We start from the raw sequence: 103,252 nt of genomic DNA, 5'->3' as shown, positions 1-103,252 counted from the left end.
ACCAGGGAAGTCCCAGGAAGGTTTTTTTTTTTTAAATAGAGTTTTTATTATAATTTTTGCTGATTATTTACTTAAATATTTTCCCTCAACAGAAAAATATAAAATGGCCATTTAAATGTTATATATATAAGACTATGACATTAATTTTGAACGGAGAGTAAGTTGTGGAACATTGGCTAAGATATACACTTCTCAGTTTCTTATTGTTGTGAAGCTATCGTATTTTGACTTCATTTTCTACCAATTTATGATCTGACTGCAGATAGTATAGCATAAAGATGCAACTGGGCGGGCAGGAGTTCTGAATATGCATTTCCACTCAAGGAAATATTATCAGTAAACAGATCCCCAACCTCCTCCTTCCAGTCAATGTGACCTCTCTAGGAGATCTCTTTTTGTAGAAAATGAGAGTGGCTAATACAATCACACCAAGGAGAGAGTCAAGCTGGGGAGATGGGCAGCAGCCTCGAGTGTGGAGTGAAATCTCATCCATGACCCCAGGATTTAATTCCTCATCAGAGCTTTTTAGTCCAGGTGGCAAACCAGGGGATGACCCAGAGGGGGATGGGAGGTCAAAAATGTTAAGAAGAGATACCCACTGCAAGGATAGGCCTGAGGAAATAGGCAGCAGCATCCTGGTTGAAGGGGAGGTAAAGGGCAGTGAAGATCCACCCTGTCTCTAAACTTGCAATAATCTCTAGGCTGGAGACCAGCCAAAGGACCACACACTCTCACATTCACACTTTGAGACCCCTGGGGATGACTGCAATGGTGGCAAAACTGAGTTAGGACAGTGTTCCAGAGCCTACATTTTGGGGGAGGAAAATTCTCAAGAAGTAACTGGTTTACCAGATTAAGATTTTATGGCAGAATTGTGTCATACCTCAACATATTAATCTGATTTTTCTGTGTATGTCCCTCCACCTCTTCTCTCCCTCTTTGTTGCCTGAGGGTCGATTTTCCTCCCCAAGCCCATGCCAAAGCTGAAACCTAGAATGTACCACTTTATACGCTGAAATTCCACTCCCATTTCCCACAGTTCCATTACAAACATCTCAGTGGGTCTGGTAACTCATTGGACATCTTCTACATGCCAGGCATTTACAGGGCATTGTAGGGGAGTCAAAGATATTTAATGTGGCTCATGCTATCATGGAGCTTACAGTCTAACTGAGGAAATGATATATAAATTTAGGAAGAATTAAGTAATAAATCAAGTGTTAGAGAAGATGAGACTTTTTAAAAATGTCTCAAGACAGTGAGAAGAGAGGACAGCAAATGCTGTGAAATAGAGGAGGGAGGAAATAGTATGGGTTAGAAAGCCTTCACCAAGGAAGCCAGATTCAACTTGGACCCTGGAGAGCGGAAAAGATGCCTAACTCTGATGGTGTGTGTCTTTGTCCATTTGGGCTGCTATAACAAAATACCACAGATTGGTAGCTTATAAACAGAATTTATTTCTCATCTTTCTGGAGACTGGGAAGTCCAAGATCAAGGTGCCAGCGTGGTTGTGTTCCAGCCAAGACCCTCTTCCTGGTTCACAGCTGGAAATTTCTCTCTGTGTCTTCAAATGGTGGAGGGGGCAAGGGATGTCTGTGGGGTCTCTTTCATAAAAACACTAATCCCATTCATGAGAGCTCCACCCTCATAACCTAAGCACCTCCCAATGGCTCCATCATCCTAATAACCTCACCTTTGAGGGTTAGAATTTCAACATGTGAATTGGGAGGTGGGGCACAAACATTCAGATAATAGCAGTGTGGAAAGCAGTTTCTTTTTTTTTCATTCAGGTTAAATTTAACAATCGAAGAAAATCTGTGATCCCTTACATTTACTTGATACAACCCTGAAAAGGATAATTTGGCAATATCTATCAAGTTATAAATGACCCAGAAATTCTACTTGCAGAAATTTACCCTACAGCTATATTCTCATATGTGCAAAATGGCATATGCATAAGGATATTTATTGCAACTTTATTTATAATGGCAAAACACTGGAAACAACCCAAATGTCCATCAACAGGGAACTGGTTAAATAAATGTGGTGGCACATCCAAACAACAGAATACTGTATTAGACAGCCACATCAAAAAATAAGGAAGTTCTTCTCTGTACTGACATGAAACAGATCTCCAAGGTACATTTATTGTTAAGTATAAAAGTAGAGAAGAGTACAATATGCTACACTTTGTACATTATATTAATTAGGTGTACAACAACACATATACTATGAGCATTTACTTTCACAATAAGTAGTATGTATACTGTATACACTTAATTTGTATATTATGTACACTATGCATCCTTTCAGATACAAATTTTGCACTTTTGAAAGGCAAAAATGTAGATACATATTTCCTTGTATATGCAAAAAATATATATCTGAAAAGATGCATCTGAAACTGTTAAAACTGGTTGCCTTTGGGGTGGCATATCGGGTTTATAGTGGGAGAATTTTATTGGTTTTGACTTTTGAATCATATTATTACCTATTCCAAATAAACAAATTATAATTTTAAAAAATCTGTGCTCAGTTATTTGCCTTCCAGGAACTTCCATGTGCTTTTAAGGAAATGATAACTCTCATTAATGTATAAGGCCAAATACAAACATCAGAGGTGAGGGAGTTTGAACAACTGAATTCAGCCACCGCTGGATTTCAGTCTGGACTTGAGCCCAGCTGTATTGAATTATTTTCTTTCATTTAATTTTTCCCTGTTTTTCACTGTTCTCACTCCCAGAACAGCCTCTAGTATGTGAAAGCATGATCAATTTATTTATGAGCTCTGATTAAGCAGCTATGGGTTTGGATCCTCATGATAATAAATGAAACTGTTATAAAAGAACGAATAGGCCAGGGGCTTCCCTGGTGGCACAGTGGTTAAGACTCCATGCTCCCAGTGCAGGAGGCCCGGGTTTGATCCCTGGTCTGGGAACTAGATCCCACATGCATGCTGCAACTAAGAGTTCGCATGCCACAACTGAGGAGCCTGCATGCCACAGCTAAGAAGGCTGCAAGCCGCAACTAAGGAGCCAGCGAGCCACAACTAAGGAGCCCACATGCCGCAACTAAGGAGCCCACAAGTCACAACTAAGGATCCCGCCCAGTGCAACCAAATAAATATTAAGAACAAAAAAAAGAATGAATAGGCCAAATCAACCCACTGTTTATATTGCCATAGGCATGAAATATGCTTCCACAGATATGAACTAACTAAAATATTTGAACCTTGGGAAAGCTTGCAAGAATGATCCCAACTTATATTTATCCAGTCGGAGAACTGAGTTTAGCACAAGTGAAGTTTTTGCATAAGCACAAAGTAAAGCTTTGGTCAGCATTTTGGGGGCTATTGGTGACTATCAAAATCCCCAAACCATAGGCTTTCCCTTTCATTATCTTGGCTTCACCATGAGGAAGTTTCGCTGTCTGCCCTAAGATCAAGCATCCAGCCTTTGACAAGACACAGAAAGCTGTTTTCGCCTCAGTGCTCTGTAGTGGTGAAAAATGAAAGGAGAGATCATAGAGAAGTTACTCAATAGACAACAAAACTTACATAACTGAAACTGATTAGAAGAACTGTTTTTGTTGTGAGAATTAAAGAAAATGCTGCATCAGGACTGAGTAATGAAAAAACTAATATTAGTAACAGCAAATGACTGAGAGCAGCCTTCATCTGTCAACCATCTCTCTTCCTTTCTGGATACAGATGACTTAGCAAGAATAAAATGGTCTCTTTCTAGGACACTGAAGGTGTTTGGAGACTTAAAAACTCGATTTAAATGATTCAGGTATCTAGGAGAAAAAATGCAAAACCCCACAAAAGACAAAAACAGCAAACACCTGTTTATACTTACCACAAACTCTTCTCAAGTTGCTTCATTTCAAGTGACTATGAAAGAAAGGAGAAAAGAAAATTAGCTGTATTGAGAAATGTATGTACATTTGGGAAGAGTGAGAGAGTGCTTTTAAACACCTGGAATCCTTCAGACCCAAGTTCCAGTCTTCTTAACACTATGACCATGGCTATGTTATTTAACTTCACTGAGCCTGTTTCCTTGCGACTAAAATGGAGTAAAGATTAAATGAGGCAGTGTACCTAGAGTGCTTAGCACAATGCTTGATGCTCTAAAAGCCTGCAATCAATTTGTGTATTGATATTACTGATGCCAAGAAATGGTTTATTAAACTATTTTCCAAGAGCTATGAATCCAGCCAGACTGATATTCTTATGGATGACTTAAAAACTATTTTTTAAAAATTAAAAGTATTTACTATTAAAATTTTATTTATTTTTAAAAATAAAAAATTGAAAGCTAAAGTGTTTAATTTTTCTATCTTAAAAGTTAAAATAACTGTGAATTAAAATTGTGCCAAGTTAAAGTCTAAATTGATAGACTTTATAATTTTTTATCTTTCATAATGTCAAAATTAACTAGAATTCCTTTTTCTTTTCAATTTGCACATTTAAAATTCTGGCATTCCTTTTTGATTCATCTGGGCCCCTCATGTCGGTAAATTTTGAGCTACTATAAAGCAGAAGTTACTTACACAGGATAGCTTAAAACTTATTTAGGGGAAATTTAGGAAATGTTTATTTGGATAAACCATGTTTTGTTTGTTTTTAAAGAAAGATGCTTTGTTCTTTGCTAGTTTCAGAACAAACAGCTTTGTAGTGGAAAGCAATTCCTCTTTTTACACCTCAAGTTAAATATTTATTCAGTCAAACTGAAAACATAACAAAATAATGACCCAGCTTGGTTTCTAACGACACAGAAATGAACACACGGTAAATGATAATGTATCCTCTTTATTGAACATTGGTTGAGCGCCTACTGTAGCCACTAGGCATTATGGAGAATACAGAGATGATCCAGATATCCAAGCTGCCTTAAAAACATGAAGAGTGAAACATACTGTCATTAGTTATGGGCATAGCTCCTCCTCTTCCAAAAACAAAACAAACTGAAAGACACAAATAACATTGTTAGAAATAATAACACAAACCATTGAATCACCAGAAAATAATTAAAGCACTTTGAACTCAACCTTTACACTCTCTACCATTTGAGTTATATTTTATCAAACCTTTGGAAGTTAATTCATGTATTTTGGCGCCCCAGTGACTCTAATCCAAATACAGTATTTTTGTAGTTCCATGTGTTCTAGTGTGTAATCACAGTGCTAGAAAACACATGGAAGAGAGTTAATAAATGGTATTAAGTTTTTTTTTTTTTTTTAGTATTTACTGATGCTGGGCAATGTTGTGAGTGCTTTATGTGTATTAATTTATTTAGTCTCCCTAAAAACCCTATGAGCAAAATACTACTATTATCTTCTCCTGTTAACGGATGAAGAAATTGAGGAACAGAAAGTTTAGGTAACTTAGCCAAAGTCACACTGCTAGGGCTTCCCTGGTGGCGCAGTGGTTAAGAATCCGCCTGCCAATGCAGGAGACACAGGTTCGAGCTCTGGTCTGGGAAGATCCCACATGCCACGGAGCAACTAAGCCCGTGCACCACAACTACTGAGCCTGTGCTCTAGAGCCCGTGAGCCACAACTACTGAGCCTGTGTGCCACAACTACTGAAGCCCGCACGGCTAGAGCCCGTGCTCTGCAACAAGAGAAGCCACCACAATGAAGAGTAGCCCCTGCTCACCACATCCAGAGAAGAACCCACGTGCAGCAACGAAGACACAACACAGCCAAAAATAAAATAAATTAAATTAAATTAAATTAAAAAAAAAAAGTCACGCTGCTAGAAAGTTAAGGCCCCAGGATGTGAAGAGTTTGGCTTCAGAGCTCATGCTCTTAAACTCTACACTATGCTACACCTGAATAATTGACTGAATCATGCTAACTGAGCTTTCAAAGTTTAATACTGTTGGAGCAGTATAGTACAGTGATACCCACCTGGGTTGAACAACTCCGAAGCAGTCAGAGGTTTGTTAGCCTGTGTATTTTTGTTTTTCCAGGCAATGGGGCTAATCTGACTAGCACAACTATAGATATTCTAGTATGGGTCTTCCAATGAATCTTTAAATTCATTTCTGTTCAGTATATACCTGATGGTACAATTGCCAAGTCACTGGTATATACATAAGAGTGGAATTTCTGGGGCATAGTGTAGAAATTGCTGGAAAATGTACCAATTTGCATTCCTAACATCAGTGTATGCGAATTCCAGTTGTTCCACATTCTCAGCAACATTTGGTACTTTCTGTTTCTTTTATTTTAAGCATGCTGGTAGACCCGTAGAGGTATTACATTATGGTTTTAATTTGCCTTTCCCTGGTGACTAATGGAATTGAGCTCCTTTTTGTATGTCTATTGGTCATTTGGCAATAAACTTCTATGAAATGTCTTTTCAAGGGTTTTGTCCACTTTTCTATTAGGTTGTCTATCTTACTGATTTTGTAGGAATTCTTAACACATTCTAGATATAAGTCCTTTGTCAGATATATGAATTGAATATACCTTCTTCCACTCTGGTCTGTCTATACCCTCTCTTAGTGGGTCCTTTGGATGAACAAGAGTTATTAATTTTATATAGTGCAGTTTATCAATTTTTTTCCTTTATGTCTAGTACTTCTTTTTTAGATTATAAAAATCCAGTTACCAATACTTAATTCAGACCAATTCAGTCAGACTTTCTGGAGGTGAGATAAAAGTATCAATAATATTTTAATGCTTCTAAGATGATTCCAATATGCAGCCAATTTTGAGAATTATGGATACAGAGCCACCTGCTAAGTTGTTAGCTATGATGTCCTTGTGGGATAGAATTATGATATAGTTTGTCTATTCTTTATATGTGTTTTCAATTTTAATATATGAGTAATTTAAATGATGATAATCGTACTGGGTGCATTGGTATGTGTAATGAGGAGTCTGACTCCATTTTTTTGATGTCTGACTGTTGACAGCTTTAAGCCTCACCTCTCCCTCTTCCTCTGATGCCCCACATCTGATCAAGCTGATAAGGAGACCTGGGTTGCCCTCCTTTGGCACAGGTGAGAGATTCAAACCATGCAAGCCTCTTCTTGCACGTGAACCACCACTCCAGCCCTACCCCATAAAGATGATAAAAACCTAGGCTAATCACCTTTCTTTGCCTTTTAAAGCCATTTCAGACCTGCTTGAGAGACTGCCTTGTTCTCGCCAGGGGCCTCAATTATGTAAGTAATAAACTTTTTCATACCCTTTTAATGTGTGTGGCATCAGTCTCAATGTGAACCAAATTTTGAGTAGGGGTCCATTTGACTGTTCAGGGAAAACAGCCACTTTTGAAAATTGTCACTGCAACCCTCATAAGATCACATGCCTTCATGTACCACCAAATACTCTCTTTACTGCATGGTACTAGGGCTTTTATTGTCCTCAGCTGCTAAAGACTCCTGCTTTGTCCTCTGGGAGCTGACTACAGGTTTTTAATCTCTATTATCCTACCAGACATAATTCCCAGGGGATTTTGCTACAGAATCTGCCTATTCTGGCATGGCTACTGTCTTTGCTCTATTCTTCTGATGTAACATATCAGCACTATCCTTTGATTCAAATTCCTCTTGAGTTTTGATGCCATGACAACAAATGGACTGATATTTCAACATCTCAGTTTTAGAGCCTCAGAGTTGATTATATTTTTTGTATCCTTCTCTAGAAGTCACTTCTACTGTAGTTTTGACTTTCTTTTTGTTTTAAGCAGTCAGTCTTTAGCTATGTCTCTTTTCTCATCTCACCATGCTCCTGGCAACATTATTGAATTAGAGAATCTTTTTATATTTATTAGCCATTTGTTAGCATTCTTTATAATCTTTGGTATCTATACGTATTTTAATGGTTATAATGATAAACTAAATTCTACATTCTTTTCTCTATTTTTCTACTTTTGTGTCCCATTTAAGCAAACTTTGCCTACTCTCAGGTCATGAAGACTCCCTTCATGTTTTCTTCCAAAATTTCTTTGTTTTGTCTTTCATATTTAGATCTGCAGTCCTTCTGGAATTAATTTTTTTGCATATCATGTGAGGTAGGGGTCAAAGTACATTTTTTTCATATGAATATCCAATTGTCCCTACACCATTTATTGAAAAGACCATACTTTCCCTCCCTGTACTGCAGTCTCACCTTTATCATAAACCAGGTGACTGTATCTATATCTATGTCTCTCTAGTTCTCTCTCTCCCTCTCTCTCTCTCTTTCTCTCTCTCTCTCTCTCTCTCTCTGCCTCTGGATTCTGTTCTATTATGTTGATCAGCTCCTTTGTTTCTACATCTAGAAAATTTTGTTAAAGCTGTATTAATTTTGTTAAAGCTGTATTAATTTTGTTAAAGCTGTATTAATTTTGTTAAAGCTGTATTAATGTTAAAGCTGTATTAATGAGTTTGAATTTTGCCTCTTGGGGCTAGGACAATACTTGAGCTTGTGATTTTTTCATCTGCAGCCCTAGCCATGCATTTGCACCCACTGAGACTTCCATCCTATGTGTATCCATGCTGTGCAAAAGACACCCCCATCTCTTTCGCCCCCTGTTTACCCTTCCCACTTTCACCCTAAGTCTGTATTCAGTCTCTATCTTTCTCTCTGAATGTGTTTGTTTCTCCAGAAGTATAAAAGTATACTCTTATCATTTATTTTACTTATTGGATGTCTTCTCTTCTTTGTGCATTATTTCAAAAGTAGACTAATAAGGGATTTAACTATATTTTTTAAATAAAAAAGAAATTAAATTACACTTATCTATGTGGGCTTCAATGAAAATGTTTTCTACTATAAATTCAGTGGTTTTTGACTTTAGAAAACTGTTTTCCACTCACCCTAAAACAACATGGTTATTTGAATTCTACATAGAAATGATTTTATTCCAACCTAACAACCACTACAAAATATGTTCTTTCTACTATAATTTTAAAATCTATAATAAAAATGAATATTGTGTATTACTGTGGCTTCTGAGAACGTTTGCCCACAGCTGCAATATTGTAGGATCAAATAAACTTTATCTCATATTCACAGGTTTGGAGTAGAGTCATGTAGCAATATGCAAAGCAGATCTCCTGTTGAGATGTCTGTGGGACTCACTGGCTCACTTGCAGGGCGATGACTTGACTAAAACAGAGACTGTGGGCCATGTCCAGCAGTTCCCCATTTCTGTTAATGGTTTATCAAGTTCCCACTCACCAGAGCTAAACCTCAGGACCATCAGTTCACTCCTCCCTCTTCCTCATGGCTCAGCTTCAATATTGACCTAATTCCCTTTCACAGAATCTCTTGTTCCAATTACTTCTTTTGTGAATTCGCTGTTACTATCCTCTCTTGGCCTTTATATCAGGATGTTCATATTGGCTGAAATAAAAAAGATCATTATCTCATGTAACAAAAAATATGCAGATGGAAAGGCTCTGTCTCTGTTTCTCTGCAATTTCCTTGGCTCCACCATGCTGGTGGGTTGACTTTATACCCAAGCTTGTATCAAGGCAGCTGTGGCAGTTCTAGGTTCCTATCACACCTCATGTCTCATCAGCCAGACCAGGTCACATGCCTACCCCCCAAACCAGTTGTTGGCAAGGAGTTACCCAGTAGCCAGGGATGAGATCGCCTTTTTCTGCATCACATGAGGAAAGATACCTGAACAAAATCAGGGTCTTTTTACCATGGAAGATGAGGTTTGAATGCTGGTAGATAACCAACAGTGTCTGCCTTGCTTTGAATAATTGCAGCCACCTCCTGTGCTCCCTGCCTTTTGTTTTTAGCCCCCATGTTCTCAACATTTATAATGAAGCCAGTACAATCCTCTTTAAACACACTTCTGTCACCATAGACAGACATTCTTGGTCAGGGGACCCAGGTGTCTCCCCTGTAACTGAAGGATAAAGTCCAAACACCTTGGCCTCCTCATTCAAGATCCCCACAATCAGCCTCTACCCTATGCCTGTTTTTTCTTTTTTTTTTCAAATTTTATTGAAGTATAGTTGATTTACAATGTTGTGTTAATTTCTGCTATACAGCAAAGTGATTCAGTTATACATACATATATACATATACATATATATATACATATACATATATATATATTCTTTTCCATTATGGTTTATCACAGGATACTGAATGTAGTTCCCTGTGCTATACAGTAGGACCTCGTCGTTTATCCAGCCTATATATACTAGTTTGCATCTGCTAATCCCAAACTCCCAATCCATCCCCCCACAACCTGTCTCCCCCTTGGCAACCACAAGCCTGTTCTCTATGTCTGTGAATCTGTTTCTGTTTTGTAGATAAGTTCATTTGTGTCATACTTTAGATTCCATATATGAGTGATATCATATGGTATTTGTCTTTCTCTTTCTGACTTACTTCCCTTAGTATGATCATCTCTAGGTCCATCCATGTTGCTGCAAATGGTATTATTTCATTCTTTTTTATAGCTGAGTAATAGCCCATTGTATATATTGTATATACCACATCTTCTTTATCCATTCCTCTGTCAGTGGACATTTAGGTTGTTTCCATGTCTTGGCTATTGTTAATGGTGCTGCTATGAACATAGGTGTGCTTGTATCTTTTCAAATTATAGTTTTGTCTGGGTATATGCCCAGGAGTGGGATTGCTGGATCATATGGCAACTCTATTTTTAGTTTTTTGAGGAATCTGCATACTGTTTTCCATAGTGGCTGTACCAATTTACATTCCCACCAACAGTGTAAGAGGGTTCCCTTTTCTCCACACTCTCTCCAACATTTATTATTCATAGACTTTTTAAATGATGGCCATTCTGACCGGTGTGAGTTGGTACCTCACTGTAGTTTTGATTTGCATTTCTCTAATAATTAGCAATGTGGAGCATCTTTTCATGTGTCTCTTGGCCATCTGTATGTCTTCTTTGGAGAAATGTCTATTTAGGTCTGCGCATTTATCAATTGGTTTTTTTTATTATTATTATTGAATTGTATGTGCTGTTTGTATATTTTGGAAATTAAGCCCTTGTAGGTCGCATCATTGGCAAATGTTTTCTCCCAGTCTGTAGGTTGTGGTGTTTTGTTTATGGTTTCCTTTGCTGTGCAAAAGCTTATAAGCTTGATTAGGTCCCATTTGTTTATTTTTGCCTTTATTAACATTGCCTTGGGAGACTGACCTAAGAAAACGTTGGTAAGATTTATGTCAGAGAATGTTTTGCCTATGTTCTCTTCTAGGTGTTCTCTTTATGGTGTCATGTCTCATATTTAAGTCTTCAAGCCATTTTAGGTTTCTTTTTGTGTATGGTGTGAGGGTGTGTTCTAACACCCTATGTCTTTATCCTTCCTTCTCTCTAGTCCCTTATAAAAGGGTGGACAAATTTTTTTCTATAAAGGGCCATAAAATAAATATTTCAGGCTTTGTGGCCATGTGGTTGCAACTACTCAACTCTCCCATTTTAGTCAAAAGCAGCCATACATAATAGGTAAATGAGTGAGTGTGGCTACGTTCCAATAAAGCTTTACTGACAGAAGAGTCATAGATACAGAGAACAAACAAGTGGTTGCCGGAGGGGCAGGGGAGGAGAGAAATAGGTGAGGGAGATTAAGAGGTAAAAAGTTCCTGTTGTGAAATAAATGACTGGAGAGTAGGGCATAAGATGAGATGGAAACCTAAGGGCCATGGTGAAGAGTTGGATTCCATTCTAAGTGTAGTGGGAAGTTGTTGAAAGTTTTAAGCAGGGGGATCATTGATCCAGCTTGTGTTATGAAATCAGTTTTGCTGCAGTGTGGAGGAGGCATTAAAGGGGCATGGAAGCAAGGGGAACAGTTAGGTGACAGGTGTCATAAGCTGATGGTAGCTCAGCCATGGAAAGCCTGCGCAATGTGGCAGGGAGCGTGTGTTCCTGGCGTGTGCTTAGGGAGAAAAGAAGACTCTGTGGTTTGGGGTCTATTCTTGTTTCCCTCCCTTTCTTAGCCCACTTTTTATTTTTGCTCCCTTTTTTGTATGTTATAGACCCTTGTGAAGAGCCTTAAATCCTTTCTGGATATCCCACATCATCCTAGAATCCTAGGATATAGATCTCTCTTTGTTCCAAAAACAATTTCATTATAGTGCTTGGGAAGAAGAAATACTGCTTCTTATTGTTTCTCAAGAAGGCTGGTGTTTCTGGGTAGATTAAATTAAGTTCCAGTTGTGAAGATAGTTGGGACTTTTAGAGAAAGTGGATCCCGAAAAACCCAAATTGCTACTAAGAACAGTTTATGAATGTTGGTCATGATGCTTGGAATAAAGTTTTTCTGATATTTTTCTAGACTTATGTGAAAGGACAACACTTGCAAAGTCTGTGGACAGTCAGGGAAACCTCAAGTTTGGTAGCTATGAAGAGAGTAGTTACAACTGGGGAAACGGGTGAACATGGAAGGGATGAAGTAAGACAGGAGACTACTTCCTCAAAATCAGGATAGTTATGAGAACGGTCTGGTTTGGAATTCAGGAAGTTACTGGAAATCAGTAGTTACATACACACACATGTGCACACACACGCACATCTATCGAAAAGAAGACACAACAAATGTCTTACCCAAGTGAGCCTGTGTCAAGTTAAAGTAGCGTGACTATCCTTAAAATCTCCTACTAGGTGTTCACTGCCCAGTGTGGGTGTGGATGGGGAGCAAAAATCCTGGCAGCTGTACCCATAATGGAAATGCTGAGCTCCCCCTCTTCAGACCAGACCTCCCAGCCAGCCCAGTGTCCTTCCTTCCCATCCACTGCTCGATGGCTTGCTGATTCTGTCCACTTTTTGGTCACTTCTCCCAGCATCTCTGTCTCTTCATTCTCAGTATCATATAATGGCTCAGGCCTCTGACTGGGCATCTGGCTATCTTGGGTACCTCATTTGACCCAACTATTGTCCTCTTTTCTTGAGCAGTGAGGTCATAATTTCATGACCTTATAAATACAGTACATGGAGTAATACATTTCCTAAACCTGATGACTTAATAACATTTTTAGAAAATTAACAATTTGTGGAGACAAATTGTGTATGTATGAAATATATATGTATATATACATAGGTATGGATATATAGATGTATAACTATATAATCTATATATGCGTGTGCACGAGTGAGAAATGAATAGTGTGTGTGTGTTGGATACAAAGCAGCTGCAGCCTATGAGGAAGGGACAAAAGGAACAAGGAGGGAAAAGTAAAGAAACTAGAGTTGACAAAGAGTAAAAGCAAAGATGCTCACATTTCTCCTACTTTTAATGCAAAGCATGTGGCTGTCAGATAATGTCATACATCCCCCAGCTAGAATCCCCAGGGATCTGCCACTAAAGATAGTGTTTTCTTTCCCAATCCCAGGCCTGGAGGGGCTCCATCGAATCTTCTTTTATTTATTAGCCTTTGATTAATCTAAAGAGGTTTCACTTTGACCAACAGGCTCAAGAACTCCCATTAGCTTCTCTAAGGTTACCCCTGATATGTATGTATGGTGTATATATGTATATTTTTTCTGATTATTTTGGGAGTGTCTGGTTGAACATAGAATCATAGATACCCATTCTTACAATAATGAAGAGAAGCAATAGTAAATAAAGGAACCCCGGAATTAGACATGAAGGTTAAACCTCAATTCTCCCATTTACCTGATGTGTGACCTTCAGCAAATTGTCTACCTCCTCTGGCCCTCAGTTTCCCTATTTATAAAATGGGATCCATGAGAGTACCTACCTCCTGGGGTTGCTGTGAGAGTTAAATGGGTTAACACACATAAAGTTCTTGGAACTGCGCTGGCAATATTTAGGCTTCTGTGAATGTTAGCCTGTGTTACTGCATTCCACTTCAGTTAGGAATTACTAAAAGTCGTAGCAGACCGCACGCTCCACTAATTCCTCCTGATCACTCCTCACCCACACCAAGCCTGTGTGTTAGAATGTCCACACTAGGACAGTGTCTGAGGTGGTCAGGAAGGGAGACTGGAATGAAATGGGTAGAATGGGAGATCCCTGGTTTAGGGTGGAGGACCAGACATTTTCCTCACCTTCCTCCACCTGTAAGAGTCTGACCTGGCCCACCCTTGATGCAGTCCAGCCTGTGTCCATCTCCTTTCCACCCTCTCTTCATCTTTCATTACTCTCTGGTCAGTAGAAGGCGCTGAGTCTCATGGCCACCACTCTTGTTTGTTGCCTCACACCTCAGCTTCCTTTGCTAAGGAAAATGCTCAGATCACTGGCCAAGTGATGAGGAAAGTTTGGGGCTAGGAAAAATCTTCCCCAAGCCTGATTGGCGCAAAATACCCTTGGACATTATACCCTTAAAAGGTTCCTTAAAAGTTAAGTGAGATTATCAGCCGGTTGAACTTCCCTAACTGATTTCCTAGAAAAGCCAGATATTCAGAGAAATTCTAGGGCACTGGTGCTCTAACAAAGAGGTCAGTAAATTCTCCCACAGAGTCCCTTCTCAGGCCTGAAAAATGACCTGCTAGCGTAGGAACATGTTTGAAACCCAAGGGCGAGGACTGCTTCCACATATTTGCTCTCCCACAAACTGACCATTGGCCTAATTGTCCTCCCACAACAAGTTGCTGCAAAAGCCACATTCACGAAACTCCTGTCAAGCCAGCTGACTAGCCAGTCTCTTTTCTCGCCATATGAGTTACTTTACTGAGACACATGTCTTCAGGTTAATACCCTTTGATCCAGAGACTCCACTTACAGCACGTTGTCACAGGAAATAATCAGACAAGGGCCCACAGCTGACCGTGTAGGGTCATTCAGTGGTGCCACTGTTGTGCAATATCAACAATATTAGAAATAACCTAACTGACCAACACTAGGGGATGGCATAAATAAATTATGGTATAACCATACAATGAAATACTTACCAGTTTTTACAAATAATTATGGGATCTATAATTATTGACATGGAAAGATACAATATCTTTGATGAGTAATAATAGCCATTCACTGAATAGCATCCTGATACAATGCCACTTACTAAAGCTGCTTTCATATAGATGTGTCCAGAGAGCTATAGAGAATTATGTTTACCAAAATAAAAAGCAGTTATCTCTGGGGTTAGGTAGGTAGGTATCTTTACTTTTTTTTTTCATTAAAAAAATATTTTACAATGATACAGTGTATCATTTTGCAATATAAAAACTAAGCTTTTTACATTTTGTGAGGGGGAAAAATGAGCTAGGTTTTAGGTTGAGCTTGGGTTGGCCACACCAACCAGGTAACAGCATAAGAATAATATAATTAACGTTTACTGAGCACTTACTACATGCCAGCAGGCCCCGTTCTAAGCACTTTCCCTGTCTCAGATCATTTAATCTATATAACAATTCTATGAGGCAGGTCTTTTATTATCCTTATTTCTTAAAAGATGAAACAGAATCCAAGAGAGAAAGTCATTTGTTCAAGGTCTCTTGCTGGTACACGATGTAACAGAGATTTGGGCAGAGGTCTCTGGTCATGACCCCTGTGCTGCTCTGAGTATGGCTCACCCGCTCCTTCTCTGCAGGAAGGAGTGAGGGTGCTGAGGTCTGAGAAGGAGTGGGCAGGTGATGGGAGCAGGACTCTGTCCTCTTTCCCCTGCTGTTTCTGAAGGCTCTTCAGCCTCCCACTATCCATTTGTTTACTGAACCCCTCTAAGCTTCATCTTCCTCTTTTGTAAAACAAGGAAGCCTTCTTAAGCCATCCAGCCTAGAATTAATTAGTCTCCCCTCTATACTGTGTACCGACCTAGTAACTACTTCTATTGTGGCACTTATCCTGCCCCCCCACTGTCACACCAACATCCCATCTCAGGCTGAGAGGTAGGCCCCGGTGTCTCCCGGTAGACAAGTTGTCAGAGAGGCTGGAAGACAGCTGCACACTCTCTGTGCCTGCATTTACCACCCTCTACGAGAATTCTGCTCATTTGTCTTCTTCCCCACTGGACATGAACCCCTTGAGGCAGAAACAATGTCTTGGGTACCTCTGCATCCCTGGTGCCTGGAACATAACATTGTTCAATTAATAAGCATTCTTTGTGGACTGAATATGTGAAAATTACAGCCATGTGGTCTTAAGATTCCAGAGTAATAGTTAGGGAAAGCAGTGCTTGCATATTAATTTCTTTATTTTTTGTTTTCTGCTTTCTACCTCATCTGACACCAGGTTCAGAGTAAGAATGGTCATTAAATAAAGAAGTCACTAATTTTTAACATGCCACTTAAGCAAAAGGGACCAGCAGACCCTTTTTCACCTTAATAACCTAATGCAAGAAATTCTGGGTATTCTATGTAAATTACAAAATATCATTAACAGAACTCCTTCTCTTGGTTCAGGCATTTTACCACCAATGCTCAGAGCAGTCAACTCACACAGCTGGTGAGGAGTGGAGCCTGATCCAACTTTTCAGCCCCCTGTGTCAACTGCTCTCCACTTTCCACACAGTGCCACCCTCTAACCAGTTACCATGGTTTCTAAAAGCCAACCTGCTACTAATTCTGGCACCTTAGGAGAGATAAACTCATGTCTGACTGCTTCCACTTTTCTCCCGACTGGTAACCTGAGGCTCATAATATCAGCTCTTCTTAGCAAAAGAAAATCAAAGAGGCACAGACAGACATAAGCCAGATTTATTTATTTATTTATTTAACATCTTTATTGGAGTATAATTGCTCTACAATGGTGTGTTAGTTTCTGCTGTATAACAAAGTGAATCAGTTATGCATAAACATATATTCCCATATCTCCTCCCTCTTGCATCTCCCTCCCACCCTGCCTACCCCACCCCGCTAGGTGGTCACAAAGCACCGAGCTGATCTCCCTGCGCTATGTGGCTGTTCCCACTAGCTAGCTATTTTACATTTGGTAGTGTATATATGTCCATGCCACTCTCACTTCGTGCCAGTTTACCCTTCCCCCTCCCCATGTCCTCAAGTCCATTCTCTACGTCTGTGTCTTTATTCCTGTCCTGTCCCTAGGTTCTTCAGAACCATTTTTTTTTTAGATTCCATATATATGTGTTAGCATACGATATTTGTTTTTCTCTTTCTGACTTACTTCACTCTGTATGACAGTCTCTAGATCCATCCACCTCACTACAAGTAACTCAATTTCATTTCTTTTTGTGTAAGCCAGATATTTAAATAGCCACTGTTTGTCTGTGGGTTCTCACCTTCTTTTTCTCCCTTTACTTACTTTTCTTCACAAATATTGTTGTGACCAACGTCATCAAACCTAGGGATTCCCTAATGCTGAGTCACCAATTAGGAGAGGCTGGTTAATTCAGAACCACCTGATCAAAATTTTGAAAAATACAGATTTTTGGACCCCACCCCTGGAGATTTTGAATCAGGAGGTCTGGAGTAGTGCCCAGGCATCTGTATGTTTTTGAAGTTCCCCAGGGGATTCTGCTGTGCAGCCAGGTTTAGGAACCACTGATCTGACCCCAAAACATGAGTCAGCAGTCTCCTTCTGCCCCTGACTGAATTTGAAGAGATGAATCATCATTTCACTTTTTTTTTTTTCCAAACTGAATTGAAACCAAAGACCAGTGTGGGAACCTCGGACTTCCTTTATGTGACAATGAATTCATATGTCCCCTCCACTTGGTCCAAGCACTGCATCTGCTTCCCCAGGTTCAGGCTTCGGGTGATAGATTCCCTCCTCCATTTAGTCCTGGGAACATATTGTAGTCTTGATCAGCCCTGGATAGGAAGTCCCTGGGTGAAATGGCTGTGTGATATTGTGATTTATAATGAGAAATATATATATGGTCTTTTGTCTCCATTTCTGGCACAGAGTTCCTAAAATTTTGGGACTCTGGGGACCCTTCAGTCTGAGTTGCAGGGACCACACCAGGTTCATCTTACAGCAATCCTAGATGTCTGGGTTCAACAGTTTTGCCTCCCTCTCTCCTCCCAGAGATGAGTCAGGACAAGGAAAAAGGAGAAAATTTAGAACACATGTAGATTATTTGGTTCTGTAGGTCTACCTTATCCTTCTCCTCCCAACCACCCTAAAACGAGGTCAGGCCTAGTCAGCATGCAGCAGTAGGTAAATCTCAGGCATTTTTGCTCCTTTGTGTTCTTAGAACTGTCTGATGTAACAGAGACCCACTTGAGCAAAAATCATAATTCCACACAGGTATCTGGCCAAACCTGACACTGGGACCACAACCCAGACTGTGAAAGGGCCTGGAACAAGGACCAAGATTCTAGTCAGGGCTGTCTCTCTTTCTCGTCTGCTTCTTTCTTAGGTTCTCTCTGAACAGCTTATCTGGGCTACATGGTTGAAGATGCTAGCAAATGTTTTCTAGTAACTATTGCCAACAGTATCCCATCAAACCTCCTAGCCCGTTGGGCAGAGAGTGACCTTCATCACATCTCAGTCCAGTTTCATAATTTGCAGATCATTTATTACGACTCAACCCAGCCCCATGTTTTCTAACAGCTTTTTAAGATAAAATTTACATACCATACAATTCACCTATTTAAAGAGTACCATTCAGTGTTTTTTGTATATGTACGGAGTTGTGCAACAATCGCTACAACCAACTTAAAAACATTTTCATCATCTGGAAATGAAACCCCATACTCTTTATCAGCCATCCATCTACCTCCCCCTCATACCCCTAGTTCTAGGCAACCACTCATTATTTTCTGTGCCTATGGATTTGTCTATTATGGGCATTTCATTTAATGGAATTTTACAATATGTGCTTCTTCTATTTAGCATGATGCTTCCCAGGTCCATCCATATCGTGGCATGTATCAGACTTCATTCCTTTTTTAAGCTGAGTTATACTGCATTGTATGGATATAACACAGTTTATTTGTCCATATACTAGTTGCTGGACAGTTGAGTTCTTTCCACTTTTTGGCTATTATGAATAATGCTGCTATGAACATTCATGTATACATCTTTTTTTTTTTGAATTTTATTTTATTTTTTTTTATACAGCATGTTCTTATTAGTTATCTGTTTTATACATATTAGTGTATATATGTCAATCCCAATCTCCCAATTCATCCCACCCACCCGCCCCCCACCACTTTCCCCCCTTGGTGTCCACACGTCATGTATACATCTTGTGTAGACATATATTTTCATTCTCTTGGGTATATACCTAGGAGTAGAATGCTGGGTCATACAGTAAATCTATGTTTAACTTTTGGGGGAACTGCTAGAATCCAGTCCCACTTGAAATTCCAATCATATATGCTTTCCAAATATCCCCCCTTCTCCCAGAACAGGCTAAACTGTGGCTCTGTTATCTTGGAGTGGGGGAGGGAAATATTCCCAGGCTCACCCTGGTCAGTCTAATGTCAGTGGTCCTGATAAGGGCCCAGGACTCCTGTGCCCCTGATTTCCCTCCCTCTGTGTCGCCTGAAGCCACAATAACTTTTGGGGTGTTCAGAGGTCACTAAAGGCTCAGGGTCCTGGAATGAGGGGTGCCTGAATTTTCTTCATCCCTGAAAACAACCCTACAGCCCTTCACACCCTCACCCCCCTAAACTCCAGTGAACCTCCCCCTTCAGAAATTTCAGGCAAGAAGCAGGTATTAATCTCTGCATAAGAGCACTCTCAAACGTCAAGGATGTGTGTCCCGCATCTCCTTCTTCTCCCCAAGAATGAGAGAAGAAGAGGACAGGACACATTCCTTCCAGGCCTTTCGGAACCTCCTCCTTGTCTTGAATCCCTCTCTTTTATTTTTCATTGTTAAAAGCCAGCAGAGCAGTTCAACTTCTCCCATACCCCTCTCTTCTCCACCCTCATCTCCTGCCCCCACCCCTGCACTTGGGAGACTTACCTGAGGAATTTGACCTTAATGAAACTTGACCTTTGTGACTTTAGTAACTTTTTTCTCAACAAGGAGCCATCTCCCCAGTTATTTCTTCTCCATTCAGTAACGTGGGGGTTGCTAGGGCAGGAAAAGTACTTAATCATTAGTTTACATCAAACCATAAAACTCTCTTTTATATGAGTGCCTTTCAGAAAGTGAGCCAAACCTGGGCCTCCTTCCTTCTAAAAACAACCACCTCAGTTGCTCTGGCCAGAATATCCATCCATACTTTCCCTTCCCTCACTTTGAGCAAAGGCCTTCTTTGGCAGGTGGAGACCACGTGGGATTCCAAGCCAAGTATGTGACTTCTGGTATGATGGCAAGGGACCAACCTCCAGCCCCTGGGTTGACCACAACTCAAGGAAGGCCAATTTTCAGGGTGGCCCACGTGTGGACTCCTCCCTCCTCTATCTGATCCCCTCTGCCTTGACTTTCTCCCCGCCTCTGAATCCCCTATCCCCATTTTCAAGAGAGAGGGCTAGCCATCATTCCTTTTTGTCACATTCCAGATAAACTCATATCAAGATTTTGGTTCCTGACTTTAGGAGGGTTGCTAAGGCTGGTTCTAGGTAAATTGCTGGCTCCTTGTAGTTCTCACCCCTTCCTGAGCTCTTCCTCTTTGCCCATGTCCCAAAAACCCTGCGTGCATTTCTTTCTCACACTTAGGCTGTGTTCTTTTTTTTTCTTCCCTGTAAGGCCTAGCAGAGTGGGAAATACTGGACTTTTTTTTTGGACTTGAAATAGCTAACACTGATTTAGCACCTGCTATGTGGCAAGCACTGTTCTAGGTACTTTATGTGAGCTTTTTTTTTTTAAAATTAATTTTATTTATTTATTTATTTATTTATTCATTTATTTATTTATTTATTTATTTATTTATGGCTGAGTTGGGTCTTCGTTTCTGTGCGAGGGCTTTCTCTAGTTGCGGCAAGTGGGGTCCACTCTTCATCGCGGTGCGCGGGCCTCTCACTATCGCGGCCCCTCCCGTTGCGGAGCACAGGCTCCAGACGCGCAGGCTCAGCAATTGTGGCTCACGGGCCTAGTCGCTCCGCGGCATGTGGGATCTTCCCAGACCAGGGCTCGAACCCGTGTCCCGTTCACTGGCAGGCAGATTCTCAACCACTGAGCCACCAAGGAAGCCCTGAGCGTTTTTTTTTTTACTTCCAGTTTTATTGAGTCATAATTAACATACCACACTGTATAAGTTTAAGGTGTACAGCATCACGATTTGACTTACACACATCATGAAATGATGACCACAATAAGTTAGTGAATATTTATCATGGCATATAAATACAAAATTAAAGAAATAAAAAAAAATTTTTGCCTTCTTAGGATTTACTCTGTTAACAACTTTCATATGTAACATACAGCACTGTTCATTATGTTTATCATGTTGTACGTTACATCCCTGGTACTTATTTACCTTATAACTGAAAGCTTGTACATTTTGACTGCCTTCATCCAATTCCCCCTCCACCCACCCCTAACTCTGGTAACCATAAATCTGATCTTTTTTTTCTATGAGTTTGTTTGTTTGCTTTTGAAGGTTAATTGATCTACAACACTATGTTAGTTCCTCATATACAACGTAGTAACTCCATTTTTTTTTAACATTTTATTTCATCTGAATTTCGTATGGTGCAAAAGTATTATATGCTTGAACCTGTCGCTCAAATAGGAGGTTCTTTCAGTTCTCCAGGCCAACCTTCCTTCAGATGCAAATAAATTTTTTTAAAAAGAATATTATGTAGAACATACATGGAAAATTTTCTCTTACAAAACCAAAAATATTTGGACATTTTAAATTTAGTATAGCTTAACAACCCAGTTTCTGCCGATAAATTTAGTTAATTGTTAGGAGGTTTAGTACGTATACAGAGAACTCAGTAAACAGCAGATATTTTAACCCTTGATTAAGGATGACATGTCTGACTTAATTTTGTTCTTGTATTTTTTTAAGAAGCTACTCCATTTGTAAATTCAAGTTTGGTTGGCCTTTTGTAGTCTTTTTGCTCAATATTTTGAACACTTTTTCTTCTTATTTAGAGCCTTTGAGCTTCTTCTCTCTCGTTTTCTACTCTCAAATTCTTGTTTCTTAGCAACACATTTAGCTTGTACCCATTCATATTCTTCCTGTGCTTTAAAAAAAATTTTTTTTAAATAAATTTATTTATTTTATTTATTTATTTTTGGCTGCATTGGGTCTTCATTGTTGCGTGCGGGCTTTCCCCAGTTGCGGCAAGCAAGGGCCACTCTTCGTTGTGGCGTGTGGGCTTCTCATTGCAGTGGCCCCTCTCGTTGCGGAGCACGGGCTCTAGGTGTGCAGGCTTCAGTAGTTGTGGCACGCGGGCTCAGCATTTGTGGCTCACGGGCTCCAGAGCGCAGGCTCTGTAGTTGTGGTGCGTGGGCTTAGCCATTCTGCAGCATGTGGGATCTTAGTTCCCTGACCAGGGATCAAACCCGTGTCCCCTGCATTGGCAGACAGATTCCTAACCACTGCGCCACCAGGGGAGTCCCCGTCCTGTGCTTTTTGATTTGATGTTTTCTTTTATTTTTCTTTGGCATAGTAATGGAGTTTACTCTTATGATACATTGTTTCTGGCTGAGATTGCTCATTGCTACAGTGTTCTTCAGACAATGCCTGGTCAATGTTACATTGCTCTTCTGGCAAAGGCTGATCAACTCGTTCTTCTGACAAAGGCCAGTCAACTTGTTCTAACAAAGACCAGTCAACTTTTCTAAGTTGATTCTTGAGTCTTTCCTCTTCATCTAAATAGAGATGTTTCAGATGATCAGGGTACCAATCTGTGAATTGGGGCTCCTGTGTGGTTTGAGCCTTCTTTACCCTCCATAGTAATTTCTTGTAATTTTGCTGAATTTTCATTTCAGAATGCAGACTTGTCCCTCAAGAACACTCCCCATGAAGGCTTGCAGATGGTTAGATTGCCATATCCTGTGTTTCACTTTCTTATTCTTGAATCCTACCTGTGAAGCTCCTTCACGATGTGTCCCAAAATTCAGTGTCTGCCACCTTGCTGCCAGCCTCACCAGTGCCATGGCACACCAACCGTGTCACCAGAAAACCACAAAGGACCCACTCAATAGTTCTATACATTTCAAAATAATCACCATGATAAGGTCTAGTTACCATCTGTTGCTGCACAAAGATATTACATAATTATTGAAATGTATTACTGTACATTTTATGTCTGGGACTCATTTATTTTGCAACTGGAAGTTTGTACTTCTTAATTTCCCTCACATATTTATAATGCATCACATCATATCACATTGCATTGCACTGCGTTGCTTTTGGAGGAAAATATTTTGGGAGGAAAAACCAGAAATGAACCCTGCCCTGCACTCACAAGGTGATCAGTCCTTGGTTAAGCCACGTAATCTCTCTTCACCTCAACCTTCCCTTCTAGAAAATGAAAAGGGCTTTGTAGACTGACTGTGTACACTAGTGAGATCATTATTATGCAATATTTATGACCTAAATTCCAATTTTCCGTTACTAAGTATCAGTGCAACTATGCCAAGTTCTAAAAATGTTTACTTGTTGCTGTTGTTTAGCAATTTAACTATACTCTCCATTACTGATTTTTTAAAAATTATTTCTGTTTAAAAAGCAATGTGTGTGGGCTTCCCTGGTGGCGCAGTGGTTGAGAATCTGCCTGCTAATGCAGGGGACACGGGTTCGAGCCCTGGTCTGGGAAGATCCCACATGCCACGGAGCAGCTGGGCCCGTGAGCCACAATTGCTGAGCCTGCGCGTCTGGAGCCTGTGCCCCGCGACGGGAGGGGCCGCGATAGAGAAAGGCCCGCGCACCGCGATGAAGAGCGGTCCCCGCACCGCGATGAAGAGTGGCCCCCGCTTGCCGCAACTGGAGAAAGCCCTCGCACGAACCGAAGACCCAACACAGCCAAAAATAAATAAATAAATAAATAAATAAATAAAATCAAGTAAAACTTAAAAAAATAAATAAATAAATAAAGAATTATTAAAAAAAAAAAAAAAAAAAAAGCAATGTGTGTCCATGGCAAGTTATTTAGAAAATAAAATAGAAGGGGAAAAAGAGAAAGTAAAAAAACATGTGCAAGTCCTCCACCCAGAAACGCCCCTGTTAACACCTTGGTATCTACTCCTCCAGTATTTTTTTGAGGCATGTAGATTTATGAGGCAGGAAAATGTGCTGAGATATTAGTTTGAGTTTTATTTGGGCCCTGTTGTGAAAACCCCAGGGCTTTCCTTTGTGCCGAGATGAGTCTGTTTTCCCAAGCCTAGGTGTGGAGGAAGAACTGAGCTGCCCAGAGGGAAGGGTGGAGAGACGTAGACTGAGGCAGGAGGGAGCCCAGATGAGGTAGAGGAAGGGAAACAGTGGGGGAGTGTATCTCCCTGCTAAAGAGGGGCAGGAGCTCTGGTGGGTGGTGTGTGGACCCTATAGACACTAAGCTCCTGGAGTCTTGCAGGGGACATATGCCCATTCCTCAGCCAATCACGGTAGCTGAGGAAGGGAGGTCAAGTAAGAGCAGGCAGCGCTCACTGAAACCACATGCCTGGAGTTATGGGTGGAGAAGCAGTTCCCCACACAGCCCCATTCTTGGGGCCTAGGCAGCCACTCCCATTTGTAGCTACTACAAGTTTCATCCCTTCTTCTTTAAGGGATAAAGTAAAAAGAATGAGAAGGAGGAAACGAGAATGCTGCTTTTTCAGAATAAAAACAATTAGGTTGGGGGAGGACTTAGAGGCAAGGCATGTTAAAAGGACTAGAACACATTAGAGAAATATGGCTTAGAAAACCTACCCTGTCTCTTCTGACCCCACTCTTATGAGCCCAAGAGAAACGAGGAGGTAGGAATGGGATTGGTCATCAGGACTGCATGCAAGTTGGCCTTTTCTTGCCATCAGGTTTGAGTCTCACTATTGAAAAGCCTCGTGGTGTAGTGGGGCCTCAGAGGCCTGAGTTCAAGTACAACCATGCAACTGAGGAAAGGCTGCTCAATGTCAACTGTTTCCTCATATGTAAAATGGGTCTAACAGTATCTAGACCACAAGTTGCTCCAAGAATGAAATGAAGTACTGTAGCAGGTTGAATAATGTTCCCCCCAAATTCCATGTCCACCTGGAGCTTCCAAATGTGACCTTATTTGGAAGTAGGGTGTTTGCAGATGTAATTAGTTAGGATGAGGTCATACTGGAATAGGGTGGCCACTAACACAATGGCTGGTGTCCTTATAAGAAGAGGAAAGGACGTGCAATGATATGCACAACGAATAAGATCATGAGAAGATGAAGGCAGAGATTAGAATGATCTGCTGCAGCCAAGAAATGCCAAGGCTTGACAGGAGCCCCCAGAAGTTAGGAATAGACAAGGAAGCATTCTTTCCTGGAGCCTTCAGCAGGAGTATGGCCATGTGACACCTTGATCTCAGACTTCTAGTCTCCAGAATTGTGAGAGAACTATAAGTACAGTGTCTGCTGTTTTAAGCCACCCAGTCTGTGGTGATTTGTTATGGCAGCGCCAGAAAACAAATAAAGATACCTGTGTAAAGTTCTTGGTATGTAGCTAGAACATGCTGGTGTTCTTCTTTCCCTCCCCTTCTCCTACTCCTAAACGTGCACATGTGTGCTCACTTTGGCAGCACGTATACTAAAATTGGAATGATACAGAGAAGATTAGCATGGCCCCTGCACAAGGATGACACGCAAATTCATGAAGCAGTCCATATTTTTTCAATCAAGTCCAGGAACTGCAGAGAGTCCCATACAGGATAAATCTAAGGAGAAACACGCCAAGACACACATTACTCAAACTATCAAAAATTAAATACAAAGAAAAAATATTAAAAGCAGCAAGGGAAAAACAAAAAATAACATACAAGGGAACCCCCATAAGGTTAACAGCTGATCTTTCAGCAGAAACTCTGCAAGCCAGACGGAGTGGCAGGACATACTTAAAGTGATGAAAGGGAAAAACCTACAACCAAGATTACTCTACCCGGCAAGGATCTCATTCAGATTCAATGGAGAAATTAAAACCTTTACAGACAAGCAAAAGCTAAGAGAATTCAGCACCACCAAACCAGCTTTACAACAAATGCTAAAGGAACTTCTCTAGGCAGGAAACACAAGAGAAGGAAAAGACCTACAATAACAAACCCAAAACAATTAAGAAAATGGTAATAGGAACATACATATCAATAACTACCTTAAATGTAAATGGATTAAATGCTTCCACCCAAAGACATAGACTGGCTGAATGGATACAAAAACAAGACCCATGTATATGCTGTCTACAAGAGACCCACTTCAGACATAGGGACACATGCAGACTGAAAGTGAGGGGATGGAAAAAGATATTCCATGCAAATGGAAACCAAAAGAAAGCTGGAGTAGCAATTCTCATATCAGATAAGATAGACTTTAAAATAAAGACTATTACAAGAGACAAAGAAGGACACTACACAATGATCACGGGATCAATCCAAGAAGAAGAAATAACAGTTGTAAATATTTATGCATCCAACATAGGAGCACCTCAATACATAAGGCAAATGCTAACAGCCATAAAAGGGGAAATCAACAGTACCACAATCATAGTAACGGACTTTAACACCCCACTTTCACCAAGGGACAGATCAACCAAAATGAAAATAAATAAGGAAACACAAGCTTTAAATGATACATTAAACAACATGGACTTAATAGATATTTATAGGACATTCCATCCAAAAACAACAGAATACACTTTCTTCTCAAGTGCTCCTGGAACATTCTCCAGGATAGATCATATCTTGAGTCACAAATCAAGCCCTGGTAAATTTAAGAAAATTGAAATCGTATCAAGTATCTTTTCCGACCACAACACTATGAAACTAGATATCAATTACAGGAAAAAATCTGTAAAATATACAAACACATGGAGGCTAAACAATACACTACTAAATAACCAAGAGATCACCAAGAAATCAAAGAGGAAATCAAAAAATACCTAGGAACAAATGACAATGAAAACACGACGACCCAAAACCTATGGGATGCAGCAAAAGCAGTTCTAAGAGGGAAGTTTATAGCAATACAATCCTACCTCAAGAAACAAGAAACATCTCAAATAAACAACCTAACCTTACACCTAAAGCAATTAGAGAAAGAAGAACAAAAAAAACCCAAAGTTAGCAGAAGAAATCATAAATTTCAGATCAGAAATAAATGAAAAAGAAATGAAGGAAACAATAGCAAAGATCAATAAAACTAAAAGCTGGTTCTTTGAGAAGATAAACAAAATTGATAAACCAGTAGCGAGACTCATCAAGAAAAAAAGGGAGGAGACTCAAATCAACTGAATTAGAAATGAAAAAGGAGAAGTAACAACTGACACTGCAGAATACAAAGGATCATGAGAGATTACTACAAGCAACCATATGCCAATAAAATGGACAACCTGGAAGAAATGGACAAATTCTTAGAAAAGCACAACCTTCTGAGACTGAACCAGGAAGAAATAGAAAATATAAACAGACCAATCAAAGTGCTGAAATTGAGACTGTGATTAAAAATCTTCCAACAAACAAAAGCCCAGGACCAGATGGCTTCACAGGCGAATTCTATCAAACATTTAGAGAAGAGCTAACACCTAACCTTCTCAAACTATTCAAAAATGTAGCAGAGGGAGGAACACTCCCAAACTCATTCTACGAGGCCACCATCACCCTGATACCAAAACCAGACAAAGATGTCACAAAGAAACAAAACTACTGGCCAATATCACTGATGAACATAGATGCAAAAATCCTCAACAAAATACTAGCAAACAGAATGCAACAGCACATTGAAAGGATCATACACCATGATTAAGTGGGGTTTATCCCAGGAACACAAGGATTCTTCAATATATGCAAATCAGTCAATGTGATAAACCATATTAACAAATTGAAGGAGAAAAACCATATGATCATCTAAATAGATGCAGAAGAAGCTTTCGACAAAATTCAACACCCATTTATGATAAAAACCCTCCAGATGTAGGCCTAGAGGGAACTTACCTCAACATAATAAAGGCCGAATATGACAAACCCACAGCCAACATCCTTCTCAATGGTGAAAAACTGAAACCATTTCCTCTAAGATCAGTAACAAGACAAGGTTGTCCACTCTCACCATTATTATTCAACATAGTTTTGGAAGTTTTAACCACAGCAATCAGAGAAGAAAAAGAAATAAAAGGAATCCAAATCAGAAAAGAAGAAGTAAAGCTGTCACTGTTTGCAGATGACATGATACTATACATAGAGAATCCCAAAGATGCTACCAGAAAACTACTAGAGCTAATCAATGAATTTGGTAAAGTAGCAGGATACAAAGTTAATGCACAGAAATCTCTTGCACTCCTATACACTAATGATGATAAATCTGAAAGAGAAATTAAGGAAACACTCCCATTTACCATTGCAACAAAAAGAATAAAAAAGACCTACGAATAAACCTACCTAAGGAGATAAAAGACCTGTATGCAGAAAACTATAAGATGCTGATGAAAGAAATTAAAGGTGATACAAACAGATGGAGAGATATACCATGTTCTTGGATTGGAAGAATCAACATTGTGAAAATGACTATACTACCCAAAGCAATCTACAGATTCAATGCAATCCCTATCAAACTACCACTGGCATTTTTCACAGAACTAGAGCAAAAAATTTCACAATTTGCATGGAAACACAAAAGACCCCGAATAGCCAAAGCAATCTTGAGAAACAAAAACGGAGCTGGAGGAATCAGGCTCCCAGACTTCAGACTCTACTACAAAGCTACAGTAATCAAGACAGTATGGTACTGGCACAAAAACAGAAATATAGATCAATGGAACAGGCTAGAAAGCCCAGAGATAAACCCACTCACATATGGTCACCTTATTTTTGATAAAGGAGGCAAGAATATACAATGGAGAAAAGACAGTCTCTTTAATAAGTGGTGCTGGGAACACTGGACAGCTAAACCATGTAAACCAATGAAATTAGAACACTCCCTAACACCATACACAAAGATAAACTCAAAATGGATTGAAGACCTAAATGTAAGGCCAGACACTGTCAAACTCTTAGAGGAAAACATAGGCAGAACGCTCTATGACATAAATCACAGCAAGATCCTTTTTGACCCACCTCCTAGAGAAATGGAAATAAAAACAAAAGTAAACAAATGGGACCTAATGAAACTTAAAAGCTTTTGCACAGCAAAGGAAACCATAAACAAGACAAAAGACAACCCTCAGAATGGGAGAAAATATTTGCAAATGAAGCAACTGAAAAAGATTAATCTCCAAAATTTACAAGCAGCTCGTGCAGCTCAATATCAAAAAAAACAAACAACCCAATCCAAAAATGGGCAGAAGATCTAAATAAACATTTCTCCAAAGAAGATATACAGATTACCAACAAACACATGAAAGGATGCTCAACATCACTAATCATTAGAGAAATGCAAATCAAAATTACAATGAGGTATCACCTCACACCAGTCAGAACGGCCATCATCAAAAAATCTACAAACAGTAAATGCTGGAGAGGGTGGGGAGAAAAGGGAACCGTCTTGCACTGTTGGTGGGAATGTAAATTGATACAGCCACTATGGAGAACAGTATGGAGGTTCCTTAAAAAACTAAAATTAGAACTACCATATGACCCAGCAACCCCACTACTGGGCATACACCCTGAGAAAACCATAATTCAACAAGAGTCATGTACCACAAAGTTCACTGCAGCTCTATTTACAATAGCCAGGATATGGAAGCAACCTAAGTGTCCATCGACAGATGAATGGATAAAGAAGATGTGACACATATATAATGTGGAATATTACTCAGCCATAAAAGGAAACGAAATTGAGTTATTTGTAGTGAGGTGGATGGACCTAAGGTCTGTCATACAGAGTGATGTAAGTCAGAAAGAGAAAAACAAATACCGTATGCTAACACATATGTATGGAATCTAAAAAAAAAAAAATGGTTCTAGTGAAACTAGGGCATGACAGGAATCAAGACGCAGACGTAGAGAACGGACTTGAGGACATGGGGTGGGGAAAGGGGAAGCTGGGACAACGTGAGAGAGTAACATTGACATATATACTCTACCAAATGTAAAATAGATAGCTAGAGGGAAGCAGCCGAATAGCACAGGGAGATCAGCTTGGTGCTTAGTGAGCACTTAGAGGGGTGGGATAGTGAGGGTGGGAGGGAGACGCAAGAGGGAGGAGATATGGGGATATATGTATATGTATAGCTGATTCACTTTGTTCTAAAGCAGAAACTAACACACCTTTGTAAAGCAATTATACTCCAATAAAGATTTAAAAAAAAATTTTTTTAAACCAATAACAAAAGAAAAAAAAAAAAAGACACATGCACCTCAGTGTTCATTGCAGCCCTATTTACGATAGCGAAGACATGGAAACAACCTAAAATAAATAAATACATAAATAAATACGTAAATAAATAAATATGCGCACGCAGGTCAATGGGTACTTGCATGCAGAGACGTGACACTGAAAGTAAAACCAAAACTTGCCAGTAGGTTGGGCTTCAGTCAGTTCCTTAGCATCAGTTTTGGTTTGAATTGTCCTCATGTTAAGAGAAAGCCTGAGTTGGATGGGGATGATATCTTTTCTTCTCTTGCTCACTGTACCTTATCCCCACAATTTTCCGTTATCCGTCCTCGTGCGTCCCTCTGCCAGCTAAAAAGAACCCTGGGTTGGAGCTACTGCTTGTTGCATTGGTCTCGGCAGCAACCTAGGTTTTGTTTTTGTTTTGGCTATTTGTTTTGTTGGCTTCTATGAGGGAATCTAACAAAGAGCAACTGTTTGTTGTTTTATTTTCTTTTGCATCTTTGCCTGAGGAGCCGTGCCAAGGCCTGATGTGAGTATCGAGTGGGTTGAGATTTTCTCATACTTTGAGTTGGTGTTGTAGACCATGATAAGGGTGCCATAGTTGGGTAAACATGGGCACATTTTCTCTCCACACCATTGGAGGCGGGAGAAACTGCCTCAGAAATTGTGCTCAGGGGCACAAACAAGCTAATTTCCTCCTGTCCTCAAAATAGTAGGATTTCTCTTGCTGGTCCTATGCTTATTATTCTTGTTGAGCAGTTTTATGAGGTGAGATTTTTTTTTTTTTCTGCACAAAATAAATCTGCACCAAAAAGAATTTACTCCTGAAATCGTCTCTCTGCTTAGAATTTTGGAGGGTTAATGGAACTTAAAAATTTGGATTTTTACATCTAACACCTGTTTGTGATTATCCCTTTGGCAGGCAGTCAACATTCCAGGCTAGCCTGTGTTTACAAGCTATATTCAAGTGTAAGCTGTTAAAAAAAAAAAAACTATAATTACATTAACTTATAATATAGGCAACCATTATTTAACAAAAGCGTGATTTGGGCCTACTAAAAGGCTTAATATTCTACATAAAATGATGAAAGAATGTTTAGCAAAATGAAGGAAAACTGCAACTATTGCTATTTATTGGTCACTATCCAGGTGCACATAGTAGAAAAGAGATGACAATGGATTCATGTGAGAAAGGGTTGAAGTGAGGAGGTGAAACTTGAATGAAATTACCTACAAATAAGGTCTTGTGACCCTGAAATTCTGTGGTTCTGTGGAAGGGAATGATTGACATACAGTGACAAAAATGTACAGTAAGAATATTCAGTGTGAGCAGTAATCAGACAGTTGTAGCAGGAGTCAAATGCCAGTTGACCTGGATGTTTTTTAAGCTCCCTTTGAAGCCTAAGATTCTATGAATAGATGAACTATATCTCTTGCCACTTGGAACTGGTCTATTTGCCTTTATTACGTGAACTCTCACCATCAGCAGGATGTTCCTTTCCCACTCTTCAACATGTCTTCTCAGATTTCTTCTGTCTGTGAGCCTTTCCATTAAACTGCAGCTCCTCATAGGCAAAGACCACACCTTTTAGGTTCTCTGAATCCCAAGTACCCCTCACAGTGCCTCACAATATGCATGGGTGCTCATTGGGTCCTTGTTGAGTTGTTGAATTAATTGATTTGATGAAATGGCAGATGAATCACCAGATGTGGGGTATTTGCATAATATACAGCGGGCATTGGGGCTGATGGAGGTGATGCAGATTTCTCAGGGACAGTATTAGGTGTCATGCTTCAGAGCTGACTTTCTTTAAGATGCATTGGACAGTAATCCATAGGTTGTTGTGTGTCATTTTTATTCCACATGGCAATGTCCAAATATACCACATGCCTTAACTGTAGCATACTTGGGTTACCCTGTAATGAGGCAACTGCAGCCTGACCTCCTCATGTCCCACGCTGCTCTACTGCTGTGGGGCTCCCTCAGGTTGTGTTCCCCTAATCTTCAAATCAACTCACAGAATTCCAGGATAGATAAAGGAATCTGAAATGTTATCCAGCCCCAATCACCTCAATGCCCTCCAGCCCTCTCTAATAACCCTGGGGCTGATTCCCAGTTCTTAGTTTCCCGACCTTTCTACTGTCAACCACTTCTGCTTCTTGGGATTTCCTCCCTTGGCTCTGAGATATTGTGATGGGGAAGCTTTTCACTCTTAGGATCATTTCTTCTCTGCTTTTGTCTCTGGTCTCTTACTCCTGCTCTCCAAATTTTGGGGCATTCCTCAGAGTTCAGATCTTTTCTTTCTAACCTCTCTTTTTATACTCTCCCCCTCAGAGAGTTAATTCATTACCCAAAGTCAACTAACATTTTATTAGAAGTAACTTCTTTATCTTTATCTCTAGTCCCAAATTGTGTCCCAAACTCTAGACCTACATTTTTCTTGACTGCCTTGCATTACTTCATGACTCAAACCTAACTCATCGTCTTCCCTTTAAAAATCAGCTCTTGATCTTATATTTCCTCCCCTCCACCCCCACCCAATAACATCAATATTGTTCTGATAGTCTGGCCTCAAAACCACAGTCAACTTGTTGCTTCTGTTTCTTTCCCATGTGACTAATCACTTGTCAATTGTTTTGTCAGTTGTCCTGTCAATTATCTTATAGACAGGAAGCTTCTCCTTCCTCTCCCTTTCTTCCCTTTTCTGATCCTAAATCAGATGCTTTACCAAACATCTGGATGAACACTGTGACCCCCTAATCAAGTAGCTGGCCTCCAATTCCACTCTCCCTCTATTATATACTGAAAAAAAAATACAAACTCAGATTTAATCTTTTCAAACTTCTTTGTTACTGTCACTCAGTTTTTGAGTGACTCTCACTGTTTTTTATTGGCAGCTCTACCTGGCATTAAGCTCTTAACATTCTTGTCTCAAACTATATTTCCAGCCAGGTTATGCTGTTCATTGTCTTCCTTAACATGCCCTGTGTGTTTGCACCTCTAAAACTTTGCTCCTGGGTCATCTGCAGTGCCCTCAAGAGTTGTTCCAACTCTCCAATTTCTCCCAGTGCTTCAAAGACTCATTTCAAATCCCACCCATCTGAGAAGTCTCCCTTCTTCCAGTCAGCTTCCAGGGTTTTGGCATCTTCATGCAAAATATTTTACACCACTTAGTAGTATTTTTCATGTGTATGAGTTTTAAACTTCTGACTATGTTATAATGTCTTTAAGGGCAGGGATCCTTTCTTAGATGAATCCTTCTATTGATTCTCCACAGTCTAATGCAAAGACTTGTAAAAAATGTCAGCTCAGTGTTTATTGACTAAAAAGTTGAGATTCAATTTGAATTTAAGTTAAATTGAAGGCTACAGATTGTCTACCTATGTCTAGATGGTTTAGATATTGAATACTGAAAGATTACTGATCCACCTCTAAAAACAGAGTCACTGTTGTTAAGATTCCCTGAAATCTCAAATGCCTGTAGGAACTGGTAGACAGTAAAATGTGTGATAATACAATAGGGAGTAGCAGGGCCTGGGGCAAACTCTGCATTACTTGCCAAAGGCATTCAAATCCAAATTATTTTAAAACATTGCTACTTACAATTCTTGCTTTAGACACTTGGCTTCAAAAACAGTGATTTAGTCAGGTATTTCAATTCAGTTTGTTGTGTATTTATCTAGGTCTTCACAGATACCCAGGGCTGTGCTAGACACTTGGGAAGAGGGAGGAGCAAAATGAGTTAAGACTGGCAATGTTCAGCAGAGAATAAAGTGTTATACAAACATGATCCTTTATGCTGGTTATTATTACACAAAGAAATTATTTGCTAGGATTCTTGAGATATTTCCATAAAGTGCCTGTGCCTTGGTTATTCTAGAGACCAGAGAATTCTGAAAGATTTGTTTCTGTCTTATTTACCTCTGCATACCAGAGCTTGACACACAGAAAATATAGAGTAAATATCTTGAATAAAAGAAAGAAAGAATTAAAAGCTCTGTACATAATTTCAGCACCATAAATTTCATTTCATCTATAAATTCACAAATAGCTTTCAGTAGATAGGTGAAATGGCAAGAAACTGGGCCTGAAGCAACCAGAAAGTGAACCTTTTAGCACCTATAGTAATTTTTGGTTCTCTTGCAAATTTTGCTTGGAAAAGTTTTCCTGCTTACATTTTCTGCTTACAACCTTCTCCTCAGGATTTACAGAAATTTTCTTGATTTTTCTGGAAAGATACGACTTCTTAATACAATTGAATAAATTGATGTTAGTATCTTTTATGGAGAAATAAGCAGAATAAGATCTAAACATCTACTAAGCAGAAAGTTAGACGTAACCTATTAAATACAAGATAGACAAGAAGTACTCTGAAAGGTACAACAGTTCTGCAAACATTTACTTAGGAGGCACAGGGGAGTAGTCGTGAAAGAGGTGGCACTGAGTGACTCTTAAAGACTAGGTAGACTTTACCAGGCGAAACCTTCATGGGTTAGTGAAAGGAGTGGTCATATTAGGAATTCATGGCAATTTTAGACCAAAGATCATCAGTCACCATCCTAAGTAATAATGACAATGAATGTGAAGAACGCTTTGCCATTTACAAAGTATTTTTCACATACCTTGTCCACAGTCATTTCTGTTTACTGCCTGTGGTGTGGTCAAGAGCTTCAGATATTAGAGAACTCGATGATTTCCGATTTCCACCCCTCGCAGTCTCACCATTGCGAAGGTGAGAAGGGCCATTTATGGCTCTTGGACCACAGGAGCATGATCTAATCATTCAGCAAATATTAATGAGGACCGACCATGTATTAGGAGCTGTTTGGGGTGCCAGGGATATAGTAAGGAACAAAAACAGACAGAAATTTCTGCCCTTGGGGAGCTTAATCTTCTTTGAACAGGATAGAGAAACAGAGGAAAAAGAGAAGCAGCAACAGAAACAAAAGGAAAAGCAGAAGAAGCAGAAGGAGGAAGAGGAGGAAGAAAAAGAGGAGGGGGAGGGAGGAGAATGTCCACTGAAGCAGGAACCTTCCACTTGACGGTATCCGTAAACTCTTGAAGATTTCTCCAGGTCCACTTCTCCCTAGATGAGGACATAGCTGACCAACCAAACTTCACATTACTTGTCACTGGCTCTGCCACAACCTAGGCAACGAAGGTTATGCAACTCCCTACATTACTTTGTGTTCCTAATAACAAAGTGCCTAAATTATCAAAAGTTTAACTTTATGTCTATGTATACATTCATATATATACACATTTATAAGTTGAAGTTTATTACTTATCTCCATGATATCATTTTAACTCACTTTCTTAAATGCCTTTTAGAGGGGAGGAGTAAAAGACTTTAGCTGGAATAAGGCCATTCTTACATATCTTAACTTTATCTTAAACACTAGTGATCAACTGTTACTGATAGGCCAATAATACTTGTGGTAGTTAGAAATGGAATCACACTTTAATATCAAAAATATTAAAATGTTCACGGTTCATCAAAAATCTTGATATGTTACACACTTGAGTATTACCTAACATGACGAAACAAAATGGTAGAGATTGGTTGTTAGTTGCATAGATGGTACATAGAAGGGACCTTGGAAGTCACCTAGTTCACTCCTTCTTTTGTAGAGAGTGGCGAGTGAGTTCCTAAGGCAGCAGGGGCAGAGCAAAGACTGGAACTCCTGTCTCCTGATGCCTAGCTCAGAGCAGCTGCTTCCACCACACCACCAAGAGAAGCAGCTTTTCTGGTGGCCTGGGTGAGAGCCAAGGGGGCAGCAATTTGAGCAGGACTTTGCACAAATCTAAAAAGAGTAGCTTTCACTTCTTCTCACTCTCAAGCTTGATCATCTCCTGACTGAGAGGGCCCTTCTTGACTCCTGGAGCCACCAGAAAAAGCTCTTGAAGCTTATCCTATGCCATTCTGTTCCATTTTAGGTAATGACTTGCCCTCAACTGCAATACTATGACATGTTCATAGGCAGAATTATCAAGAATTACCCATAAATTCATTAAGAATTATCCAGAAATTAAGAAATTCAGCTAAACTGATCATTTGATTAAAAACTACTTTTTTCCATTCACATTCCAAAGTATTCATTAGAGGCCAGCCTGCCTGATATAAAGATAGCTACAATGAGCACCCTCTGCTTGATGGAAAAGCTAGCAAAACCAAACATGTACATAAGGAATATACAATTAAGATGAAAATGAACAGCTGACCAGGCATAGACAATAAGATATTTATATCCAAAACAAAGGTGAATTTTAAAAGGGGAGGCTAGAGAGAGATGTGGTTGTTTGAACATGTTCATTGTATTGTGGAGAAGAGTCGTCACAATGCTCATTTGGCCAAAGGAGTGCCTTACACATGGACACTCTGTAAATGATGCACTGAGTTAATTAATTTTGGCAATGCACTCCGTAAGTTCTAAGTAAATTCTTTCAGGCCTTGCCTGTCAGAGTATGAAAGAGTTCATACTTCCCCAATATTAAAGGCTTCAAGAACCTGCTCTTTCAGAAAACGTGGTTCTCCTAAGGAACCCAGAGGGCAGAGGTCTTATCCAGATAGCCTAGTCTTTTGAGAGAGGTTGGTGAGGGGCTTGAGATACCTGTGGAGACATTCTTCTGGGAGATAATCTTGCTGTTAAAAAGGGATCACCTTCCACCTCTTGTAGAAACTCTTGCTTCAACATGCACCCTTTGCTTAAACAATACCAGGGATGCCTCCCCACCCCATTAGTGGCCCATTGTGTTGTGAGTGGCTCCATTCGATGGAAAGTTCTTATTTGCGGCCAAAATAAACAACCAAGTTAAGGTTTCTGTTTCTCTGATAGAGTGGAGTCAAGTGGGAGCCAGTGATCTCAGATTCCTGAGTATGATGCTAAATTGTCATGCACGCAAGCACTCATTCACTTGTCCATTTGGCACACGGTTATAAGGACCTAATCAAGTGCAGTCCACTCTCCGTATCTGAAGGGTTCTGCAACCCTACATATATGGCCGACTATATTATGCCATTTTACATGAGGGACTTGAGCATCTGTGGATTTTGGTATCCGCAGAGGATCCTGGAACCAATACCCTGCAGATACCAAGGGATGACTGTACAAAGAGCTCCTATTCTAGCCTGGAAAACAGAAGTGTAATAAATCAGCATACCAGCAATGAGTTAAGTACTTACACTAGAGGTGAGTAGCAGATACAATTGAGGCAGAAGAAATAGACTAAGGCAGTTAGAAAAGACTTATCCACTTCTGTTGAATGCATGAAATGTAAGGCCACTTACGAGTTATTTATGATGCAATACAATTTTTTAAGCTCATGAAGAAATTGAGATAGAAGAAAAATAAGATTAGAAAAAATAAGATGAGATTAGGTGTGAGATTAGACTTCTCAAAGCACCTGTGAGGTCCTAGTCATGGAAAGCACATGTGTTTCTCTGTGGCCAAGGCAGGAGGTGCCAGATCAGGGAAGGTTTTGTAGGCCACACTAAAGGAGAACTTCACCTTGCAAATAGTGGGAGTTGTTGAAGTCTTTTAAGCAGGAGTGACATGGTCAGATTTGATTATTCAGTATTCAAGAGATTGTTCTGCCTGCTAGGTAAAGAGATAGTTCATCCAACAAATATTAACCAAGTGCCTACTTATTGCCAGACTCCGTTCTGGGGCTGAAGGCATAGTAGTAAGCAAACAGACAATGATCGCTGTCCTTTGAGTGATTATATTCTAATGGAAGATGACAGGTAATAATATAATAAACAAGTACACTATATGGTAAGTTAGATGGTAATGAAAGTTTTGGAAAAGAAAGACAGACAAGGAGAATTGGGAATGCTGGAGGGGTGGTGCTGTTGCAGTTTTTTGCATAAGGCAGTCTCACCAGAAAGAGCAAAGAAAGCATCCAGGTGTAGGGACAGGCACACTGGCAGCAGGATCCACGCTTGAAGGGATGGATTTGGGGAAGACACTACACAGGCCTGGAAGTGGGCTTAGGGCCATTTGCGCAGTGAATTCCAGCATCCCAAGGACCCAGATTATAATGGGTAGTGGGGGGAGGTCAAGATATCCAGATGACACCTCTCAACCCAGCAAACACCTCACACTGCAGGGAGGGGCATGGCTACAGTGCGCTCATCTAAAGCATGGCAGGGGGACTCAAGACAGAGGCCCCTATTACCTGGGTTATTGGAGAGACTTAGGAGTTTATTCTCAGTGAAATATTGAGCCATCAAAATGTTTTGAGCAGACCTGCTTTGACTTACATTTTTAAAGAATCACTATGGCTCCTGTGTTGAGAATCAACTGTAGGAAGGCAAGGTTAGAATCACCAAGAGACACAATAATGGCTTAGGTTGATATGGAAGCAGTGAGACATGGTCAGATTCTGGATATATTTGAAAGAAGGGCCTATAGGATGTGTTAATGAATCAGATGCTGGTGAGAGAAGACAGGAGTCAAGGATGACGCCAAGGTTTGTGACGACAAGAGAAGGATGGAGCAGAAGGAAACAAGACTAGGAGGTAAAAATGGCAGTGAGGAGGCTCTGCTATGGTGTAAGGAGAAATGACGAGAAGCTGAATTAAGGTGATGGCAGTAGGGTGTTGGGAACAAGAGGCATCATCCAAGAAGTATCCAAGAAGTAGAATTAATAGGACTGGGGGATGGACTGAATGTGCAAGATGAGCCATGTGTAGGTTTAAGATGACGCCCCCAGGATTCCGGCTTGAAGTAGGAGTTATTATTATTGGCACTTTAGGGAAATGGGACACAAAAAGTTTTCATAAACTGTCTAAGGTCTTAGAGGCTAATAATTTGTAGACTCAGAATTTGAACTCAGATGTGTCTGACATTAGAACCTGAGCTCTTAACCATTGCATGGGGCACTTTATCCCAGGAGAAAGAAGGCTGCTAGTTGGAAAGTACCTTTATGACAGTGTCTGTCTCTCAGTTGACTCAAGGAGACAGTGTGCAAGGAAAGTCCCCTTGGATGGGCAGGGAAGAAGGGGAAGTTAAAACGAGTGATGGGTGAACCAGGAGTCCTTTCTGTTGCCAGAACTGCATGCTGCATGCTATCCTTTTGTACTCTAGGAAAAAAAAAAATGCTGGGCAAGTGCTAGGCTGCAGGTGCAGCTTAAAATGGTATCTTTTCTGGATATATTTGCATTTTCAGTAAGGAAGAGGGTTTTCAAGTCTAGCTAAGGTGTGTCTTGAGCATTTCCTGGTAGAAAGCACTAGATTCTGTTCCTAGTTGTTATCTTCTGTAATATTTCTCTCCCTAAACTAAAAACAAGAATACAGCCCACTGTGGACCTTGCATTCGCTTCTAGCTACTGCCTCATATCTCTGCCCCCTTTTATAGCACTATTCTCTAACAAGTTGCCTATATTCTGTTGTCTCCACTTCCTTATTTCCTATTTTTATCTGTACCAGATCTACTGATACTGTGTTTATCAGGGTCATCCATGACCTTCATACTGCTAAATCCAGTTCTCAGAAACATTTGGCTCAACTGATCACTCCCTCCTTCCAGCAATATGTTTTAAACTCTAGGTTTTATTATTATTTATTACTATTATTTTATTTATTATTATATTTATTATTTTATTATTATTTAGGAATGGTGAGGCCAACAGATCAGGAGGTGACTGCCATTGAAAAAATAGTTTGTTATACTCACAGATCCCAAGAGAAAGGGGCATGCCACACCATAGTGGGCCATACAGGCAAATACCAGGGTCACACAGGAGGCAGAGGGAGAGGGGGGAAAGTGGGCAGGAGCGTCTACTGTGGCTTCCACAGGAAGGAATGGGGCTAGTTTGTATAATTTCAGCAGACTCTGGGGGCATGGGGTATCTGGTATCTGGCCCTAGGGTGATTAAGGCAAAGAGATAGTGACCCAGAGAGTGAGAGCCCAATAAAGAGGTGATTGGAGGTAGGGCTCTGGACTGGTTGGTTTGCATATGAAAGGCACACTCAGGTGACAGTTGTTTACTGTCTCTAGGAATTGGCTAATCCTGAGGGGGCAGTCCCTCTAAAGTCAGCAAGATTCCAGATGTCAACGCATCAGAATACAGAAAATAAAAGAGATGGTTAATTTGCCTTTATATCCCTTCTCTCAATCTTCTTTGCTAGTACCCTCCCTCTCAAAGACCCATAAATGTTGGAATGCCCCATATCTCAGTCCTTTGACACCTTCTCTTCTCTATCTCTCTTTAGGTGATACCATGCAGCACCATGGCTTTAAGTAACACTTATGCATGGATGACTCCCAAATTTATATCTCTGCCCCAAACTTTGGACCACCAGTTGTCCAACCACCTACTAAACATCTTTACTTGAATGTCTAATAGACATCTCAAACCAAACATATTCCAAATACAATTTTTGATTTCTGCTCCCTAATCTGCTTCATTCTTAGTCTTCTCATTTTTAATAAATAGTATCTCCATTGCCCTAGTGACTCAAGCCCCGAACCTAGAAATTTTCCTGGATCTCTTTACTTTTGCCAAACTACATTTCCAACCTGTCAGCAATTCCCATCAAATCTTCTTGAGAATATAGAAGACTTAAATAAATGGAAAGACATGCCGCATTCATGGATTAGAAGACTTAATATTATAAAGATGGCTATATTCCCCATTGGATCTACAGATTCAGTATAATCCCTATCAGAATTCCAGCTGCTTTTTTTGTGTGGAAATAGACAAGTTGATCCTAAAATTCACATGGAAATACAAGGGAGCAAGAATAGCCACACACACACACACACACACACACACACAAAGTCTTAAGAAAAGAAAAACAAGTTGGAAGATTCACATTTCCCGATTTCAAAACTTACCACAAAGCTTCTGTGTAATCAACAATCTGTGATACTGACATAAGATAGACATATAGTTCAATGGAATAGAATTGAGATTCTAGAACTAAGCCCATACATTTAATGTCAATTGATTTTTGGTGAGGGTGCTATGACAATTCAATGGAGAAGGAATACTCCTTTAAACAAACTATGCAGAGTCAACTGGATGTCCATATGCAAATCAATGAATCTGGAGCCTTACCTCACACCATACACAAAAATTAACTCAAACTTGATCAAAGACCTAAATATAAGAACTAAAGCTATAAAATTCTCAAAAGAAAACATAGACGTAAATCTTTGTGACCTTGGATTAGGCAGTGTTTTCTTAGAGATGACACCTAAAGCACAAGCAATTAAAAGAGAAAACAGATGAACTGGCCTTCATCAAAATTAAATTAATTTGTACTTTATAATTAAAACATTTGTGCTTCAAAGAACACTACCAAGAAACTGAAAATACAATCACAGAATAGGAGAAAGTAATTGCAAATCATATATTTGATAAACAGTTTGGCAGTTTCTCAAAAAGTTAAATATAGAGTTACCATTTAACTGATCAATTCCACTCCTACATATATAATCAAGTGATTTGGAAACATGTCTACACAAAAACTTGTACATGAATGTCATAGTAGCATTACTCATAATAACCAACAAGTGGAAACAACTCACATGTCCATCAACTGATGAATGGATAAGAAAGATGTGATGTGTTCATACAATGGAGTATTATTCAGTCATAGAAAGGAATGAAGTATTGGTAATGTGTTACAATACAGATGAGTTTTGAAAATAATATGCTCAGTGAAAGAAGCTATACACAAAAGACCACAAGACCATATTGTATGATTCCATTTATATAAAATATCCAGAATAAGCAAATTGATAGAGACAGAAAGGAGATGAGTGAATGCCAGGGACTGGAGGGAGAGGGAAGAAGAATTGGGGGGTTTCTGCTAATGGGTATTGGGTTCCTTTTTGCAGTGATGAAAATGATCCAAAATTAGACAGTGGTGTGGGTTGCACAATTCTGTAGAATATACTAAAAACCACTGAATCATCTGTGTCTTAAATATATATGTATACACACACACATAATCCTCTATTGTATGTCAATTATACTCCAATAAAGATATTAAAAATTTTAATAAATTTAAGGGACCAATTTTAATACATTTAAAAAATGTATAAATATAAAAAACCTTCAACAGACCCCTTCTCACCTCCACTAGCCCCACCACTCTGGTCCAAACTATTATCATCTCTGCGAAAACATTTCTCACTGATCTTTCTGCTTTCAATCTTGCCCATCCCACTCTCCTTCACAGCGGTAGTCTATTGTCTACACTAAAACTGAATCCTCTTTTAAAAATGTAAATGTGATCATGTCATTCTCCTGATCCAAATCCTCCACTGGCTTTCCATTGTACTCAGAGCAGCTCTGCTTTTACCTGATTTAGATGTATGGCTCCAATTGATTCCCCTTGAAGAAATGGTTCCATGGCTAATAAAATTTTGAAAGCCTCTTTGAGGACAAAAAAAGCTGACAGTGGTATACGCTGTCCCTTTTGCCTTCAACCGTGAGAAGTCCTTGGGTGGGAAAGTTTGTGAGCAAAAGTGGAAGCACGAGAGGTGAAGCAGGACTAAGTTTTGGCACCCACTCAGTTGAGTCTGCAGTTCTCTGCAATCCCTGTCTGCACCTCTTATAACAGGTAGTTCAAGTGATGGGCACACTGGATCACAGCACTCTAAAGAGCTTGACAACTTTACCTGCTCAGTCAACTAGCAAGTATTTATTGAGAATCCAGCTCTGTTCTATTGAGCACTGAGTGTCCAACTCACAGAGTTCCAGCCCAGCTGGAAAAGATGATGTGCATTATTCATCTGATGAACAAGACTGGTTTTCAAGGGCCTACACTGAAACTATGGAAGAAACAGAGAGGTACAGATAACCAGCTGTGTGGGTAACTCATGAGCACTGGTTCATATGAGCTTCTAATTTGGATCGATAAAGGGTGCCTCGCTTCTTCTTACCCCATCTCTCCTCTCCTTTAGGCAATCACCCTTTAACTTCTCTTCCCAGCTCTGCTCCACCATGGTCCGCTGCCTCCCCAAAAGATTTGTTTACCAGTCATTTCCGTGTTTTCAGAAGTGAGCAAGTGACCAAATCATGAGACCCAGAAAAAAAAAATCTGCAGAAGGCTCTGAGACTTTCAATTGTCTGTTTCAGATCCGGTACAGAACATGTTCCTCCTCCTGCTAATAATTTTGAGCCTCAGAATGCTGCTTCATCAGACAGCAGGTAAGAAAGGTCAAAGTGAGGGGCCTGAGAAAGAGGAACAGGTGATGACTCCTAGCTGAAGCCAAGGATGAGAATGTAGTCCTTGAGCTGAAGGCTTTCTTTGAGAGGAAGTGTGATTACCAGCTATTATAAGCACAGCCAAAAGAATGGTGCCCAGGGTGGCATGTGCATACCTATGTCCCTGTCTTACAGAAACAGGGACTAAGAATATTGGTTCATCTATCCCCACTTTCCAGTAAAGGTAGTAACAAGAAGACAGGACCATTCAGACCATGCACCTCGGAACTGACACAAGAGGGCATGGGTTGAGTGTCCTGAAAGGTGAGATGCCAAGAAGCTGTCCTTTTTTCTTCTGTCAGGGACAGTGAGGAGACAAAGGTCAGGGGGACACCTCCTCTTTTAAAAAGCAACAGTAGCAGCCATTGGTCATTCACACATTAATGTGGATTACTTGAATTGGAAACTCAGAGTCTTCCTTGCATCTAAATGAATAATGAACCTTAAAGCTATGCCTTTGGATTTTGAAGAAAGATATTCTACTGGAGGGTGTGGGTAGCAAGGAGGAAAGCAGTTTCAGAGTTTTGCTTTCCTGGGGAAGGTAGTTTAGACTATTCACGTATGTAGTCAGGACCATGAGTGCATTATAGTGGGTGAACGCCAGTAGGTAAGAGAGGAGGACAGAGGTGGACAAAGGGGATTAGGTCCTCTATGATAACAGCACCGATCCCATGGGAAGTCATCCAACATTCTGCCTTTCATTGAGAAAGAATGCCTTCTTTGGCACTGATAACTTTTTGAAGAGCTTTTCCCTCCCTTCCAGGTGATCCCAGTCACGTTCCTCCCCCTCCCTTAGGCTGCTCAGCCTGGTCTGGCACTAGAGACACTGACTTGGGGCCATCCTTGGAGAACACCCCAATATTCTGCTTACTCCAGCCCTGCCTTTGCAGTGGCAGCTAAAGGAACACTTGATATTTCCTTTTTAAGAGACCCTGCCCTGCTGGGATTTTTAGAGACAGGCAAAATTAACTCTTTCCTTACTTGAATGCTCTGTGGATGCTCTACCATGTTATCTATAAAATAATTTAAAGATTGAAGTGAAAAGCTATTGGAAAATATTTTCATTTCACTTTTTAAATATTTATTTTTAAATTGACATACAGTAAAATTTTACTCTTTTTTATAAAAGCGTCTATGAGTTTTGACAAACGCATAGTCATATAGCCACCACCACAATCAAGATCCTGAACAGTTCTTTCACCAAACAAAACCCTCCCCCAACTTTTAAGCCCAGGTACTCACCGATCTATTCTCTATCCCGTCGTTGTAACTTTTCCAGAGTGTCATATAAATGGGATCATTTATTAGATATTCTTTTTGTCTGGCTTCTTTCGCTTAGCATAATGCATTTGAAATTTTTTCATATTGTTATATGAATCAATAGTTCATTCCTTTTTGTTGTTGAGTAGTATTACTCTGTATGTACATACCACATTTTGTTTATTCATTTCCCACTTGAGGGACTTTTGGGTTGTTTCCTATTTTTGGCAATTATAAATAAAGTTGCTATAAACATTTGTATATAGGTTTTTGTGGAAGCATAGGTTTTCATTTCACTTAGGTGAATACCTAGGAGTGGGATTGCTGAGTCATATGGTAAGTACATATTTAACTTTATAAGAAACCATCAAACTGTTCTTAGAATCTGTACTGTTTTTGCATTCCCTCCAGCAAAGTATGAGAATTCCAACTGTTCCACATCCTTGACAGCCCTTGGTATTGACATTGTCATTTTTCTTTTTTAAGTCATTCTAGTAGGTGTATAGAAGTTTCTCACTGTGGTTTAATTTGCGTTTCCCTAGTACCTAGTGAGGATAAACATATTTTCATGTGCCTATTGCCCATTCATATATCTTCTTAGGTGAAGGGCATATCAAATCATTTGACCGTTATTAATTGGGTTATTTTCTTATTGTTCAGTTTTGAGAGTTCTTTATATATTCTGGATACAAATTCTTTATCAGATATGTGATATACAAATATTTTCTCCCAGTCTGTAGCTCATCTTCTCATTCTCTTTTTTTTTGGCTGTGTTGGGTCTTAGTTGTGGCAACAGGATCTTCGTTGAGGCATGTGGGATCTTTTGTTGTGGGGAGTGGGCTTCTCTCTAGCTGTGGCACACAGGCTCTAGGGCGCGTGGGCTCTGTAGTTTGCGGCATGCAGGCTCTTTCATTGAGGCACGTGAGCTCAGTAGTTATGGTGCGCGGGCTCAGTTGCCCCAAGGCATGTGGGATCTTAGTTTCCCAACCAGGGATCGAACCCTCGTCCCCTGCATTGGAAGACGGGTTCTTTACCACTGGATCACCAGGGAAGTCCCTCTCATTCTCTTAACAGTGTCTTTTGCAGAGGAAAGATTTTAATTTTGGAGATATCCAATTTATCAAATTTTTTCTTTGATGGACTGTCATATCTAATAACTCTTTGCCTAACCCAAGACCTGAAAGATTTTCTTCTATGTTTTCTTCTAAATATTTTATAGTTGTACATGTTACATTTAGGTTGACCATCCATCTTGAGTTGATTTTTGTATAGTATGAAGTATAGTTTGGAGCTTTTTTTTTTTTTTTTGCATGTGGTTGCTCCAGCCCCGTTTGTTCATTTACTGAAAAGACTATGTTTTCTCCGTTGATTGCCTTTGCACCTTTGTAAAAAATCAATTGGCCATATTTGTGTGGGTCTTTTTCTGGACCCTCTGTTCTGTTCTATTGATCTATCTGTATATCCTTTCACTTATATCACTCACTCTTTTATTACTGTAGTGTTGTAGTTCAATTTTTTTCTTATATTTTCATTTCAAAACCTAAGGACATCTTGTTACCCAGACACATTTAAGGGGAAATATTTATTTTTGTACTTTGTCATGTCTTGAAGGAAAAAGTAACCCCAGTCTTATGTCTTTCATTGATGTTTCCTTCTTTCTTCATCTACCAGAGAAGAATAAAACCCAGGAAGCACATGACCAGGGTGATGCTTGAGGTCACTCTAGGGCAGGGACCACACCCTGGGTCACTCCACTTAGCCTATAGCTGACCTCCAAAACTATATATGCTGACCCCTGAGGTATAGAAAGCAGAAGAATCAGGTTGGGGAAGGGATTTCTAATAGACAAGATGTCTCATGCAGCATTCCTGCTAAGAGGAGTGCATGCGTCAAGTGACCAGAGCAGCATCTATTCTAAACCAGGAACTAGAGCTTTCTGAAGGCTGGCTGTGTAAAGCAGTCCCCCCTCCCCTCCCTGCCTACACCCATCCTCGCCTTTCAAATACCTTAAGAAGTCTGTAAACACTTAAGCTTCTGTTGTTAATGGGAAAAAAGGTATAAAATGAGCTTAAAGAGGAAGCTATCTTGGGAGGTAATGCAAATAACTTGTTTTGTGTTTCCTGGAGATATGACAGGTCTGACTCCATTGGTGCCCTGACTGCAAATAAAAGGCGAACTTCCCCCAAGAACTTTAAAAAAGGCTCCAGCATTACTCAAGCCAGCTATTTTAATCTGTCTAAAGAACGTGCATGTATTAATTTTTCATGCTCTGGCCAAGTCCTTTGCCCTTTAATTTAGTCAAGATGACCAAATGAATGTTTTTTTGGCTTAATTTGCAGTTGTGGAAACTTTCCAGTTTTCTCCTTTGATGACATCAGGAGTTCAATGCTAGGTTGAAGTTTAATTTAATAACCATGTGACATATGAAATAGAAAACAAACGTCTTTTCCTTATTATAAAGCTGAAAAGTATATCTATTTCATTCATGTATGTAGTATACACATGCCAGTAGATACATAGTCCTATCCGTTAGAAGTATAAGCTTTCAACACACAGAGATATGAATTTGAATTCCAACTCCATGAGCTCCCACTTTTTTACTTTGGGCGAGTTGTATCATTTCTTTAAGCCTCAGTTTCCCCATCTGTAAAATGGGGGTAGTGACTTCTACCTTGCAGAGTTTTGGGAACATGAAATGGTGATGTACAGTTTAGCCCAGTGTCTGGTTCATTGAGTTTAATAAATGTTATCTATTACTCTACTTCCCAGTCACAGTCCAAATGTAAACCAATGTTACAACTCTGTTTCTCAAATGTCAATGTGCATGTGAATCACCCCAACCTTGTTAAAATGCAGATTCTGCTTCTCTAGGTCCAGGGCATGGGCTGAGATTCTGCATTCCTAACTAGCTCCCAGGGAAAACTGAGGACAACACTTTGGATGGCAGGATGGTAAAAAATGTTTGCAAGTGCAGGTGTTTTATTTGTCCAGCCAATGGTTTCTCAATGCTCCCTGCACATTAGAAGCTCCTAGGGACATTTTTTTTTTAAATTGATGCTGGGCTCACAAAATAATTAGAATTTAATTTTAGAGGATCCAAAGTGGGGTTTGAGCATTAGTGTGTTTTTTTTGTTTGTTTATTTTTTTAATTTTTTTTAAAATTTATTATTTATTTATTATTTTTAGTTTTGGCTGTGTTGGGTCCCCGCCTCCGCGCGAGGGCCTCCCTCAGCTGCGGCCAGCGGTGGCCACTCTTCATCGCGGTGCGCAGGCCTCCCACCATCGCGGCCCCTCCCACTGCGGAGCAGAGGCTCCAGACGCTCAGGCTCAGCAGTTGTGGCCCACGGGCCCAGCCGCTCCGCGGCACGCGGGATCCTCCCAGACCAGGGCCCTGAACGCGCGTCCCCTGCACTGGCAGGCAGACTCCCAACCACTGCACCACCAGGGAAGCCCTAGTGTGTTTTTAAAGCTTCCCAGGTGATCCTTATGATGCAAGGTTGAGGCCCTCTCATTAGTGATTCTAATGTGCAGCCAAGCTCGAGAAAAACCTCTTCAGAGAATTGCTTGCAAGAGTGTTCTGATTTCCTCTGTAATTTACAATAAGTAAGAATATTTTAGTATTGCATTTCCTAAACTCGTCATTTTGTATCAAGCTCAAAGTTATCAAGCTCAAAGCTTTGCATGTCTTAGAAGCTTTAGTTGGGGCAAAATAGACCAACTAACAATCTTCAAGTTATTCTGAGCGACTCAGATATGTGATTCATCTTTGCCAATTGCTCTTTCCTCTTGTGAACATTAGATGGGAAATGTCACCTGCCTGAGAGGTAGCATACTTTATGCTTCCAACCTCTGTATGTACACACACACTGCACAAGGCAGAGGGGAAAAGCAAGCAGAAAATTGATTGTTTTTCAAAGGCCCAGACAGTGAAGAGGGGAGTTCTGCTGTATGCTATGGGGAGTTCCAGAGGAAGTTAGAGGCGTTCCCTCTCTCATGAGAAGAAAGTGTAAGTGTGGTAAATAAATCTGCTAAATAAATTCAATAGAGACTACACCCGAAGTCCTCTGATTCTTGTTAAATCTCAGGCTCAGCAATTAACCTTCCCTGCAAGCCCCATTTCTCTTCCCTGTTTCTTGTTATATCATGTGTAATAAAATAAGAGAAGGAAGTACTATGAGGAGAGTAAAAGTAGTGTAAATTCCTGAACCTGATGCATAGAATATGGTTAATACATATTTGATGAATGAATAAATAAATATTATTCTCCAGGGCAGAGTGGATTTGGTATCAGGCAGCTCTGTTTTAATTATAAGGGGACTTAATAACTCAAGTATTTGGAGATGATTCTAATCATAAAGGAATCTACTTTAAAGAGTATCCTATTATGGAGACTCCGGTGAGAGTTATTACAAGTGTTCAGGGGATTCCACAAAATGGAATCATGCGGGAAATTCGGAAGCACGGCATCTTTTCTCACATGTATCGTCCCAGAGTCTTCTCAACCTGGCCAAGCAAATGCTGAATTGGCATTGTTTTACACAGAAGCACTCACATTATAGCCTGCCCCCACCCCCATCCTGCGCAAAAGAATACCAGGCAGCTGTGAACTCCTTTTTGTATCATAGATCTCTGTCAGAAAGGCACGCTAATGTTCTAGTTGTGGTTAAAACAGGGGTTGGAGGCAAGATATAAGCTCGTCATTCATTTTTGATAAAAACTCAAGTGTGTGCACTACACTCTCTCGTGTGCACTACACTCTCACGTGTGCTGGGTGGTGATTAAGAATGCCAGTTTGTGCAGTTTGGGGCAAGTTGCTGTTTGATGAGAGGAAAGAAAAAGTGAATATGGGGAGGCTCATCCTTTTGTTTTCCCTCTCCCCCTTTTTGTCATTTTATGTTAAACCCTTAACTGGAATTTAGTATGTGTTAGGCACTGGAGACGCCAAAGCAAATTCAACCTGGTCACTGCCTTCAAAGATTTGCAGGATGGTAAGAGGAAAACCTCCAGTCAGAAGAGAATTGTGATGTGAATCATTCAAGCAACAGAAAACCCCCAAACTATTTATACTGTGAAATCTGTTATCCAGGGTGGTCAGAATACCACTTTCTCAAGAATTAAAACATTGTACAAAAGAAAGTTTGCTGACTACCTGCCAAAATAAGACACTTCACATGTGCCATTTTGTCTAGTTTTCCCCACAATGCTGACAGGTAGATGTTATCTTCGACCTTTACAGATAAAGAGGCTGAGACTCACAGAGTTTAAATGGCATGATCAAGATCAAAGGGCTTATAATCCTGATACAGTCAAAATTTGAACCCAGGTCCATCTGTCACTAAATCCCAAGCTCTTTCCATACCACGTTTTATGTGGAAACAACCACTCAAATAGCGTATTCTGAGAAGCCATCCCCAAATATTTGTTAAGTGGATGTTTTGACTGATTAAATGAATGGATTAATGAAGTAAGTTCTACTGAACATAATTTGATCTAATCTTCTGTCACAATTCAGAAGCTACTTCGAGATCTTACACTCAGTCTTAATGACTATCCATTCATTAATAATGGAAACAGCATAATTTTGTACAATTTATCACACTTTATTCATGCATACACTACTTTCATTAGTTTTGCCATGTTTGACTACTCTTTGTGCTATTGTTTTTATAGAATTATCTAAATCAACTGAGCTTTTATTTTTTGAACAAAACAATCTACCCTTGTGGTAAATGGAAAACCAGTATCACTGGTACAGGTAAATAGAGGATATGAGCAAAAATAAATGCAATGAAAGTAAAGTGGTGCTATTAAATTCTACCCAGATAATAATATCTGCCTGAGAGCTTGTTGTTTTATTAAAAGGAAAAATAGGGCTTCCCTGGTGGCGCAGTGGTTAAGAATCCACCTGACAAGGCAGGGGACACGGGTTTGAGCCCTGGCCTGGGAAGATCCTACATGCCGCAGAGTAACTAAGCCCATGGGCCACAACTACTGAGCCTGCGCTCTAGAGCCCGTGAGCCACAACTACTGAGCCCGTGTGCCACAACTACTGAAGCCCATGCACCTAGAGCCCTCGCTCTGCAACAAGAGAAGCCACCGCAATGAGCAGCCCATGCACCGCAACGAAGAATAGCACCCACTCGCCACAACTAGAGGAAGCCCGCGCACAGCAACGAAGACCCAAAGCAGCCAAAAATAAAAAATAAAGAAAGAAAAGAAAAAGAAAAAGAACCATTGTTAGAGATGTGAGAGTCTTGTTGCAAATTATATGTAATTTGAAGGATTGAAATAGAATTGAAGAGGGAATAAATTCCTCTCTGAATAATCCAACTCCCTTTGGGCCTTGATTCTGCCGTATCTAAAATCATTTTGCATACTTCTAGAAGTATGTGCCTCACATTTTGGGAAATACTGTTTCAGAGGCTACAGATTTTGAAGTCAACCATCTGACTAGCTCTGAATTTTAACTTTACTAACTGTACATCCTGGAGCAAACCTCTCTGACCCAGTTTCCTCAACTATAAAACAGTAATGATAATACATGTTTCATGCTTGTATTTTCAGTATTAAATGACATAGGTTTTTTAAAAAACATTTATTTATTTATTTTGCTGCTCCGGGTCTTAGTTGCAGCACTCGGGATCTTCGTTGCTGCATGCGGGATCTTTTTAGTTGCGGCATGCGGGCTCTTAGTTGAGGCATGCAGGGTCGAACCCAGGCCCCCTGCCTTGGGAGCATGGAGTCTTAACCACTGGACCACCAGGGAATTCCCAATGATATAGTTATAAAGAGCCTAGAACAGTGGCTGGCACATAGTAGGTATACACTAAGTATTCGTTCCATTCTTTCTTTCCTCTTATTGATAGAAAAGATGCTTCTACAGTAGACTTGTATGATGTGGTGGTTAAGAGCGCTTGAACTTAACAATACCTGAGTCTGATCCTGGCTGTGCAATCTTAAGCAAGTTGCTTAACCTTTCTGTGTCTCAGTTTCATTTTCTAAAAAGAAGATAGCTCTACGTCACTGGCTTTCTGGGGAGACTAAAAGAGATCATGTGTTAGCAGAGGCCTAACACCTAGTAAGAACTCAGTGGGTGATAGTTATTACTATCACCGGTGAGAGGAGGTAGAATTTGGCAGGGAATGATGTAATTTGACCCATATGAAGAAAATGAGTGTGGATAATAGGGGGTAGGAAGGCAGTCAGCTGCACAGGTGAGGAGTGTTGAGAGGCAAGAACTACCTCAGAGCAGCAGATCAGGAATTCTACTCTTTCCCAGAACGGATGGGGCAAAGGAGAGAAAGGAACCTTCACAAATGCCCAGTTAATGACAGGTATCTCTTGGGAAATGGGGGTGGGATGGGTCTCCTCAGATCCCACTCTGTACAGAACTGAAATGTGAAGGCAGACAATTTGAGAATGTCTTATTTTCTGTTCAGCTTTATTCACAGTGACGGTCCCGAAGGAAATGTACACGGTAGACTATGGCGGCAATGTGACCTTGGAGTGTGATTTTGACACCGGAGGTCATGTGGAACTCAGAGATTTAAAAGCCAGTTTGCAAAAGGTGGAAAATGATACAACCTTGCTCAGTGAAAGAGCCACTTTGCTGGAGGAGCAGCTGCCCCTGGGGAAGGCCTTGTTCCACATCCCCCAAGTCCAAGTGAGGGATGCAGGGCAGTACCGCTGCCTGATCATCTATGGGATTGCCTGGGACTACAAGTACCTGACTCTGAAAGTCAAAGGTGAGTAGTTTCAGGGACTGGAATACATGGAGGCATCTCTCCAACACAGGACCTGCATTAGCTGCAAGTAACAAGCTCAAGCCAAAACTGGGAGGATGGCTATAAAGAGACAGAGATACCTCAGAGAAAACAAAAGCACCTGCTCAGAAATATTTTTTGATATCTGAGTATAAATCAGTGGAGGTGAGGGTAAATAGGGGTAGAGGGAATAAAACTGGTCTAGAGAAAGCCAGGAAAATGAGTCCCTGAAAGGTGGGAGGGTACCAAAGATAAGTTTTGCCTAATTCACAGGAACAATACTGACTTGCTATTAAACTACTCTTTCAGAGTTCAGAGTTTTTTAAACCATGATTTGCCACTCATTAACAGATTAGAATATCAGTTTAATGAGTAGCAACCAGGTGGGTGTTTTTTACCAATAAAATGAATGAACTGAATGAATAGAATAGAATATATCAGGGCATCACATAGTAGGGCTTAGTGTTGTTTTGTGAAACACAAATTATTTCAGAGCGGTGTGTGTATGTGTGTGCGCACGTGCGTGTGCATCTTGGCTCGTGATGTGATCATTTTTTTCTCACTCTGGGTCATAGTCTAAAAAGTTTGGAAAATGCTACTCTAGTCCCAGCCTTATCTATTGCACATGAAACAGCTGAAGTCCAGAGAATTGAAATGGGTAGCCTGAGGGAGCCAGTGAATCAATAGCTGTCCCCGTTCCTCTGGGTTAAGGGCTCTCTCCACCACAACACGAGCCAAGAACCTAAATCTGAAGAGAATCTTCAAGTTGTAGTTTGTTCTCGGAAAGGTCATATGAGAAAAGACATGTAACAACTGTAGAAGAATAGATTTAGCTCTGTTCATTGGCTTATGTTTTTCAGCCTTCGCTGACTGGTCTGAGTTAAACTATGCCAGTTTTTCTCTGTCCCCTCCCTATTCCACACATTAGACTCAGAGGATATGTTCTGTCTTCTGGAGGGTCTGTGGATTTTGGTCCCTAAAGACCATTGACCTTGACAGCCATAGGGTGACTTTATGATCTGGTATAAAGAAGGACAAACTAGAATAATTAGACACGAGGTTGAATGTTGTTTTCACCTGACCTTGGGCAGGTTATTTCACCTCTCTTAATCTCACATTTTTCTTATTTGTAAAAGAATAGCAATAGTAGCATCCACCACATAGGATTATTGTAAAAATTAAAAGAGATAATGAACATAGAGAACTGATCATGGTGCTTGGCATATGGTGAGTGCCCAGAGGTTTGGATCAAAGACCCTCAATTACTGCAGGGATGGTGCCCTCTTACATCTCAACTAATAGTGAGTCATCAGGAAAGCCCTTAGCTGGATGTAACTGCCTTCTATCTTTATTGCATTTCCTACAAACAGGCATCAACTGGGAGGAACTCCAGAGCATTGAAGTTAGTGTGAGTTCAATCAACTGGAGGAGAGAGGGCTCTACATCCTCACAATCCCCTAGTGTACTTGGGTATCTGCACCCCTAAATCACTGCCCCATGTTTGTTGATCTCTATTTGAGTGTTATAATGCACCTAGGGTCTTTGGGCAATTTGGTACCAGTTCCACTCTTTCTCGCTCGGGCTGAGGGATGTCCCAGGGCACTCTGCCTGCTTCCTCACCTAGACCAGGGATGAATCAGGTGAGGAACAGATTTATTCCTCAAACCTTAATTAATTAATTAGTTAATTAATTCCTTAAACCCTTAAACCCTTAATGATTTTCCAGCTAGAGTATATGGGATCACAAAGACTTTCTATGGGATGCATAGCATAGGCAGTTTTAGGAAATTAGTTTCTAGATCTTCATCTTCCCCAAGTACTCAGTTCCCCAAATTGAGTGAGCCTGAGAATATGCCTTCCAGGCAAGGCTCTTGGGGTTCTCCTAAAACACTTCTTCTTTTATTTTTGCTTTACCCACTTCATTAAAAAGCCTCCCTTTCACCCATCATGAATACAGTGCATTGCCCTGAGGTATAAAATCCTCCATAGTGATAAACAAAAGAATGATTGGAAATACTGATACCATACCAAATTGTAATGACTAACAAATCCTTCTGCAAACCAGGAGGTATCAAATTCTCTGTTTTCAACAAAATTGAAGGAGGCCCTAATAGAGTTAACAGCTGATAATAAAAAATAAAGTAATTTTTTGTCATATAAATCATAAGGCTTTCAAAGAATGAAATGATATTACTATAACTGAACTTCTTCCATTCCTACCTACTCATTCATATGAGCAAGATTCCTTAGCTCTTATAGCTACAAAAAATGAAAAATAGAATTGATGCTGAACCTTGTCTCATTCCAACCATAAGTCATATGCATCCTTAGATTCATGAACAGATTGAAAAAGAGAGCCCCATCCATCCCATTAAAAGATACATTTCCAGTAAACTTTTTTATGTTTAATAATTATCAATATTCATAATATTTTATGTTTTGATTTTACATGTACTGGTAATAATGGAAATTAGATTTCAATGCAGAAGAAAACTTTGAACACTTAAAGTCTCATGGTCACAAGAAAAAAAAATTTAATTTCAATAGCTATACATGTTTTGTTGTTGCAAAGAAACAAAAGCATAATCACCAAAAGAGTGTTCAGACATGTTGCATTAGGATAAAATTCTGCAGAAGTGGAATGGGAACTGATATTCGAGGAATAAAAAGAAACAATGTAAAGTTCTGACCATTAGAGAAGAATTTTTGTATGTATTTTTCAATGGATGGTGATGTGTATGAAAGACACCTTCTTTGATTTCTAGGTGACATTGGATGCATTTGTAAAGAGTGAAATGATTGCCTTACTAAAAATATGTGTTTATAAAGGGCTAAACATCATATATTTCTCCAATATAGAAACCTATGATATATTCTAAGAATGAACTTAATAAATATGTGAGAAGGAGCACCCTGCATCACGATTGTTTTAGGAGAAATGCAAGCAAAAAAAAAAAAAAAAAAAAAGATTGAAGACCAGCACCTAAGGATATTCTACCCAGATGAGGGGTGTCTGAAGGAAGCAGGGGAGATCTGGGACCCCATTTAGGGTGCGCTTACATAGAACAAGACTAGAGGAAGGATATGCTTTGTCCTTAAAATGCCTAAGTTTTGGCATACACCTTGAAAATAGGTTTATAGCATTTTCTTTGATGTCTGGGCAACAGTTCATACTAAATATAGTGAAAAGAGAACTGATTTCATAAGGACAGGGGAAAAAATGCTAGGTATGCATGGCTAGAGAGTCTAGAAGAGACAGTAACAGAAGGCTGCAGTTTTTGAAAGGCCAGGTTGCAACCCCAAGGCAATTAGAAATCTGTCGGAAGAAGGCCAGGGAGCATGACTGAAGAAAAGAGTACAGAGGCCCTGAGAAGCCAGGGATTGAGCCCACAGGTTAAGAACTGGCCTGAGCAAGGATCCCAGAGAGACACAGAGCAGGTACTAAGAATAGAAGGGCCAAACCAGCCTGAAGGCCTGAGCAGGCTGAGGCTTACAGACGTACTTTAAATCAACAAAAAGGCCCAAGATAGATAGAGTACAACTTCAACAAGTGGAGGAAGGCGGCAGCATAGTTTCCATTTTCTCTCGCAAGAGAAATGGCCTTCACCCTAAAAGGGGAAGTCAGATGGCAGAGGGCACAGGGAGGAGAACAGCCCGAGAGAAGCAACTCGGTAGTGAAATGATGTCTGTACCTTTAGCCTCTAGGCCCAGAGAAAGCATTTGCTAAAAAAACTTACTAATGGGGCTAAATCTGCTCTCAGTGTCTTTTCTCCCTTGGGGAAACTGAAGGGAATAAGGAAACCTTGAGTTAAGAAAACAATATCCTGAATTTTGAAGGGGAGAATTTAACCTGATGTTCCTCCCCAGGCCATTTAACAGACCAATTGAGAGCCATCCTAGAAGATTTCTTTCAGTGACTACTAGAAACCTGCCAGGATTCTCTAAGATTAATGCATATAAAACTACATTTTTTCACCTTAGTTATGGTCATTATGATGATAAAGCAGATAATACTATGTGCAGTAGTAAAGATAATATAGTACTAAAACATATGGTAAAGATAATAAAGCTTATCTTTATTTCAGAAATGCTAGAGTTGCCAGTAACATTTGAATTATAGAGACAACTGGGATAACAGAAACCGTTTAAACCAATGGAAATTGAAATCAGAAAATAGTAATTCTTTTGATGGAACAGACTGAGAAGCCAAATGGGGACTAGGGAGGCAAATCACCAATTAGCAAAAGCAGGAAGCTGCTACCACACTGCTGGGCTGGAGGGACAGGGGGAAGGCAGGGTTTATGGGCCCAGGGGTGGAACCCAAGTGGGCCTGTCCAGTGGTATCTGGAGGCAGGGAAGAGCTGTGGCCGCTGCTGGAGAGGCCTTATAGCATAGAGTGTGGGGGAGAAACACTCATTCTCCTTCCTCCTGCTCACTCTCCCGTCTTCCCGCTATGCCTGCTGTTGGCTGTCACGAGCCTGGGATACACAGCCTGCAGGAGTCAGCCTTCCCGCCGTATAGAGCAGAAACTGAGGGATTGATCTAACGGCAAACAGGCCCAGGACCCACACAGCACACACCTTGTGTATAAAGTGGTAAAACGTGGGATGAATGATAGTGTAGTTGGCTGGATCTATAACCGACTGAACAAGTAGTAGTTGTTGACTAAGGGGCAACAAAGGTCTTGGGTCAACCTGGAGACCATCTCCAAGTGACAAGAGGTCTGTTATAGCCAACCCAGCTGGACAGTAGATCACTCAGCGAAATCGATCTTACGACCTTAGGCTGCTTTAAAACCCTGTGTTGGGCCTGAAGTGTACTCAGCACATAGGAAATAATTAGTCACACTATACTTTGTGCTGCTTAGATAATATCTGGAATATAGGTCATGTTACACTGGCAAAAACAAAGTGCATCCAAAGACTGCTATCTGGAACTGGGGCTGAAAATTATGTCCTGTGAGATATGGTTGAAGGAAGTAGGCATGTTTTACCTAAGAGGTGGAAAGACTATACGGGGTCTTGCCAGTGATCTTCAAATATCTGAAGGGTTTTGTCACATGAAAGAGATAATAATAATTGCCAGTACTAACTGACTATTTAATAAGTTCTAGGTACCTAACTCATTTAATCGTCCTCACACCCCTGTTAAGGATAAGTATTATTGTACCTATTTTACAAATGAGAAAACTGAGGCTTGATAGGTCACGTAACCAGCGCTTGGCTTAAGCTTAGTCAAACCTTTCCGACTCTGAAGCCCATGTTCCCATGTTCTTAACTACTATGCTTACCATATGTTGTTTTGCTAAACCAGGCAAGTAAGTACCAATGGGTTGAAGCTACCATGAGGCAAAATTTGCTAAACCAGACAAGTAAGTACCAATGGGTTGAAGCTACCATGAGGCAAAATTTGACTTGGCGTAAGGATGATCCTCCCAATGGAAGTTTAACTTTCTTATTGTCTAATTATGGCAATGACTGCTTCTGGAAGTAAGAGCTTCCATTCACAGATGTGTTTAACCAAAAGTTAGTTATCTCGCAGGTTACTAATATCAAGAAGAAAAGTATTATTAAAGATAAAAAGGGGCATTTCATAATGATAGAAAAAATCAATTCAACAGGAATGTAACAATCCTAAATGTGTATACATCTAACCATATAGCTTCAAAATATATAAAACAAAAATTGACAGACCTAAAAGGAGAAATAAACAAAACCATAATCATATTTGGAGATTTCAACTCATCTCTGTTATAACTGGTAGAACACACAAAAAAGAAAATAGAAGAGTAGAACAACACAATTAGCCATCCTGATCTAATTGACATATATAAAATTTATACCCAACAACTGCAGAATACACATTGTTTCCAAGTGCATGTGGAACATTCATCAAGATAGTTATCTAGCAAAGCTGCTGGAGAAGATACTTCTCATTGAGCAGGAAGTTGGACTAATCAAATTTTAAGATCACTTTCACCTCTGAAATTCTAAAATTTACTCATCTTTTCCTAAGAATGTCACCCTCAGTCCAGCTTCCCCATTGTGTATTGCTGATAATGATGTCTTTTCAGCCATTTCCCTAATAAGAAAGAGGCTGTGGCAACATCTTTAATATTACATAAATGTAGGGTGTGTGCTCCTGTCCCTCCCCCAAACCTTGCTTATTCTTTTTTAAAAATTTTATTTTTCAAACTGAAGTATAGTTGATTTACAATGTTGTGTTAGTGTGTACAACAAAGTGTTTCAGATATATATATGTGTTCTTTTTCAGATTCTTTTCTGTTATAGGTTATTACAAGATATTGAATATAGTTCCCTGTGCTATACAGTATATCTTTGTTGTTCATTTGTTTTATATATGGTAGTGTGTATCTGTTAATCCCAGACTCCTAAGATATCCCTCTCCCCCATTCCCCTTTGGTAACCATAAGTTTGTTTTCTATGTCTCTGAGTCTATTTCTGTTTTATAAATAAGTTCATTTGTATCATTTTTTTTGGATTCCACATATAAGTGCTATATGATATTTGTCTTTCTCTGTCTGACTTACTTCACTTAGTATGATAATCTCTAGGTCCATCCATGTTGCTGCAAATGGTGTTATTTCGTTCTTTTTTATGGCTGAGTTATATTCCATTGTATGTATGTACCATACAATGGAATCTTCTTTACCAATTCATCTGTCAGTGGACATTTACATTGCTTCCATGTCTTGGGTATTGTAAATAGTGCTGCTGTGAACATTGGGGTGCATGTATCTTTTCGAATTAGAGTTTTCATCTTTTCTGGATATATGCCCAGGAGTGGGATTGCAGGATCATATGGTAACTCTATTTTTAGTTTTTTAAGGAACCCCCATACTGTTCTCCATAGTGGCTGTACCAATTTACATTCCTGCCAGCAATGTAGGAGGGTTCCCTTTTCTCCACACCCTCTTCAGCATTTATTATTTACAGACTTTTTGATGATGGCCATTCTGACTGGTGTGAGGTGATAACCTCATTATAGTTTTGATTTGCATTTCTCTAATAATTAGCGATGTTGAGTGTATTTTCACGTGCCTGTTGGCCATCTGTATGTCTTCGTCGGAGAAATGTCTATTTAGGTCTTCTGCCCACTTTTTGATTGGGTTGTTTGTTTCTTTGATATTGAGCTCTATGAGCTGTTTGTATATTTTGGAAATCAATCCCTGTCAGTCACATCGTTTCTCACTGATTCTTTTAGTTGAACATCTCTCCCATCTCTTCCCTTATTTATATATCCCAAGTCAAAGCCTCAGCCCAGCTCCTGATTCATGGCCCTCCTACCTCTGAATCACCTATCAACTCAGCAACCAAGACCAGCATCTTGTCCTGATCTACCTTGCTGGAGCAGGCCAAGCCCTCACCTGTAACACACTACACCTATGAATCCATTTATTCTACTCTATGCCCCTCCAACGCCCCAGAGCTTACAGAAATAATCTACAACATAATAGGATTAAATGATTATAAGAGGACATCAAATGAAGGGACAATAAGTGTAGATAAAATAACATAAAATTAGATAAAATGAGTACTCAAAATGCATGCTTCAGATAACTGATGGATTGCTAGAGGTAGACCAAAATTGGCTCCAAGGAGACTAGTGAGTCTAACTAGTTCAAGACCTTCAGTAGGCTGCTTCAGAACCTGAGTCTTCTTATCTTCTTCTTCTTCTGGGTACTTCGAAGTCCCCCTGGAAAACATATCTCTCTTCCCATGTATGTTGCTTCATCCGTAGACTTTTGCGATTACATAGAGAATCATCCTCTTGTGATGATCCCAGTGCAGAGTTCAGAATGCTGTGCCCATGAAGAACATGAGTTCAAAGCTCCCCAACCACCCCATATTCCAGCTGTTTCCTTATTTATTACTGGAATATGAATTTTTCCTACCTCCTAAGGTCCTTGGGTGGTTTAAGCGAGATAAGGTATATTAAGAGGATGGAGTCAATAGTTAGAGCTACTCACCCCTGCTCCTCTCTAAGTTCTTGACTAAGTGAGCTATGCCCAGAGGAATCAGTAGCCAAATGGAAATGAACTCCATTGTTTTAAATTAACAACTGGATGAGCACATAATCTTTCCCTTTCCCCTCTCCCCACTTTGGAGCTTCTCTAATAATTTGCACTGAAGAACATGACTCAGAATAGGGAATTCTTGTTTCTTGCTCCCTTGTCTTAAACTGAGTCCAGGTTTGCAGATCAGTCCCTGAAGTTATCCTTCCAAACTCATAGATAAGAAAATCTGCCCCACCCACCCAGTCACAAGCAGAAGCTGGAATACTGTGGGTAGGGAAGATGTGAGAGATTTTTGAGGCAGGCAGGCCAGCAGGCCCAGGCAACTACTCTTAATGGCATGGAAAGAACTTCAAGAGAAGGCCACAGGTTATAAACAGCACTTCAAGACACAGTCACCTTGCTCTCCGGTGACCCGTGACTCAGTGAGTGACTTTGGCTATAACTAATCAAATTAGTAACTCATAACACAGAGACACACAAGGGAGGTTCTCAAAAAGCAAAAATTGTGGAGAGGGAAATGCATCTTCCTTCCACCTCCACAGAATGTAAAAGCACAGGGCATGAACTCAGCACCTAGAAAACACTTAGTAAATCATACATATTTGATATTTTCCACATGGCTGTTAGCATTATTTTAATATAAAATTGCTTTTCACAGTTTGTGCTCATTTATACTCCTCCCAAAAATTTAACAAAAAAAAGTTTCATCATATCTGTGCATATATACATCTTTACTTCAAAGATCTTATTGAAATTCTCTCTTAAAGAAGTATTTCCTACCTGATGAGAGCTAGTGCTTACTCCCTCTTCCTTTCACCAAAAATCAACAGGTTACTTTTCACACTCCCTGGTATCTGCGTATGTGGTTAATATTTATTTATTTTTAGCTATCATCTAAGATAATTGGACAATTTGTCCTTGTGTCTTCCTGGTGCTCTCAATGTCACTTGTGTCTATTTTAGATCTCAGTTTTCTAGAGGGCAGGGAGGCACATCTGATTAATTCATTCAGCATCCACTGCACAGAAGGGTGTGTGTGTGTGTGTGTGTGTGTGTGTGTTAGAGAGAAGTATAAATATACTCAGTTCTTGACTATTTATAGGCAGAATCTAGGTCTTTTTTTTAAAAAAGTAATAGCATTTATCAAGTGCTTACTGGGTTCCTGCCCTTTTCTGAGCACTTTACATGTATTAACTCATTCATCTTCAAAGTGTTGCCAGAGCTGTTCCAGGTCTTTGCTCAAAACACATCAACCCCCACCTTTAGCAGGAATAAACATAAATCTTTAAGTTAAGGTGTCCAGAGATAAGAAAGGAAGCTACGAACAAAAACAAAAAAACCAAACCCAGAGGACCTTCAAGATGGTGGAGGAGTAAGATGTGAAGATCACCTTCCCCCCAAAAAATATATCCAAAACAACTCCTACAGAACACCTACTGAATGCTGGCAGAAGACCTCAGACTTCCCAAAAGGCAAGACTCTCCCCACGTACCTGGCCATGTAGCTGACAGGGTCTTGGTGCTCTTGCCGGCTGTTAGGCTAGAACCTCTGAGGTGGGAGAGCCAAGTTCAGGACATTGGACCACCAGAGACCTCCTGGCCCCATGTAATATCAATCAGCGAGAGCTTTCCTGGAGATCTCCATCTCAATGCTAAGACCCAGATCCACTCAACGACCAGCAAGCTCCAGTGCTGGACACCCCAAGCCAAACAACTAGCAAGACAGGAACACAACCCCACCCATTAGCAGAGAGGCTGCCTAAAATCATAATAAGTTCACAGACACCCCAAAACACACCACCAGATGCGGTCCTGCCCACCAGAAAGACAAGATCCAGCCTCATCCACCAGAACACAGGCACCAGTCCCCTCCACCGGGAAGCCTACACAACCCACTGAACCAAACTTACCCACTGGGGGCAGACACCAAAAAAAACGGGAACTATGAACCTGCAGCCTGCGAAAAGGAGACCCCAAAGACAGTAAGTTAAACAAAATAAGAAGACAGAGAAATATGCAGCAGATGAAGGAGCAAGGTAAAAACCCAACTGACCAAACAAGTGAAGAGGAAATAGGTAGTTTACCTGAAAAACAATTCAGAGTAAAGATAGTAAACATGATCCAAAATCTTGGAAATAGAATGGAGAAAATAAAACAAACGTTTAACAAGGACCTAGAAGAACTAAAGAGTAAACAAACAATGATGAACAGCACAATAAATGAAATTAAAAACTCTCTAGAAGGAATCAAAAGCAGAATAACTGAGGCAGAAGAAGGGATAAGTGACCTGGAAGATAGAAGAGTGGAAATAACTACTGCAGAGCAAAATAAAGAAAAAAGAATGAAGAGAATTGAGGACAGTCTCAGAGACCTCTGGGACAACAGTAAACGCACCAACATTCAAATTATAGGGGTCCCAGAAGAAGAAGACAAAAAGAAAGGGGCTGAGAAAATATATGAAGAGATTATAGTTGAAAACTTCCCTAACATGGGAAGGGAAATAGTCAATCAAGTCCAGGAAGTGCAGAGAGTCCCATACAGGATAAATCCAAGGAGAAACACGCCAAGACACGTATTACTCAAACTATCAAAAATTAAATACAAAGAAAAAATATTGAAAGCAGCAAGGGAAAAGCAACAAATAACATCCAAGGGAATCCCCATAAGGTTAACAGCTGATCTTTCAGCAGAAACTCTGCAAGCCTGAAGGGAGTGGCAGACATATTTAAAGTGATGAAAAGAAAAAACCTACAACCAAGATTACCCAGGAAGGACCTCATTCAGATTCGACGGAGAAATTAAAACCTTTACAGACAAGCAAAAGCTAAGAGAATTCAGCACCACCAAACCTGCTTTACAACAAATGCTAAAGGAAATTCTCTAGGCAGGAAACACAAAAGAAGGAAAAGACCTACAATAACAAACCCAAAACAAGTAAGAAAATGGTAATAGGAACATACATATCGATAACTACCTTAAATGTAAATGAATTAAATGCTCCAATCAAAAGACATAGACTGGCTGAATGGATACAAAAACAAGACCCATATATATGCTGTCTACAAGAGACCCGCTTCAGACCTAAGGACACATACAGACTGAAAGTGAGGGAATGGAAAAAGATATTCTATGCAAATGGAAATCAAAAGAAAGCTGGAGTAGCAATTCTCATATCAGACAAAATAGACTTTAAAATAAAGACTATTACAAGAGACAAAGAAGGACACTACAGAATGATCAAGGGATCAATCCAGGAAGAAGATATAACAATTATAAATATTTATGCACCCAACATAGGGGCACCTCAATACATAAGGCAAATGCTAACAGCCATAAAAGAGGAAATCAACAGTAACACAATAATAGTAGGGGACTTTGACACCCCACTTTCACCAATGGACAGATCAACCAAAATGAAAATAAATAAGGAAACACAAGCTTTAAATGATACATTAAACAACATGGACTTAATAGATATTTATAGGACATTCTATCCAAAAACAGCAGAATACACTTTCTTCTCAAGTGCTCCTGGTACATTCTCCAGAATAGATCATATCTTGAGTCACAAATCAAGCCTTGGTAAATTTAAGAAAATTGAAATCGTATCAAGTATCTTTTCCGACCACAACGCTATGAGACTAGATATCAATTACAGGAAAAAATCTGTAAAAAGTACAAACACATGGAGGCTAAACAATACATTACTAAATAACCAAGAGATCACTGAAGAAATCAAAGAGGAAATCAAAAAATACCTAGAAACAAATGACAATGAAAACATGACAGCCCAAAACCTATGGGATGCAGCAAAAACAGTTCTAAGAGGGAAGTTTATAGCAATACAATCCTACCTCCAGAAACAAGAAACATCTCAATAAACAACCTAACCTTACACCTAAAGCAATTAGAGAAAGAAGAACAAAAAAACCCCAAAGTTAGCAGAAAGAAAGAAATCATAAAGATCAGATCAGAAATAAATGAAAAAGAAATGAAGGAAATGATACCAAAAATTAATAAAACTAAAAGCTGGTTCTTTGAGAAGATAAACAAAATTGATAAACCATTAGCGAGACTCATCAAGAAAAAAAGGGAGGAAACTCAAATCAACAGAATTAGAAATGAAAAAGGAGAAGTAACAACTGACACTGCAGAAATACAAAGGATCATGAGAGATTACTACAAGCAACTCTATGCCAATAAAATGGACAACCTGGAAGAAATGGACAATTTGTTAGAAAAGCACAAGCTTCTGAGACTGAACCAGGAAGAAATAGAAAACATGAAAAGACCAATCACAAGCAATGAAATTGAAACTGTGATTTAAAATCTTCCAACAAACAAAAGCCCAGGACCAGATGGCTTCACAGGCGAATTCTATCAAACATTTAGAGAAGAGCTAACACCTATCCTTCTCAAACTCTTCCAAAATATAGCAGAGGGAGGAACACTCCCAAACTCATTCTACGAGGCCACCATCACCCTGATACCAAAACCAGACAAAGGTGTCACAAAAAAAGAAAACTACAGGACAGTATCACTGGTGAACATAGATGCAAAAATCCTCAACCAAATACTAGCAAACAGAATGCAACAGCACATTAAAAGGATCATACACCATGATCAAGTGGGGTTTATCCCAGGAATGCAAGGATTCTTCAGTATACATAAATCACTCATTGTGATACACCATGTTAACACCTTGAAGGATAAAAATCACATGATCATCTCAATAGATGCAGAAAAAGCTTTTGACAAAATTCAACACCCATTTATGATAAAAACTCTCCAGAAAGTAGGCATAGAGGGAACCTACCTCAACATAATAAAGGCTATATATGACAAACCTACAGCCAACATCGTTCTCAATGGTGAAAAACTAAAACCATTTCCTCTAAGATCAGGAACAAGACAAGGTTGTCCACTCTCACCACTATTATTCAACATAGTTGTGGAAGTTTTAACCACAGCAATCGGAGAAGAAAAAGAAATAAAAGGAATCCAAATTGGAAAAGAAGAAGTAAAACAGTCACTGTTTGCAGATGACATGATACTATACATAGAGAATCCTAAAGATGCTACCAGAAAACTACTAGAGCTAATCAATGAATTTGGTAAAGTAGCAGGATACAAAATGAATGCACAGAAATCTCTTGCATTCCTATACACTAATAATGAAAAATCTGAAAGAGAAATTAAGGAAACACTCCCATTTACCATTGCAACTAAAAGAATAAAATACCTAGGGATAAACCTACCTAAGGAGACAAAAGACCGGTATGCAGAAAACTGTAAGACACTGATGAAAGAAATTAAGGATGATACAAACAGATGGAGAGATATACCATGTTCTTGGATTGGAAGAATCAACATTGTGAAAATGACTATACTCCCCAAAGCAATCTACAGATTCAATGCAATCCCTATCAAACTACCAATGTCATTTGTCACAGAACTAGAACAAAATATTTAACAATTTGTATGGAAACACAAAAGACCCCAAACAGCAAAAGCAATCTTGAGAAAGAAAAATGGAGCTGGAGGAGTCAATCTCCCGGACTACAGACTATACTACAAAGCTACAGTAATCAAGACAGTATGGTACTGGCACAAAAACAGAAATATAGATCAATGAACAGGATAGAAAGCCCAGAGATAGACCCACGCACCTATGGTCAACTAATCTATGACAAAGGAGGCAAGGATATACAGTGGAGAAAAGACAGCCTCTTCAATAAGTGGTGCCGGGAAAACTGGACAGCTATATGTAAAAGAATGAAATTAGAACACTCCCTAACACCTTAAACAAAAATAACCTCAAAATGGATTAAAGACCTAAATGTAAGGCCAGACACTATAAAACTCTTAGAGGAAAACATAGGAAGAACACTCTTTGACATAAATCACAGCAAGATCCTTTTTTGACCCACCTCCTACAGAAATGGAAATAAAAACAAAAAGAAACAAATGGGACATAAGGAAACTTAAAAGCTTTTGCACAGTAAAGGAAACCATAAGCAAGACAAAAGACAACCCTCAGAATGGGAGAAAATATTTGCAAATAAAGTAACTGACAAAGGATTAATCTGCAAAATATACAAGCAGCTCATGCAGCTCAATATCAAATAAACAAACAACCCAATCCAAAAATGGGCAGAAGACCTAAAAAGACATTTCTCCAAAGAAGATATACAGATTGCCAACAAACACATGAAAGGATGCTCAACATCACTAAGCATTAGAGAAATGCAAATCAAAACTGCAATGAGGTATCACCTCACACCAGTAAGAATGGCCATCATCAAAAAAATCTACAAACACTAAATGCTGGAGAGGGTGTGGAGAAAAGGGAACCGTCTTGCACTGTTGGTGGGAATGTAAATTGGTACAGCCACTATGGAGAACAGTATGGAGGTTCCTTAAAAAACTAAAAATAGAACTACCATACGACCCAGCAATCCCACTAGTGGGCATATACCCTGAGAAAACCATAACTCAAAAAGAGTCATGTACCACAACGTTCATTGCAGCACTATTTACAATAGCCAGGACATGGAAGCAACCTAAGTGTCCATCGACAGATGAATGGATAAAGATGTGGCACATATATACAATGGAATATTACTCAGCCATAAAAGGAAACGAAATTGAGTTATTTGTAGTGAGGTGGATGGACCTAGAATCTGTCATACAGAGTGAAGTAAGTCAGAAAGAGAAAAACAAATACTGTATGCTAACACATACGTATGGAATCTAAAAAATAAAGTGGTTCTGAAGAACCTAGGGACAGGACAGGACTAAAGACACAGACGTAGAGAATGGACTTGAGGACACGGGGAGGGTGAAGGGTAAGCTGGGACGGAGTGAGGGAGTGGCATTAACATATATCCACTACCAAATGTAAAATAGATAGCTAGTGGGGAGAAGCCGCATAGCACAGGGAAATCAGCTAGGTGCTTTGTGTCCACCTAGAGGGGTGGGATAGGGAGTGTGAGAGGGAGATGCAAGAGGGAGGGGATATGGGGATATAAGTATAGGTAGAGCTGATTCACTTTGTTATACAGCAGAAACTAACACAACAATGTAAAGCAATTATACTCCAATAAAGATGTTAAAAAAACAAAAACACAAACCCAGATGGAACAATCTGGGACGAAGATGGCAATGAATCTGACCTCCAACAGATATCTAGGTCCTTATTTTTTCTCCTCCTAATCTTAAAGAGGACAGAGGAAAGGAAGACATGGAAAGAAAATTTTCTCCTGAAGATGTTAGGAAAAGTACTAAATAAAGTGAGATGTGGGGGTTATCTAGTGATTTAGTTTATCCAGCCTCTCTTTTCTCCAATCCCCAATTGTAAGATAATTTACATTAATATGGGATGCCACAGATTGTGGTAGGGTAAAGCACCATTGAGATTTGGAATCAAACCTCGAGTGTGCATAAGTTGGCTCCACCAGTTAAAAGCCCTGTGCCTCTGAGTGAAACACTCGACCTCTCTAGCCTCAATTACCTTCAACAAAAATTGGGTATATTAACAATGCTGTTTGCTGTATTGTAAAAATTAAATAATTCAATGTATGTAAAATAGCATGATATCTGGGACATAGAAAATGTTTAAAAAGTTAAAACTAGTAGTACTTAATATTGATAATGATAATTTTACTTCACGTGGCATCGAGTACAGAGATCTACGGGAATCAGAAAAGAGAGACTTATTTCTTTTTCTTCTTCTCTTGTCCAGCTTCCTACAAGAAAATAAACACTCGCAACCTTAAGGTCCCAGGGACAGATGAGGTAGAGCTCACCTGCCAGGCTGTAGGCTATCCCCTGGCAGAAGTGTCCTGGCCAAATATCAGTGTTCCTACCAACACCAGCCACACCAAGACCTCTGAAGGCCTCTACCAGGTCACTAGTGTTCTGCGCCTAAAGCCACACCCTGGCAGGAATTTCAGCTGTGTGTTCTGGAATGCCAATATGAAGGAACTCACTTCGGCCGTCATTGACCAAGGTAAGAGCTGCCTAGCTTACCAGTCAGGGTTCAGGCAAGAAATGGATGGCACATTCAGAATGAGTAATATGAGGAGAGTGTAATAAAGGGACTATTTATGGAGGTGGGATTAGGATTTAGAGAAAGTACTAAAGGTAGTGCAGGGCACCTGGGGCTTCAAAAGACGGGGAGCAATTACCACCCTGGAGAGGCTACTGGAACCTGGAGAAGGGAGCTGTGGCCTCCGGTACAGTGATGCTGCCACCTGCAGCAACTCCAAAGAGCAGAAGCTGATGAATGGATACCACAACCTCGTTCTCCTCCCACCCTCCAGTCTCTTGCTGGTGCTTCCCATTGGCAGAGCCCAGGTGGAATTCCACTGACATGTTCATAAAGTCAACCTCTCAGAGCTCAGAACTGAGTGTTGGAGTGGAGAGAATGGATCCAGACAGGAAACTGAAAATACCCAGCATAAAGGCTCATCATTGTGATTCAGGCACAGTGCTACGAGTCAGCAGTATGAATATTACTTTGATGGCTTTGCTGCCAGCCAAGTGGTTTTAGGGTTTTCCAGGAAAACTGACCTCTTAAAAAAATCATTTAGAGCCTTCACTGGCTATGCTGAATCCCATACTTTAGAATTTCGTGCACCAGCAAAATTTCTGACAATTTTGGTAGCCTGACAATTTTTTTATCTGCCAAGAACATTCATTTGCCAAATAAGAGAGTTAACATCTAGTATCATAATCATTTCATAAGAGACAGGTCATTTTATCACCAGAGACATAAGTTTCCTATTGTTCCTATTGTTCCACAAACATCATGGGCTTAACCTCACTCTTCTGGAGGTCAGAAGTCTGAAAAGGGCTTCACTGGACTCAGATCAAGGTGTCAACAGGATTGCACAGGCTCTAAGGGAGAATTCATTTTCCTGATTTTTCTACCTTCTGGAGGCCACCTGCATTCCTTGGCTCGTGGACCTTTCCTACAGCCTTCAACACCAGCAATTGCATTACTCAGATCTCTGCTTCTGTCATCACATCTCTTCCTTTAACTCTCTTGCCTCCCTCTTCCACCTTTTAAGGACCCTTGTGATTACATTAGATGCCTCCCCACAATACATACCTCAACCTGATAATTTAGGATAATTTTCCCATTTCAAGGTCCTTAATATAATCATATCTGCAAAATCTTTCTGCTGTGTAGGGTAACTCATTCACAGGTTTCAGAACATGGACATGTTTGAGGGAGGTCATTATTCTGCTATCATAACAATAAAGGATATAATCTCCAAATAAAGAACAGTCCCTAGTTATGATAAATTTGACTTTATAGAAGATTTGCTATGTTGTCATTATATTTCACTATTTGCCCTTTACCTTAGGTAAAACAGAGCCTATGATAAGGACTTGTGTGGCATGCAGGTATTTAGGTGATGACCCCAGGGAGCAGAAGTGGGAGGTTTAGGAAATCAAGACAGGAAAGAAGGAAAAGCAGATATAAGGGTGCATTATCAAAGTTGTTGGTGTGGACAATAGAAGCTTAAATACTCAAGGACCACCTGAGGAGTGTATAGATCATCTCCTAAGATGTTTACTCAGAGGGCTTCAGGTGGAAGGACTAATCCATCTGCTTTTACCCCCAGTGGTTAACAGTTGTCCCCAGGAGTGTTAACTTCCTTCTGCTGTGAACTATGCATGCATGTGGGCTGAGTGAGCTCCCCCCAGCATCTATAGCATCAAAGTCATTCCAGGGCAGAATGCAATGTGTCCACTTGAGGTGAATCACTGACCATGAAGTGAGTCAAGGCCCACCCCGAATTTTACCCAATCTGTGGCTGAAGTCAGAGGTGAAGCTGAGAGGACGTGAGGCAGGACTACAACAGTCTATCCCTTGCGCTGCTCAAGTCCATCCATTCATGCCCTACATTAAGTCCACTGTTTCCGAGCCTTCAGGAAGGGAAGTAGCTACAATCTCTGCACAAGATGCATATACAAGAGTTCATGGAACAAGTTACAGCTCCTGCTGCTGCAACTGATCCCAAGCCATAATTGATGTTTGTCATTTCTCTCATCCACCATACATTCTAGATTTCCCTCACTCAGCATTTCAGATGGAATAGTTTGTTTGCCTGGAAGGTGGAGAGAAATAGGGGTTGGGAGTGACTCAGATTTTCAACCCTGAGAGACATGAGCCCGTAGTCACCTTGCCCTTAGCAGACTGAAGTTGCTGCAATTGCCTTTTCATTGTTATTACTGGGTATAGAAGTAACAAAACTCAGAGAATCAGTGGATCCCTGAGTTCCAGACATAGTCTTCCTTGCCTCCATTAGGTAGCAGCATTTGAGTTCTTCCTGGTAATCAAGATTGATTACTCTACCAGTGCAATGATTCTTTTCTTTGCCTGCTGGTCCGACAGTGGGTAGAGCTCAAGCTGACTAGGCAGTATCTAGATGCAATAGAACATATCCCTTGGTACAGCATCCTTTGGTAGAAGCACTTGCCACTAGGAAGCTGGACCTTTAATCCAGTGGAGCCTAAATTTGTGGAGATGAGAAGCAAAATTTCTACAAATGGGTCACTGGAAGTAATGATGAAAGGGACCAACCCTCAGCATTGAGGGAGTCCTGACATAAAAGTAGCACATGGTTGAAGCAAGACTGTCTGGGGGAAGTGAGTTAGAACCTGCACAGAATCATCCATCATTCAGCCACATTCAGCCATAGCTGAAATCAGGGGTAAGACAGGCAGAATATGAGTTGGGCACCAGAGATACCTGCTGTATCTCAAATTAAATTTTATCATGGATTGGCACCAATCCACAGACCAGACTGAGAACTTTGAAGTGACTCAATGCCCATCTCATCATTAATTTCCTAGCATTTTTTTTTTCTAGAAGAAAAGAATCCTCCCTGATATAGTTTTCAGAGGCAGCCAGCTCCATTGTCATCTTCAAACCCCCAACTCCCCACTTCCCCACCTATCCACACTTGGCTACCCAATTCCAGCGCTAAAGTTAGCCCAGCTTCTTTCTAACTAAGTTATTATGATGAAGTGAGGAAGTAAAGAGAGGATTCATGCTAAGGATTTGAAAGAAATGAAGACATTAGAAACTTACCATTTTTAGGGCCAACTTTGAGTGAAAATAGTGAATTAGGCAAGTTTTGACCTTTCAGTATTCTCTACCTCTTTTTTTAATCATAGCTAAGACCACCAGACTTGTCACCTTATAAAAATTGAGCTATAACTAATTCGTACCAGAGGTCTAGAGTCTTATATATTACAATCCCAGGGGAATTATTTTTTTCTAAGAATTGTTTAGTAAACTCTCCTTTGTTATGTGGAATTTTCTGCCTGGTTAATTTTTGGCCAATACTTTGGATGAAATGTGGTTTTCTAGAATGACACTTATATAAGAAACTTTGCTGGGAAACAGGGGCCTGGGTAAGATGAATTTGGAAATAACTGGAATCTACACTTCACATCACTGATTACATCAGTATTTTTTTCTTCATGGTAGAGAGGTGGAAGAGCAGATTAACCATTCTTCTGGAAGCCTTGAGGTGGTGAGAAGTTAAGAAAGAAGTAAGCTGGCTCTTCTCTCCAAGGGAGCCAACAGAGCTGATGGAATAGTCAACAATCGTGGGAGGGACCTGTGGGGTCTGCATCAGAGGTTGGGAGCTCCTAGGATAGCACTCATGAATGCGGCTGGCAGGGAAATGGAGGAATCTTTGTGCCGTCAGAGATTTTCAACCAGTCTCTAGAGATAGGTTGAGAATCCTTCCCAGCTCTATATTCATCCTATCCCCTGACATGGATCCTCTGCTCCAGGCAGCTCCGCTTCCTTTCCCTGTACTCTCTGAACCTGCTTATACCTCTCCCATCACCATGACTTCTCTGCTCAGAAGTTTCTTCCACGTAAAATATTATTATTCGCCCTCTTCACCAGTTCTCCATGGCAGCTCAGGTAACTCCAGGGTACAAGGCATCTTTCCCTCATCTTGCCTCCTAAAACCTATTGCCTGTACCATTTCTTTGTTTGCCTGTGTCTGTACTTGTCTTTTCTCTTTCATTGGTATTTTATTTTCCATGTATTTTAATTGTTCACATGAGTCTTCTTTATGTCCAAACTAAAGCAAAACCTCAGTGCTCTGCCCATGGTAAGTGCTCAATAAATGTCAGATTAATGGGTTGGAGACTTAGTCTTGGATGACCCCAGTCCCATCATCCCAGCTGCTAGTCTGTGTGGACAGCCAGATCAAAGCAGTCAAATGATCCCCTAGTTTGTGATACAAATACCAGCAACAAAATAACCAAAGTCACACATTCTCCCACAAAGGCATTCTTGCTTCTGTTTCACAAAGACATTTTTAAATTGTCTTACGACTGTCCCCTTTCTACTCATTCTCATAAGTTGAGCTGCTCACTGCTGACTTCTGTTAACCACAACATGCTTCTCCAGAAGTCAATGAATAAAACAAATATAGCAGTGAGAGTCTGGGGTGGGAGGTGCTCCAGTGGCTCTAGAATAGATGACTGAACATCCTAATTTTCAATCAGAAATGAAGGAGCAATGAGACCATTTTCCCTTTGAAACAGGGTTCCTTCCACTAAGGCAGTGTTGCATTTTCATTAGGAAATGTAATGAGATTGGAACACAGGAAATAATTTTAACAAGACCCTTGCAGAGCTGGCAGAGAAGTTCTCCCGGGAGTCTTGGAAGTGACTCTCTGGCAGTGGTCAGGAGCATGGGCTCTGAAGTCAGATGGACTTGAATTTCAAATCCTCTCTCTGCTACCTACTAGCTCTGAGAACATGAGCATATGACTGTGCCACCCTAGAACTCAGCCTCTCATTTGTAGAATGAGCGTAAATAATGGTAGATATCTAATAGGGTTATTGTGAGGATTAAATGAAATATGTTTGTAAAGTCCTTAGCAGTCAGAAAGGATGGAAACAGGAAAAAAAATATGGTACCTTTAGCGAGAGGCATGACTTTCTTGTCAGTGCATGAGGCTGTGGATAGGATAGATCCAATGTTTTTCCCATTGCCTCATGACATCATTGTTAAGTAGCATGCAATTACTATAAAACAATCTAAAAGAAGATGTATTAGGATTTAGGCTAAGTAACCTCAAAATACAGTGACTCAAATAAAGCAGGAGTATATTTCTCTCTGATGTCACATTCAGAGATAGAAGGTGGTTGGTTCAGAGCAGGTAAGTCACTGTATTCCATAAAGTCATTCAATAATCCAGGTTCTTTCCATCTTGTTGCTCTGGCACTCTCCAGGATGTTACCCCTGCTGAATTGTCAAAGCTGGGTCACTGCCACATTCATGTTTCAGCCTTCAGAAAGGAAAAGAGACCCATTCAGTGTTTGAAGGCTGCGACTCAAAAGACCCATTCTCTAGTCCTGAACTTAGTTCACGTGGCTGGCCACACCTAACTGCAGGGGAGGCTTAGAAATGTAGTCTCAGAGAAGCCATGTGTCCAGCTAATCCCTAGCTAATACTAGAGAAGAAACGGAGAATGGATTTAAGGGATAAGCAGCAGTCTGCCACAAGGTAACTAATGACAAGGAAGATTGGGCAAGGTAGACTAGATAGACAGATGGTCAATTCAGCCCAACAAATCCTTATTGACACCTTTCATGTAGCTGGCGCCTGGCTCTATAGGGGATTCAGAGATGACTTAGAGAAAATCTTTGCACTTCAGATACTTACAATCTAAGCAGACTGATGTCCTGTTGGATGTTCAATGTTAGAAAGTCTTCAGGAATAAGTAGAGTTTGTGTGTGGAAGGGACTATGAGGGAACATGCACAGGACAAGGGTTTGCATAAAGGCACTGAAGTAGGGACCTCTCCTGTTATGGGGACAGTGAGAACTCCTTGACTTATGGTGCTACATGTAGCAAGTGCTTAATAGCATTTCCTAGAAGATATTAATTAATATGGGTTATGTATGGTAAGGGAGGTTAACTAGACGTATTGTGGTGATCAGTCACAGTATATACAAATATCAAATCATTATGTTGTATACCTGAAACTAATATAATGTTATATGACAATTATGCCTCAATTAAAAATTTTATATATGGATTATCCAATGTGTAGATGAACCAGACTTCTTAATGCTTTTTTTTCTTAATGTTCACCACAATCTTAAGGATAGAGACAAATATCTGTGGGGCCCGAGCTTTGGATCAGACAGATCTAGGTTTGCAGTCCTGGCTTTGTCACTTATTTAGCAGTGATGACCCTATAGATAATTTAGCATCTCAGAGCCTTACTTCCTCAACTGTAAAACGAAGGCCTCACATTAAATGATATCTGATCCCTTCTCAGCTAAAACTGTCTGTGATTCTCAGACAGCACTATGATGGGGGAGGGCGAGGGCAGTTGGCAGGACTGAGCCCTTCCTCATGAGCAGTTTTGCCAGGTTTTTCTTGGACCAGGCTGTTATGTTCTTTTTTCTCTTTTTGGCCGCGCCGCACAGCTTGTGGGATTTTAGCTCCCCAACCAGGGATTGAAGCTGGGCCCTCAGCAGTGAGAGCACACACTCCTAACCACTGGGCCTCCAGGGAATTCCCTGTTATGTTTATTCTTTATGAGTTACTCCATGAGGCAAAATTCAGCCTTTTGGAAAGGGCACAGTTTACCCTGGGTACCCTTCCATCTCCCTACAGTGGATGCCCCTCCAGGCCTGCCCTTTGTCAGTCTGGGCCCCTCATTCTAACCAGTGCTCTCCTTTACAAGGCTTTCCCCCAACCTCCAAAATTACTCTTCTCATCCACCTCTCTACTAATTCATCTTTTCCTCACTGTCAAACCTTGATTAGCTGAGACAAGGAAAAGGGCTAGTTGTAGTGGTTCACGCTAAGGTATGATATTCTATTTTTTCAAAAGGATCCTGTTAATCCTGGAGATTGAATAACTGATGGTAAAAATTCTAAGCACCATGAGTGCTTGGCAGTGGAGCGGGGAGACGTATTTGGGCTGAGGGACTATCCTACTGGAAAAAGAGAGACGATGAAGGAGGAGAGAAGGAGAGAGAGAGAGGAAGAAAGGAAAGAAGGAAGAAAAAGGAAGCAAGGAAGGAAGGAAGGGAGAAAGAAAGAAGGAAGGAAGGAAAGAAAGAAGGAAGGAAGGAAAGAAAGGAAGGAAGAAAGAAAGAAAGAAAGAAAGGAAAGAAAGAAAGAAAAAAGGAAAGAAAGAAAAAGAAAGAAAGAAAGAAGGAAAGAAGGAAAGAAAGAAAGAAAGAAAGAAAGAAAGAGAAAGAAGGAAGGAAGATATAATATGATAGGTGTATCAGAATGATGAAAAGCATGGGGTCTGGAACCAGTCAGCCTGGATTATATCTCAGCTATGTCACTTACTGTATAACTTTGGGAAAGGTCTCTGTGCCTCACTTTCTTCATCAGTAAAATGAGGGTCATAGTAGAGCCTGCCTCATAGGGTTGTCATGAGGAGTAAAAGAGCTAATACATACAACATTCATATACATACAGCATTCATATATATACAGCATTCATAGGACAGTACCTGGCATGGAGTAAATGCTCGATGCAAGTTGGCCATGTTGGTTATAACCCAGTCATTTGGCCAACTTGTTGGTTTACCTCTAAGCTAACATGTAATGGGATTCTGGTGCTTTTCTTTCCTCCAGGTGATATGGAATCCCCCGAGATCCCTCCGTCTTCACTGCTTCATCTTTTCATCCTCTCCTTCATCATTGCTTTAATGTTCATAGCCACAATGATAGTCCTAAGAAAACGGCTCTGCCAAACGTTTTATTCTGGAAAAGGTAAGTGAGTTTCATTCATGGTAACCGAGTGGACTGGGTATCTGCAGTGTGAGACTCTGCTTGGCCTCACTGGCCTACAGCTTCCCAGCTTCAAACTTAAGTCCACTCAAGGCTTATGAATTGCTTTGGGCTTTTCCTGATGATTTTACCCCCAGAAAAAAATGGCTCCAGTCTTCAGTGAGCTGGAATCTTTACACTGAATATTTTTAAAGGAATGTTTTGTTCCTGTGGCCGAAATTGTTTGCTGTGATCTTTGAGCCAAGAAAATGTCATTAGCCTCGTGAAATCAGTGTTATTTTTGCAATACAGATGACTATGTGGTCAGAGTTCACTCGTGGGAAGATGCCAGGATCCTTTATGAGGATTCCTTTAGTTCTCATTCCTCCTTTCTCCATTCTGGGTCTGAGCTGGGCTGAGCCCTCCTCCTCCCCACAAGAATCTGAATCTTCTGGTTGGGCAAGGAAAGGAAAAAAGTACGAGGCCATCTGGGGGTAGGGAAAGCACATGATTGGTGGTGCCCTGAGGTCTTTCAGCAGCTCCCTCCTCAGCCTGTCACATGCTCACCAACCCATTCCTATTCTCTTGTGACAGCTGGGACAGAGCATGCCTGTAGCCTTTGAGCCCATGCCAGAATACCTGCAGGCCTATCTGGTGCTTTCCAAAACTGTTCCTTTGTCAGCACCCAGTGAGCTCCTCCCGAGATCTAAACATGGCCTATAGAAAAGGAAAATGCATCTGGGAATAATTCAGTAGGAATTTGGAATGGTCACTATTTGAGAATTGGGGGGCTTTTAGGTGATTGTTATCCTACATCTACAGTCTAACTTCTATAGTCTCATCCGTCGTGAAATATTGTCATAATTTTTCCTTTGACGTATGTGTGCATTAGCTTGGGTATTAACCACAAAACCCTCTACTGTGGAATCCAGGATCCAAGAACTATTGTCAAAAGAAAGAGGGGGGTTAGGGAGGAAGGAAGAAGGGAAGAAGGGAGGGAGGAAAGGAGGAAAAATGGGGCAGGGAGAGAGAGAGGGGATAGAAGTGGAAGGGAAGGGCAATTCACCATAAAGGAGGAATTACAGGGTCTTGCCCCAAAGAACTTTGACTAAACAGAATCACTTCTGCAAATCTATGACCTCAGAGAGTCATGACAGATGCAGCCCATCAGAATCTTACCTTCTGCATTCTTTTATTACCTCCCTCATACGTACCTCTCAGAAACAACTTTATAACCAAGGTTCCAGACCTGGGACCTGAGAGCCCATTAGTCACCTCAGCAATGAGCAGCAGAGTCTTCTGTCCGTACTCTCTTTGGGAAAATGAAATGGAGCCACATTTCTGAAAGATAGAGCAGAAAAAAGAAATCCTCCCCTCATCCCCCACTCCAATCTCAAGAGTAAGTGAAGCTATCAGTAGCTTCAAGCTGGGTGCAAGTCTCAGGCACCAACTGGAGTGGGAGAGATTTGTTACTAATAAGAGGTAAGTGAATACATTTTCAAATGATTCCTTTTCTGTTTTTAATGAACGAGAGTGAAATCACCGCTGCCTATGTAATAACCCCCATCTCTAACTCTTGTGCTTTGGGATCTGCTTTCTTCCAAGGGAGTACACGTTTACACGTGTGGAAATGCGTCTGCCATGTACGCAAACTCACGTCACAGAAGAAGCTTGAGAAGTTCTGGTACTGTGGATAGAGCTTTAAACCAGTGACAGAAGCTAGGTCTGGACCTGGTGCTCCCACATATTGGCTCTATGATCTTGTATGAATCACTCAACTTCTTTGAGGTGTTTTTTCCATCTGATGCAGGAAGCAATATGAGAATAACATTTTCCAGCTTATTGATTCAACCTCACTGCCACGACTGTGGTTCAGCCTGGGCTAGAGCAGAGCCCTCCTACTTGTCTCCCTGCACCCACTCCTGCCTCTCAATTTAGCTAGAACAGGCGTTTAAATTCTCAAATCTACCATGTCTCCTCTGCTCACACCTCTTCCGTGGCTTCTCACTGCTCACTGGGTGAAATCCCAACAAGCCCCTGGTCATATGACTCATGTCTCGGCTTTGTACCTTCATTTTCCAAGCTCTAGCCGTACAGAATTGTCTGGTCCTCAGAGGTATCTCATTCTTGCAATTCTGAGTTTTCTCATATAATATTCACTCTTTCTAAAATACTTTCTTTTCTTTGCCTACCTGAGTTGGAGTCATCCTTTGAATCTTAGCTAAGCTGTCACTTCATCAAGCCTTCCCTGATTCTACTCCCACCCCTGAATCTACTCCCTCACGACACCCATTACTTCAAATCCCTTGTTAGATATTTCCATAGCACCTACTTCTCCTTTCAATACACTCAGCACACATTACATACATAGGGCCTGTTTTAATAGCTTGGGCTATAAATGGAATTGCATCCCTTTTAATCTTCCACATCCTCAAGTACCCACCTGCCTACCTCAGCAAGAAGTCCAGTGTCTCCCTCTTACAGTATGTACTTCCCCACCTCCCACAGACTGTCAGGAGGCTTGCTTAGCCCCCAGGGTCAGTGCTGCTTCAAAACAGGCAGGAAGGCTACTGGGGAGCTAGGTCAGTTCACCAGAGGGCACTGGTTTTGAGCTGCAGCTGTTTCTACTGCCGTGCAACATCTCTGTTCCCTCTGGGTATCTCTTTCCACCACACAAAGGTACCCTTGCCTGTCCAGATCCCCACACAGACCAGAGTGATGCAGGATGACAACTCTTCTGGCTCCCCTCACATGGTCTGCCATTGCTCCTAAAGCAAGATTCTCATGGGCTGGTGTGGCAGAAGGGGCTTCCTGCCTTAACAGCAGCTGTGCCCAGCCAGCCTCTTCTACACTCAGCCTTTGTATTGAGCCTGGGACATCAGTCCTAACTGCCTTATCTTGAGTTCCTCTTGGCGACATTGCTATCCCAAACTTCTAAATCTATCAGAGTCAAATAAACGTGTCCACCCAGAAGGCTCTTTGGCTCCTAAAATTTACCCACCTATGTCTCAGCAACCAGCTCTGCACACCAAGGTGTATAGGGAGGCTGTTGACAGTCCATAAAGGGTTCTGTTTACCATCTCCACTTAAGAGGAACCATTCAGTAGTTTACGGCTCCAGGGTGACTTGCTGGGTTCCAGAAAAGAAGTTGGCCTTCTATTACAAAAACAATGTCAAATTCTGCTTCATCTGCTAATCTTTAAATTTCCTGAGTTCAGGGACTGTGTTTCTCTTATTCATCAGTATATGTCCAGTGTCTAAAACATTACCTGGCATATATAGATGTTCAACAAAATTTTAGACATTTAACCTCCCATGTGCAGATATGTATGCTAACCTGCTCTGTACAACATAGCCATATGTGGTTATTTAAATTAAATAAAAATTCAAGTCCTTGGTCATATTTTAAGTGCTCACATATTGTAGGTGTTCAATAACCACATGTGGCTAGTAGCTACTCTATGGGATAGAGCAGTACTTCCAATTTCTACTGGATTCAATAAATATAATATGATATTTCAATAAATATAATATATTTCAATAAATATCATTGAAAAACAAAACATATTAAAAGAATTTCTATAAAAATTTCTAAATGTTTATACTTGATTTCTAAATCTATCTCATCGTGGACTGTTAACAATCAGTTCACCCACTGGTACCAGCCCACGGACCACATTTTGAGTGGCACTTGCCTAAAAGACTGAGCCAGGACTTTGCAGGGATTTAAACCAAAGGCCAAATATGCTGGCTAATGCTTGCATGAGAACCACAGAGAATGACAGCACTGACCTCAGGCATTAGAGGCCTTCACTCAATCTCCAACATTCAAGGGCAATTTCTATAGGCTAACCATTGGGCTCCTTTCAAATACAAACACTCTTGGAGGAGATTGCAATGTGGGATAGAAGCCCTCTAAGTCCAGGCCAATGTCAGGATGGTTATGAGGGAGTTACAAAGAATCTGATGTACAGAGCAAAAGCAGAATTAGGGATGGATTGAGTTCAGGAACCCAGGCAACTGCAGGACATGGGCATCAAGCCCTGGAAGAAAATCAGAGTGGGAGGGAACGTGTGAAATCAGCGGTTGAGAAAGAGATGAAACCAGGGAAATGGTGGTCAGCAGCATCCCATCATGTGAACTTGTGCTTCTGCCCCAGGAATTACTTTGAACAAGTATGTCATTTATACCTTAGAGTAAGTTAATTGATCAGACCTTCTGCTCTGTTTAGGGAAGACAGGAAGGAAGTGGTATTCAAGACTAAAGCAGAACAGGGAGAGATAATTTCAGAGACATTTCCTGGGCTGAATACCCAAATTAGCAGCCCCTCAGCCTCTGAGTACCTGGGGGCCAGAGGCAGACAACAGAATGGGAAGTAAGTGGCGGCCTTCTTTCTTCCCAATTTTCTCCTAAGAGTATGGTTTTACGTCGTATTCAGCCTGAGGTCTAAAACCACGGTGGACATTTGGACTTCTATATGTGGATTTATTTGGATTTACTTTTTGTTCTGCCATTGTTTAGCCTATAAACAGAACTATTTCCTTGTTAATCTTATCCCATCCCTGGATTTTTTCTTTTTCAGACACAACAAAAAGATCTGTCACCACAGTAAGGAGAGAAGTGGACAGAGCTGTGAGTAATCATGATTTTTCTTTTCTTTTTCACCCCCTTTCCTCTCCCATCGTGAATCAAGAAATAACCTCTATTAACGCACCAAGGGCAACTGAATAGTTTAGGCTCGTGCAGAATCTTCCTGTTAGTGGCATTTTTAGCCCGTTTTTCTTGCAACCCTGTGTTGTTCCATACCTTTCTTGGAGAACAAGATGGTGTCTTGTATAGCCACAGAACAACTATGTAGCCTTTCGTCTGTCTGTATTCCTAAGTACCCCTAGAAAATAAGGCACAGGACATCTGGGCTCACAAAATTAGATGCATGGTTAAATTTAACAGTAAGGAGAAGATATTCAACTGTGGCACAATCAACAGCTGATGTTTTTGCAACAGTTGTTAAGTACACTGTTGGGGGCTGTGTGTCAAGGGCATTGCTGGGGATGTGGAAGTATGTCATGAGGTTGACAGGCATGGAGCTGGACTTTGTGGAAGAGAGAGGATGTGATCTGGAGGTTAGGAGAAGTAGGGTTGCTGAAATCATTCAGGCTCGTTGGATGAAAAGCTTAGACCCTGGGGAAGTGGTGTGTTGGGGACCAACAGGCCTGGGTCTCATTGTAAAATGGGTATTTCTGGCTTTCTTGGGAAAGCTGCCTTTCCCTGTAATCTAGGGATCACATGGTGTGACACACAAGTTTATGAGTCACCAAAATAATGATAGGCAATTCATAGAAATGTCTAAATAACTATGTATCAGCTAGTCAGAATATTCAGAACTGTTCATTTTCGAATTCTGTTGAATATATCCCCAAAATTCCAGAGGCACCAATTGTGAAAGTAACCCTAGAAAACCTTCAAATACCAGGGTCTGTGTCTGGCTTATGCATCAGACATGGCAGCTAATAAGCACAAAATAAAACTTAAAAGAATGAAATGAAAAGAGGCTCCTGCACCCTCCCCGTCTCCACCACTTCCCTGAAAGCGATTCTTGAAACTACATCCTGTGACTGTATACTCATCCCTGGGCACAGCACCAGGAAAGAATTGCAGCTTAGGCCGGACTGTACTTGATGTCCTGTTACCCTGAGCTTTTCTGAATCAGCAACAAGATTTTCTTGACTCAGAAAACTTTCAGATCAACACTGGCAGGCCTGATGGAAGCATTCATTTCTTGAGAAACAAAAATCCTATATTCCTATAAATTGATCTGCTTGGCCTACATGTGAGTTTCCACGGGAGAGGCCCAATATTTGTCTGAATTTCACGAGGTCAGGGTGTTTGTATAAGCGACTCCTTCAATGGCTCAGCATAAGGAAGAAAGCATAGTGGAAGTCCTGAGCACAGAGGTAATAAACTCAGATGCCTACTAGGGCCAGGCAGGTGATGAAATGAGTATACACTGTCTAGTATAACCTGATAGGAAGTGGGGGAGGGATTTCAACAAATTTGAGAGTATATTCCCTGTCAATTTAGCACTAGCCTAACATTGCCTGAGAAGATGGAAATCCAGATTTTTATATAAAAATGACCTAATTACTAAATGCTGGCTGAAAGTATTTCAAATACCAAACAAACTAAATAAAACGTGCCCGTAGGCTAATTGAGCCGGTCAATGACCAGTTTTCAAGCTCTTTCCTAGGGAGAAAATATTGTCAGGAAAGAGCCTAGGATCTGAGTAATGAAGGCAGAAACACCTATTTGAAGAACTGAACACTCAAAGGCTTGCTGCCAACCTAAATGTCTTTCCTATGGCCTGCCACATGGTCTGAATATTGCACTGTTATAAAGTGACTTCCTTGGATTAACAGTGTATCACAGTCATTTTTAACCAGTACAGCTCCTTATAAACAGAAAAATTCCACACCCTCTTTTAATGGTGTCTGAAATTCAAAATAGAGTAACTATCTTGATCCAAAATCAAGTTAAAGAAATGGGACTAATTCCCTCCTCTCCCTGCCCGGCCCCCCGCCCCTCCACAATTATATATAGTCACAGTCTCTACCTTTTAACCTGGAGGAAGGGAGAGTCAGGGAGGTGAGAGAGTGATGCTTCTCCTCTTTCTCCCTCACCCCTCCTTGGCACTTACCTGAGAATATGTGGTCCAGTGTAAATAAGTCAGGCCACTTGGATATACATCATAGAAGACATACATAGGAATGTACCTGGTACTATTACTTATAATAGCAACAAATTAGAAATAATCAAATATGAATCAGTAGGAGAAAAGATGAATAGGAAGACTAGACAGTAATTAAAATGAAAGCACCAAAACTAGATGTATTTTTGAGATGAATAAATCTGAACAATATAATTTGGAGAGGAAAGACAGATACAGAAAGATACAGATAGCATATTACCAATGACAGAGTTTAAAAACATGCAAACAACCCCTAAGTAGTGTTTATGGGAAACAGTCATGTGATATAAAAGTACAAAAATAGCATGGAAGTGATAAACATCACATTTTTTTGTTTGTTTGTTTTGTTTTGTTTTTAATTAATTAATTTATTTATTTATGGCTGTGTTGGGTCTTCGTTTCTGTGCGAGGGCTTTCTCTAGTTGTGGCAAGTGGGGGCCACTCTTCATCGCGGTGCGCAGGCCTCTCACTATTGCGGCCTCTCTTGTTGCGGAGCACAGGCTCCAGATGCGCAGGCTCAGTAATTGTGGGTCACGGGCCCAGTTGCTCTGTGGCATGTGAGATCTTCCCAGACCAGGGCTCGAACCCGTGTCCCCTGCATTGGCGGGCAGATTCTCAACCACTGCGCCACCAGGGAAGCCCTGTGCTTCAGTTTTGTCGTCTGTAAATTGAGAAAGTTGGACCAAATCCAGAAGGGCAAACAGGCCTCATGTCAGGTGCAGGGAATGCCTAGAGCAGAGATAAGGATGGTTTGGGAGACTATTTCTAGGTGGAAAGTGTGGTGATTGATGAATGAATAATGTCTGCCTTGGGTGTGGGGTGGGAAAAGTCATGGTTCTTGACAATATATTTAAAAAAAAACCCAATTATGCGTTTATATGTATTTCCATTCATCTTTGTCATGTACATACATACATAACATTATTTTGTGTTCTACATGTTTCAGTTGCATTCAGAGTTATTTTCAGATTGATCCAAGTCTTTGTAGTCATGTTTAGAGCTGCATAAAATGTAGAACTTGACTGATGATCACTAGTGATGAAGTATTAAAGGAACAAATTACTCACTTTTACTTAGCATAAGGTTTTATGGTTTTGTCAAGACAAATACCAATGTGTTAGATTTTCAGTAGATGATTTTTAATTTTCTCCCTAAGAAGTTGCTCATCAGTTATTAACTCTTTATTTAGAACAGATTTAATGCTTTGGATAATATCCCCTGGGAAGAAGAGGGAGCCAGACATGGAGATACTGATTTGAGAAATAGGAAGAGGCTAGGTCTGGGGCCCAGTGTTTGGACAGCCAAGAAAACTTGGTATGTGTTGTTGGGGGTGAGGGGTACCTCAGGCTTCTCCAGAGAAACAGAACCACAGAACCACTAGGAGACCAAAAAGTATGAAATCTGTAGGGCAGGCTGGCAGGCTGGGAACTCAGGTAAGAGTTGAAGGTGCAATGTTGAGCCCCAGATCTATAGGTCAGGCCAGCAGGCTGGGGACTCAGGTAGGATTTCTACATTACAGTATTGAGGCAGAATTCCTTCTTCTCTGAGAAACCTCAGTTGTTGCTCTCAAGGTCTTCAACTGTTTGAATGAGGCCCATCCACATTATGGAAGGTAATCTGCTTTATTTAAAGTCGGTGGACGGTAGGGACTTCCCTGGCGGTCCAAGTGGTTAAAGACTTCGCCTTCCAAGGCAGGTGGTGTGGGTTCGGTCCCTAGTCAGGGAACTAAGATCCCACATGCCTCAGGGCCAAAAAAACCAAAACATAAAAACAGAAACAATATTGCAACAAATTCAATAAAGACCTTAAAAATGGTCCACATGAAAAAAATCTTTAAAAAAAAAAGTCAGTTGACGGTAAATGTTAATCACATCTACAAAACACCTTCACAGCAACATCTAGACTAACATTTCACCAAACAACTGGGCACATTAGTCTAGCCAAATTGACATATAAAATTAACCATCACGGCATCAGGAGTTGAGGGGAACATTTTGCCTGGAATAAGTCAAGTTATCAGACCTCTCAGAGCCTTTAAAAAGAGAAGTATGTGGCCATCTATTTTCTGGTCATTGGAGTTGTCCAAATGACCAGGGCTCTGTCTAATACCTGCTCATCCTTGTAGCTGCCACCCAGATTTTCATGCAGACTAACTATTTAGGGTTTTTTGTATATTTCAGCAGGATTTTTTTGTCAGCTCACTGCCTCTCAACCTTTCAGCAACAAAAGAACATCTGTGGCATCAGACTCTGCCACTTTAGGTATTTTGAAATAAAGAATATCTGAGTAGATCTAGAGGGGGGAAAAAAAACAAACTTGTAGTCAAAAATTACGTGATAAAATCAAACTACAGTTTTTGGAAATTACTTCTCAGTAAAATGAAGAGATTACATGAAATAGATTTGACTTATCTAATATCTTGTTTCCTTACCAACACCCAATGAGAAATTTTAAAATGTATAGATAGCTTTGGAAAGTCCCCTTGAGTGGAGCCGGCACACTCTGTGAGGTCCGATTCCCCCCACACTGTTTTCATCATCATGCCAGTCTCCTGTCTCTAGACTAGATCCAAACTCCTTTGCATGGCTTTTCAGGGCATCCTTCTCTCTCTCCTGTTCCCATGCCAAGCTCATTCCTACCTCTGTGCCTTTGCTCATGTTGTATCTTCTGCCTGGAATGCCCTCCCCATTCCTTCTTGCTGACCCAAATTCAAACTTCTTGCAGGATCTATCTTAATATAGAATAATAATTAGCATTATTATTGTTATAATGCCAGACCACTGTTCTAAACACTTTAGAGGTACTAACATTTAATCCTCACAGTAGCCCTATGAGGTATATACTTCCCCCCGCCATCTCCAGTCTTAGAGATGAGGAGATACTTGTGCAAGGCCATATGGCTAGTAAATACAAGGTCCAGTAAATGGACCCATGTATCCCAGTCCAGAGCCCACGCCTATACACTACACTGTACTCCCTTTCTTAATCTGTAAGACTCTCTCCCCCAACTCACCCATCTTTCTTTTTCCCTCTGCATTGTACACACAGTCTATACTACTCTTTTTTTTTTTTTTTTTTTTTGGCTGTGTTGGGTCTTCCTTTTCTGTGCAAGGGCTTTCTCTACTTGTGGCAAGCGGGGGCCACTCTCCATCGCGGTGCGCGGGCCTCTCACTGTCGCGGCCTCTCTTGTTGCGGAGCACAGGCTCCAGACGCGCAGGCTCAGTAGTTGTGGCTCACGGGCCTAGTTGCTCCGCGGCATGTGGGATCTTCCCAGACCAGGGCCTGAACCTGTGTCCCCTGCATTGGCAGGCAGATTCTCAACCATTGCGCCACCAGGGAAGCCCTATACTACTCTTAAGCACATGGTCACAGCATTATTTTCTGGCTGCTTCCAAGTGTACATATTTTATGTCTACTTAGTCAATGCAATGAAGTGAGATATTACTGTTAATGAAACTATTGGGTATTTGGTGTTTGTTTTATTGTCCATTTGTCAGTACTTCTTTTAGTTTATTCTGTTACAAATTTAAAGAAGGTGACTGATTTTGACCAAATTTGGCTCACTACTAAAAACTCCTGTTTTAGCTGAGTTTGCCAGCTCAAAAAAGAATAACTTATCATCATTTCTAGAACATCTGTAGTACTTTTAGTAGGCACCTATTAATGAGAATCAACCACAATTAACACTCTACTATCCACTGGTATGTATCAACAAAAAAAAGGTAGGTAAACTATAGCCAGGGGGTCAAATCCCCTCTTGTTTTTTTTTTTTTTTGATTTTTTTTTTAATTTTCTATTTTTTTAATGCTATTCTTGTCTGCTTACATTCTTCTTATGTATGTATGTATGTATGTATGTATGGCTTTGTTGGGTCTTCGTTTCTGTGTGAGGGCTTTCTCTAGTTGTGGCAAGCGGGGGCCACTCTTCATCGCGATGCGCGGGCCTCTCACCATCGCGGCCTCTCTTGTTGCGGAGCACAGGCTCCAGATGCGCAGGCTCAGTTATTGTGGCTCACGGGCCGAGTTGCTCCGCGGCATGTGGGATCTTCCCAGACCAGGGCTCGAACCCGCGTCCCCTGCATTGGCAGGCAGACTCTCAACCACTGCGCCACCAGGGAAGCCCCCCTCTTGTTTTTATAAACAAAATTTTTATTGAATTTTTATTGAAACTTAACCATGCTCATTGTTTTCATATTGTCACCACCCCCCCAAATTTCACACCCCTTCCTCTGCTTCTGATGGCAGAGTTGAGTAATTGCCACAGAGACCGTATAGCCCATAAAGTTTAAATTTTTTATAATCTGGCCCTTTACAGAAAAAGTTTGCTGACCCCTGACCTAGAGGCTCTTCCAGGCTTTGCACCTCCTCCCACCTTGATGTACTTTTTCCTGTAATAAGCGACCTAAGGCCACCCCCACTCTTACCTCAGCTTCATGAAGTCTGAAGACAGAGCCCACCGGGAAGTGCTTAGGCCCAGCCAGCTCGGGGCTGTCACTCTCCCACACGCATTCTCTGTCACCCCAGCTCTGCCTCACCCCCAAAACCACCCTGTGGGGACAGTGTTAGGTTCCAGGCTTTCCAGGAGCCATCCTGGGTCCTCACGTTCTTACTCAGCATCACCTCAGGAGATGAAGTCTTGGGACTTGCTCTGAGCATGTCCTTTGGACATACTTCATTTTTTAAATTTTAATTTTAATCTATTTTTATTTAAGTATAGTTGATTTATATTATTGTGTTAGTTTCAGTTGTACAGCAAAGTGATTCAGTAATACAGATATATATACTTTTTCAGATTCTTTTCCATTATAGGTTATTACAAGATATTGAATATAGTTCCCTGTGCTATACAGTAAATGCTTGTTGTTTATCTATTTTATACATAGTAGTGTGTATCTGTTAATCCTGTACTCCTAATTTATCCCTCCCTCCTGCCCCTTTGGTAACCAAAGGTTGTTTTCTATGTCTGTGAGTCTGTTTCTGTTTTGTAAATAAGTTCTTTTGTATTATTCTTTTTAGATTCCACATATAAGTGATATAATATGATATTTGTCTTTGTCTGACTTACTTCACTAAGTAAAGTAATCTCTAGGTCCACCCATGTTGCTGCAAATGACAATATTTCATTCTTTTTATGGCTGAGTAATAGTCCATTGTGTGTGTGTGTGTATATATATATATACATCCACACATACCACATCTTTTTAATCCATTCATCTATTGATGGACACTTAGGTTGCTTCCATGTCTTGGCTATTGCAAATAGTGTTGCTGTGAACATTGGGGTGCGTGTTGCACATACTTCTGGCAAGACTTTTATCTCTTGCTCTTGTGTACATACTAGGATTGCACTTCTCTGCGATTGATTAGTAGTTAAGTGTGGTCATGTGACTTGCTTTGGTCAACTAAATGTAAGCAAAAGTGATCTTTTTTACTTTGGGGTAGAAGATATAATAGGTAGTGTGTGCCTTGCCATATTTTCTTTTTCCATCTGCAACATTCAAGGTAGTGATTGCTACATCAGCCTGGGTTTCTGAGTAACTACAAATAACAGGGCCCCCTGCTGACCCTCAGTGGACATGGAGCGTGAGCAAGAATAAATCTTTGTTTATTATATTGAGATTTAAGAGTTGTTTGTTCCTGCAGCATAATTTAGTCTATCCTGACTGATACAACAGGGAAACAATAGACCATATGTTACCATTTAACATCCTATTTCTGAGAAATAATAATACAGAAAAATGCTTTCTATATTAAAAAAAAAGTAAGGTATAAAAATATACTCACCGTATAATTAATGCTCTATTTAAAAAATGTTTTAAATATACCCACCACACCCCCTTTCTCCCAAAAAGGTTAAGTAAAAACATTAAAATGTCCATGATCATTGTCTTTATGTTCTGGAAACTTGTATTGTTTTCTTCTTTTATGTTTCCTGAATTTTCTTTGTACTTTAATACATTTTTAAATATCCCAGTATCACTTTTAAGTACCCAGGGGTGCCTGTTAGATAAAGAAAGATGCTTTCTGAAGCCCTTTTAACCATCCGGCACTCACCTCTCAGTAGTCACATGCATTATACAGGGCTGTTCACTGGGTCCTCATCAACTTGAGGGAGAGAAATGCTATACCCCCCTTTCAGGGACACACACCAATGTCTTTGTTTCCTTTCAGAGATTCTTTGCCCAGCCAAGCTAGAAGGGATGGATACATGCTCCAAGAATGTAAGAGATGAGGTGATTTGCACAAGGTCATCTTATAACTTAGTGATGGAACTGGAGTCAGAGTTCAGGCTTCCTGAGTCCTCGTCTGTAGCACACTGCCCTTTCCATTTGTGGAAGTTCTTCTTGCAGCTAACTTTACTCACTTGTGATGCTGTTCAGGCCCATGACTTCTTGCTATTATGCAGGCAACCAAACTGTCAAGCAGTATAACTTGAGGAGTGGATTCTGATACCATAGATATGTATCATGCTTCCTTTAAAAAGAAAAAAAAAAAGAGTTATTCTAGTCATCAAACCATGCTTTCTTAGAGCTTCCAGACCATGTAGCCTGACTTCTCCACTTTAGAGATGGTGAGACTGGGGCTAAGGGATGTTAAGTGACTTTCTTGATGAAATAATAACAAAAAATAAATAAATAAAAGATCTTGTGATCCCCAGTATAACACTATTTATTTATTCATTCATTCGTTCACTCTAAAACATGTATTGTGTCTGCTATTTGAAAGACTCTGTGTCAGGTAGGCCATGTGAGAATTATAAGGATGAATTAAGCACATGAGTCATCCAAGAGTCTTACAATGAAGTATTGGAGATGAGGTACTCAAAAAACTGTTCTCATTGCCATAGTTTGGGTTAAAATTAAAATAAAAGAGGCCAGCTTTCTGTATACCCCCTAGTAATTGATCCAATCTCTACATTTTGTTTTATTTTGTTGTTTTACTTGAGTCTCTTGTCTTCCCCCTAAGAACTTCCACCTGAGAACTGACCACAACCTTGGCATTCCGTCATGGCACCATGGATGTGTCTCCTTTCCCCCTTCCTACTCCAGTGGTTCCCAATCTTTTTTTATAAGCCTTTAAAAAGGAGATATTAGAAAGAAAACCTATATACACTGAGTAGGAAAAGTTTGAGTCATCTTCCTATGTTCCTCCTTTACTCTCACACTACTATCACACTCAAACACATCTGACACCAGATGTGTGGAGGTTTTCCCCACACCAAGCAATTCTCTGCCTCACCAGGTGAGTGTCCTACAATTTAACTTAATTCTGACACTACCTACCTGGCGATAGCTTGAGATCCCACAGGTTCAGGGCTCTGTCCCACAAGACTGCTCCCACCCTACTTCAGATGCCAATCATGAATTCAGGTTGTCACCTGTACTTCTGACCAATCAGCTATAAATCTGAGATTCTCACGCCCTTCTCCTTGGGTTCAACTAATTTGCTAGAGCCGTTCACAGAGCTCAGGAAAATAGTTTACTTAGGTTTACCAGTTCATTACAAAAGGATATGATAAAGCATACAGATGAACATCCAGGTGGAAGAAATGTGTAGGGCAAAGTACTTGGGAAGGGGCACACACGGCTTCCATGCTCTCTCCATGTGCCACTCTCCCAGCCCCTCCACATGTTCACCAATCCAGAAACTCTTCAAAACCCTTTCTTTGGGGATTTTTAATGGCATGATGAATCATTAACTCCATTTTTAGCCCCTCTGCCCTCTCTGCAGAATAGGGGGTGGGGCTGAAAATTCCAAACTTCTAATTATGGCTTAGTCTTTGTGGTGACCAGCAGCCCACCAAGAGTCACCTCACTAGACCAAAAGACATTGCTACCACCCAGGAAAGTCCAAGGGATTTAGGAGCTCTGTATCAGGAACCAGGACCAAATATTAGAAGAAAAGATGCTCTTAGTGCTCTTATCACTTAGGAAATTACAAAGGTTTTAGGAACTCTGTGCCAGGAATCGGGGGCAGAGACCAATATATATATTTTCTATTATCTCACAAAAGCAGATTAAAACAGTGGCAGAATTGGGGTAGAGGATATAAAGACCCTTCCATAGGTCCCTGCAAAGACTTCTAAGGTACCTTGTGCTTCTTGGAACATATTTGGAAAATCATGTAGTAGAAGTGATCTTCTATGATCACTTTATTCTGAAGCCCACCTTATTTATCTAGCCACAGAATCCCCAGAAATGCCCACCCCACATCATGCTTCCTTTCCACACAGAGCACAGCTGTCCCAGGGAGGGAGGAGGGGCTGGAGGCATCAGGAATAGCCTCACTCACCGGTGCTCATAGATTTTTAATGGTGTGAGAAGTCTTTGTGTTTTTTATGGTTCTCTATGGCTTTCAAGAGGTACACATAATGCACAAAAGTTCAGAGACAGGGGGAAAAATACCACTTTAGTCTGGGGATAATCAGGGAGGAGGAAAGGTTTCATGGAGGAGGTGACATTTGAGCCAGGCAGAAACAGAAATAGCAGACTATTCTAGATAGAGGGGACATGGGAGGGAAGGCAGAGAGACCAGAAGACATGAGGCATCTGAAGGAAAAGGCATGTGATCCTCATTTGGCAAGAGCCAGGTGTAGGGGCTTCCCTGGTGGTGCAGTGGTTGAGAATCTACCTGCCAATGCAGGGGACACGGGTTCGAGCCCTGGTCTGGGAAGATCCCATGTGCCGCGGAGCAACTAGGCCCGTGAGCCACAATTACTGAGCCTGCGCGTCTGGAGCCTGTGCTCCGCAACAAGGGAGGCCGCGATAATGAGAGGCCCGTGCACCGCGATGAAGAGTGGCCCCCACTTGCCGCAACTAGAGAAAGCCCTCGCACAGAAACGAAGACCCAACACAGCCATAAATAAATAAATAAATAAAATAAAAATTAAAAAAAAAAAAAAAAGAGCCAGGTGTGGGATAAGGGGAAAGATTGTTGGGGGCCATATCGTGAGCCATGAATTCTGGGCAAAGGAGATTAGATTTTACTCACCAGGCGTGGGTGCCTTGGTCAGGTCTCAGCAGGAGGCAGAGGGTACATACAGGGTGGGTAACTGAGGCAAGTTTACAAGTTTTTACCTTTACAAAGACATGAGCAGGATGAGGGGAAACCAGTGAGGGATACTGGGCATCCTGAGACTAGCAAGAGCAGGCACCAGTGACTGAGCCTCAGCCTGAAGGGGAAAGGGGAGGGAGCAGTTACCAGAACACTGGTGAGAACAGCAATGGGAAAGGGCTGCCCACTGGAGCTGTGGGCTTTAACGGAGGAATAAAACTGACCTGCAAACTGTCCAGAAGGTGGCTGAGGAAGAGATACTCCAACCTCACCCTCCTATCCCCGATGCAATCTCCTTTCTCCCCTGAACTGAGGGAATGGAAACCAGAGGGAAGAAAGGCCAGTGATGCAATCCTGGAGTATGAACAGGACAGAGCAGGGTGGAGAGAGCATCTGCAGGAACAAACAGAAATATCTGGCACAATCGGAATTCTAAAAGGTCTGAATAGGGAAGCCCCAAGAACTTTGCTCCAGTATTGCTGAGCTGACTACAGCCCAGAGTACGGAAGAGAGAAGCCTCTTGCCACAGGTCTGGAGAGAAAGGCTGAAGATTTAGACTAGGGCAATGGTCGAGGGGGTGGAAAGAAAGATTTAAGCCATGCTGCCTTTTGAGTGTTTTTTTCTAACTCCAGTTTTCTCACTCCAATCTGATTTTGAGAGGTTATGTATTTTCTGGTCAGAAAAACGATTTTCCTATTTGTGGACTTTTCTCCCCAGATTTGAATCTGTGGCCTGATGAGCTGGAGTGACCTGATGGGACATCCTCAAGAAACTTCTAGACTCTGAACAAGAATCCCTTGGCCTGCAGAGCTTGTTGTGTGCCCTTTTCAAATGCCTTTGTGTGAGCCAGCACTTTAATCTGGAGACTGCAGCAAGACTAGGCAGCACCTGCCAAGGTGTACTTACGGAAGTCAGGCAGCCACCTCTCCACTGATCCGGGCTCTCACTCCTGCAGCCCGTGGCTCCAAGCACACACTACTGCAGTTTAGAAAAAGACCACACTGGATGCTGGACCCCAGTGAGTGTCCTCAGGCTCTTTGTTGCTTCAAAACAAAAGGAATTATTTCCCCCTAAGTTTCCAAAGTGATTTCGAGAAGCAGAGACCAGTGGAAATTTCCAGTTACAGAAGTGGACAGATTGCCAGTAGAGTTACTTTTATCTGTAGTTTCCTCTGGATACTGGACAAGCCTATTGAGCTGGCGAGCTCACAGATAGGGCTTTATACAAAGTCAAGCCATAATTGACATGTTTTATGGCTTACAGGAATCTTGAAAGCATCTGAGTTGTTCTAATGAAGTATTTAAGCATTTAAGTACACAGAGTGGTCAACTACAAATTGTGGGAAAAAGCCATTGAGTATTATTTGTGAGGTCTGAATCACAAAGCGTTGGTTTTAACCTGTAATGGCACCATATTGAATGGTGCTTTTTTTTTTTTTAACTACATCCGTCCTTCAAAAAATTCTGTCTCCTTAACCTCAGAAGCCAATGATACACATTTTAAATTTTGGCATGCTAATATGCTATTTCTGCAAAGATTTCAGATGAGTAGCCATGATGGTCAAAGCCCCAGACTAAGTCTCCTTTCCTAGCCCTCTATATGACTTTAAACTTAACCTTTCAGTGGCTCAGGTTCTAGGTCTGTGATACGGTGATACTCACTAGCTGAGGCCTTTGATGGTCAGCACTAGAAATCCTGTGAGATCCCATTATGGGTGTGTCAAGGAGGAGGGTAACTGGACATGGTGACATCAAGCTAATCATGTTAAATTTGGTCTTTGTGCTGGGACCACAAAGCTCAGGACATTAGTTGACCCCTAAACTATCCGAATGTAAACATTATCAAGCATAACAGATGGATGAGTGGGCCTGAAGCAAACTCTTTAACTGGTGTACAGACTAAGAATAATTTTAGGTTTATGGGAATGAAGGGGTGTGAAAGTGAGTAACACACAAATAATGTAACATCTCAGTTTCTTCTATACACGTCAAAGAATGCCGCTGAAGAATAAAACTCAATTGTTTATTCTTCAGCGTGTTCTGATGTTCTACTTTTGGCTAAGTGGTTTCCTCAGGGCCCATCCAGGTCAGTAGGTTTAATGTTCCATCAGGCCAGTTGGCTCCCATAGGTTTAAAAGCCTTTGAGGCACACTCAGATGCCCTTTTCAGAAGGCAGGGTCCCATGTTTTGGTCTGGGGTCCCTGCTGGAGAAGCAACACCTCCTAAGGCTGCAGAGATCAGAGCAGGCAGACAAGGCCTTCTCCCTGAAGAAGCAAGTCTCTCCATGCTGTGCCCCGCCTCCCCACAGGTATGTGGTTGGCATGCTGCATCCTTGGGTGGTAATATTTAACTCTATTAGGAACCCGGTGGCATAATGGTTTCTGTCAAAATACCACCATCTTTAGTCCTATATTGGGGCTATTTTCTAAAATACCAAATAGGGCCAGGGCTCCCTACCTCCAATATCCCGAAATTCAGGGTTCTTTGGGGAGGAAGACCATTAGGCATTGTGTCCTAGTGGGAGGAACGTTCTACACTACAGCCTACAGTCATAACGTCTAACATTTACCAAGTACTTACTATATGCCCGATATTGTTTAGCGTTTTATACATATCATTGGAATGCGTTCTCTCAAAACCCTCTGAAAAAGGCACTATTTATGTCTCCATTTTAAAGATAAGGAAACTGAGGCACAGAGAGTTTAAGAAATTTGGTTAAGGCTGCCTGTTTCGTTTGGAAGCGATAGAGCTAGGGCAATGAAACCATATTCATTATACCCCACCATGTGTCCTGATTTCCTACCCGATGGGACTTTAAGGTGGGATTTTACTGGTTACATACACCATGTGGTCTTTTTTTGCTGGCCTAGGATTAATTTCACTCTTACTTTTTCCAAAGAGGCACTACAGGAGGGTGGGTGGAGGAGAGGCTCTGACATCAGAGATTCCAACCCCAACTCAACTATATATGAATTATACAACTTTGCATGTATCATTTGATCTCTCTAACCATCAGTTTCCTTATCTAAAAGATGAATACAGTCATCCCTTGGTATCTGCAGGGGATTGGCTCCAGGACCCCCTCAGATACCAAGTCTGTGGATGTTCAAGTCCCTTATATAAAATAGTGCCGTATTTTTGTATAACCTATACACATCCTCCCATATATTTTAAATCATCTCCAGACTACTTATAATACCCAGCGAATGTAAATGCTTAAGTGAATAGCTGTAAATACAAAGTAAATGCTATGTAATAGTTGCTGGTACACGGCAAATTCAAGTTCTGCTTTTTGGAACTTCCTTCAATTTTTTTTTCTAATATTTTCAGTCCTCAGTTGGTTGACTTCCTAGATGTGGAACCTGTGGATATGAGGGGCCAGCTGTAATATAAGAAAGGTAGTTAACATCTTCCTTTATCAGGCACTTAGCTTATACAGCACATGGTAAATACCTGTTAAATAACAAGTATCATCGGTAATCCCTGATGTACCAGCCACTATTTCTTGCCAAACGGGCAGTGTCCTGACACTATTAAGCTAATCTGTCTGCAGAATATTTCTCCTGAATCCTAGCCCTAGGGGAGAAGTGAGTTATGCTCCAAGGATTTCCAGCCAAGGGGTTTTGTGTCCCCAGGCTCTTCTGTACATGCCGAATTCTCCAGCTAAGTCAAAGGGCTCACCAGTCCTCCAGTATGCCTTGTGCTGTCCCCTTCACCTAGAACATCTCCTTTCTGGGACCTCAATTCTCCCTTGCAAAACCCTATCCATCCGTCAGATGCCAGCTCTGCCAGTGAATATTTTCTGTTTTTCTCCAGTTGAATATGAGCTCTCTTTACTTTGGGCAGAGCAGTGTTTTCTTTGTCCCTCTCTAAAGCAGTTACCATTTTCAGTTTTGAATCATGAGGACTTAAGCACATTTTATATCTTCCCCTTAGACTATAAGCTCCTGGAGAGCAAGGAGAGAGTGAGATTTTGTCATTCCTGCAGCATCTTGTATGTGATAGATGCCTCATGCATGATTGGCTCTGAGACTGATTATAATATTAGAGAATATGGCTACACTTAACATTCTTACTTATTATGACCTTACTATGATTGGCTGAAAAATATATGATGGCAATCCTCAAAACAAAAGAGCTAGATGAGTTCTAAGTCTTTTTTGAAAAAGTACCTTTTACAAAGAAAGCAAAAATAGCATTTGGGAGAGTTTGAGGAATTGAGAAAGATCAAACAAACAAAAATCACCTATGATCTCATCATCCAAGCACAAGTATTTTCATTTTTGTTGTTAGCATTTGCTCTTCTTCCAGACATGTACATAATTTTGGCTATCGTTGTTAGCATGTCATTTTCTGTCCTTTTTTTCAAATTTGTCACTGTGTATAAGTTCGCAGCTATGTTGCTGACTAGTCTTCCTAATTATCATTTTTAATGGCTGCATGGGTTACAGATCTATGATGAACTGGAACTGGGCCCAAACTCCACTTATCACCTGATCACTCTAAACCCCTATTTTGACCCCTGGATCACAGTGGTATTTGGGGTTCCTACGAATTAGTGTCATTTCAGAGCAGTGTTTTGGAATTCCTGAGAAGCTTGGGTATTTCCATTTCCCCCAATGCACAGACACCTTAGTAAATGACTTTACATTCCTTTGGGGATGGCTTGGAGGAAGATCTATGGCAATTATTTGCGGCATTGTTGCACAGTCCTTTCTTAAGGGGTCCAATTCTCCTCTTCATCCAGGAGCTTCAGATCTGTGAACTGGTAGGGTCTGGGAATTGGGGAAGAAGCTATGATTCTCAGTTGTAATAATTCAAGTCAGATTTCTACCATATAGATCAAGTAGTGCTTTGGTAGTTCAGCCACCTATGTCTTAGCCACCCCCCACCAAAGATTCCTGTGAGTAAAAAATTCTGATTGCCACTCTGGGATCCCATCATCTCCACTGAAATCAGGAAGCCCATCTCAAGGGCAGCATTACCCAGCATTAACCTCAGCCTACAGAAAACAGCTACCTGCTGGGGCTCCCTCACTAATGCATTTCTCAGTGCTTTAGTGAAGGAAACATTCCTTGGACCCTCTCAAGATGAGGAAAGACACTCAGGTTACACATGATAAATTACTCCATTATTCCTATCTCCCTAAGCCTTTAGAATCCTTCCTGAACATTATTCCAGAGAAATTCTATCAAGTCAACATCATTGAATATATTGCTGATCACAGGTTTCAGCCAGCCAACCAAGCAAACACAGCCACTCCCATCTTCTCAAATTCATACATTTGTTTCACCTAGCTTTTGCTGTATAACAAAACTTAGTGGCTTATTTTTATCACTTATGCTTTTATGATTTTGTGGGTTAGCAATTTGGGCTGGGCTCAGCTGGGGCACTTCTTCTTTACATGTTGTCAGCTGGGCTCACTCATGCGTTTGCAGTCAGTCTGGCAGTTTGACATATTGGCTGGAGGATGCTTGTCTGAGCTGGCCTTACATGTCTTGGAGTTGGTGCTGGTTAATTGGGCCATGCGTCTCCAGCAGGTTAGTCGAGGTTTCTTCAACATGGAAGCTGGTTCAAAACAGGAAAAAAGAGGCAAGTCCCAACATGCAAGGGCTTTTCAGGTTTCTGTTTGCATCACATTTGCTAATGTCTCAAAACAAGTCAAAACAAGTCAAACAGCCATGCCAAAAAGTCAGTGTGGAAGGGGTTACATGAGGGCATGATATACAGAGTGGCATGATTCTCTGGGGGCTATTGTTGTAACGATTTACCATAGCATTAAGTCCAAAAATCTATAGAAAGTGTATTATATCAGGGCTACATAAATTTGGCCCCAACCCAATGTTATATTCTGTTCTCCTTGGTCTGATACCTTAGAATCCATCCTCTGTTATATTAGATAGGTTTCTTCTGATATAAATTTAACCAAATCATGTTATTCTTTTGGAGTATAAGCTTTTTCCTCCTGAACAAGACTCTGCCCTTCTCCCCCTGAATATGCTGGGATCTGACTCTAGATAAAAGACTGAAGGCTATGAGAGTCGGGAGCAAAAGAGTTTAAAATGAATAGGGATCTCCATGCAAGACAACTGCCTCATATATGGTCATTACAGGTTTTCAAGCAAAGGAAGGCTAGTATCATCAAATAGGAAATGAGAGGCTTATTCCACTATCAAGGGAAGCTCAGGGATACATGGGTGATTCAAGATTCTCAGCTTCATCCAAGACCACTCAAATGTTTCCATTCCTACTCTCACAGTCCTATCCCTTCCAAATTACTGCCTAAACTTTGACATGTGAGATTTGGCCAGTCTGTGGATGCTTAGTTTGGGTCTGATTTTTTTAGACATGTCTGTCCTTTATGTAGAGGGAATAAGAGATACTCTTAGGGGCAAGCTTAGGAGCCCTCTGATGCTCTGAAGATGATTTGAGCTGAAAGATCTGCACTTGTTATTTTCTTCCTGCAAGCACCATAGCACAGTCAGAAGTAGCCGTCTCACCTTACATTCCTTACAATCATCTTCACAGCCATAATGATCACACACAGCAGTTACTGATCTCCAAAAGCCAGCCTCCCAGTGGCACTCAAACCTGGGAAGAATAGAAGATAATTTAATAAATCATGAAGCCATTACATGCCATAAATTACCACTTCCCATTTTCCATTGGTGAAGAGCTCAGCTCTGAGTTCAAAGTGAATCAATCCAGAATCCTGGTTTGAAAGTCTGTTTCCTAGGACCACTCCTAGTATCAAATACTGTATCAGCCAGGGCTCAATAAGGAAAATAGGGTGTACTTAATATAAGGAATTGGTTATAAAAATATTAGAAGGCAGAAAGAGCAAAAAGTGATACCAAAGAAACCCAAATGTTAGAACTGCAGAGAACAGCTACCTTTCTGCTGTCTGCTGCTACAGACACATTCAGGAACTGGAAATAAGAGGGAATTCTCCCCCTCCCACATTCCAGTCCCCTAGGATTTCCCATTTATTGAACAGGAAGCCAGCTGGCAACGAAGGCTGATAAATGAGGTTTACTGAATCAAGGCCCTAGCACCGACAGAGCAGAGTAGAGGAAGGTAGGCTTGGAACTAAGAACAGGAGGTAAATAAACAACCTGTTCCTGAATCAGAACTTATCTGGGTAATGGAGATGTATTCCTTGAGAGAGGAAAATACAGAGATGATGAATTCCAATTAGACTGTAGCACAAGGAACTTTCTTAAACTTTGTGGCATCTCACCATGTAACAAGGGCCTATTATGTATTTCTTGATTAATTGAAAAGAAAATAGCAACTGGGAACTGATTTGGCCATGAGTTTTGGACAAAATTATTTTTAAATGCACTTTGTAGAAGAATTTATATCAGTTGTACCATTTGGTTACAAGTGAAAGAAAACCTGATGCAAACTGGCTTAAATTAAAAAGCAGAATATGTCAGCTTATGTTAACTGAAGAGCCAAAGGTGCAGCTGGGCACAGGGGTCTAACAGTGTCTTCAGGATCCAGGTTCTTTTCACAATCTCTTCACACTGTTTCCCTTTTTGTTGACTCTACTTTCAAAAGACGTCTCCCCCCATGATCGCAAGTTGGTTGCAGTAGTTACTAAACCTTCCATGTTCAAATCCACAAGAAAAAAAAAGCCATTTTTTCCAGCATTCACAGCAAAGTCAAATATTAACTCTGGATAAGTTTATGTCATATGCCCTCTCCTAAACCAGTCACTGGAAGGACAAAAAAGAATATGTGAGTGATGTCTTAAGTCTGGAGCTCCACTCAGTACATATGAACTGAAAGTGGGGAATGCAATAGGTCCCCAAATTAGGAATGGCTGCTGGAGAGGAAACATCAATGTCCACTATCAAAGCCATTTATTTAATCAGTCAACAATTGATGAGCTCTTACTATCCACAAGGCTCTGGGGATTTAAGATGGCTAAATCATGGTCTTTATCTTCAAGGAGTTCACCACTATACTGGGAAGACAAAGATGAATGTAACCCTGGTGTCTGCTAGATGTTGGGACAGATGCATAAGAATCCTAGTGATGTCCTTTGTGCTGAGATGTTGGAAGTGCCCAAATGTATCTGTGGGCTTTTCCTGGAATGTATAGCATAAGACATCAGAAGCCTATTCTAAGAAAAGTATTACTATCATATAAGACCTTTGAGGAAAAATACTTCCAAAACATCACATTTTCAAAACTTGATCATCCTGCCTTTTCTGATGATATACTTCCTACCTATATGGGATTTAGATGTGTTAAAATGCTGGGAAGGGTTTGGACTATATGTTCCTCCTTGTGTTGAGCTTGAAACATTAGATTAACGGTGTCATAGTGCCAGTGGCCATCATGAGGTTAATTGTTTATCATTATAGATAACTTTCAAACCATGTGTCAGACATTGTTCTATTTGCTTTACACATATCACCTCATTTAAAATTCACAATTCAATGAAATAGAGACAATGTCTCTATTTTACCCGCAAGCAAACTAAAGCCCAGTGAAATTAAACAAATTGCTCATGTCACATAGCAGAGCAAGATCTTAAGATTCTGCAAGCCAGCCATGATCCTAGACCTGTAACACAGTCAAGCTCTCATCATATGGTATTTTGTAATTACATATGTGTTTGGTTTTCTTCAAAAGCCTGCATCGTGCTTAGGAACAGGAACTGGATTTTTATTCATTTATGTAGTCCCAGAACCCAATACAATATTGGCACATAGAAGATACTTAACAAATACTGTGGAATTGAATTGAAGGCAAATGCATGGAGTCTAGGAAAGAGAGGCCAGTGTGGAAAAGTGTGATGGTGAATCCCAAGCACATCCAGCGGAAAGGGGTCCCTGTCCCTCCAGCACATGCATTGCTACCACCTGTCTGGTCTATCCCTCCAGTGGTGATGGATGCATCCGATTCACATAGCTTGATGACATCAGCCATTAAAATCATCCCAGCCACCGTCCCCCCTTCCTACCCCATCCTGATTCTCTGGTTACTGAGCAAACTGATTATAATTTGACTTTTCATATAGATTCTCTATGGGAATAGAATGTTCTGAAGCAATTTCTGATCTGCACATTAATAGTATTTCTTATTATAGAAAAGTCCTAGGAATTTGGTTAGCATGATCCAGTTTTTTAGTCTGATTCTGAGTGTACTGACAAAATCAGTTTTCTGGACCTTTAAGGTAAGACCTTGGTGATGCCCATAAGAAATTTTTTCTGTAAGGATGCTTATGGTGGTCATCAGCTGCATCTTGTCTATAACTGTGTATTCTCAAAAGCAGGCTCCACTTAGGAGAAGCAAACTCAAAGACAGCAGCATGTTTTCTGCTCATTTCTGTTTGTTCTATAAAAATAGAATTCCATTTTAAAGCAGAACAGCTGCAAGAAGTACAGAGGAAGCAACTGATGCCTGAAATTTTGTGTTGTGCAGATTGAAGTGGAATATAGTCAGGCTGCTGGTCAAATCAGGCAACATGCCAGTGTCTCAGTTCTCCTTGCTTTAAAATTCAAAAAATGAAAGGCTCAACTTACAGGTCATTTAAAATTTAAATTAAAACAAAACTTAAGTGGGCCTTTTAAATCATTACATTGGCAAAAGGTTTTTAAAATTATAATGCATAATGCTCCAGAACACGTTAAATTGATAGTCTCATAAGTTGTTAGTGGTCATATAAATCAGTACAATTTTTTTTGGAAGGTGATTTGTCTACAGAACAGAGGTCTTACAGTTTGTCATACCATTTGTTTGAGGAATTCTGCAGTATGTAAATCTACTCTAACCTGAGAAAATAGTCAAAAAATATAGAAAAAGTTATAGACGTGGAGAGGTTCATTGTAAATATAAATATATAATTTTTTAAAAAGCTTTGCCATAACACTGAGAAAAAAAGAAACGTACAAAACTCTATACTTGCTTAGATTACTCTTAAGTTTTAAAAAAATGAACTCAAAAAAAAAAAATAGTGCTTGGATATATAGCAAGATTCATGTCAAGATTCATACTTTTACCCAAAAATACCATTCCAAGGATTTTCTTAAAGGAAATCCATAGACTAAAATGAAATAGGTATTATATGAAAAAGTACATTACAGTGTTATCTATGGCCCCAAACTGGAACTAACCTGTCAAACAGAAGTGAATTAGTCATAGTCATAGTGACTGGTATTTGCATTACAGACTAGATAGTAATCTAGTCATAAAGATGACAGTTATAAAGATTATGTAGAAATATGAAATAATTATGATATAATTTTAAGTAGAAAAATAGTTTCTATATATTGAGCACTTACCATGAGCCTGTCACTATGTTGCTCATTTTATACACATTATCTCTTTTCGTGCTCACAGAACCTGAGGAGTAGGTAGAGTGCTATCCTCAGAGACAGAGAAGAAAATTGAGACAAAGTTGCTTAGTAATTTTCCCTAGTTCACAGAGTTCATACAGCCGGTATTCAAACCTAAGCTAACTGATATCAAAGCCATTTCTCCTTATCCAACATGCTGTAAAAGCCCTAGACACCTGAAGATAATAAGCAAAGGTTAATATAATATATATATGGAGAGAGAGAGAAAAAAATCAGAGTGGAGCAATGGTGTGGGTGGTCTTATAATAATTGTTTCCTTTCTATTACAATGTTAAGTCCAAACAAACAAAAAAGTAAATAAATAAAATTGTAAAAGTGAGAATGGGACAAAAGGCTGGAAAGAAGTATACTAAAGTATTGATAGGGTTTTGTTAAAGAGGTAGAGTTTGGTGTAATTTCCCCCTTTTCTCTATTTTGCAAGAGTTTTTGGTAATGTATAGTACTTTTGTAAAATATTTTAAGTGCTCACTTCAGCAGCACATATGCTAAAATTGGAAAGATTCAGAGAAGGTTAGCATGGCCCCTGCACAAGGATGACACACAATTTCATGAAGCATTTCATATATAGATCGATATCGATATATATCGATATATATCTATATGTCCTCTGTGATATGGAATCCAGAGCTCTGTAAAGCTTATTGATCATTGAAACACTGTGATGTTCAGAAACAGCAGTGGTATTCCTGGCAGTATAAGTGTTATTAGGAATACAGTATATCTGTCATTCCTTTCAAAAATTCTGTGGGTTAATTTCCATAGAGTCCTTTTTTTTTTTAAAGGTTTGAGAAGAAAATCTAAAAGCTCATGTTCCTTCCTTCTT

The 103,252-nt window shown here is 40.5% G+C and overlaps 1 protein-coding gene, 2 non-coding genes and 1 pseudogene across 3 annotated transcripts; 3 read left to right on the top strand and 1 right to left on the bottom strand.

Annotated features, from left to right (window-relative positions):
* Nucleotides 1-21,733: 21,733 nt before the first annotated feature.
* Nucleotides 21,734-22,857, bottom strand: LOC103015120 (thyroid transcription factor 1-associated protein 26-like; annotated as a pseudogene).
* Nucleotides 22,858-25,429: 2,572 nt separating this feature from the next.
* On the top strand, nucleotides 25,430-25,536 carry LOC114237961 (U6 spliceosomal RNA). Its single transcript, XR_003623406.1, has one exon. It is a non-coding gene; the product is annotated as a U6 spliceosomal RNA (small nuclear RNA).
* Nucleotides 25,537-42,916: 17,380 nt separating this feature from the next.
* On the top strand, nucleotides 42,917-93,364 carry PDCD1LG2 (programmed cell death 1 ligand 2). Its single transcript, XM_007182300.2, has 7 exons — nucleotides 42,917-42,992; nucleotides 43,281-43,352; nucleotides 52,109-52,414; nucleotides 68,213-68,479; nucleotides 76,125-76,262; nucleotides 80,842-80,891; nucleotides 92,775-93,364. Exons 1-7 carry the CDS (start codon nucleotides 42,917-42,919, stop codon nucleotides 92,778-92,780), a joined length of 915 nt encoding a protein of 304 aa, XP_007182362.2. The 3' UTR covers nucleotides 92,781-93,364.
* Nucleotides 93,365-102,890: 9,526 nt separating this feature from the next.
* On the top strand, nucleotides 102,891-102,997 carry LOC114237957 (U6 spliceosomal RNA). Its single transcript, XR_003623403.1, has one exon. It is a non-coding gene; the product is annotated as a U6 spliceosomal RNA (small nuclear RNA).
* The last annotated feature ends 255 nt before the right edge of the window (nucleotides 102,998-103,252 follow it).

The sequence above is a fragment of the Balaenoptera acutorostrata genome, chromosome 6 (assembly GCF_949987535.1).
Source record: "Balaenoptera acutorostrata chromosome 6, mBalAcu1.1, whole genome shotgun sequence".
Classification (NCBI taxonomy): Eukaryota; Metazoa; Chordata; class Mammalia; order Artiodactyla; family Balaenopteridae; genus Balaenoptera; species Balaenoptera acutorostrata.
Note: the sequence above shows the minus strand (reverse complement) of the source record. Positions and strands in the feature narration are given on the sequence as shown.

What these genes read in the sequence shown, in the direction of transcription:
- PDCD1LG2 (XM_007182300.2), top strand. Translation starts at nt 42,917, where the DNA reads ATGATGTGCATTATTCATCTGATGAACAAGACTGGTTTTCAAGGGCCT. An exon ending in GCTGCTTCATCAGACAGCAG is followed by an intron (nt 43,353 to 52,108) that starts GTAAGAAAGGTC and finishes TTTTCTGTTCAG; the next exon opens with CTTTATTCACAGTGACGGTC. An exon ending in TTCGGCCGTCATTGACCAAG is followed by an intron (nt 68,480 to 76,124) that starts GTAAGAGCTGCC and finishes TCTTTCCTCCAG; the next exon opens with GTGATATGGAATCCCCCGAG.